This window comes from Schistocerca serialis, chromosome 6, assembly GCF_023864345.2.
Source record: "Schistocerca serialis cubense isolate TAMUIC-IGC-003099 chromosome 6, iqSchSeri2.2, whole genome shotgun sequence".
In the NCBI taxonomy this organism is placed as follows: domain Eukaryota; kingdom Metazoa; phylum Arthropoda; class Insecta; order Orthoptera; family Acrididae; genus Schistocerca; species Schistocerca serialis.
In genome coordinates, this window is record NC_064643.1 from 560,998,176 (window position 1) to 561,125,610 (window position 127,435).

The 127,435-nt window shown below is 40.3% G+C and overlaps 1 protein-coding gene across 1 annotated transcript; it reads left to right on the forward strand.

Moving 5' to 3' along the window:
• Positions 1-15,726: 15,726 nt before the first annotated feature.
• LOC126484341 (SPRY domain-containing SOCS box protein 3) lies at positions 15,727-102,117 on the forward strand. The gene is made up of 4 exons (XM_050107793.1): positions 15,727-15,852; positions 65,028-65,163; positions 85,658-85,927; positions 101,269-102,117. Exons 2-4 carry the CDS (start codon positions 65,065-65,067, stop codon positions 101,623-101,625), a joined length of 726 nt encoding a protein of 241 aa, XP_049963750.1. The 5' UTR covers positions 15,727-15,852; positions 65,028-65,064; the 3' UTR covers positions 101,626-102,117.
• Positions 102,118-127,435: the final 25,318 nt, after the last annotated feature.

Sequence of the window (127,435 nt, forward strand, 5' to 3'; positions counted from 1 at the left end):
TATAAACACACCTGGTGCATGGCTTTTCGTCCTTTCATGTCTGTGACTTTCCCCATGACTGTCTCAATTAAGGATCGCGCACTGCTTGTAAAGCTGTATTACAAGAATGATGCCTGTGTACAGGTCGCTCTGCAGAAGTTCCAGATACTCTAGGGTTTGAAAAACGACGTTGGTCTGATGATTGCTGTGGGTCTGGAGAAAAGATACGGAAATTTGAGGAGATGGGTCCTTTTGGTGTGCATCCTGGTAGAGGGAGGAAACGAAATGATTCGGCGTCAGTGGAAGTAGTTGCCACAGCAGTGCCGGAATAGACGACCGTTGGTGTGCAAATGTGTAGTGCATGGAGAATTGCGCAAACGTTGGAGATACCCGTCAGCATAGTGCGTAAAATCCTATGAAACACCCTTCTTTGCGATCCATTGAAAATTTCTCATATTCACGAGTTTATTCCTGTTGACTTGCCAGCAAAAGAGACCTTTGCTTTAGAATTTCTTCCTCCCATGGAAGTGAACAATGATTGGCCATGGAAGATTTTGTGGATAGACGAAACCTACTTCCATCTGACAGAACTGGAGATTAAGGGCAATGGAAAATCCACATGCAAATAACCAGTACCACTTCATTCTGAAAAGTTCACTGTGTGGTGCTAGTTTACAGCATCATTTATCATGGGGCCATATTTGTTCAAAGAGATAGGTGCTTCCAGTCAAGTTACTTGTAGCGTCATTGGTGAGTGATATGAGTGTCTGTAATGCAACCACATCATTCCAGCCCTCCAACAGTGTGGATGTGTGGATGGGATCATTTTTACGCAGGATAGCACACCTCTGCACATTGCAAATCCAGTTATGCAGCTGCTGAAGCACCGTTTCGGAAATACTAGAATTATCAGCCGCCATTTCCCTACAGCCTGGTCATCCCGATCACTTGATCTTAATCAGTGTGACTTCGGGCTGTGGGACTATCTGAAAGATGTTATGTTCAGTGTTCCGATTGGAAACTTAGCTCCATTGAAGGCTCGCATTGCGCTACACATCCTGAATGTGACACCAGACACGCTTTGCCCAATTGTGGAAAATGCTATTTTTCGATTTCAGCTTGCTGCAGAAAATGGTGGACAGCATATTCAACATGTTTTGCGGCAGTCGCACTGAAATTAATAATCCAATTAGATTTTGATGATTATTATGCGGTTCTTAGGCACCAGCACAATTAAAAACCGATGTGAGTTATGCTTTTTACGCCATTATCGGCCTCTGGACAGTAACAAACCGATTTTTCCCATCTGATGTGATATGACCATGCTGTGGTGGATGGACTTACACAACTAACAGTATCACACATTTACACATATGCACACTGAGTAGTATGGTTTGTTTAACATGAAACTTACACGTTAGGCATTGTGATATGATTCATTTGTTCTTTGTAGTCGACCATTATTAAATCATGATGCTTACAGCGCCTTCTATTGTTACTTTTTGTAACTATTTATTTTTCTTCTGTCATACGTTTTTCCCCTTCTCCAATAATATTCCGTTGCAATTTGATGTCGTTCTGACCAGTGGTGCTATTTCTACAGCAGTTAGAAAGTTTAATTTTAATTAGAATTACTCTATAAATCTTTAAGAATTATTTACCACCAAAATTATTTCAATTCTTTAGATAATTATTTATGGGAAGAATGAAGATATAAAAAATCTAGCAAATGTTTCTTAGAATATAAAACTAAATTCCAAGTATTTTTTTCATAATCAAATTTTAATTCACATTCATAAAAACTTTAATGTAAATATAATAAACAAAACTCCTATATCAAACATTTTATTGCATCAACTAAAATTTAAAATCCTCAAATGATTTTGACATTAAGTATTTTTCGTTGTCCTTGATTTAATATCAAAATAAACTATATCTTCTTTAATAAAACAATTATCATAATGAATATTATGTTTAAATTAATTAACTCCATTTAAATATAAAATATTGTATAAACATTTTAAAAAATTACATTGTCTTTTAGTTGTATAACTATTGTACAAATTGTCACAACCTAACTATTTAACAAATTCTTTATTACATTTCTCATTTAAAACTTTTTCAATCAGATAAACATTTTGAAAATTTGTTTTGAATAGTTCTTGTCCCTAGAAATTTTCTTTCATTTTTTCATCATTTGAAGCTTTCAATTTATATGTGATTGAAATAGAATGAATAACATCTTCAATTTCAAAAATTTTTGTAGACTAGTTGGCAGTATATCCTTTTTTCAAAATTTCCTATCGCTTTATTTATTCTTCCTTGATCGCCGGTTTTATATTTAGGTTCAGTATCTAACAAAGTTGTTGCATAAACAGTTTTCAATACGATTTTTTAAATTTTTTTCTTTAAATCTTTCGACCGAATTCTTGTTGTTGAATGTTTTGTGCTATTATATTCATCACCTTATTTTATAAGTAAGTCAAACCATCTATAATATCCTTGAAGAGCGAATTTCTTCAACATTTCTTCTTTAAGTTTTCTATTAAATCGTTCAGAAACAGTTCCTTTTAACTCACTAAAAGATGAATAGTGATTAATGTTACAATTTTTGATTAATTTTTGAAATTTTTTATCATAGAATTTGTTTCCAGTATCTGTTTGCGAGTTTTTTTAGTCATCTAGCGGTGAATACTTTTCCCAAAAAATCAAATCTGTTTTACCTGTTTTATGTTTAACTGGAATATCTCAACTAAATTTTGAAAGAAATGTCTAAAATAATATTCAATTCCTTTACCTATTTTCGAAATCCATTTTAATTTTCCAGATTCCATTTCAACTAAATAAGATTGCTATAATTGTCAATTCCAAGTACATAAATCTTTTTCCATTAAAATGTTTTCTCATTGGTTTATGTATTATTCTTTCATTAATAATTTGTTGGCAAAGATTTAGACATTTTCTAACAATTTTTTTACCGAATTTCCTCTTTTTCCTTCTACATACTGCATAAAAACCTTTAGTTCTATGCTTTCCATTTTTGTTGTTAATCTTTGAAGATTATGAGTTTAGTAACATTTTTGCACTTCAAACAATAAATATGATTATCATTCTTTATTTACATAGGATAAGAAATAATAGAATTATTTCACCAAATACAATGATCTTTACATCGTCTGGAATAATTTTAGCAGACTCTTTTGATGTTCCAGTCCACCCCGATAGCTGAGTGGTCAGTGCGGCAGGGGCCCTGGCTTTGTCAGAGATTTTCTCCACTCAGGGACTGGGTGTTGTGTTGTCCTCATTATCATTTCATCATCATCAGTTGAAGGCAATGGGAAACCACCACTGGAATCACGTCCCTAGATGCTCATGCGGTGGACCTCTCTGACGAGGCTTTCCCATGGACCTGCCATAGGGCAGAAAACAAAGTTGTTAGTTAATGTTACAGTTAGAAAATGTGGTTTACACAATATTTTTATTGCAGTGATTTCAGGAGTTATTTTGTAAAATGTGTCAACAACATTTATGCAAATATCAAAATCATTAAATGTTAAACAGCTGTTTATATTTTCACCACCACTACCAACTTTTTTGAGAATAAAATCGTATTCATTGAAATTTGCATTTTTTTGTTCAGTTCCAATCATTACAGCAAATTCAATAACTTGTTTATCATATACTTTATAATTGAGTTATTTTCACTCAAGTATATAGTTAAATCTATTTCTGAAATAACATCTTGAATTTCCCTTTTAGTAAAATATTTACTTAGTTCTTGTTTATAAATATAAATTATTCAAATGTGTTAAAATACTTGTATATTCAGGTTTTGTAACAAGATTTGATACCTAATTCTGTAAACAAATTTTGTTCACTACATCTTTTGTATCAATTAGATAATCTACATCCACAATTGTTCTACCTTTAACACCAATATAACCCCTAGTTACTTAAAAAATGATATGTATCTCTTTCTGAAATGGTTTAATTATATTAATGAATTTTGAGTCTACAGATAAATGAAAATTATTGATTTATGATTAAAAATTTTTAGGTTCATATGACTGTAAATCCTTAGGTTCAAAAGTTGGAAAATCTTTTATTGTTTCTAAATCGTTATTGAGTTTATTTCCAAAAATGTCCATTTAGTAAATTTGAAATATCAATAACCTTATAATTCATGCATAATAGTTTTAAAACAAATAGACACAAATGACTGAAAGTTACTTCATCAAAGTTCTTTTTTATTTCGATATTTTAGTATAAATTATATTTCCCAAAATTGCAACTTAGATGTTTAGGTGTATTTCCTCTGCATAAATCAAAAACAAATATCATGTCTTTGTCTTCAGGAATAGTGCCAAAATGATCAGAAGTATCTAAAATTACTATAAGACATTCTAAATTTTTTGATTCATTAGGTAATTTATCAGACACAAAAACACCACAAAAATATTTAATTTTTAGTTTTTAAACTACTCTTCTGTAAAGGTTTATTAAATTTTTCGAGTATTAGTTTTAATTTTTTCCACTTCCTTTCATTACCATTCCTAAATTCTCTTTTTTGTTCTTCTAATTCTACATCACTTTTTTATTATTAATAACTGCATTTGCAATTGCAGCAGAGCACCCAGCAAGTGAAGCATTAGTTGGTAAATATGGTAATACAGCTGACAATAATGGTAAAATCGCATCTACATGTTTTCTTCTATTTTGCTTGTGAAATAACCTTTTCCACAACAGGAATAGCTAACATAATTACTAAATTTTCACCAGCATTTCTGGTATTTCTTCCTTTCTTGAGAATCATTTAATCGTTCATTATTTAGTTTCACCACTTGGTAGCAATGTATTAAGTTGCTTCACTACTCCGAAAATATCTGCTTGTAAGTTACTGATGGCTGCTGTTCTTGATTCGAATAGTGGAATATTTACTTCGTCTTCTTTGGTGAAGGAGTTTTGGAAGGCTGTGTTTAGTAACTCTGCTTTAGCAGAACTGTCACTAACAGTATTTCCATTGTTATAGTGCACAGATGGCATTGTTGGTGCTTAACTGTTAGTATACTTTACATGCAACCAGAATGTCTTTGGAATTTCTGCCAGGTTTCAAAACAATTTCGAGCTTCTGTAAAATATCGCTAATCTTAGGAATTTAGGTTCATTTAAATCTGACATAGTTTTTTCGTTGTTTCTGCAACAGTATAATGTCCCGTATTTTGTACCAAGGAGGACTAGCACCATCATTTGTTAATTTATTTGGTTTAAATCACTCAGTTGCTCTCAATATTATTTGTTTGAATCCAAGTCACATCTGGTCAATACCACACTGTTAATTTGGAAGGAGAGAAGATGGCATCAAACAAATTTTTACCCGCTTTTTTGAATACATATATTTTTCGTTTATTTTTGAAGGATTTGGGAGTTATGGTATTCATTCTTGCTATGAGAACCCAGCATTCACTAATCCCTGTTATGGGATGCTCGTTATTGGCTAAAGATTACTTGTTGCTAACAAGTCAAGTATGTTTTCACAACCATTCACTATTTGAGTGATCTTATGAACTAACTTCTCGAAGTAATTTTCAGGGGATACGTTTAGCACAATTGCGGGTCATATTTTTTATGTACCTCCCGACTGAAAGACTTATTTTCGCCAACGTGTTGTTGTGTTAGTTGTTGTTGTTGTTGTGGTGGTGGTGGTCTTCGATCTGAAGACTAGTCTGATGCAGTTCTCCATGCTACTCTATCCTGTGTAAGCCTCTTCATCTCTGATTAACTTTTGCAACCTACATCTTTCTGAATCTGCTTGATGTATTCATCTCTTTGTCCCCCTCTACGATTTTTACTTTGTATGCTTCCCTCCAGTACTATATTGGTGATCCCTTGATGTCTCAGAATGTGTCCTAACGATCCAGTCCCTTCTTCTAATCAGGCTGTGCCACAAATTTCTTTTCTCCTCAGTTCTTATCAGTACCAGCTCATTAGTTATGTGATCTACCCAGCTAATTTTCAGCATTCTTCACATTTCAAAAGCTTCTATCCTCTTTTTATCTAAACTTTTCATAATCCCTATTTCACTTCCATACATGGCTACACTCCATACAAATACTGTCAGAAAAGGCTACCTGACACTTGAATCTATACTGGATGTTAACAAATTTCTCTTCTTTAGAAATGCTTTTCTTCCACCGCTAGTCTACATGTTATATCCTGTTCACCTCCACCATCGTCAGTTATTTTGCAGCCCAAACTCATCTACTACTTTAAGTGTCTCATTTCCTAATCTAATTTCCGCAGCATCACTTGATTTAATTCCACTACATACCATTATCCTTGTTTTGCTTTTGTTGATGTTCATCTTATATCCTCCTATAAAGACACTGCCCATTCCTTTCAACTGCTCTTCCATGTCCATTACTGTATCTGACAGAATTACAATGTCATCAGCAAACCTCAAAGTTTTTGTTTCTCCTCCATGGACTTTAATCCTGACTCCAAATTTTTCTTTTGTTTCCTTTACTTCTTGCTCAATATAACATTGGGGATAGGCTACAACCCTGTCTCACTCCCTTCTGAACCACTGCTTCCATTTCGTACCCCTCGACTCTTATAACTTCCAATTGGTTTCTGTACAAGTTGTAAATAGCCTTTCACTCCCTGTATTTTACCCTTGCTACTCCCATAATTTCAAAGAGGGTATTCCAATAAACATTGTCAAAAGCTTACTCTAAGTTTACAAATGCTATAAACATAGGTTGGCCTTTCCTTAAGCTACCTTCTATAAGAAGTTGGTAGGACAGTATTGCCTCATGTGTTCCTATATTTCTCCAGAATCCAATCTGATCTTCCGTGAGGTCGACTTCAACCTGTTTTTCCATTCTTCTGTAAAGAATTCAGGTTAGTATTTTGCAACAGTGACTTATTAAATCGATAGTTCGCTAATTTTTACACCTGTCAGCACCTGCTTTCTTTGGAATTGGAATTATTATATTCTTCTTGAAGTCTGAGGGTATTTCGCCTGTCTCACACATCTTGCTCACCAAATGGAAGAGTTTTGTCATGGCTGCCTCTCTCAAAGCTATCAGTAGTTCTAACGGTATGTTGTGTACTCCTAGGAACTTGTTTCGACTGAGGCCTTACACTGCTCTGTCAAATTCTTCACACAGTGTCATATCTCCCATCTCATCTTCACCTACATCCTCTTCCATTTCCGTAATATTGTCCTCAAATACGTGTCTCTTCTAGAGACCCACTATATTCTCCTTCCACCTTTCAGCTTTCCCTTCTTTGCTTAAGACTGTTTTTCTGTCTGAGCTGTTAACATTCATACAGATGGTTCTCTTTTCTCGAAAGGTCTCTTTAATTTTCCTTTAGGGAGGATCTATCTTTCCCCCCTAGTAATACATGCTTCTAAATCCTTATATTTGTCCTCTAGGCATTCCTTCTTAGCTATTTTGCACTTCCTGTCAATCTCATTTTTTAGACTTTTGTATTCCCTTTCGGCGCTTATTTTACTACATTTTTATATTATCTCCTTTCATCAATTAAATTCGGTATCTCTAATGTTACCAAGGAATTTCTATTAGCCCTCGTCTTTTTACCTACTTGATCCTCTGCTGCCTTCACTATTTCGTCTCTCAAAGGTACCCATTCTTCTCCTACTTTATCACTTTCCTCTGTTCGTTCCCTAATGCTCCCTCTGAAACTCTCTAAGACCTCTGGTTCTTTCAGGTTATCCAGGTCCCATGTCCTTAAATTCCTACCTTTTTGCAATCTCTTCAGCTTTAATCTGCAGTTCATAACCAATAAATTGTGGTCAGAGTTCACATCTTAGGTCTTACAATTTAAAATGTGGTTCCGAAATCTCCATCTTCTCATTGTGTAATCAATCAGAAACCTTCTGGGTCTTCAGGTCTCTTCCAAGTACACAACTTTCTTCCATGATTCTTAAACCAAGTGTTAGCTATGATTAAATTATGCTGTGTGCAAAGTCGTACCAGGCAGCTTTCTCTGTCATTTCTTTCCCTCAATCCATATTCACCTACTATTTTTCCTTTTTTTCCTGCAATCGAATTGCAGTCCCCCATGACTATTAAATTTTCGTCTCCCTTCAATCTCTTCATCATCTGCGGTGCTAGTACTTCTGTGGTGGTGTGGACTTGATGTGTATCTTGGATACAATAATGCATTAACCATGCTGTTCATAGTAGCTTACGTGTCCATCCCTGGTAACTGAGTGGTCAGTGCGACAGAATGTCAATCCTAAGGGCCCGGGTTCGATTCCCGGCTGGGTCGGAGATTTTCTCCGCTCAGGGACTGGGTGTTGTGTTGTCCTCATCATCATCACTTCATCCCCATCGATGTGCAAGTCGCCGAAGTGACGTCAAATCGAAAGACTTGCACCCTACTGAACCCGATGGGAGGCCCTAGTCAAACGACTTGCAGTACCTTATGTGCATTTCTATTCTTTTATTCATTATTAGGTCTACTCCTGCATTACCCCTATTTGATTTTGTATTTATAACCCTGTATTCATCAGCCCAGAAGTCCTGTTCCTCCTGCCACCGAACTTCACTTACTCCCACTATACCTAACTTCAACATGTTCATTTCCCTTTTTAATTTTCTAACCTACCAATAGGGATCTGACATTCCACGCTCCAATCTGTAGAACACCAGTTTCGTTTTTCCTGTTAACGAGATCCTCCTGAGTAGTTCCCAACCACAGATCCGAATTGGGGACTATTTTACCTCCGGAATATTTTACCCAAGAGGATGCAATCATCATTTAACTATACAGTAGAGCTGCATGCCCTTGGGAAAAATTACAGCTGTAGTTTTGTCTCGCTTTCAGCTGTTCACAGTATCAGTACAGCAAGGCCGTTTTGATTGATGTTACAAGGCGAGATCATTCAATCATCCAGACTGTTGCCCTTGCGACTAGTAAAAAACTGCTGCCCCTCTTTAGGAACTACACGTTTGTCTGGCCTCTCAACAGGTACCTTTCATTGTGGTTACACCTACGGTACAGCTACCGGTATTGCTTAACCTTGCAAGCCTCCCCACCAAAGGCAGAGTTCATGGTCCATGGAGAGGGGAGGGGGATCCGCCAACTTATTGAGGGTAAATTGAAGTCATCAACAACTATATTTGTATGAGTCAGGTAAGTGTCTGAAATTAGACTCAAGTTTTCTTTGAAACTTTCAGCAATTGTATCATCTGAGTTGGGGCGTCGGTAAAAGGTTCCAATTATTATTTTAGTCTGGTTGCCAAGAATGACTTCTACCCATATTAACTCACAGGAACTATCTACTTCAATTCTGCTACAAAATAAACTGCTTCTAACACCAACAAACCCACCACCGCCAGCTGTGCTTAGTATATTCTTTCTGAACACCGTCCTTCGCAAAAATTTCAGCTGATAGAAACTCTGGCTTCAACCAGCTTTCAGTGCCTATAACGATTTGAACATCAGAACTTGGAGCTCTTGTACTTTCCCAATGCAGCAACAACAATTTACAGCTGATTCCTAGATCTAAATTCTTCCTGTGTTTGACCTGCAAGCTTTTTGTGTTTCTCTGATACCCTCTAGCCTAGAAAACCGTCCAGTTCACATCACACAGCCCCTGCTACCCGTGCAGCCTCCTGTGTGTAGTGGACTCCTGACCTGTTTAACAGAACCCGAAATATCACCACCCCACGGTGCAAGTCGAGGAATCTGCAGGCTACACGGTCGCAGAACTGTTTGAGCCTCTGATTCAGGCCCTCCACTTGGCTCTGTACCAGAGGTCCGCAATCGGTGCTGTCAACTATACAGCAAACGGTGCCCTTTGCTTTCAGCCCGCAAGCAAGACTGGCAGCCTTTACCACTTCTAATAGCCACTCAAAACCAGAGAGAATCTCTTCTGATCCAAAGTGACACTCATCATTGGTACCAATGTGAGCCACTACTTGCAGTTGGCTGTATCCTGTGCCCTTCATGGCATCTGCAAGGACGCATTCCATGTCTAAAATGACTCCACCCAGTATGCACATGGAGGGCACATTGGCTTTCTTCCCTCCTTGGCAGCCATGTCCGTAAGTGGCCCCACAATGCGTGCAACATTGGAGCTCCCAACTACCATCAATCACACCCTCTTTGACTGCCTGGATCTTGTAGGCTGAGAGGTTTCCTCTGAAATAGGACAATTGACTGGAACTGGCTCAGGGAAAGTGTCAGCCACAGACAGCACCTGGAAACTATTTTTCAGACTAACCAGAGAAGCCTTATGTTCGGCTCCCTGGGAAGTCTTTCACCACCTGCAGCGCCCCGAGGCGACCTCTCACTCGACCAGGAGTGAGAGGTCAACCTCAGTACAAGCCGTGACTTGCCTGGTCACAGGTATGGTCCAATTGGCAGACTCATGGGTCATACTGGGCGTCCATTGGATCCACACAGCCGGGGCACAACTGTGATGCCCAACCACTGCAGCCTCAAGCTGTGTAACCGAAGCCATCACAGCCTGGGCTTGATAGTGAAATGTCACCAACTCGTCTCACATCCGGGCACACAGCAATCACAGTCCCTGTCCACACTAAACACTGTGGAGAATTACACTAAACAGACAAACAAAGGACTATCGACTTGCGTTACGGAACTCTACTGTAGACACTATCGAAAATGTAAAAACTGTGTCTAATAAATTACTTTCACAAGCCGAGATTCAGAAACTATCATATGAAAGCACTCAGGTGAGACTAAATAATTCGCTCCTGATTAGGAACTTGTAATACATCACAAAATTAATTTTACTTTTCGACACAAACTAAAACGTGAGAAATGTATGTATTAAATAATACCGAGCGAGGTGGCACTGTGGTTAGCGCACTGGACTCGCATTCGGGAGGACGACGGTTCAATCCCGTCTCCAGCCATCCTGATTTAGGTTTTCTGTGATTTCCCTAAATCGTTTCAGGCAAATGCCGGGATGGTTCCTTTGAAAGGGCACGGCCGATTTCCTTCCCCACCCTTCCCTAACCCGAGCTTGCGCTCCGTCTCTAATGACCTCGTTGTCGACGGGACGTTAAACAACACTAACCTAACCTAACCTAAATAATAAAATTAACACACAGGAATTTAAGAAAGTAAAGTACGAAAGCACACAGATGAAACTATATATTTCGCTCCTGTTTAGGAACTCGTAAAATGTCACAAAATCTGTTACTTACCTGTTGCTGCTTTTGTCTCGGCCAGTTGCTGCTGCCTGCCTCATAATCATTCACGATCATATCTTTAACCCGTGCTTCCTTCATCAACGTCTTATTGCACGTATCTACAGTTTCTAAGACATGAGATGCTTCACTTACTAGATGCTGTGTCTCTAGACGTCATCCAAGAAATACGAGTTAACACGGTGGTGCATAACTTCACTTTATGCGGATAGTTTGCGAGTATCTCGACAACCAATTTCCGAGTAGGTGGATTGGGAGAGGGGACTCGATTGCATGGACCATTTTCCGTAACCAAATCGATGTTCTGAGAGTGCATATCCAACATGGAATTTACGAAATATGGAAACACCAGGAATCTTCCACAATATACGCCAAACTATGGAACACAGATTCAGGGGTTGCATAGAAACAGGAAGTGGTTTCTTTGAGCAACTTTTGTAAATGTAAATGTGTCTCGTAAATTTATAACTTTTATGCCATGAATAATCAATCCTTTCATAAATGTAAATGTGTTGGGTAAATAAATAATTTTTGGGCTAGGAATAATAAACCATTTCATACCTCCCTAAGGATGGATTTTCGGACCCATGTTCATATGAGCCTTTCGTATGTTCAATGTCAAGAATAAATTCCTAAAATTTCTGACACATATTTTTATACATCCCTAACTCATGATATATGACGATAGTAACTGTTCTCGAAAGAACAGATACCACTGATGACCGTGCAGCTTCTAGAGAAGCTATCTTCATATATATAGTTAAAGGCTACCCAGCCACTGACCTTCGTCTGTACGAATGCGCACAGGTTGCCCGAACTCTTACGGGAATCGTCACCTTAGTGTGCGCGAGTAATGAGTGCATTGGCAAATATCTATTATGTACATTACGTATGTAGACTGTGGACAGTTGGGAATGTGGGTCTCACGGGAAGCGTGCAAGGGATAAGTCCCTGCAGTCGCGCTAATTATCTGTGTAGTCGGTGGATCAGATGGATAGAGCGCCTGCCATGTAAGCAGGAGATCCTGACTTCGAGTCCCGGTCGGGGCACACATTTTCAGCTGTCCCCATCGAGGTATATCAACAACACCTGTCGACAGCTGAGGGTTTCAATTAATTATCCTTATACATGACCTGGTGAGGTAGATTACATGTAGGCACATTAAAAACAGAACAATTCCAGTTCTGTTCTGTTCTAATGGCAACTTAAAAATGTTTAGTACAAGAGTGGACTCTTAAGACATCTTTGTGTGTGTGTGTGTGTGTGTGTGTGTGTGTGTGTGTGTGTGTGTGTGTGTGTGTGTATGTGTTAGTCTTTGTGCGTACAGAGGGTGGACAAAAATATGGAAACACGAAAAACATAATTTGTCTAATACGGTGTAGGAGAACCATTGGCATACAAAACAGTTTCCATTCGTCTCGGAATCCTGTATGGTCTTCAGGCGATACATATACCATGCCTCTTGCAAAGTAGGTGATGCTGATGGAAGTGGGTAGCGATGATGTGCATTTCTCTTCAAAGTAGTCCACAAAGGCTCAATAATAATAGGATCTGATCACTGTGGTGGCCAGAAGAGATGCGATCTTCATCCTCGTTCTCACAAAATAAGTGGTGGATGATGTGAGCATGTAAACAGGGACCCTGTTGTATTGGAACGCAGCAACACCTTTAGAGAACAAAAATTTACAACGGAATGGACCTGATGAGTCATAATGGCCACATAATCCTTGGTTCTTATGCTACTTGGTAGAGTACCCATGAGGCCCATGGAATACCATGACATATGGCTGCCCAAATCATGTTTCATGCCCTGTCATGTTTCAATCTTGGGGCGTAATTGGAGAGTAAATTCGGCCAGTAGTTGGATACAGAGTAAAACAAGACTCATCCGACGAAATGACTTTCTTCCATCGTTCCACAGTCCAGGTTTTACGACGTCAGCACCATGTTTTCCGGCTATGGGCATTTGCGGCACCGGGCGATCTGGGCAACCAAACCATTCGCCCGAATTGTCCAGAATGTTTTGGTGCTGATAGGGTTCACGAGTGTGGCATTCAGTTCTGCAGTGACTTTTGAAGCGTCTTATTTTTCGTCACAATCGTCTACAATGACTGTCTGTCACGATCACTCAAAACACAATTTTGTCTGCATTGCGACTTAGCTCCTTCATGTCTTCCGCTTTCACCATATGCGGTATAAATTTTCGATATGATACCTCTTTGAACATCAAATACTTCTGTTCCCTTGATAGCAGAAGCACCCACCATAATAGTACGAACAAATTGCCCACATTCCAGTTCATTTAGTTTCGACGTACACTGAGGTGACAGAAGTCATGAGCTGACCGCGATGGCCGAGCGGTTCTAGGCGCTTCAGTCTGGAACCGCGTGACCGCTACGGTCGCAGGTTCGAATCCTGCCTCAGGCATAGATGTGTGTGATGTCCTTAGGGTAGTTAGGTTTAAGTAGTTCTAAGTTCTAGGGGACTGATGGACTCAGATGTTAAGTCCCCTAGTGCTCAGAGCCATTTGAACAAAGTTCATGGGATACCTCCTAATATCGTGTCGAACTTCCTTTTGCCCAGTGAAGTGCAGCAGCTCGACATGGCGTGGACTCAACAAGTCGTTGGAATCCCCTGCATAAATACTGAGCGATGCTGCCTCTGTAGCCGACCATAATTGGGAAAGTGTTGCCAGTGCAAGATTTTGTGAACGAACAGACCTCTAGATTATGTCCCATAAATGTTCGATGGGATTCATCTGGGCGATCTGGGCAACCAAACCATTCGCCCGAATTGTCCAGAATGTTCTTCAAACCAAACGTGAAGAATTGTGGCCCGGTGACGTGGCACATTGTCATCCATAAAAATATGGGAATATGACCTCCATGAATGGCTGCAAATGGTCTCCAGCCGTCGAACATCCAGAAGACCCAGTCCACTCCGTGTAAACACAGCCTACACCATTATGGAGTCACCACCAGCTTGCATAGTGCTTGGGTCCATGGTTTCGTGGGGTCTGCGCCACACTCGAACTCTACCATCAGCTCTTACCAACTGAAATCGAGACTCGTGTGGCCAGGACACGGTCTTCCAGTCGTTTAGGGTCCAACCGATATGGTCACGAGCCCAGGAGAGGCGCTGGAGGCGATGTCGCGATATTAGCGAAGTCACTCGTGTCAGTCGTCTGCTGGCATAGCCCATTTAGGCCAAATTTCCACTGTCCTATTGGATACGTTCATCGTACAGCTCAGACTGATTTCTGCATTTATTTCATACAGTGTTGCTTGTCTGTTAGCACTGACAACTTTACGCAAATGCCATAGCTCTCGGTCATTAACTGAAGGCCGTCGGCAATTGTGATGTCCGTGGTGAGAGGTAATGCCTGAAATTTGGTATTCTTGGCAAGCTCTTGACTCTGTCGATTTCGGAATACTAAATTCCCTAACGATATCCGAAAGAGAACGTTCCATATGTAGGTAGCTCCAGCTACCTTTCCGCGTTCAAAAGTCGGCCGCTGTGGCCGAGCGGTTCTAGGCGCTTCAGTCCGGAACCGCGCTTCTGCTACGGTCGCAGGTTCGAATCCTGCTTCGGGCATGGATGTGTGTGATGTCCTTAGGTTAATTAGGTTTAAGTAGTTCTAAGTTTAGGGGACTGATGGCCTCGGATGTTAAGTCCCGTAGTGCTTAGAGCCATTTGAACCATTTGAATCCGCGTTCACAGTCTGTTAATTCCCGTCTTGCGGCCTGAATCACATCGGGAACCTTTTCAAGCGAATGACCTAAGTACAAAAGACTGCTACTCCAATGAATTGCCGTTTTATACCTTGTGTTTTATACCTTTTATACGCCATACTACCGCCACCTGTACATGGGCATATCGCTACCCCGTGTCTTTTGTCACCTAAGTGTAATCCACTCACAGCTACACAGAAGACTATTCTGACGGCGACTAACACTTGCAACGTGTTGCGTAGTTGCAGGAGGAGGAAGAGGAGATTAGTATTTAACGTCCCGTCGACGTCGAGGTCATTAGCGACGGAGCACAAGCTCGTATTAGGGAAGGATGGGGAAGGAAGTCGGCCGCGCCCTTTCAGAGGAACCATCCCGGCATTTGCCTGGAGAGATTTAGGGAAATCACGGATAACCTAAATGAGGATGACGAGACAAGGGTTTGAACAGTTTACATCCCGAGTGCGAGTCTAGTGTGCTAACCACTGCGCCACCTCACTCGGTCTTAGGTGCCGTTCGTGGTCAAATACAACAGAACCACATACAGGCTCTGCATTTATTTTCTAGCATGCATTTCTCGCAGTGTTTCCATATTTTTGTCCATCCTCTGCATGTGTGTGACAGACCGAGAAAGAGCGCGGGCACAGTGGAGTTAGTAAAGTGGGGCGAGCGGGGGCGCGTTTCCCCTGAGGCCGACCGTGTAGTACGGCAGTAGTACACACGCCCGCGCCCGCGCCCGCCCTGTCGAGAACAGTATCGATCGCGGTCGGCAGGCACCGCGCAGGCCCAGTAGCGACCGCGGCCCAGCTCGCCAGTCGATATTGAGCGTCCAGGCGTGCGGCGGTAGTGATGTGGGCACGCGCTGCACGCGCAAGGTTGCAGCGTTACCGCCGTCGCCACCGCCGAATTCGTCCCGTCAACTGCGCCACAAGGTGAGTAAGCACTGGGCCACCCCGCGCTTCCCTGCTTGTCACTGTCCACTAAGCGCCAGAGACTGCCTTGCTGCCGAAACACAGTAGTACTTGCAGCTAGACCCTGCGCGCCTGGAATAAGCCAGCTTTTGTCACTTACATGTAACCCTTATCTTGAGGCGTAGGGCCGACGGTTTGGTGACAGATATGTTCTGCTACTAAGTACAACACACCCTACATATACACTTCGGCAAAGAAGCCTGGCTACAGCACCTCGGAAAACGAATGGCGTCTTTGTTGTACAAGCAGACGCCCGGTCAAAAAGCTAAAGAAACCGTGCACGGATCCCGCGACAAAATAGACCCAAACTGCAAAGTGGAAAAAGTCAAACAGGCTACTCAACGAAAACTTGATAAACCTTACTCAAATGCCAACTATGTTTGTCAGCGACAATAGTACAGCGTGCAATTTTGTCATATAATGACATGGTTGGATACTGTGACTGTTATTTGAAGACAAATGTTGATGGTGTTGGGACAGCAACCAGCCACAAATATACTTTCAGTTCCTTTATTCAAAGGGAAGTTACCGGTTTCGAATTGTTATGACTCATCTTCAGACGGTTTACATGCTTTTCTTACAACATGTGGTGTGTTTTTTTACAGATTAATGCTGTAAGGATGTAACCCGTCTGAAGATGAATCATACCGATTCGAAGCCGGTAACAGTACCCTTTGAATAAAGGAACTAAAAGTAAATTTTTGGCTGGTTGCTGTCCCAACACCATCAATAATAGTACAGCGTGTTATGACATTGTATAATTATTGAAAGTGCGTGGTTGGTAATAATTCTAGTGGCACGAATGAGGTCTTTGAGGGTTTCCCACTGCTAAAAAGTTTTCGAACTACAGCTTGATCTGTCATCTGTGATACTGAAAGTACTTTCACAGCATTATTACCTTTATTTTCACTATTGAAGGAGCATGGCACAACACAGTAGGGTTTAAGACTGTTGATGATTGAAAAGGTGCCGTGATTTCACCGAGACAGTACATTACCTGAATGTCTAATTTTCTCCTCATTTTTGACTTCATGAATAATCTGCCAGTAGCATAAGTATATATACGTGTACACTTCAGAATGAACAATTGGTTGAAATTAGCCAATAAAGGCGAATGAAGTATATTGTTCAAATAATAAACAGCCTTACAGGAACTATGAATTATCTTAATCAGTGTTTGATGGCTGTAGACCTAAGCAGTTGCTCCGATTCGGTCGCAAAAAATAGCCTATCGCCCTCCTTTAATTATGCTACGTCCTGCAGATGTACTCGTTAAACAAATTTATGTGGCCAATAATCCGACTTTCTTTCTTACATTCCATGTGTGTGTGGCACAGCGCGCGCTCTTCCTCGCTCTTGGAACATTAACAATATGAACCACACTGATACAGAACATCAGTTGCACATTTTACCTAATTTTGTACTGCTTGCGATTTTTTTTATATCTTACATATAAGTGAAGATTATTTACTAACTCTGCAATAGCGCCATTTTATTCCAGAACTCTCCTGTGTACATGCTGGGAGTTAAATTTCTGTGTGGGTTTATTGCCTTGCTTTTGCAGCGATGCCAGTGACGTCATGCCCACGTTAATGGAGTGCAACAGCTGCCAATTTGTCATCATTTTCCTTTCACAAAGACCGTGTGTTGTTCTGCTCTCAAACTTTACGTTTAAGTCATCTTCACAGTGTTAAGTGCAACTGTGTACACTACAATATCTGTTTGTTTCATAGAAAGAATAATAAATAATAATGGATTCGCCCATCATTACAACCATCACGACTCCTTGTCCAAATTACTTGTTTGTTGGTTAAAAATATGATATTAGACGTGTTTCTGAGGTGAATTACAGGACTGCATTCAGACGTATTTCAAAAAATCAGAAGATTTTGTCTTTTGTCTTCAGTGACGTCATTCCTACGTCAGTGGAGTGCAACAGCTGCCAATTTGTCATCATTTTCCTTTCACAAAGACCGTGTGTTGTTCTGCTTTCATACTTTACGTTTAAGTCATCTTCACAGTGCTTAGCGCGATTGTCGTCATCACAATATCTGGTTGTTTCACAGAAAGAATAATTACTATAGATTCGACCATCATTACAACCATTACAGCATCCTAACCAGATTACTTGTTTGCTGGATAAATATGTGTTGTTAAAGGTTCGCTTTTGCAAAATACAATCATTTGTACTTTTGTTTTAAGCTCCAAATGTGTTTTGATGTATCTGCCTCAACCTCAGTGCGTGCACTTTATTTATTGATTGCCATGTTTAGTGTTTCTGAGGTGAATAGCAGGACTGCCTCCAGATTTATTTGAAAAAATTACAACGCATCACCTGCTAAAGATCTTTGATGCTGTTTTGCAAGGGAAATAGTATGCTGTCCGTTAATTGTGTGGTCTCTTTCGTGTTTATTGTTTGCTGAGTGTGTCAGTGTTGTGGAGTAGAAAAAAGAAAACACAGAACGGAATCGACGCTTTCTGGCAGAGTAAACCTGCGTGCTGGACCGAGGCTGGCACTAGGGACCTTTGCCTTTGACAGATAAGTGCTACACCAACTGAGCTACCCGGGCACGATTCACGACCCACAGCTGTAATTCCGCCAGTGCCCCGTCTCCTACCTTCCTAACTTCACAGAAGCTCTACCGCAGAATTCAGGCTGTGGGGACAGGTCGTGAGTCATGCTTGGATAGCTCAGTCAGTAAAGCACTTGCCCACGAAAGGCAAAGATCCTAGTTCGATTTTCGGTCTGACACTCAGATTTAATCTGCCCGGAAGTTTCATATCAGCGCACATTCCGCTTCAGAATGAAAATTTAATTCTGGAAACAGTAACGAATCATTGTCGGACAAAAAACAAAGAACAGTAATATTATTGCTCGAACAGTCCATGGGTATACTGCCGGTTCATTGTGTCCAACGGGCAAAATATTTCGGCGATCAGACATGTCGCCATCGTCAGGTGCGCTGACGAACTGAGGTCCTGAGGGCGGGCGGTCGATTATTTATCGACTGCTCACTTTCAAATCGACATAGCCAACAAATAACTTTCCCAGGTAGCACACTAGCACCTCAGACAAATTAAACACAGTCACAATGAACTACGTCAAGCGAGGACTTCAACTGGGGACGAACAGATGTGAAGCAATGTTTGTGGCATAAAGCAGTTCAGATGATTGTGGTGTGAAAAGGCGTTTTGGTGCTATGTGAATGGTCTATGACTAAACATAGGAACAGAAAACAGTCTACTCACTTCTGACAACGTAGCTTATACTGTATAATCATCAACAATAATACACCATGGGGTTAGTGAGATATGGAACACCTTATGCATATGTAACTGCTAATTTTGATTATTAAGGTGTCAGATTTTTGTTTTACTTTGATACTTTCGTTCATTAATGCCGTATGAAAAAACTTTCAAGGGAATTTCTATAATAGCATGCAAAATATTCGATGCTCCAATTGGCATTGTAAGGGCTAAAATTGTATGTCCATTCTGGTGTCTAGTATATGTAAGGGTTGAAACGGTGCTAGGTATCACCCACCCCACTCCTCCCAGCCATAATTTCACCTGACTCATGTACAAAAAGGAGCAAAGTTATCAGTTACAGAAATATATGACCATCTCCCATATGAATTAAAGGTGTTGTCAGACAAGGAAAACAGTTTAAAAAACTACAATCATTTCTGTTTGACAACTTATATATAATGCATGAATTTCTGAATAGATCATATCTATGTGTGGTTAATCTAACTTTGTTAAATTCATCATTGAATAAGATAAAAGCTAAACAATGTCTCAGTATATTTTCGCAAGAAAGTGTGTATAGTTTGTAAACCTTTTGACACATTCCACATTACAGCCATCAGTTTTTTTTTCAGTTATTTCCAGGCAAGCATCGACCAATAGTTGCTAAACCATGGGACTCATAATAGGGAAGAGCCATTTTTAAATTGGAATACTATATTATGCTATTCTTTACGGTTTTTTCCCTTTTTTTACAGCTCTGACACATTCCATTGTCTGTCATAATCATGTTCATGGCTTGTGATCATGTCATCTCTTAAATGAGTTAATTTGTCTTTCTCATCGTCCCAGTTTCCTTAATCTAATTTTCCCAGGCTGCTCAAATTTTAATGTATTAGATTTTTAATACTTTGGCAGTTTAGTTCTCACTTATATTGAGCCATTAATCTTACTTTTATTTCCGTTACATTCATTATCTCTTTGAAATTCCTGTTTTTTATCCCCAAATTATCCATCTGATTTTTTTTATCATGATTTCAGTTGATGTTTCTTCATTTTGGTACTTTTTTAAATTTTGCTGACTTTACTTTTACATATTTTTGACAGCGATCTATGAACCTTTATCTGTTTATATTTGTTCTTTCATTATGGGATAGCTGCCAACACTTCTTATGAAAGTCTTTCCGTTACCAATTTGGGCGTTACATCTTCCAATAAAATTTTTATGTTTTTCTCTGATATTTCACATAACCTTTTTTCCAATCGTTCCCAAATTTTTTGTACTTTCTCTAGGTTGTTCTCATTATACTGTTTACTTAGTGTATGTGTATTGGTTGTATTGCACATCATACTTCTGTTGCACACTGACAGATATAAACTTTCTGGACACAATGAAAAATTCATTAACTGAGTCTAGTATTGATATGTTAATTGTAAATATGGTTCCTGTGTGTAACAGTTTCTGTCAGTTTCTTTCCTAGTTTCCCTTTGACGATTCTGTAATTATCCTAAAGCAGTATTTTATGTGGTAATCTGGCATCTTATAATGAAAACGTTTTTACTTTATGAATACAGCATCTGTGTTAATTAACTGGGGTTACCATCAGATATCAGTGTTTGCATGTTGTACATTCCAAGACAGAATTACATTTGGGCTTGGAATTTTTGTTTGGGTTTACAACATGCTCCAACTCACATTAATTATTCGTGTTTGCCATCAATTATCACAGTTAGTATATTATATATTTCAAGCCGGAATTTCATTTGGGTTTGAATTTTGTGGTAGGGCTTACAAGCTCCCGCCCCCTTCATCCATGCATTTGTATATTGGTATGGACTTCCATCACTTGTTGTGATGATAGATTCACCTTGCAGTCTATTTGACAACCTGTCCGATTACTTTGAAAATGCACACATCAAGAAAAGGTTCGCATCACCCCAGTTCCCAGAACTGCTGAAGATAGACGTTGACTGTGGGTGTTGTATCACAGACACAGTCCGTTTGACTGCTCAGAGATGTCACTAAAACCCACCCAAAGATGTAAACAACCATGCATGAGCAGCGACGGCCAACAGCCGATCAGTTCCAGTCATTCCATCAGGAAGGACATACACAGCTCGTGTTGTCTGTAGTTCAATCATGCCTAGGCAGTCAATATAGCGGTTCGATCGCGTCTGCATTGTTACTTTGTGCCAGGAAGGGACCTCGACAAGGGAAGTGTCTGGGCGTCTTGGAGTGAACCAAAGCGATGTTGTTTTGACATGGAGGAGATACAGAGACAAAGGAACTGTCGATGACATGCCTCGCTCAGGCCGCCCAAGGGCTACTAATGCAGTGGATGACCGCTACCTATCGATTATGGCTCGGAGAAGCCCTGACAGCAACACCACCATGATAAATAATGCTTTTCGTGCAGCCACAGGACGTCTTGTTACGACTCAAACTGTAAACAATAGGCTGCATGATGAGTAGCTTCACTCCCAACGTCCATGGCGACGTCCATCTTTGCAACCACAACACCATGCAGCGTGGTACAGGTGAACCCAAGAACATGCTGAATGGACCGCTCAGAATTGGCATCATGTTCTCTTCACCGATGAGTGTTGCATATGCCTTCAACTGGACAATCTTCGGAGACGTGTTTGGAGGCAATGCGATCAGGCTGATCGCCTTAGACACACTGTGCAGCGAGTGCAGCAAGGTGGAGTCTCCCTGATGTTTTGGGGTGACATTATGTGCTGCCGATGTACGCCGCTGGTGGTCATGGAAGGCGCTGTAATGGCTGTATGATATGTGAATGCCATCCTCCGACTGATAGTGCAAACATATTGGCGAGGCATTCGTCTTCATGGACGACAATCGTGCACATCTTTTGAATGACTTCCTTCAGGATGACGACATCGCTCGACTAGAGTGGCCAGCATGTTCTCCAGACATGAACCCCATTGAACATGCCTGGGATTGACTGAAAAGGGGTTTTTATGGACAATGTGACCCACCAACCACTCTGAGGGATCTACGCCGAATCACAGTTGAGGAGTGGGACAGTCTGGACCAACAGTGCCTTGATGAAATTGTGGATAGTATGCCACGACGAACACATGCATGCATTAATGCAGGAGGACGTGCTAATGGGTATTAGAGGTACCAGTGTGTACAGAAATCTGGACCACCACCTCTAAAGGTCTCGCTGTATGGTGGTACAACATGCAGTGTGTGGTTTCCATGAGCAATAAAAAGGGCGGAAATGATGTTTATGTTGATCTCTATTCCAGTTTTCTGTAGAGGTTCCAGAACACTCGGAACCTAGGTGATGCAAAACTTTTTTTTATGTGTGTAGTTTGTTAGGAAGCAGTGGAAGCGCCTTATCAGGTTAGAATAAGGTTGTGGTCTCCACAGCATCAGGTGCCACTTACATCTGACTCAGACACCGTTGAACACCACCACTGGTTCAAATGGCTCTGAGCACTGTGGGACTCAACTGCTGAGGTCATTAGTCCCCTAGAACTTAGAACTAGTTAAACCTAACTAACCTAAGGACATCACACACATCCATGCCCGAGGCAGGATTCGAACCTGCGACCGTAGCGGTCTCGCGGTTCCAGACTGCAGCGCCAGAACGGCGCAGCCACTTCGGCCAGCGAACACCACCACTACTGTGTGACACAGACATCACCAACAATTGCCAGTTACTGATCTACACTGGGTATTTTATTTTCTCAGAATATGTTGTATGTGCTGATCATTCCACAGTTCACAACCCAGGGAGGCTCACATTGGGATATGGGCAACTCAACAAGTGTCTATTCTGTGTCATTTATTTAATTTTACCATAGAAGTTCTTTGTGAAACCCACATTTATAGCATTTATAGATGATGAAGAAGCTTTTGCCAAGACTGACTGAAATATGCTCTTTGAAATTCTAAAGGTATTATGTACAGAATACAGGGAGCTAAAGGTTATCTGTAATTTTTTGTGGTAATGTAATTCTGTGAGAAATGACAAAGTATTTTGAAGAGTAATTGAAGGGAATGGATAGTGTCTTCAAAAGAGGTAATAAGATAAAACAAAAGAAAAACAGGAGAAATGGGTGATACTTAGTGAATTAGATTAGAGAAAGATGAGCTGAAAGCAGCAGAAGAGTTTTGCTATTTGCACAGCATAATAACTGATGATGTCAGAAGTAATGACGATGTAAATGTAGTCTGACAATAGGAAGAAACATTTCTCTGAAAAAGAGAAATATGTCAAGACTGAGTGGAAGCTTTCTGAATAGGGCATTACAGAAGAATGATGAAGATTTGGTAGGCAGATGGAGGGCTACTTTGATGCAGGGTGGGATTGTGGTGGTGGATTGTGGTGAGGTTGCAGGCTAATGGCAGCTCATATAAACAACGTCAAAGTCAAATATTTTGTTAAACTCATACGACTCACAGTATGGCAATGCGGTGGCCATGCCACCTCTCAGCACTTGGTCAGAATGGTGTGTGGTGCATGTTGCCAGCTAGCCGACGGCCATCTGGCTGTACTGTTTGCACGCATGAATGCTGACACCAGGAGCTCGCTTAGCAGCGCGTGCCCCAGTGAGGATTAGCATGTCTGCTCACAGATAATGCCAGCAATACAGAAAAGTGCCAGAATGCTTGCAGGGGATGACAGCCTCTGGTGCTGGATCTCGCCTCTACCAAGGTATGTGTACCAGTGTGGGAGCGTGAGTATTTGTAGTGCCCCAGCCGGCCAAAGTGGCCGAGCGGTTCTAGGCGCTTTAGTCTGGAACCGCGCGACCGCTACGGTCGCAGGTTCGAATCCTGCCTCGGGCATTGATGTGTGTGATATCCTTATGTTAGTTAGTTTTAAGTAGTTCTACGTTCTAGGGGACTGATGACCTCAGAAGTTAAGTCCCATAGTGCTCAGAGCCATTTGAACCATTTTTTTGTGCTGCCCCAGTGTCAGGCAGGAGTCTGGCTGCTGCTGGAGTGAGAAGATGATGTGGTGGTGGAAGCATTAACTCATGGCAGCTGCTTGCTATCCCGTATTGTTCCAGCACCTGGTGTAGCCCTCTTATCATAGTAGGTGTTGCCAGACTGCTGATGCCTCTACTAGAATTGATGATTATTCAGACTGGCTAGCAGCCCACTTGTTGTCCTGACACGGTGGTTCCAGCTACATTCAGAACAACAAATCCGTGGCCCAATGATGTAGAAACTGCTTGGTTCTACCTGCAAGAGCACTGTCTTACTGCTCCATTGTCAGGATTGTGGTCCTTGACCTAGTCTGCCTCATAATGCGTTAACAGCCCAGTTGCTCCAACTGGTATGCCAGCTGCCTATGGATCCTTCAGTTGCTGTGGCTGAGCTGCTAGTATCTCCAGTAATGCCCAAGAAATAGTGGCGTCACTACACATACTAGACTAGCATGGAGAGCTACATCAAACCACTCTTGGAACTAATGGCTACGACTACATCAACAAGAATAAGAACAGCATGATGGTTTTTCCACTTACTTCAATTATAACTAAAATGCAACCATCTAATAGCACCCAAGCTCACATATCAAAGTGTTTTGACACAGTGCTTCAACTGAAAATGCGAAATAGCAATGATGCTCTTTGAAAAAAAGTATTGAAATATGTTATTTGAAACTCTGCATTTTAGGATAGGATTAGTAACACAGGTAGGTAAGCTCAAAGAAGAATACTGCAGTCGTTGTTGATTGTATCAGTAAGCCTGAGAATGTTTCGAAAATGCTTATAAGTTACTACCTCATACATATATCTCCTGAAATAAAAGTGGCCATAAAATTAGACAAAGGAGAGCTAACATGGATGCTTACAGACAGCTGTTATTTTTGCACACCATTCGCCAATTGAAAAGGTAAGCGGGGAAGTAATAAGGGCGCAAAAGAAACCTACCTCCACACTTTGTAAAGTGGTGTGGTTCCGGTTTAAACTCATTAACTGATTGAAACTTATCAATATTGCAGAATACATGACCTGCCATAAATAAATAGTTACACCAATAAAAATAAATTTTTAATGTAACACATTTTAACTCAGATTAAAAAGTATAAAATAATTTCTCCCAGCTCCACACAGATTCATAACCCCATACAGACAATTCTGAAAATTTGTGAGTGTGAATTTTTAATATCTATGAAAATGCTTGTAAGATTTATAATGCAAAACGTGAGGTGTATGCAACAGTTAGTAGGCAGGATATGAACTGTTCACGTGTCAGTTATGCATCGTATGTGTCCAACAGTTTTTTTGTTACAAATCTTATTAGTATTGTCACGCCTATCAAAACTTCACCATTTCAGATTTCAGAATATAGTGTCACTAATCTGTATGGCGCTGGGATAAATTATTTATACTTTTTTGCCCAATTAAGAAAGTATTATTAAAAAAATTATTTTTACTTAAATAAATATGTTCTGTTTTTTACACTTGTTTTATTGTGCAAACTATTGTAATCAGAATATGAAAAGGACTGGGAGTGAGAAAAATAAGTGGTAGGGACTGATCCACTGGCCAGGGGCCGTCAACATTGGTCAGCTGAGCGTAAACAGGAGAATAACAGAAAGAGAAAAAAGGACAACAGAAATGGCATGGGAATAACCAAGTTCATGCAAGTAATCCAAGAGCAAAAACCTAAGGGGTAGGGAAGTCTGAGACCAAACCACTAGTGTGTAATGTGAACGATACGAGAGTGTAGCAAATACACAACTGAAGTCAAAGGCATGTTGCAGCTACCTTTATACGAGTACATAGTGCAGTCTTGAGCATCTATTGGCAAGGTGATCTTCCGGTGCTGCGAGGCCAGTGTTGCAGAGGCGATAGTAGCCCTTGCAGATATAGCAGTGCCATATAGCAGCCGTCATCGAATTGTATGCAAACTGCCTGGAACACAATCTAATACCACCCGTTCAACTCTCTGGTCCTGCACGGCAACCAAGATGTCAGATATTACCAACACTTTTCACACTCTTATGAGAGCTATGTGAATCAGACAGACAAGCGAGCGAGTTAATACTGCATATCACCCAATTCTGTGCTATGTTTGAAATTTCTGGTCTCTAGTTCATCAGGAGCTGATTTAAAATCAATTGCAAAATTCGTATCGAATAGACAGACAGACAAGAAAGTGACCTAATAAAAAATGTTAAAAATAAAGCAATTCCAGACAAACAGTTTATTATAATTTTAAATTTAAGCAAAGCTGTCCTCTACAAGAATGTTTATTTGATCTCCACAGTGCTTTACTATTGTTGGAGGTGGCAAGCCCTTGCCATCCTCTCCCCTCTAAACTGACTTCCTCAGTCAGTTATAGGGAGAACTACTGTATAACGTGGACTATCCAGTGCAATTTGGGATTTTTCACGTTTATAAATCCTTTCCAGAGGTGAAGAAGCGATAAGTGACAGAAAAACATGCTTGGGAAATTCTATTGACATAAGCGACTTTGCCAAAGGGTAGATATTTGTTCGCAGCTCGTGGTCTTGCGGTAGCGTTCTCGCTTCCCGCGCACGGGGTTCAGGGTTCGATTCCCGGCGGGGTCACGGGTTCGATTCCCGGCGGGGTCAGGGACTTTCTCTGCCTCGAAATGACTGAGTGTTGTTGTGTCGTCTTCTTCATCATCATTCATCCCCATTACGGTCGGAGGAAGGCAATGGAAAACCACCTTCGCTAGGACCTTGCCTAGTCTGCAGTGCGGGTCTCCCGCATCGTCCCCTACGCTCCTCGGAGTATGGGACCTCATCATCAGATATTTATGGCCCAGCGTCTGGGAACGAGCTTTACGGACACCGATGAAGCTGGTTGTTTGTTCGTGTCGTAGTGTCGCGATCAACCATGGAAAATAGTTGTAGGGCAGTGTTCTACGAGAAGGTGACAAGTTACTGGACACCCACTCCTCATGAGGAAAAGTGGAAGTGGAAGCTTGTCCGCTCTGTAATGTAGGACAGGCGGCGATCCATCGCAGATATGACGACAGAGACAGTGCTGGTGGATGTACTATTTTGGAGAACACCGTTCAGCGTACAGTGTTGAAGATGAGGTTGTACAACAGACACCTCCTGCGTGTTCCCATCATAGCCCAATGAAATCTTCAATTACGTTGGCAGTAAGCACAGGGTCGTCGAGATTTGGTCGTGGATCTATCTAAACATGTGGCCTGTTTGGATGAAACACACTTCTTTTCACACCTGGTCGATGGTCGTGCCATCATTAAGGCGAATAGTTGCTCGAACCATGCACCTCGCGCCTAACGCAGGCCTGTGGGGGCAGTATTATGCTGTTGGGGACTTTCACCTTGGTTTCCGTGAAACCTGTGGTAATAATCGGAGGCACCAAGACACGTGAACAGTATTGCAGATTCATGTTTGATGTCTTCCCCGAAGGCGACTGCGTCGTGTAGCGGGATAACTGTCCGTGTCACAAAGCCATAATTGCGCTACAGTGGTTTGAGTTGCATAATAGTGTCACGTTGACGTCTTGGCTACCAATTCGCTTGATCAACCCCTGGCGGAACACACCTGAGAGCTATCGCGCGCTAGCTCGCTTCAAAACCTGGACGCAATAGAAAAAAGGACATAAAATCCTACAAAACTGTGTTCTTTTTATATTTTTGGGGTCACTGATTACGAATCCGATGTGGGAATTACAAAATTCAAAACGGCGGATCCGACTTGGCGATTCCAGTAAAACCTCGAGTGCAAAGTGTTTTGCGGTCGCTGATAACGAATTAGAAGTCGAAATCGCCGTATTGAAATGTTTTTATTCCATATTTTCCATTTTTCAATCGAAATTGTAGACACATTCGTTGCTTGCGTCATTATCGCTGTAAGAAGGGTCGCTGTCGGGTTGTTCAAAAATGGCTCTAAGTACTATGGGACTTAACTTCTGAGGTCATCAGTCCCCTAGAACTTAGAAGTACTTAAACCTAACTAACCTTAGGACATCACACACATCCATGCCCGAGGCAGGATTCGAACCTGCGACCGTAGCGGTCGCGCGGTTCCAGACTGTAGCGCCTAGAACCGCTCGGCCACACCGGCGGAAAGGAACCCCTTCCTTTTGAACCTTCGGAAGGCCATATAACCTAGGGGGAACAGCACTATAGGTGTTAAGACCCTTGATAGTGTCTTGCAACAAACTACTTTTCTTCAGGAGGCTGTTGGTCTTTCTCTCAACACTTTTTGTGGGGTCAGCATCGATTCTGCGATAAATCAGATAGTAAACGTTGCATGCTACCTCACCTGCGAATTCGTAGTCTCACTATCGATAGTTCTGACTTTGGTCATCTTTGGTGGCACTAGTGATCAGTGTGTGTGTTATCTTTCTTGCATCAGTCCCAGACCCGAGGTTTCAAATTTGGCGGGTTGTTCACCGGGAGATTGTTCGAGAAGCAGATCTGCTACCACAGGTGGCATCTGTTAATCTTCTTCAATTGTCATCGTAAGTGAGTCCGAAGATGCCAAAGCCTATGGAATACGTCATGCATCATTTTCTCAAAGGAATATTTAAATTTTCTCGGAAATGTTGAATATCCTTATTCCGAGCCTCATGCGCATTTTCAGGTAGCCTACCAATCGGCAATGGAGCAGCTGCGATTTTGGCATGTCCTTATATCAAAACAATGGGGATGATATCGGCACCGGACACTATTGCAAAATATTACTCACTAGATTAGCGCCCGCTGCTTGGCTCGCGTAGACTATATGGCGTGCAGAGATTTTTGTTTGTTTTGCTTTTATTCAATCGAATTTTTATGTTGTTCACGAATTGCAACGCTTTTTAAATTTTTCACGCTACTTAAGACCATATAAACATGGTCTTTTCCGAATGTACTTCTGACCCAAAAGCGATTCTGATAGCTAGAGTAGAAAGTTTTTGTTAACCATGCCCATTTGCGTTCTTGTGGAGATACTTCCATAGTAACAAAGTATTACTTTATATCTAACCAAGAAGTGAAACGCCAATTTCCATAAATTTAACTTTATAATTTTTTAATGTAACGAAATATTTTCTTAAAAAATTTCATCCCTAATTTCACTCCCTTAGTGGTTGAATTTCCAGAAACATTGATACACGTATTTATCTTATTTGTAACCTAGAAGTCAAATACCAGTCGTCATAGATGTAGCCTTATAAATCCTTTAATAGCTCTTTAGTAATTACGTATTTTTTAAAAAAATTTAACAACATTGTACCCCCTTTGTGGATGAATTTCCAAAAAAGCTGAAACACGCATTTCTTTTGTTTTCAGACTGAGAAACCAAATACCAGTTTTCGTAGTTCTAGCTTCAAAAATCGTTTAATAGCGACATACTTTCAAAACTCCTTTCATCCCAAATTTCACCCCCTTAGGACTAGAATTCCTGACAATCCCTTCTTAAACGATGCCTGCAGTATAAGATTGACACCCTCTCCAAGCTTCAGGATTCTATCCTTACCGGTCTGGGCTCGGCAATGATGACTCAGTGAATCAGTGTGACCCTTCAGCCTTAGAGGCTGAATTTCCAAAAACAGTGAAACACGTATTTTCTTCATCTATAACCGAGAAGCCAAACACCAATTTTCAAAGATTTAGCTTTAAAAATGACGTCACAATGAAATATTTTCATAAAGCGTTCCACTCCCTTAGGGGCTGAATTTCCAAAAACAGTGACATGCGTGTGATTTATTTGTAACATTGAAGTCAAACACAAAATTTCATAGACTTAGCTTCAAAAATGCTTGCAAAATGAAATATTTTCATCCCCGTTTCACACCCATATGAGGTTGAATTTCCAAAAACAGTGAAAGACGTATTTTTTTATTTCTGTGGAGCTAGATTTAAAATTTTCACAGATTAAGCATTAAAAATGCTAACATAATAAAATATTTTTATAGAAAATCTCATCGCCTATTTCACCCACTTAGAAGTTCAGTTTCCAAAAACAATGAAATACGTGTATCTTTATTTGTAACCGAGAAGTCAAATACCAATTTTAATACACGTAGCTTTAAAAATGCGTTATTAGTTCTTTAATAGCGACATATTTTCAAAAAAGCTTTCGCCCTCTGTTTCATCCCCATAGGGTTAAATTTCTAAAATTGCTGGAACACGTATTTCTTTCTTTATGACCGAGAAACCAAATACCAATTTTCGTTTATGTAAGTTCAGAATTGCCTTAATCGCGACATTTTTCATAAAAACACTTCATCCCCTATTTTATCTCCTTAGGGCTGGAATTTCGAAAAAAATCCTTGCTAAACGATGCCTATGGTTTGACGTCAACGATATAAGATCCACACCTTCTCGAAATTTCAAATTTCTGTCATTCGTCTTTTGGGCTGGGCGATGATGGGTCAGTCAGCACATTGCCTTTTATATACAGAGACTGTTGCACAATAACTGTACTTCCTTGTCAAAATTATCCCAAATTAGCTGATCGGTACGAGTCGCTTACGAACGTCAGTTGTCAGAACTGGAAGACAGACAATAAAAGATCCTGAAGAGGATTGTAGGCAGCAACACGTCTCCCAACAGCATTCATGTCGAAATAAGGAGCTTCCATTTTGCAATTCTACGTCTGTATCTACACTGTCCATTGGATGATTGAGGGTTTTCTTTTATCGGTAGCGATGTTATGTCCTATTTCATTCCTGTGTTTAGATAGGGAAATATGAGCTTGTGTATGGCTCTGAATGCACCCTATTCTCCCTTATCTGGTCCCATGATCCACACGTGAGATACATGATAGTGCCACCTGAACTGTCGCAGAGTATTCGCTGATATTCGGTTCTCAAAATGTACCCAACAGGGTTTTTTGAGAAAACAATCGCATTTCTTTAAAAGATTCTCATTTAACTTCCACTTACATACGTGCTATGCCGAATTGTTACGCTCTTAGCAACGCTTCTCGGAATTCTTTCGATATCTCTTCTCATGCCTACTTAATGAGAAATTCAAACGCTGGAGTGATACTACAGAACATGTCGTACTAGAATCATGTGCGCGATTTCCGCAGCAGATGCACCATACCATCCCAGAATCCTTCCAATAAACCTGAATCTGCCATTCGCCGTCCCAACTACAGATTTTAAGTGTTTGTTTAGTAAACTTTTGCTTTTAAAATGATGTGAGTAAATGATTTAAAGTTTTTTATAAAGAAATTCTTAGTTAAAAAGCTGACAGAACTGAATATGGTATTACTGAACCATGTAACATGGTTGGGAAGTAAATGTCTGAAGCAACTAAGACTCTTGCGGAGGCTGATACACCGGCTGTAATAGGTGTAAGTGCACATATTTCTATTTGTTACCAAGGGCGGTGCACTGAACAACGTTACATCAGTATTAACGTCATTTGTAGACTAATAATTATACCTGTTACGAGTCGAATATTTTTAGGCTGGTTAGTACCTCGAAGTAGGTGTGGCAAGAGCAAGTCATTAATGCTTATTTTCACTCTTGGCAGCAGATCTAATGTTGAAGCATGGATGCAAAACGAATAAGCTATACTGACAGGTGCAGTCCACTTAGTGGTGCAGTTATGATCATGCAGGAAACATCAGGAGTCGTGTCTGTGGGAAGACTGTTCGATGCAGAGATAAAACAACCAAAACACTTATGTGTGACGTATTAAGGTACTAAATAAAAATATATGCACTTATTACACTCAGTATGTGCTGAAACTGAGTGAGATGACGCAGTCATATGACACTGGAGTCATATTACTGCTGACAACAGATCAAATCTACGTTAGGCCATCCAGATTTAGATTTAGCGTCATGTCCCTAAATGGCTTCACGCAGATGCCGAAATGGTTCCTTTGAGACGGCATGGCCGATTTTCTTCTGCGTCCTTCTCCTACCTGAACCTGTACTACAATGACCTTATCATCGACAGGTTCAAATTGGTTCAAATGGCTCTGAGCACTATGGTACTTAACTGCTGTGGTCATCAGTCCCCTACAACTTAGAAATACTTAAACCTAACTAACCTAAGGACATCACACACATCCATGCCCGAGGCAGGATTGGAACCTGCGACCGTAGCGGTCACGCGGCTCCAGACTGTAGCGCCTAGAACCGCCGGCCATCGACAGGACGTTAAACCCTACAATTACATCCATACCCTGCAAAAAGCCGTGAAGTGCATGGCAGACGGTACTTCCCGTTATACCAATTATTAGTGTTTCTTCTTATTTACATGTGGAGTGAGGGAAGAATGAGTTTTTAAATGTCTCTGTGCAGCCTGTAATTAATCTAGCCCTCACGATCTCTACGGAAGCGGTATGTACGGGCTTGTAATACATTTCTAGAGTCGCCACTTACTTCTGGTTCTTCAAACTTAGTAAGTAGTCTTTCTCAAGATAGTCTGCTTCTAACTTCCAAGTGTCCTCCAATTCAGTTCTTCAGGATCTCTGTGACACTCTCCCACAGGTCAAACAAACCTGTGGTCATTCGAACTGCCATCCTCTGTGTATATTCAACGTCACCGGTTAGTCCTGTTTGGTTCATGTCTCACGCATTTGAGCATTATTCTAGAACTGGTCGCATGAGTGATTTGTAAGCAATGTCCTTTATAGACTAATTGCACCTCCCAGTGTTCTACCAATAAACCAAAGTCTGCCACCTACTATACCCACGAGTGAGTCTACGTGATCATTCCATTTTATGTACTTACGAAGTATACCCATATATTCGTATGAGTTGACAGCTTCCAACTGTGACTTGTTAATACTGCAGGCATAGGATACTACGTTTTTTCGTTTTATGAAGTGCACAGTTTTTTCATTTTTGAATATTTAAAGCACAGTCTTTTTTTGCACCACTCGAAATCTTAACGAGATCTGACTTGAATATTTGATCATATTTTTTCAGACAGTAGTTCATTACAGATAACTGCATCGATTGCGAAATGTCTGAGGTTACTATTAATAATGTCTGCAAGGTCATTAACATATAATATGAACAGAACGGGTCCGTACAACCTCCCTTGGCACAACCGAAGTAGCGATTGCATCTGTCGATGACTCTCCATCCAGCATAACATGCTACGTCCTCGCTGCCAAAAAATCCTCAATCCAGTGACAAATCTCCCTTCACAAGTTATGCTATCGAATTTTTTATAATAAGCGTAGATGTGGTACTGAGTGAAATCAACCTTCTTTCTTCTATGTGGTTAGTTAAGAGGACGAGCTCTCAATCTCTAAGGCAGTGGTTGTCAAACTTTTTTGTTCAAGAGCCAATACTTACATTGTGGGACAGCATCTCGGGCCGTATGTGTGCCGTTCTTATCTTTAATTGGTAACCCACATAAATCAGCATGTAATGAGCCCCCAATAGAATAGCGATAGTAAGGGCGCGAGAAGTTGCTCGCCGGCTCCCGAGTACCGATCGTTAATAATCGGCACCATTCGGAACACTTCGTTTGGGCTATGATCAGCTTCAGATTGTTGCCAACCTCAGCGAACTAACAGTTGTAGCGCTTTGGTTGCGTGGTCAAGTGTTGTTGGTTTTACTATGTGTGCAAATGATTTTGATTATCAGTAGCATTTGTAATTATATGTAAATGCGCCAGTGAATACGGGGCACCATCACAAAAGTTTGATAAGTGATTTAAATTTCATTTGTATTCTACTCATTGCGTTGTATTACAACAGACTTCATTAATTTAATGTTCCTAACTACAAATAATTCCACGTGTGAAGATGGCCGTCTCTGCAATGCGCATTCACAAATCCACGTTACTTCCGTGTCAAAATTATCCCACAGCAATTGATCGATACGAGTCGCGTACGACCGTGAGTTGTCAGTACTGGAAGACAGACAATGAGACGTCTCCCCTCTCAAATCCTCTAACCCCGCAGAGTCCACGTTACTTGCCTCACTGCCACTGGCATAAGCGGCCAACTTTACTTACTCCACGGCGAATTCACCAACATTAATTAAAAATGAGAACATCAGAAAATATTACTGTCCATATTCTTGTTTGTTTCCGAGAAGGAAAATTATAATCTTACGAAGCTTGCGAGAACTCTCCACTCTTACTAAACCTCCAGAAATGTCTCAGTTTATATAGTGAGTCCGTAAGTGGTGGTATAAGGGGCGTACAGAATAACTGGCCACGCTTTCCCTCCCGAATTTTGCGATAATTAAGCCAGTCCGTCCTTGAACTGACTTAGTGAGCCGCCGCATTGGAATTCTTCCTACCCGTTTCCTGGAGATGCTCTCATAGTTTTATGTTTCCGTATAGAGCCGTTGCAGCGCCGTCGGATTGTGAAAGTGCAATACTACTGTGTATATTTTAGGTAACGAAGCGGGAAGAAGTTTTTTGTGCAAATGATTCTCACACAGGAAGCCGTCATGATGCGTTTATTTAAGAAACACCGTAAAATGAAACTGTTCATGCTGATTACAAGCTAACTATTAACGGTACGAGAGCATGGTTTACCGCATGACTGGATCGAAAGGCATCCAATCGACGGCTGCCGACTATGGCGCACCGTCTAACTTTAGCGTACAGTCGGTATAGTTCGTACAAGATCGTACATCTTCGTTTATGCCGGAGTTATTCATTTATTTGTCGCTATCAACGTTTCCTGGCATTGTAAAATTACTGAAAAATAGTATTTATGACCCATAGATGCGTCCTAATGTCTGATTGGCAAAACGTAACTTTTGTTAGCAAATTTTTATTAATAACAATTACTTAATTCGCGCCAGAATAGATATAATTGCCTATGTATCTTTTTGATGACGTCACGAGCGATTTCTGCATCGGTACCTCGTCTCACTGGCTCTGAAAGCTACAGATGGCCAACCGCCTCTGTTAGCGAGCTTGGCAATCTACCTGTCGTTCCTCATTCCATGCATACTGCAGCGGTCATACATCCACGTCACGTACGTGAAACAGCAGACTTGGAAATAAAGTAAAATCGCTCTTCTCTGCAAATAAGGGGTACCTTAGAAGCTCTTAACGTTAGTCGAAGTTTTTGGATTCGGCTGTAAGTACTAGATGCGTATTATTGGAAAATACGGCTTAGAACCGAAGGCCAGACGAATACGTGATTCGAACTGCATACGGCACGCGGGTCCCAGTTTGACGGCCACTGCTCTGACTCGCTAACGCTTGGCCTATGTACACTAACCGAGCGAGGTGGCTCAGTGCTTAGCTCGCGTTCCGGAGGACACTGTTTCAAATCCCCAACCGGCCACCAAGATTTAGGTTTTCCGTGATTTCCCTCAGTAGGTTCAGGCAAATGCCTGGTCCCTTTGAAAAGTTCACGCCCGATTCCTTCCTTATCCTTCAGTAATCCGAGCTTGTGCTCCGTTTCAAACTACCATGCTATTGACCGGAAGTTAAACTCGTCCCTCCCTTCTGTACATACACGAAATGTTTCAGCACATTGTTTACTAGTAGTGACACTGTACGTTGCAGTAATTTCTTTTGAAGTAGTTAGATAAAATTCTTTCGTACTATTTCTTATTCCTGTGTATTCAAATCTCAAGATGACCAGTGATGACTGAAACTGCTCACATGTGAAGAGTTGAAAGTAACTGTGTCTAGCAGTAAAATTGTTGAAGCCAAACTCTGTTATCTTCTTCACGTAGACGACGCATGTAGAGTACCTATATGGGCAGCAAGTGGGCTACAGCTCCACTGGATTCCATGTTGCGGTTTTGTATATCACTGCTACAGGAACAAAACACTCCATGACCTCAGGGTAGGGCAATGTTGCGTAAAGTATAGGGCCACCTGCCCGAGTCTCGCCTTAGGCACGAGTGTGGATTTAAATTGTGACGCTGTCATGTTTCAGTCCTCACTAGCTGCTAAAACGGTAACGGGAATGGTGATACGAGGTGTGGCTAGAAAAAAACCGTACTAGTACTGGTGAAACAATAAAACGAATGCGATAAGGCTGAAAGTCGCGTGGCCTGTCACGTGACTCTCGCTCCGCCTACTGCTCGAGTTTCATCTGCCTCCTGCACTCAGTCTGCCCGTGGCGTCTGTTTTATGTAGTTGACGTTTTGTCTGTGCGTCGGAAAATGTTGAGTGTACAGAAACAACAGCGTGTTAACATCAAATTTTGTTTCAAACTAGGAAAATCTGCAAGTGAAACGTTTGTAATGTTACAACAAGTGTACGGCGATGATTGTTTATCGCGAACACAAATGTTTGAGTGGTTTAAACGATTTAAAGATGGCCGCGAAGACACCAGTGATGACACTCGCACTGGCAGACCATTGTCAGCAAAAACTGATGCAAACATTGAAAAAATCGGTAAACTTGTTCGACAAGATCGCCGTTTAACAATCAGAGCAGTGTCTGAGTTAACAGGAGTTGACAAGGAAAGTGTTAGGCAGATTCTTCATGAAAGTTTCAACATGAACAAAGTGTGTTCAAAAATGGTTCCAAAGTGTCTCACAATTGAACAGAAGGAACGCCGAAGAATGATTTGTTCTGACATCCTGGAAAACATTGAAAGTGATCCCACCTTCTTACAAAATGTTATTACTTGCGATGAATCGTGGTTTTTTACTTACGATCCCGAAACTAAACGCCAATCGATGCATTGGAAAACTCCTGGTTCTCCACGACAAAAAAAATCACGAATGTCAAAATCGAAATTCAAGGCAATGATGATTGTTTTTTTTGACATCAAAGGGATTGTGCACATTGATTGGGTACCAGAGGGACAAACAGTGAATCAGCATTACTACATTAGCGTCCTGGCTACCCTACGTGAGCGAGTACGGAGAAAACGGAACTATTTGTGGAGAAAAAAGTCATGGATCCTTCACCAAGACAATGCCCCAGCTCACAGTGCGTTGTCAGTGAAGACGTTTTTGGCAAAACACAACATTCCCATCTTAGATCATCCACCCTACTCACCTGATTTGGCCCCCTGTGACTTTTTTCTTTTCCCTAAAGTCAAGTCAGCTTTGAAAGGAACTAGATTTGAGACTGTTGAAGCAGTAAAAGAAAAAGCGACGGAAGTAATGTATGGACTTACCGAAAATGATCTGCAGCATTGCTATGAACAGTGGAAAATTCGTATGGAGCGGTGTAGAGACCGAGGAGGAGAGTACATTGAAGGAGATAACATGAAATTGTAAATAATTGTAAATAAATGTTTTTTCCAGCATCAGTCCGGTTTTTTTCTAGCCGCACCTCGTATACAGGATGATTTTGCTAAATTGGGACGAACTGCAGCAAACGACATCTGAGAAGATAAGGAGCAAACAAAGTCATATGGACATATGGCCGGGAAAGCTGAAGTTAGAGATCTTTGACGGTGATCACTGTCTGAGCACTGGGCAGATGGTCCACTAGCATGTGGTAATCCAGACGACCGTGAGGAACATTCTCCGCATCTGCCACTATATGTACCATTTACAACACGCCCAGGCCTTATTACCTATGGACCTGCCTCCGTGGCGATCGTTTTGTGGCTGGTGCTGCGATTTTAGTTGTCCAGCCTATTCACAGATGAATATTCTTTTACGAGGAGCGGTCTCGTCAACGTTTTGATTGTAAAAAATCGCTCGAAAACAGCGGAAGGAATGACTCTTGAGCAGCTCTTCATGAGCCACACATTTTTGTAATCAATGTTAATCGACGCTCGAAATGGTGTAAAGAGCGATACCTGTGGACTGTGGATCCCTGGAAACAAGTGATTTGGAGTGATGCATTACGCTATACCCTGTGACGATCCGAAGGAAATGTTTTTTTTTTGGGTTTGGCGAGTGCCTGGAGAATGTTACCTACCACGATGTGTAGTGCGAACAGCGAATTATGGTGGGTGTGGTGTAACTGCATGAAAGTGTTTTTCGTGGTTAAAGTGTGACCCCCTACTGCACTTAAAGAAACACTAAATGGCTCTGAGCACTATGGGACTCAACTGCTAGGTCATTAGTCCCCTAGAACTTAGAACTAGTTAAACCTAACTAACCTAAGGACATCACAAACATCCATGCCCGAGGCAGGATTCGAACCTGCGACCGGAGCGGTCTTGCGGTTCCAGACTGCAGCGCCTTTAACCGCACGGCCACTTCGGCCGGCACACTAAATGCAGAGGATGTGAATACATTTTACAGCATTGTGGACTGCGTACAGTAGAGGATCAGTTCGGAAACGATGATTGTTTGTATCAGTCAGTCAGTACACCATGTCATAAATAAACATGTGTGAGGAAATGGTTTATGGATCATAAGAATCCCGCCCAGTTCTCGACCTGAACCCTACAGAATACCTTTGAGATGAAGAGACGTCGACTTCGCTCAGAGCCCAGGGTTCGATATCAATATCTTCTCTGGTTTCGGGCTTCAAGGAAGAATGGATTGCCATTCCTTCACAGACATTCGGAAACCTCATTGAAAGAGTCCCCAGCAGAGTTCGAGCCGTGATAAAGGCGAAGGGTGGGCACTCAATATCCACTAACAGGTGTGCAGATACTTTTCACCAGACAGTGCAGTGACAAGATTACTTCCAAGACACAGAGAATCCGTATGATGGAAACAAGTTGAAGAAAATGTTATAGAAAGACAAGAGGAGCTTTCGAAGATGAAATGGGAGAATTTGACTGGCTTCTGAAAGACTTAAGTCGAAGGAAGGCTGCTGGAGTAGACGACATCCATCAGAATCATGAGAGCCTTAGCAGAGCCAGCCGTTACAAAACTATTTCACATTCTATGAAAGATATATCAGGCTGGCGAAACATCCTCAGACTTCAAGAAGAATATAGCAGAATGCAATTTGCACTCTAAAGCGGAGTGTATGCTGATATGAAACTTCCTGGCAGATTAAAACTGTGTGCCGAACCGAGGCTCGAACTCGGGACCTTTGCCTTTCGCGGTCAAGTGCTCTACCAGTTTTTTTAATGTTATTTTGTTCGTTATTTTCCGTTGCATGTGTTCGGGGAGGACGTCCCACGAAACCCGGTCAAGATCATCGCCGATCCATTCACTCAGTTTTTTATTACAGTGGGCAGCTGACCCTCTGACCGAACACGCTGAGCTAACCGTGCCGGCATTATACTATATCGAACACCCCAACTCGGTTCCGCAAGAATTACATCAACTTTCTTCCAAGGATTCCCACTTAAATTTCCCTAGAATTTCTGTTACACTTTCGTACGGGCTACATCGACCAGTTAAAATCCTCGTTGCGTGTCTCTGGATTCCTTGTTATGTCTATTTGACAAGGATTCCACACACTGGAACAGTACCCCAGAATTGGTCACTCTGGCGTCTTCCGTATGTTTCCCTTTACAAAGGTACAGCCTTTCCCAGAACCCTTCCAACAAATCTAAGTCTTCCATTTTCCTTCCCTGCTTGTGTAATTTCAGAGGTGGAGCAAACGAAATGGAACTTGGCGATTGAGAGGATATGTGATGCTATTGCTATAATTACAAAATCGAATCAAATTTACAAAGAACTTGGCAGTATGAGCCCACTCATTAGTATGACGTCACATACCCTTTGTCATGGATGCATGCACTGATACAGTATTGAAGGGTGTCATAACCGTTGTTTCTTCTGAGTCCATCTGGCCCACAACTTTTGTAACTGGTCCTTAATATTCTTGATACTGGCACTGTGACGGAGTTGGCATCCGAGATGATCCCACACATTTTCTACTGGCGACAGATTTTGGGATCTTGCTGGCCACGGCAGTATCTCAACATCACGCAGACAGTTCACAGAGACTCGTGCCGGATGTGGAGGAATATTGTCCTGTTGAAAAATGGCACCACAATACTGTGATATGAGAGATAACACATGAGATCAGAAAGTGTTCTTGACGTACCATAATGCCGTCAGAATTTCTTCAATCCCATCTATAACCAGAAGTCATATCTGATGACTCCGTACACTATGACACCGTGAGTTACACCGCCGTGCCTGAATGTGACCTCTCACCATGTCGCCGCCATACTCGCCGACAGTGGTCATCCGAGGTAGTGCAGAACTGTAATTCATCATTGAACACAATGTGACGCCATTCATCAATAGCCCATGCCTCCTGGTCATTGCACCACTCCAAATGCAGCCCACACTCGATTCGCATACGGAAGGACGACCGTTCAAACCCGCGTCCGGCCATCCTGATTTAGGTTTTCCGTGATTTCCCTAAATCGCTTCAGGAAAATGCCGGGATGATTCCTTTGAAAGGGCACAGCTAACTTCCTTCCCCACCTTTCCCTAATCCGATGGGACCAACGACCTCGCTGTTTGGTCCCCTCCCCCAAACCAACCAACCAAACGGCAGCCGTTTGTATTGTGATGTTAACGGCAGTCCACACGTGGGTCGGCAATTGCCTAGGCCGTCTGATGTGGGATGAGACGGAATGTTGCAGTGAGGCATCACTTGTTCTCGGCTGGAAGGCACAAATGTGAAAAGTTTCAGATGTGCTTGGTGCACCATACAGCGATTATCTCTTGTGTTGGTCAGGCGTGGACGACCTGAGGCTTGAGGACGAGTATGCCTGCGTTTACGCTCCCATACAGTCCAACATGGAGCCACTATTACATCTGAAGGCCTCACAAATCTGTATGTTGTGCGATTCAAACAGCCGGCCAAATGGGCACCCACCATGGGTCACCAAACTCTCAGGTTTTAATAACGTTTTCTCATACGAGTACACGGTGTATTCGTGTCCTTCACAGTGATCATTCAAAATCTAACGCTATTCATGCCCTTTATATTCCCTACCAGGGCCGGTAGCAACACTAAACACGTACAACATTAATCAGCTCTTGTGGCTCTTTTACCTGTCGCAGAGAACTACAACTCTAATACACTGAAGAGCCAAAGAATCTGGTGCACCTGCCTAATATCGTGCGGGGCCACCGCGACGTGGCATGGACTCGACTAAGTAGTGCTGAAGGGAACAGACGCCTTGAACCCTGCAGGGCTGTCCATAAATCCATAAGAGTTCAAGGGGGTGGAGAACTCTTCCGAGCAGCATCCTAGATATTCTCAATAATGTTCATGTCTGGCGAGTTTGGTGGACAGCGGAAGTGTTTAAACTCAGAAGAGTGTTCCTGGAGCCACTCTGTAGCAATTCTGGACGTGTGAGGCGTCGCATTGTCCTGCTGGAATTTCCAAGTCCGTCGGAATGCATAATGGTCATGAATGGATGCCGGTGATCAGACAGGATGCTTACGTACAACAGACCTGTCAGAGTCGTATTTAGACATATCAGGGGTCCCATATCACATGCAGGGTCCATGGATTCATGAGGTTGTCTCCATACCCGTACACGTCCATCCGCTCGATACAATATGAAACGGACTCGTCCTATCAGACAACATGTTTCCAGTCATCAACTGTCCAATGTCGGTGCTGATGGACCCAGGCGTGAAGCTTTGTGTCATGCAGTCATCAATGGTATACGAGTGGGCCTTCGGCTCTGAAAGCCCTATCGATAATGTTTCGTTGAATGATTCGTACACTGACACTTCTTGATGCCCCAGCATTAAAATCTCCAGCAATTTGCGAAAGGATTGCACTTCTGTCTCGTTGAACGATTCTCTTCAATCGTCATTGGTCCCGTTCTTGCAGGATCTTTCTCCAGCCGCAGCGATGTCGGAGATTTGATGTTTTACCAGATTCCTGATATTCACGGTACACTATTGTAATGATCGTATGGGAAAATTGCCACTTCATCGCTACTTCGAATCCGCTGTGTCCCATCGCTCGTGCGCCGACTATAACGCCACGTTCAAACTCACGTAAATCTTGATAACCTACCATTTTAGCAGCAGTAAGCGGTCTAACAACTGCGCCAGACACTTGTCTTATTTAGGCGTTGCCGACAGCAGCACCGTATTTTGCCTGTTAACGTATCTCTGTATTTGAAGATGCATGCCTATACCAGTTTCTTTCGCGCTTCAGTGTAGTTTACATACCCACGCACGGTGTGTACATGTACGAAGTTACATTGACATCCGAGCATTACTAAAGCTTACAGTATGAAAGCTATTAGCATTCAGTGTTCTCGAGCCATCAGCCTTTCTGAGCAATGCCGCTTCAGTTTCATTCAGAAATGTTAAGACTATGATTTGTTCTGAGCCTAGTTACGTTATCGTAATGAACAGGGACAGGTTCCAAAGAGCAGCACGTTTTAAAACGCCTCGTCCTGCAGGTGAGTTGCAACAGGAGGGGCCGACCCATGCCCTGCGAAAATACGTGAGCACGTTATTGATTTCTGTCACCGTTGCCATGTTCTCCGCTCGTCAAGCCAGGACATATCATTAATATCTATATGATGGCTACGCTGTCAGCCCTCCTGCGTATTCCTCAACCTTTGTTGCTTGTTGTTATTGTTGCTGTTGTCGTCCTCAGTCCGAAGATTGGTTCGATGAAGCTCATACGTAAGTCTTTTCAAATCTGTATCTACACTGCACCCTACATTAACTTCTACTTGCTTACTGTAGTCGTTTTACGTCTAAAGTTTTTATCCCCATGCTTCCATCCAGTACCAAATAACTGTTTCTTTATATCTTCATATGTACCCTATCATCTTATCTCTTCATTTAGCCACCATGTGCTATAAGCTCTTTTAACCCTAACTCGATTAAGGACGTCTTTATTATATATCCAATCTAGCTATCTAATCTTCCGCATTCTTTTGTAGAACCAAATTTTAAAAGCTACACTTAAATTTATTGGCGATGTTAACATGTTACCATTTTTTCAACACAATCTCTCTTTCAATAGCCACTGTACATTTTATGTTGTTCTTACGTCTGCCATCATCAGCTATTTTGTCGCCCGAGTAGCAAAAGTCAACTACAAATTTCAGCGTCTCATCTCCTAATCATAATTCATTCAGTACCATGTAATTCGATCACACTCCTTTATCGTTGTTTTACTTTCATAGACGTTCATCTTAGAGTCCCTCTTTTAGACACTATCCTTTCCATTCAACCGATCTTCGTTTTCCGTCTTGAGGGAGAGACAATGTCATTGGCAAACTTGATAGTTTTTATTTCTTCTTCCCAATCTTTAATTCCATTTTCAGATTCATCCTTAGTTTCCTATACTGCTTGTTCTAGGTTCAAATCGAGTAACGGGGGCGAGGGTATACTACAACTCTACAATACCTCACTCCTCTCTCCATTACTGACTCTGTTTTATGTCCGAGTCTCAGAACTGCTGTTTGGTTTCTGAATAAGTTGTAAATAGCCCTTCGCTCTGTTTTATCCTTGCTATCTTTGTGAGTTCAAATTACTGTCAGCAAAGTCAAAGATTTCTCTCAGGTGCTATAAACGTACGTTTGCCTTTCTTCAGCTTTTCTTCCAACATAAGTTGTGGTGTCAGCGTTGCCTCGCATATTCCTACATTTTTCCAGAACGAAGACTGATATTTCTCGAGGTCGGGCTCTACCAGTTTTTATTTTATTTTGCGTGTAGTTCGTGTTAGTATTTTGCAACCTTGATTCATTAAACTGATAGTTCGCTAATATTCGCATCTGTCAGCACCTGCCTTCGTTAGAAACACAATTATTAGATTTTTCTTGTAGTGTGTGGGTATTTCCCCTGCTTCATATATCTTCCATACTGGCTGGAACTTTTTTGTCATCCTTGGTTCTCCCAAGGATCTCAGTAGTTCTTCTCCAAGTGCCTTGTTGCGTCCTAAGTCTTACACAACTATGTCAAAATTTTGCCCGTTTCATTTGCTACATTTTTATTTTCTCCTTACTAACAATAGTAATGACGGAAAACATGCAGCATAGAAATGTAATTATTTTTTCCTACTCCTAATCGGCAAGAAACTGGGAAACTGTTGGACACGGCCTATCAGTTTTTCAGCGGAATGGTTAAAGGAGACCTCATCACTACTCTCCAAATGAAAGAGACGTTTTAATTTCCAAGGCTTGGGAGCGATCATAATTCCAGTTAAAGAGGATGGAAATCTTTCTACAGTGCAGAAAATTTAGTTATTCATTTGGTTTTAGAAGTATAAATACAATACGGAAAGCTGCCGTCAAATCGAAGGTTGGTCTGAACCATTACAGTGTTTTACTAGGCATGGTGTGTGCCGTCCTCCGACCTTTAAACTGACTTTCGCAGCTTTGGTATTGGGTGATCTGCATCTTAACGTGGACTCCGACCCACACTGCAACTTTGCATGTTTCTCATGAACAAATCATTACCAGAGGTGAAAGAAACAACAAGTGATTAAAAAAAAACATTCTAGGACTGAATGCGAACCTAACAGCGAACCTCGGTATCTGTGTTCTGCCACTGTGCCACAAAAGCCACGTATATTATGCATTACAAAGTAAAGAGTTTGGTGGCCAGCGGAAGTGTTTAAACTCAGAAGAGTGTTCCTGGAGCCACTCTGTAGCAATTCTGGACGTGTAGAGTGTCACATTGTCCTGCTGAAATTGTCCAAGTCTGTCGGAACACATAATGGACATGAACGGATGCAGGTGTGAAACATGGCGTGGGACTTAAGGAAAGGCAGGATTCGGTGTGGACAGGACCGTACTCAGTTACCGTTGGTTTTTTTAAAAAAATCATGTACACTTTATTTGGAAACAATTGCAAATAAGGTTGACAAAAAGGAACAATTACCAAATTTGGCTGTTAAGACACAATGTCTAATAAAAAATTCTTAAGACAAATTGCCTTATTGACAAGAAATTCAAATTATTTGTTGGCTGAAGACCCCAATAGTAACAACTCAAAAACAATTTGACGGCTGAAGGCCCGATAGGTAATTCTTAAGAACGATTTAAACTTCTCCAAGAGATACTAAAATATTATAAAAAGGGACAAATATCAAATTCTCGCTATTAACAGACTATATCTAATTAAAAATTCTTAAGACAAATTGCATTCACGGTTGAAGGCCTTACTGACAAGAAGTTTCAATTATTTGTCAGCTGGAGCCCCCAGTAGTATTAACTGAAAAAACAATTTGACGGCTGAAGGCCTGGATAGCAAATTCTTGAGAACGAGTTAAACTTCTCCAAGAGATACTAAAATATTATAAAAAAGGACAATCATCAACATTTCACTATTAAGAGACAATATCTAATTAAAAAATTTTAAGACCAACTGCATTCACGGCTGAAGGCCTTTATTGACAAAAATTCCAAATTATTTGTCGGCTGAAGGCCCCAATAGTAATAATTCAAAATTAAAATAAAACAAAAGACAGTCATCTCAATCTGACGAAATCAAGAGCGAAGTGGGCCTCAGACAGTGCTCCAAAGATCGACCTGGGAAAGTCGCTCAGCTGTGTAAACGAGGAGACAGGCAGCCAAGAGATGTATCCACTTAACCAAATGGTAACTCAAACTAGTGACAGTTTAAATGCAGGCCAACACTCTTGCAAAATCTACCTAACATCTGATAACCAATACAACGATGGAATAACCCAGGCAAGGCGGAACTGGTGGACAGCACTGCATCTTCAGAATCCAGTGTTTAGAACATCCAGAGGCAGAAGGAACCACAACGACCAAAGTAGTCCAAAAGAAACAAATATCCGAACCACAATCAAGGAGGCTGTCGAACTACACGCCTTACCGGACAGCAGCAGCAAGGCGAGGAAAGGTACACTTCCGCGAAAATACGCTAACCTCCAGGGCAAGTAACTGGGGCGTTAGCGGCCACTAGGCAGAAAAATACCGCTGGTTGAACTTCGTCAATGAACACAAGGAATTCAATGATTAATAATAAAAGGTGGGGGACAGCTTATTAATTTCGCCAACTCCAAACACTCCACTCGTTGCCCTTCGTCTCAGCAACCCAGCAAGCAGCAACGCGCGAACAAACAGCGTGATCTCAAATAGTGGAGGTTTCACAACTGGGCTAATGTTCACTAAACTCAAACGTTCTGGGTTCAATGGAGAACGAGCTTGTGGCCCTAGCAACTACAGCTCCTCGACCCGGCAGTGCCTGCATGCCGCCAGCGGTCCTGGCATGTCCTCGCGCTGCCGGACCTCACTGCTGCTCTGTCCCAACCAAACTCCACGACACACCCGACCTGGAAAACACTTGACGTCCTTCCAAAGATAGTGCCACGGTACTAGATATGGATAACCGCTGCTGCTGCCACTCGTGGACAGGCAACACTAGCAAACGTAGTGGCGCCAGTAAACACAAGAAGAAAACAAGACGCCACTATCCCTATTACACGATGCCAATCTACCAACGGCACCAACGCGAGCCACAACACGGCTCAGTGATCCGGCAGGATGCTTACGTACGCGCCACCTGTCAGAGTCGTATCTCGTCGTAATAGGGGTCTCATATTACTCCAACTGTACACGTTCCACATCATTACAGGGCCTCCACCAGCTTGAACAGTCTCCTGCAGACGTGCAGGAGCCTTGGATCCGTGACACGTCCGTCCGCTCGATATAATTTGAAACAAGACTCGTCTGGCCAGTCAACATGTTTCCAGTCATCAACAGTCCAATGACGGTGTTGACGGGGCCAGGCGAGGCGTAAAGCTTTGTGTCGTACAGCCATCAAAGGTACACGAGTGGACCTCCGGCTCGGAAAGCCCATACCGATGATGTTTCGTTGAATGGTTCACACGCTGACACTTGAAATATCCAGCAATTTGTGGAAGGGTTGTCCGTCTGTCAGGTTCAACGATTCTCTTCAGTCGTCGTTGGTCCCGTTCTTGAGGGATCTTTTTCCGGCCGGGGCGATGTCGGAGATTTGATGTTTTACCGGATTCCTGACATTCAAGGTACGCTCGTGAAATGGTCGTACGGGAGAATCCCCATTTCATTGCTACGTCGCAGATGCTATGGCCCATAGTTCGTGCACCGACTGTAATACCATGTTCAGACTCACTTAAATCTTCATAACCTGCCATTGTAGCAGCAGTAACCACCCAATAACAGCGTCAGACACTTGTCTTATATAGGCTTGCCGACCGCAGCGCCATATTCTTCCTGTTTACATCCTATCCATGCTTATACCAGTTTCTTTGGCTCTTCAGTGTATGAGAACGACTGCGTAGTGAAAAACCATTCGAATCCAGAATCCGTGGTTTCTAATTTTGTACGGAAAAAGTTAAACGTTTCCCGAAAAACTACTTCAGCATCATATTCAACTAAGCTTCGTTTCATAAAGAAAATTTTTTCAGCATCGCAACAGATGACTCAGCTTTCAGCTTGCTGCTTTCCTTGAATGAAACGAACACGTTTCTCCCTGTGTCAGGGCGAAAAAGTCTGCCACAAGAGTCAGTGACAAAGAATTGCGACAATGAACCTAAAAAGTGAATCAGTGCGTACCAAGCTTCACAAGACGAGTGCTGCCAAGGATACACATCTAGATCAGGCGCGTTCAGCAGGCGGCATGGCGAGCACGAGCGTCGTGACAAAATGGCACAACCAAAGAGCCATATGTGGCGCAAAATGTGTGCTGGCTTTAGAGGCATGAGCAGATGTTAAATTTGTTGTAGCAAAGATCGCAGGCAACGCCACTCCACACACCGTGACGATAGTGAATATTTTCTCTTGTTATGTTAATGACAATATTGTAACAAAATACGTCTCACCGATTTCCTTAAGGATTTTCCTCATCTTAATCTCAAGAAATTCCCTCCTGGTTGGGAATCATCTAGATTCTAGAATGATTCCCCATTCCTCTCTACCGGCCTTGTGACCGAGCGGTTCTAGGCGCTTCAGTCCGGAACCGCGCTGCTGCTACAGTCGCAGGGTCGATTGCTGCCTCGGGCATGGATGTGTGTGATGTCCTTGGGTTGGTTAGGTTTAAGTAGTTCTAAGTCTAGGGGACTGATGACCTCAGATGTTAAGTCCCGTAGTGCGTAGAGCCATTTGAACCTTGCCTCTCTGCTCCACTTGTTTACTTTCATTGTCGCGTCACGTGAGCGCAAAGCCACCAGGAGGCATTCCATCTAGCGATGGGCAGTGGTCCTAAGATTTTGGGTTATCAATTTGTGTGTACCACGCTTGGTTCAAATTGCTCCTGGGGTTCCAGTGGGTTCTAATGGTATTCTGGACCACGCACACCCATACACACACATACTCATACATAGTACATCCATCTACACACACACACACACACACACACACACACACACACACACAAATAAGGGATGTTTCCCCTAGGAGTCGTTAGCATATTTTCTCTGTTGTTTCGGGAAATATTTGCAATTTCGCTTTTACGGTATATAGATGGGCCCGGAAAAATACTGCTCATCCCGTCTTCCATGCAACGCCCAGTGTCAACAGAAAGCGTCGGTTCGTTTCCCGTTCTACCGTATCTTCCTTCGTCGTCGGCGTTGTCGTTGTTGCCGTGAAGCACCGTTACACCAAGTGGAAAGGCGCGTCGATCTTAGAGCATGAGATATGGTAACCTTAAGTCATTGACAACACAACGGTCACGGTAGCACCTGATTCCAGAATAGCTGCAGTAGTTAGGATCTACGAACTACCCCCTCTTGACCAGGTCCCTAAAACTTAACTCGTAACGAGATCCCTTCGAAGCAAATTGTCATAATGATCATCTATAAAGGCTTCGTACACCGATAAGAAATGTTACAGTTTATGGAATGATAACAGATACGACCAAACTGTCTTGTTTCTTCTGTTTTATTTAACGTAACTTTGTTCACAATTTTATTTCGCATTCATCACTCATTTACACTCTGATGTGGAGTATAAAAAAAAAAAAAAAAAAAAAAAAAAAAAAAAACGGTCTCAATTCCGCGTCCCTCGTGAGATGCGTATAGATTTATCCCGGAATTGACCGCCCTATAGGTGTACTCAATTTAATGACCACACTTCGCTATGAGCGATTTTGTGTAACTAATTGTCCTTTTGTTATTCTGATTGTATACCGTAGTTATTTAAAACTCGGGGTTGTCGTTGTTGCCGTGAGGCACCATTATACCAAGTGGAAAGGCGCGTCGATCTTAGAGCATGAGATATGGTAACCTTAAGTCATTGACAACACAACGGTCACGGTAGCACCTGATTCCAGAATAGCTGCAGTAGTTAGGATCTACGAACTACCCCCTCTTGACCAGGTCCCTAAAACTTAACTCGTAACGAGATCCCTTCGAAGCAAACTGTCATAATGATCCTCTATAAAGGCTTCGTACACCGATAAGAAATGTTACAGTTTATGGAATGATAACAGATACGACCAAACTGTCTTGTTTCTTCTGTTTTATTTAACGTAACTTTGTTCACAATTTTATTTCGCATTCACCACTCATTTACACTCTGATGTGGAGTATATAAAAAAAAAAAAAAAAAAAAAAAACGGTCTCAATTCCGCGTTCCTCGTGAGATGCGTATAGATTTATACCGGAATTGACCGCCCTGTATACCGTAGTTATTTAAAACTCGTCCCTATATTTTTTTTCACTACGCACAATTAGCACTTCTTTACTTGTTTATTTCTAAGAGTAAACGAAAAAAATGACGCCGTATCATCGGCTTCGTCGATATAAAGCAAAACATCTCAATATGCCCAATTTTACCTATTCTTATAGGATCGGCTACCTTACCCTTTAATTTACTACATATTATTTCCAATAACACTAAACAGGTATCGCCGTTATATTTTAATTGTATTCAAAAGCATGTTATTATTATTATGACCGACCAAATCGTAACAAATCGCGCGGCGTGCGTTTTTAATGATAGCTTTACACTCGCCCAGCCTTTATTCATGCAATATTATACATAAATATACAGACAGGACCGAAAGATCGATCTCTCTACCGTAACCAATAGAGGCAAATACGCTATTCAAGTTCCGTTACATCTATCTTGACTCGTATTGTTACACCGTTACAAACGGAATGACTCTTAAAGTGGAATTTTACGTGCCCTTTCGATAGAGCGGTTCCAAAGTAGCCTACAGCGATATTCGTTTTGTCGACATGTGTTAACAGGGATAATAAATCAGAAGGAATAACCAGCACACCAGCTACGACTAGTGTGCCGCTCTGGCTAGCGCCGACTGTTACCGCCGTGCAGGAGATCTGCTCAGTAGCTACTGGAGTACTGGTTATTCTTCATGTTAATACATATCGAGAAAACGAATATCGCTGTAGGCTAATTTCGGACTGCGCAATCGAACGGACACGTAAAATTCCGCTTTAAAAATCATTTCGTTTGTGACGGGGAAACAAACCGGCGCTCTCTGTTGACACAGGGTGTCTCCTGAAAGTCGTGATGAGCATTATTTGTTTGAGTTGACCGCAGCTACTCACTGCAAAAACTAAATTCAAATATCTGCCACAATAGCAAAGAAAATTCGCCTGGCGATCCAAACTGTGTAAAATCAGGTATTTTAACGAATGCCTGGGCAATTTACCTTTCTTATATACTGGAGTCACCTGCGCTTTTTTTCCGGTCGCTTGGGACTTTGCGCTGGCCGAGAGATTCACGATAAATGCAAGCTAGATAAGGGGCCATTGCCTTAGAGCACTCTTTGTAAAATCTCACTGGGATTACATCCGGACCTGGTAATTTATTTGCTTTCAAATTCTTCAGTTGTTTCTCTACGCCAGGTGTGCATATTACTGTGTCATCCATACGGGACTCTGTCCGATGCTCAAATGATGGTATGTTTGTACGATTCTCCTGTGTGAACGATTTCTTGAACGTGAAATTTAAAGCTTCAGCTTTCGTTTTGCTATCTTTAGCTGCCCCTCCAGACTGGTAAACAAGGGACTGAATGGAAGCCTTAAGCCCGCTTAGCGATTTTACATATTCACAGAATTTTCTCGGGTTTTCTGCCAGATCTTTTGCTATGATGTGACGATGGTAGTTGTCGTGTGCTTCGCGCATAGATCTTTTCACAGACGCACGAATCTCTACTAACCTTCCCTTGTCGTCATTTACGCGTTCCCTTTTGAACCGAGAGTGCCACAGCCTCTGCTTCCTCAGCATCCGCCGAATTTCGTAATTAAACCATAGTGGGTCTTTTCCATCCTTTATCCACTTACTAGGCACATAACTCTCCAGACCACGATTTACAATATGCTTAAACTCCAGCCATAATTCCTCTACATCGATCTTATTGGAACCAAGAGATGCAAATTCACTAAGTGAAATGGTAGCAACTGTTTATCTCCACTGTTTAGTAGAAACACTCTCGTAGTCTTCTTACTGATTTATTAACTTTCGTAATCATAGTTGCTATAATGACATCATGATCGCTAATCCTCGTTTCTATGCTGACATTGTCAATAATGTCCGGATTAATTGTAGCTACAAAGTCTAAGATATTTCCATTGCGCCTAGGGTGCTGAGCTAGCTGCTCAAGGAACTTTTCAAAATGGTTCAAATGGCTCTAAGCACTGTGGGACTTAACATCTGAGGTCATCAGTCCCCTAGACTTAGGAGTACTTAAACCTAACTAACCTAAGGACATCACACACATCCATGCCCGAGGCAGGATTCGAAACTGCGACCGTAGCAGCAGCCTTGTTCCGGACTGAAGCGCCTAGAACAGCTCGGTCACAGCGGTCGGCCGAACTTGTCAGAAATCATGTTGAAAAGAATTTCTCATGACTGTCTGTCTGTACACCCCGCAATGAATCCATAGACATTCCGGTCTTTATTCTGCAGGTTACAGTCGTCTCCAACCAGTCTTACATGAACTGGGTATTTACACGGTATTAACGGTAGACTTTCTTTGAATGATTCTAGAACTGTCACAGCAAAATGGAGTGGTTGGTAAAAACATCCAACAATTAACTTCGTTTCATATAGACCTGTTATACGCGACCAGATGGCTTCACTGTCACACTCAACTTCGACCTCAATAGAGACAATATTTTTGTCAACTGCAGTGAACACTCCCCCTCCTATGGCCTCCAATCTGTCTTTCGGATATACACCCCACGACTTGCTAAATAACTCAGAGCTTTCCACTTTGGGTTTCAGCCAGCTCTCGGTCCCAAGAATAATTTGAGCGCGAAAACTTTCCTGGAGGGCAGTAAATTCGGGAACTTTATCGCGAATACTTCGACAGTTTACTAATAAAATTGTGACAGTCGAAGTGTCTTTTTTGTGAGAGCCATTTGACTTCCCTTACTGCAAATCGACTGGCGAGTGTTCATCAAAGCACATCAAGCTACTGCCTAGCCTGAAGGGCCTTATGTGCACTCCACGAATAGTCTGCTACCCGAGTAGCTGCTTCCTTTGTGTAGTGCACCCTTGGAACGCAGGTCTAGAAATCTGCAGCCAAAACCATCAAAAAGTCGACGAAGCCTACATTCGGCTCCAAACCAAAGGACCCCGATCAACTCTACTGCAGATTGTGAGCACTGCGTGCATCCTCGCGCGAGGCCTAGTGTCTTCATCACGTCCGCCAGCCGCCAGTACGAACTGAGGATCGCCTCAGAACCCTTGCGACAGGCGTCCCTGGTGCCGACATGGGCCACAACATGCAGACGACTGCACCCTGCACGCTCGATAGCCACAGGCAAGGCCGCCTCCACATCTCGGACAAGGTTCCCCGGCAGACATACCGAGTGGACATTGGCTTTCTTTCCAGCCCTGAAAGCTATCTGTCTAAGGGGCTCCATAACGCGCCTAACATTGGAGCTCCCAATAAAACCCCTACCCCTATGTGACAACTCAGACCCTGGTGAAGGGGCGACCACCTGTCCACTCAATGGGTGAATGGGCGAGGTCAGACGACCAGTTTCCACATTGGCCCTCCACCTCGAGCGACGCGAACGCGATACTACCCGCCATTCATCCCGCTGAGGGGGCGGATCCAAAGCGTCGGTTGCACTTGGTGCCTCGGAAGCAGAGTCCATGGGCAAAACAAATGAGACCAAATGTGTCCCACGCGACGCGCCAGATTCTCCGCCACCGCTACACCCCGAGGCAACAGCCTGAAGGTGACCCACCGTAGCCAAAAGCACATTCAGCTATTCGCGCGAACGACGGCCAGTTCCTCCTGCCTCCGTACACAGAACGTGCATATCCTCGTCATCCTAGCAAGATTAACTGAAGCAGTGAACTATAAAAGCAGACAATCCTACATATGCAGTTTGTTACCCTTCTGATGCATCAGCAAAGGACGCTGATGGGTTAATGAGCTACGTAGCTGCCTGTTCAGTAGAGCGATTATTGCGCTACACACTGAATGAATTTACACTTACAAAAATGCGAGATCAAACCTCTTACATTTCCTAGGAAAAGTATGAAATTAAAATTAAATTAAACACCTTTGCCAAAAAGTTCTAGGCATTCTATAAATTGCCGACACATTCAATACAATGCCTTGATTTGACACTTTGCCAGTAAAATACACGAGGGCGGGCCGAAAAATAATACCTCAGAATTTTTTTATGTTAAAACTCTCAAAAATTCTTACATAAAACGGAAGTTGTTAACATTCTACATCTTTATTGTTCGTGTCTACGCATTTATTTCTCAACAGGGTAACCCTGACGACGAACACATTTCTCACAACGAGAGACCAGTTTGTTGATACTTTCAATGTAGAAAGTTTGATTTTGTTGATGAAGCCACAACCTCACCACTGCTTGCACTGCTTCATCACTATCAAAGTGAAGTCCTCAAAGGAAAAGATCAAAATCAGATGTGGCCAAGTAGGGACTGCCTCGTTACGGAGTTACAGATTATATAAGTGACCCCGGTCGCTGGCGGCTCGTTACAGAGTTGTTGCATTTTGTTTGGTTTCTTCCCTTATTAGCATTGTGTCAATATCGCACTGAAAATAACGCTCAAGAGAGCAAATGTAGGCAGTATCCGCTGTCTTCTCTCCATTCGCTAACAGTACCTACTGTTGACAACGGTAGTAGCCATTTTACTCTTTATCTTCTAGCTCCCAATCAGTATCGCTCGGTTCTGTCTTCGGCTCGTTTTTCCGGCGATGTTAGTTGCACGTCAACAGTGATGTTGCAGATTTCTTCACCTTTGTGAAGGTATTTTCGCAGAAACAAGGGTGACTGTGGTAACAAACTGAATAAATCATAATTATATTATTACTCTGAAACGAGCCGCCAGAGGCCGTGAGTCCCTCATATCAAAAAATTCAGAAAGCAACCCTGAACAACTTTTAAAAGTCTGTCGGTGTAGTTCTGGTTCACCCTGTGTATCAGCATAGGCAAGAGGGAACAAAATTGGACGTTTGCCCTCCTGTAACCTGGGGTACAGAGATTTTACTCACTACGGAATTCGCGTAAACTTCTAGAGGTAATTTTCTGCGATTCCGCTAAACATCTCGTTTAGCCAAGTGTAGCCTTAAGTCGCTGATTGTAGTGCGACAATTCTAAGGCTTCTTGATACAGACCAGCTCATTTACATAAAAAAGAACGATTTTAGTCTTACACTCCTAAATAAATTTCTGCAGATACCCATGCACACATGTAAGTTCATTAATATATTCAACTCTTGTCACTTTGGCACTTTCAAAGCTTTCACTTAGGTCTTCTTAGTCAATATTACGTAATTTACCTTTTATGTTAAAGAGTGAACTCCAACGGTGAACATTCTAAATTACAAAAAAAAGAACTATTACTTAGACTTTTTTTTAATTTTGCATATTTTAACTCTCAAGGAGTTGCATGACGTATTGATACGCAGACACTTACATCGGGTCTATTTGACCGAAAACTAGAACACTAAAAGCATAATGCTCCATCGTTCAGTAAGATAGTTCTTTACATTATACGTTGCCTGATAAAAAAGTGAAGTACCTAGAAGGGGAAGGGGAAAAGAAATGAAGCTCCATGGATTGAGGGAGTTGTCTGATGTTATTTCACAGATTACAAAATCGAGTCAAATTTACAAATAATTTGCCAGTATGAGCCCACTTGTCAGTATCAAGTAGGGTCCATTCTGTAATTAGGATACATGCACAGATTCGGTTGGGAGGGGTATCGTAAAGCCGTTGATCCTCGCCCTTAAAAATTACATTCTTTCGAAAAAGTCTGCAATGAGTGGAATAACATGGTAGGTAATGAAGTTTTGCATAACAACCGTATGGCAAAACACTCAACTCTTTTTGCAGTTTATCATTTGCCAAAATCTCATTTCGATATCTCAAACCTTTTATGAAATATAAGGAATGTTGCGGATATTTCACTCTGGCATTATCGCTGGCGCACACGACCGTGTACTACATCAGATGGATTTTTTCGAGACTGGAGACAGATAGAGGCCTCCATTCAAGTCTAAAGAAACATTCATTGTGTTAGCTAAATATTATATGCAGCAACATATTATTTAATATGCACCAAAGGCAAAATCATAGTGACCCGCAATTTTCATTTCAAACATTTTCGAATTTTGCCCAGTGTCTTACATACATGCAAATATCACAATAACTATAACCACTAACGAAATGATGGGCACATTATCATGAAGCTGACGTATAAAATTACAAGTAATTCAAAAATATGATTTTTCTTTACCGAACAATCGTTTGAAAAAGTCTATAGCAGGTGGGCCTCGATTCTTCATCGCCGACCGGCCGAAACGGGGCAAATGCTGTCAGCCTCCCCTTGCTAACAAAGGAATGAACTCACCCGACGCGAAAACTGGTCACTGTGCATTGGCTGCCGCGTCCTGTGCGGGCTCTACACGAACTGAAATCTCGCTGGGAACATCTGCCGCCGCTGGGCCACTCTGTACGCTCCCCTAGGACGGGGAGAAATGATTCAGTTGTTAAAATTAAGGAATTGTCAACCAGTTACTCATCTGACATTTACTTCCTACACATTTTAAATTTTGCACAATACTTCGATTGCAGCCGCCAAATGATGATGATGAAACTGGACTGAAGAAGTATATAAATGTTGACTTTCAAGTAAAACGGGATGAAGATATGAAACTACTTGAAAAAATGATGTCAGCTGAATCTTTTCTGAAGGCAATTCCCTACTTGCGTCGACTTTAATGTGGACTCGGTACCACGCTGCTACTTGGTGACTTTTTTCACGTAAAGAAACAAAAATCAGATTTTTATTATATTTGAACACAGAACCTCTTCTCATTGTAGAGAAGTGTTTAGCCGACTGGTGGACGATGATATTGCTTGAAGTTTTCCAAAGATATCGACTACAGTTCGTAATGTGAGGTCAATTTTCGCAATGTTGGCAGGTCCACACTTTCAAAGAAAGAAAAGACATTTGTAGCTTCCAATATTGCAATGAATATAGCAATTGAAGATATAATGAGGCGCTCCTGTAATTCGTCTGCAAGAATGGCTACCGCGGCTTAGCATCTGAAACGATCAGAAAAGTCTGTCGTCTTCGATACAGTTTGAACACGTCATAATGATGTCACGTCGTCCGGCCGTTGTCAGTTTGTGACCTGGAGCCGCCACTACTCGGCCAAGTACCTCCCCAATTGGCATCAGGAAGTTGAGTGGGCCCCATTCCTACCAACCCCCAAGGAAAGATCCCTGGCAGTACCGGGAATCGATAGACTACGCGACCAAGTCAGCCGTACACTGCGCACTCACGGGCGAACCCCAGTGAAATGGGACTGGTCGGACGTAGTCGGTGCAAACGAGCGCTTGTTGCTGTTTGTGTCAGGTTGTGTTGTGTACCTCACTATCGACTATGGATATAGAGAACATTGTCAACAAGAACAGACTACGCCCATCTGCTTGTCAAATTTCGCAGACAACAGTACAGTTTCATAAACGAAACGTTTTATCTATTCTATGTGCAATATACGTAAATACAACAACGGGCTCTAAATTGTTTCACAGATTTCGTAAGTAATTTTGTAATATAATTCAAGGATGTTATTATAAAAATATCATTGTACGTTTTTTTATTCTTTTGAGACCATTAAATATATGTACAACTTGCTTCAATGTTAAAATCAGACGTTGTATTGTTTCCCTGAAATTTGGCTGGTTTGTAATTGAGTGCTGAATAGCTGTAAGGATGTACTGAAACGTTTCCATGTTCATTTTGCAGTATTTGAATATTTTTCCTGTGTATCTCTTCAGTTATCCCGTAAATGGTCTAGGCATAGTGCCTTTTCCTCGGTCACGGGTTCGAAACCCGCGACCGTTTATTTTTTGAATAATAATTAGCTCTGGCGACCGAAGTCTTCCGGCATAAGAAGCCATCCACATTCTGCTAACGGCTTCGTCAAAGAGAGCAAATGAGCGGACAGAGGTTCAGGGCACTCTGTTGTCCTTGGGGCGGGAAACTGCCCCTAAAGGCACAACAATCAGTAATGATTGACGGCATGGGGATGCAAAAGGCAATGGAAACCACTGCGTTAAATACACATAACATGTATCCACTGGATATGTGGCCTGTAATTGAAAAAGTGTTATGATGCTCTCTCCATTGGCAAAAGATTCCGGAATAGTCTCCATTCGGATCTCTGGGAGTGGACTGCCAAGAGGGAGGTAGGAGGTGCCCATGAGAAAAAGATTGAATAACCAACGAAAGATGACGTTCTGCAAGTAGAAGCTTAAACGTGGTAGGGAAGCTAGAGAATCTGAAAAGGGAAATGCAAAGGCTCAATATAGATATAGTAGGGGTCAGTCAAGTGAAATGGAAAGCAGACAAGGATTTCTGGTCAGATGAGTAGAGGGTAATAGCAACAGTAGCAGGAAATGGTATAACAGGCGTTGGACTCGTTATGAATACAAAAGTGGGGCAGAGAGTGTGTTACTATAAACAGTTCAATGACAGTGTTGTTCTTATCAGAATCGACAGCAAACCAACACTAACAACGATGGTTCAGGTATAAATGCCGACATCGCAAGCTGAAGATGAAGAGACAGAGAAAGTATGTGAGGATATTGAAATGGTAATACAGTACGTACAGGGAGATGAAAATCTAATAGTCATGGGACACTGGAATTCAGTTGTATAGAAGGAGTAGAAGAAAAGGTTACGGGGGAATATGGGCTTCGGACGAGGAATGAGCGAGGAGAAAGATTAATTCTGTAATAAATTTCAACTAGTAATAGCAAATGGTTCAGTTCAAGACTCACAAGAGGCTGCAATGGATGAACTACAGCGGTCGGCTGTAGTCTTAACTACGATGCGGACAATCAGTTTGTGGGACGAATACGATCCCACTGGACGTCGAAAATATATATGATGGGACCGCTGTCGACCGACTTCTGCTGATGCAGAACAAGGGAGCCCTGGTTCAGGACTTTGTGAACAAACAATACCTATGCGCTCCATAAATACCGATTTGCCCAGTCTCCTCAGAGTTTTTTAAACACATTTCAGCTACTCAGAAGCATATAATCATTTTCCAAGCTGTTTATGTACTTGACGTTTAAAGCCACAAACAAAAGGGAAACTTCTTCCATCATTTTCAAGTAAACATTAATTATAGCCTCCTGAATATGTGTGAATTTTAACTACATCGCCGCCGGCCGCAGTGGCCGAGCGGTTCTAGGCGCTTCAGTCAGGAACCGCGCTGCTGCTACGGACGCAGGTTCGAATCCTGCCTCGGATATGGATGTGTGTGATGTCTTTAGGTTAGTTAGGTTTAAGTACTCCTAAGTCTAGGGGACTGATGACCTCAGAAGTTAAGTCCCAGAGTACTCAGAGCCATTTGAACCATCTTTTAACTCCATCGCCGACATTCATTAGAGAAGAATGCCTGTAGCTCAACAAGACATCTTACTTGCGATAAAAAGTAAGATTTCAATGGCGAATAGACCTCCAATACTTTTTCAGCTACAGGCAAAAGTGCCAGGTTTTCTTGTTTTGCTATATCCCAACATTCTTTTGTATTGTACCTCTATTTCTCCTCAAAAATTTTTGATAGCTTCTACACGCCGTTTGCATTTATAAAAGTACGAATAAATGTTCAACATCTAATGGTAACATATCAGCTGCTTAAATAAACTGCGATTAATGCAATATTTGCTGCACCTCCAACTCCATCTATTTCTCTCGCTAAGCTCTCTTGAAGTTACATTGTCCTGCTTGTTGAACTCTGCCAAAATTTGTAACGGCATTGTCTGTACAAATTTCAATCACTTTCACTTTAAGGTTGTGATTTTCAAGAATTCCCATTAAAGTACCATATATAATTCAAAAGATCTAATATTTTGATGTTAATTCTGGTTGTGGGATGCAAATACCTCATTAGCATTGGAAATATTTTCATGTCCTTATGGTTTGAAACATCTATTAAATGTACAGATAAATGATACATCATGTCATGAAAACAAAGCTATCCATAAAATAACATCTGTACTACTGCCAGGATTCTAAACCAGGTCTGCTCACTTTGGAGACGCACCAACCACTACACTACCCTGGCACAGTGGCTTTGCACAACTGCACAGACTACCCTAGCATACCTTTCTCCTCAATCCAAAATCCCATTCATGCCTCAGCCCCCATGGTATTCCCCCTAAACTTGAACAGTGAGCTAAGGCATCAATGGAAATTTTATTGTCGTGGGAGGCGAGCTAGGGTAGTCCGAGCAGTTGTAAAAAGCCACTGTGTCAGGGTCGTGTAGTGGTTAGTACATCTGCCAAGCAAGCGGGAGACCTGGGTTCGAATCCTGGCCTCGGTCATTCATCGCTTCAGTCTGCATATACAGGGTGGTCGGAAATTCCCGTTACAGACTTCTAGGACTCATTCATCGCTTCAGTCTGCATATACAGGGTGGTCGGAAATTCCCGTTACAGGCTTCTAGGACTCATTCATCGCTTCAGTCTGCATATACAGGGTGGTCGGAAATTCCCGTTACAGACTTCTAGGACTCATTCATCGCTTCAGTCTGCATATACAGGGTGGTCGGAAATTCCCGTTACAGACTTCTAGGACTTATAGAGGGGAGTGAGTACATCGTATTTTGAATAGGAACCCATGTCCAGAAACGTCATCCATCGAGACTACAGAGCGTCAAAGTTATAGGCGCGGGCGTCTGTAAATGTACTTATACACGGGGTGATTCTGTGATGATGCCACAGACTTTCTAGGATGATGGAGAACGATAAACGTATTAATTTGAAGTAAAGATCCATAAACGAAAACTGTTCTGATACCTCTGACAGTTGAATACATATACCGGTTCTTGTGTTGGGACGAGTGTAGGGCTGGTAACTTTCAGTGTGGTAGTGTGGACAAAAACAAGAAAAAATGTCCAATAAACGTGTTCTCTAAAGTGCGTACCTTAGCAGCTATGAACACTTGCTCAGTAGAGGGGATGGTTTCACATTAACGAAGATGAACGAATGGTCATAGCTCCTCAGGTATGGAATTTAGAGCCCACGTTTATTTGACATTTTTTCTCGTTTTTGTCCACACTATCATCACCGAAAGTTAGCAGCCCCACACTCTTCGCAACACAACTACCGGTACATGTATTCAACTGTCAGAGATATCAGAACGGTTTTCGTTTATAACTTTCGACGCGTTCGTTTCGGGTACAGGGATCCTTACTTCAGATTAATACATTTATCGTTCTCCATCATCCTAGAAAGTCTGTAACATCATCACGGAATCGCGCCGTGTATACGTACATTTACAGACGCCCGCGCCTATAACTTTGATGCTCTGCAGTCTCGTTGGATGTAGGTTCCTACTCAAAATACGATGTACTCACTCCCCTCTACAAGTCCTAGAAGTCTGTGACGGGAATTTCCGACCATCCTGCATACGTCATAGATTTCTCATACTTGAAAATGTCTCTTGAACCACTTAGTGTCATTTCAACAAAATAAAGATTAAGGGGATACAAAAGCACAAAATTCGTCACTATAATAGGAGTGAGTTAGGCGAGAATAGGCTAACTTCTGATCACTGGCATCACTGTCCCTGTCATGACGTGGTTGGCTGCTGATTTCCCTGCAAACATACAACGCGCACCCACAACAAGTAGTCGATTTTGACCAGAAAAGTCACTCATGTAAAACAAGCATAAAATTATCCTAAGAATACGGCATAATCACATTCATTACAATAGCCACCAAGGGCGCCCGCCCCCCTGTGGCAACAGGGACCCTGCCCCCTTAGCTCTTATTGTAGCTTACCGGTACCATATGGAAGCCCACAAACCATTTCTTTTTGCAAGCTATGCTTTTTCATCGTCATATTCTTCTTAATGGAAGTAAGTGAACAATAATGACAATGTAGCTGTGACGGTCATGCTGTTTTATGCTTTTAAGACGTTAAATGGCTTTACCTTTCATATTTGCTGCTATGAGCAACGGAAAATATTCCTTACATTGTTGCATCGTACTTCATAAAAGTTGAACATTTTTTTTGAAAAAGGAAACTCCTTTTGCAAGTCCTCTGCGAATCACAGTCTCTTTCTGGCGGCACTGCTAAATAAACTAAAGAACTGTTGTAGCGCAACTGCGCGAAGCAGACAAATACAAGTTGACAATGCCATGTCACCACATGCACTAATTGAAAGCCAAAACAGTTGCTACTGCTGGTGCATTCTGACTTTGACGAATAGTCTTATTGCATTCACTCATACATGTAGGTGCGTTATGAAGTTGACGTGTACCTCATCCGGCATACGTAAATAGGTAGGACTGGTGTCATAGACTAGGAATTTAACCGTTAAAGGACACATTAGGCGTTTTGTAGGATTAAAAAATGGCTCTAAGCACTATGGGACTTAACGTCTGAGGTCATCAGTCCCCTAGACTTAGAACTACTTAAACCTAACTAACCTGAGAACATCACACACAGCCATGCCCGAGGCAGGATTCCAACCTGTGACCGCAGCAGCAGCGCGGTTCCGGACTGAAGTGCCTAGAACCATTCGGCCACAGTTTTGTAGGATGTTTTTCTTAATTAGTCCAGTGTGAGATTACAGCTACGACTGTGGGATGATTCTGCAGAAACTGGGACATTTAACCACCTTATTTATAATAGGTATCAAATACTAGCAATGTACTGGGTGGTTATAATTAAAATGCAACTACCCACATAGGTCCAGTGTGGGCTGTAATTATCGTATAGCAGCGAAACTTGATTGATATGCTAATGTGTTAATGCAGAACCGATTTATGCTGGAAAAAAAAAATTAGTTCCAGTTTGGTCACCATGTGCAGATCTGGCGCTGTGAATGCAAGAAAGACGTATAGAAATGTTTCTGTATTCAATGGCTTAGGAATGGGGCATTGGCAGAAAAGGTCAAACAAGTTAGAAAGGCATAATGGTGATTTTATTATTAACCATTATGGCTTGTCAAACGACAGCATGAATGTCATACCTTCATACAAACAGTGCACAACGCCAGAATTGCCCCTGGTGGCCATAATTGGAACGAACTTTTTTCCAATGTAAATCGGCTCCTCACTAACGCATTAGCATATCTACAAAGTTTCGCTGCCGTACGATAAATACAGCCGACACTGGACCTCTGTGAGTAGCTGCCCTGGTACTTCACTGATAGAGAAAGTTTATATGGGGTTAATACTTAGCTCTCAGACAGACAATTTTTAGATACACATGCATATTTCTGATATTCACTGAGTTTGAGACTGGGTCATAACACGATTTAGAAAAATCGCGAAATGGTCAGTCTTCAAATTTATATGTCTGGCTATGGAATGAGGCAGGATGTGAATTTACTTTTCAATGATCATAATTTTTTTCTGAGGAGCGTTGGGGAGGGGGTGAGGGTGGTCAGCTGACCTCTCAGTGTTGTATCCTTTTTGACAGATACCTAACTGTGATCATGACAGCGAGTGGACAAACACTTCAAAATAATTGGAAAGAAAGAGTAACCCCATTTAATAAAAGATGTGCTTTGACAAGGACACATCGCAAAGGGCTTCGAAAACGGTGGATAATTAAACCCACTCCAACGCAATGGCTCCCAATGTTAAGCCACATCCCGCCGCCACACCTGCGACGTACTGACGCCCTTGTACGTGAATACAAAAACATCATGGGAAATCGAAGCCTGCCAATCCACCAAGACATTGAGGCTGCAAACACTAATAGGCTTCGATCTAGGAACCCGCCAACAAGAACAGCAAGGACCTGTGTACAAGAAGGTTTCAGTATCACAAATGCATGGTCTGAAAAATGGAACGCAAGGCAAAACCATAACATGCCTTGCATCACACAAAAGTCACCTGATTTTGACCTACCACGCAAAACGTGATCCACTCTAAATAGGATTAGAACTCGCCGTGGCAGATGTGCTTACTCCCTGTATAAATGGGGTAAGATACCATCCCCTCAGTGTGACTGCGGAGAAAGTCAGACCATCAGCCACATTGTTGAAGAGTGTTCCAGAAGAGCCTATAATGGGAGCCCCGACGACTTCCTGCTCGCAACTCCAGTCTATACGAGGTGTGGCTAGAAAAAAACCGGACTAGTACTGGTGAAACAATAAAACGAATGCAATAAGGCTGAAAGTCGCGTGGCCTGTCACGTGACTCTCGCTCCGCCTACTGCTCGAGTTTCATCTGCCTCCTGCACTCAGTCTGCCCGTGGCGTCTGTTTTAAGTAGTGCGTCGGAAAATGTTGAGTGTACAGAAAGAACAGCGTGTTAACATCAAATTTTGTTTCAAACTAGGAAAATCTGCAAGTGAAACGTTTGTAATGTTACAACAAGTGTACGGCGATGATTGTTTATCGCGAACACAAGTGTTTGAGTGGTTTAAACGATTTAAAGATGGCCGCGAAGACACCAGTGATGACACTCGCACTGGCAGACCATTGTCAGCAAAAACTGACGCAAACATTGAAAAAATCGGTAAACTTGTTCGACAAGATCGCCGTTTAACAATCAGAGCAGTGTCTGAGTTTACAGGAGTTGACAAGGAAAGTGTTAGGCAGATTCTTCATGAAAGTTTCAACATGAACAAAGTGTGTTCAAAAATGGTTCCAAAGTGTCTCACAATTGAACAGAAGGAACGCCGAAGAATGATTTGTTCTGACATCCTGGAAAACATTGAAAGTGATCCCACCTTCTTACAAAATGTTATTACTTGCGATGAATCGTGGTTTTTTACTTACGATCCCGAAACTAAACGCCAATCGATGCATTGGAAAACTTCTGGTTCTCCACGACAAAAAAAAAGCACGAATGTCAAAATCGAAATTCAAGGCAATGATGATTGTTTTTTTTTTTTGACATCAAAGGAGTTGTGCACATTGATTGGGTACCAGAGGGACAAACAGTGAATCAGCATTACTACATTAGCGTCCTGGCTACCCTACGTGAGCGAGTACGGAGAAAACGGAACGACTTGTGGAGAAAAAAGTCATGGATCCTTCACCAAGACAATGCCCCAGCTCACAGTGCGTTGTCAGTGAAGACGTTTTTGGCAAAACACAACATTTCCATCTTAGATCATCCACCCTACTCACCTGATTTGGCCCCCTGTGACTTTTTTCTTTTCCCTAAAGTCAAGTCAGCTTTGAAAGGAACTAGATTTGAGACTGTTGAAGCAGTAAAAGAAAAAGCGACGGAAGTAGTGTATGGACTTACCGAAAATGATCTGCAGCATTGCTATGAACAGTGGAAAATTCGTATGGAGCGGTGTAGAGACCGAGGAGGAGAGTACATTGAAGGAGATAACATGAAATTGTAAATAATTGTAAATAAATGTTTTTTCCAGCATCGGTCCGGTTTTTTTCTAGCCGCACCTCGTATATTATATTAATAGACTTGATGTTTGTTTGTAATCCGTAAACTTTGTTATATTAGTAATGATGGTTTGCAATTATTAACGTTTGTTATATTAGTGATTTGTCTGTTTGTTTCTTATGTGTCTGTATTGCCATACGATAAATAAATAAATAATGTGATACCAGAACTGGAAGGATAGGATATTGGTGACGTACAAGTGTTGGTCATCAGCACAGAGCCAATAGGTGACTAAGCATGTGTGACCGTCTTTCCTGATGACTGACTGCAGCTGATTCCTGTAGAGCTTGGAGAGTCAGAGCACAAACTGGCGTTGCAGGAGGTCCAATGCGGAATAAGCGGCGCCCTCTGGGGGCATGGGCGAGCCGCCACTGCGCCACGGCTGCGATGACCATTGGTCGTGGGACCGGCGAGACTGCAGCCACGAGGTCCGCCTCTACGGGCCCTTCCTGCAGGTAGGCAGGCTTGCTCTGCGCCCTGCATCTCTGCGTTCTTCAATTTTCAAACTTACTATTATTCTCGTAATGCAGCCTCCTTGCACACAGTTACATACTACAGTCAAACACAAAAAGGATGTTATGATAGTTTTTACCAATAATTTGCAGCATTCAATGCATTCTGCATTGCCTAAAATTGTTTCATTTAATTATCATAGACAGGAGCAATACAATTCCAGATTAGGTACAATATCTGGTATCAAAATCAATAGCTAAATTTGTATCAGTACCTCAAACTGTATCAGATTGGTGCATAATTTCGTCGTGGTCTTTTTTGCATGTTGGTATTGCGGTTGCTATAGGTTTATTTATAGATTTCGTTTTTTATTTGTAGTTTGCTATTGCTATTTGAATTTACATAGTGTCATTTTGTCATTTGGAGATACTGAGTGGGGCTGTGGAGACCGAGCGAGGTGGCGCAGTGGTAGCACACTGGACTCGCATTCGGGAGGACGACGGTTCAATCCCGCGTCTGGCCATCCTGATTTAGGTTTTCCGTGATTTCCCTAAATCGCTCCAGGCAAATGCTGGGATGGTTCCTTTCAAAGCGCACGGCCGCCTTCCTTTCCTAATCCGATGAGACCGATGACCTCGCTGTCTGGTCTCTTCCCCCAAAGCAACCCAACCCAACCCTGGGGCTGTGGACGCTAGAAAATGGAGTGCCAAGTGGAGAAATCGGAACATTTCCGACATATTCTTCTGTTTGAGTTCAGCAGAAGGGCGACAGCAGCAGAGGCAGCCAGAAACATTTGCGCCGTGTATGGGGATAATGCCATCGGACAGAGTACGGCAAGAAAATGGTTTGCTCGTTTTAAGGAGGATCTTTCTGACATATGTAACTCTCCACGTTCAGGAGGACCGTCCAAGTTTGCTGAAGATCGTTTAAACGCATCAATCCACAATGATCCACGTCATTGTAATCGAGACCCGACAAATGTGATGGACTGTGATCATTCCACCATCGTGCGATTTTTGCACGCAATGGGAAAAGTTCAAAAATCAGGTTTATGAGTATGGTCTAAGCAAAGATCATAAAAATCAGCGGGTGGCCATGTGTGCTTCTCTGGTTGTTCGACATCAATTGCCTGGTGAACAACGCTAACCATTGTTATCCATAATCGTTACTGGTGACGAGAAATTGTGTCTTTACGCTAAGGAAAACAGAGAAATTGTTGAGCCCAGTAAAGCAGCAACTGCCCCTACAAAGACTTGCCTGCATCCACGAAAGATAGTGTTATGCATCTGGTGGAACAGCGGCGGTGTGGTAATCTATGAATTGCTTCCCCCATGTGTAATCATCACTGCTGACATTTATTGTCAACATCTGAGACGTTTTGCAGACGTAATCCACGGTCAATGACCAGAAAGACTGCGTTCAGTGAAGCTACTCCACGATAACGCACGCCAGCATTACGTTAAACTGACAAAAAACCCTGTCCAGAAGCTGAGGTGGGAAGTCACTCCACACCCACCTTATTCACGAGATCTTGACCTCTTTCATCTTTTCCGATCTCTATGGAACAACTTTCAAGGCACTCTCTTCCAGACGAAAATGCGCTCCGAACATGGCTCGACGAGTTCTTCGCATCAAAACCTCGAAATTGCTACCGTCGCGGAATCGAAGTTACCCAAGCGTTAGCAGACTGTTGTAAATAGTGAAGGAGACTATATTATTGATGAATTAAGTCTCTGTTATGTTTATCTGCTACTTGTTCATTAAACTTATGGCAAAACACTATGAACTCATGCACCATCCAAATAAATGTCGATACTGACAGTGTCGCGAAATATTGGTTACTTTTTTGTGTATATTTAAGCATTTTTTTACACCAAAGGTATTATTTAGAATAAAAGAATATGAAAATTATGGTATGTTTGCATACATGGTAATCAATAAATAGTGTATGAGACTGGTCGAGCATGGTATACAGCAGGCCTGTTGATCGATCTGCTCGCGCGCGATGGCTCATGCTGAGCCAGTGAGCAACCGGCCAGCTCCCGGAGTGATGGTTTATTGGTTTGGGAAGGGAGGAGAGGAGGAATCGGAACAAGGCAGTTCGGCATGAGAAACTATTCTACGGCCGATAATGTTACTTCTGCGAAGATAAATAGCTGCACGGTGGATAATTGATTTTTTTTTAATTTTCGTTGCAATTTTTTTTAAAAAAAAAAAAAAGATCGCGGGTTGATGAAAAATAACAGTGAAATTAAACAACTGACGAGCCGAAGTACAGGGGGCAGATATCTCTGCTGACTGAAAATCGGTTTCCATTAGTATCAACAAGGTATCATCCCAGAGTAAAGATGATTTTTTGGACTGGACATAGTGTTCGATTTCACCCTGGTAGTTCCAGATCACACCAGGTTATGGTACAGTCTTCAGCCTCCTACTCTCTCTAACCCCACCCCCTCCCACCCCTTCGTCTTTGCATCCTGTTGCCCTCACAATAAGTGGATCCTGTTCATCCTGGCAACCGAGTGATATGCTCCATTTCCTAAACTATTCTTTTTCTCTCCTGAGGAAGGAGTTAACAGTTCTAAAAGCTAGGGTTCTTGCAGATAAGTGATAGGTAGCCTTCTCATTACCTTGGAATTTTACGAAATACTTAGAAGTGCATTTTTATTATTTATTTATATTATTAATTCCTTTAACTCCTTATGTGGAACATAGGGCTGCAATGATGGATTGCCATCTTGTTCTGTCTTCTGCTAGTATTTTCACTTCTTCCCACCCTATTCCTATACTTTTTCATTCCTTCAACTGATCGTCTCCACTTCATTTTGGGCCTGCTTTGTCTCTGTCATCCCTGCGGGATCCAATAAGGTGCTTCCTTTGCAATGTGCTCATTTGGTCTTACAAGTGTATGTCCAAACCATCTTTACTTCCTGCTTCTTATTTGTAGCTCAATTGGCTTCTAGCTAGTTCTTTCCCAGAGTGTTTCGTTAGAGATGATATTTGGCCACCGTTTTCCCAGGATGTTCCCCAAACGTATGTTGCTGAATAACTGCAGTTTATGGATTAGCTGCTTTGTCACTTTCCAGGTTTCACATCCATATACAAGCACAAATTTTACATTACTTTCAAATATCCGCAATTCGGTCCTCAACGTTATTTCCTTCGATACCCAGATAGAGCGAAGAGCTGCAAAAGCAACTTTGGCTTTGTTGAAGCAGCTGTTAATGTCATCTGTTGTACGACCATTTGGTGTAATCATGCTTCCTGGGTAGCAAAACGTATCCACCCTTTCGATTATCTGACTCCCAAGCTAAAGCTCTGTGGTCTTGTTATCATTTCCCCACATGTCTTTTGTTTTTTGGGCATTAATTTTCAAACCAACTTTCTTCGCCGCAGATTTCAGATCTTCTAGTTTCTCTTCATGTTGTTGAGGCTGTGGGACACAAGGTAAAGTCATCTGCAAAATCTAGGTCTTCTAGATGTGTACCATTGGTCCATTTTATTCCTCTCACTTTATCCATTGCTTGCGCCATTACAAGATTGAGTTCTATGTTAAAAAGTATTGGTGAGAGCCTGCAACCTTGCTTAGCTCCTCTTTTCACTGCTGAAAGCAGACCTTGATGTTGAACCTGGCATGTGTTGTTTTCATACATGTGCTCGATGAGCAATTATTTTCTTGGGAATTCTAAAAGTTTGCAGTGAGCTCCATATTTTTGTTCTAATTATACTGTCAAATGCCTTTTCAGTGTCTACAAACAGCACACAAAGTGGTTACTGGTATTCATATGAATGTTCAACTTTTATTCTCAAAGTGTTTATCTGGTCAATGCAAGAGCCACCTTTCCTGAAACCTGCTTGTTCTCTTCTTATTTTCTTGTCTACATATGCTTTTGTCCTATTTAGCATTATTCATGAGAGGGTCTTGCTTGGGATTGACAGCAGGATGATGCCTGTCCAATTATCACAAACAGATAGGTCGGATTTCTTGGGGAGCTTTATGAGCGAGCCTCTGTTCCAATCATTTGGTACTTTTTCATTCATTCATATGACTGTCAGGAGTGGATGTAAAATTTCTGCTGTTATAGAGGGATCTACTTTAAGTAACTCTGGACTGATGTTCTCCAGGTCTGGAGCTTTTCCATTATTTATTTGTTGGACTGCTTTAGCAATTTCTTCTTTGGATGGCAGTTATAAGCTAATTGGCATATCTTGTGGGAGTCCTTCCCCATCCACATTCAGTTGAATTACACTGTCTGTAGTTTCGTGGTTCAGAACATTCTCAAAATGTCGTTTCCATTGCTGCATTTGGTCTTCTCGATTTGTGAGTGGTTTTCCTTACTTGGTTGGCATATCACCCCCAAATTTCTTGTGTGGCCATTTCCTTGTGATGTTATATAATGTCTTGTTATTGCCTCTGTTAGTTGCTGCTTTCACCTTAGCTGTGAGATTATTGGTGAGAGTACTCTCATCTTCTCTGAAACCCTCTTCACCATCCGATTTAATATGCAGAGTTCCTGTTGGATTTCCTCTTTTACTTCCCTTGTCTGTGCACAATTTAGCTGGAGTTTTGCCTTCCTCCTCTGTTGTATTGCATCTCAAGAATCGTCAGAGATCCAGTCTTGTCTGCTGTGGTTCGTTGTTCCAAGAATTTCTTCAGCAGTCTGTGTATAGGTCATTTTCACTGCACTCCACTGAGCCTCAATGTCATACTCTTTGATTCCTCTGCTAAGCATCTCAAAACGATTTCTCAGTCGGATAAAGAACATTAGAGCTAGAGTATTATGTGTCACCTAACAAAATATGTTCTGTTTGTAATATTATTCATATATTTTCACATGCCATTCTGTTTCAAAAATTTCTGAATTTTATTAGTGTAAAATGCACTTTTATTAGAAGTGCATTTTACACTAATAAAATTCAAAAATTTTTGAAACAGAGTGGCATGTGAAAATATCTGAATAATATTGCAAACAGAACATATTTTGCTGGATGACTCATAATGATCTAGCTCTAATGCTGAAAACTGGCTGTGGTTCCATTAAGAGTCCGTGCAAAAAATTATACCTTAGACATGCATCTTAAAAGTACTACAGTCCATGTGAGCATACTGTGGCTGCTTCATGCGTATGTCACAACCTATCAAATAATGCAATTTCGTATATGTCTGTATGGTAACATCTCAGTGTTGCTGCAGCTCTATAGACAGTTATTGTTTTCAATCATGTAGATTTGATACTGCCAGGAGCCTTTGTGCTTCATAATTGAAAGCTGGGAATGAAGCTGCAAACCGCAAATGCTCTTCTTGTATGAAGAATGGTAGTATCCAGTGAAGCCAAACAATAAATAGTAGTGAGTAGTATTAACACTTAAGTGGACGATGTACAAGTAAATATGCTGTCATGTATTCTTGATGGCATTACATAAATTATAATTAAATATGCAGCCTTTCCAACATATAGAGGAGATGATGAGTCACAGATAGGCCCAACAAAAAAACCGCTATACTTGTAGCTTTCAGCCAGAAGGCCATATTCTGAAGTAGGTAACATGCATACATTCACACAACATGCATATGATATATAGGATGTACATGTTTGAGGGAATGTAAAACATGTTATTTGGTCTTTTTTTCTTGAGTCAGTCTTCTGACTGGTTTGATGTGGCCTGCCATGAATTCCTCTCCTGTGCGAAACTCTTCATCCCAGTGTAGCACTTGCAACCTACATCTTCAATTATTTGCTGGATTTATTCCAATCTCTGTCTTCATCTACAATTTTTGCCCTCTACAGCTCCCTCTAGTACTATGGAAGTCATTTCCTGATGTCTTAACAGATATTCTGTCACCCTGTCCCTTCTCATTGTCACTGTTTTCCACATATTCCTTTCCTCTCCGATTCTACACAGAACCTCCTCATGCCTTCCTTTATCAGTCCACCTAACTTTCAACATTCACCTGTTGCACCACATATCAATTGCTTTGAATGTCTTCTGTTCTGGTTTTCCCACAGTCCATGTTTCACTACCATACAATGCTGTGCTCCAAACGTAAATCCTCAGAAATTCTTTTCCTAAATTAACGTCTACTAGTGGACTTCTCTTGGCCTGAAATGCCCTTTTTTCCAGTGCTAGTCTGCTTTTGATGTCCTCCTTGTTCCATTCATCATTGGTTATTTTGCTGCCTAGGTAGCAGAATTTCTTAACTTCATCTACTTCATGACCACCAATCCTGATGTTAAGTTTCTTGCTCTTCTCAGTTCTGCTATTTCTCATGACTTTTGTCTTTCTTTTATTTACTCTCAATCCATATTCTGTACTCATCAGCAGATCGTGTAATTCTTCTTCAATTTCACTCAGAATCGCAATTTCATCAGCAAATCATATCATTGGTAACTTTTCACCTTGAATTTTAATCCCATTCCTGAATCTTCTCTTATTTCCATCACTGCTTCTTCAGTGTACAGATTGAACAGTAGGGGCAAAAGACATCCCTGTCTTACATATTTTTTAATCCGAGCATTTCATTCTTGATCGTCCATTCTTATTATTCCCTCTTGGCTCATGTCCATATTGTATATTACATGTCCCTCCCGGTAGGTTACCCCTATTTTTCTCAGAATTTCACTGTCCCATTACACAGTACCCTTTTTCACTGTCAAACGCTTTTTTCAGATTGACAGATCCTATGAACGTGTCTCTATTTTTCTTTAGTATTGCATCAGTTATCGACCACAACATCAGATTTGCTTCTCTGGTGCCTTGACCTTTCCTAAAGCTAAACTGATCATCATCCAACACATCCTCAATTTTCTTTTCCATTTTTCTGTATATTATTCATGTCAGCAACTTGGATGCATGAGCCGTTAAGCTGATTATGAGGTAATTCTCGCACTTGTAAGCTCTTGCAGTCTTCAGAATAGTGTGCATTTGGTCTTAAGTGTGCCAAAGTGCAGTACCACACCTCTTCAAACAGCATTCTTCTATTGCATGTCACTGTATGTTGCTCTGTGGAATTCAAATGTTTATATTTTGTAATAGAAGCCATCAAACCTATATTCAGCACAGTGGAAGTTAAAATGTTCTGTTGTCCTCTGTTGCTCCCAGTCGGCCGGTTTGACATTCTACCCGCCTTAAAAAAACTCACAATTAATACTAGGTGGGATTATTTGTAAATGAGAGAATAAGAAATCTTCAGAAAATCTGCACTCTTTATTGCCTATTAGCTAATAACTTTCTCTTTCATGTGATACAAAATTAAATATAGGAAACACTAAAACAGTAAAGATGAGATAAGCAAGATGGTACACACTTCTTCAATCCACAGGTTCCAGCATTTTTTTTCTCTCTAATCTTGCTACAACTTTCCTTTCTGCAAGAGAATCTATTACCTCATCAAAGTTCGTCAAACGTTTTTCTACATGAAAAATCAAAATGCTGTTGTCTAATACTGAAAAAGCTGCTAAAACAAATAGTATCCAAGACTGGTGTGGCTTCTTGATCTGATTTGTCACTGTCTGATAGATAAAATAAAATAGGCTTTTCTATTATCGCAGCACTTGTAACACATGCCAAACAACTGAGACTGTTTTGGCACACATGATCATTTTTATCTATCTCATTTACACAGATAAAATGCCAGAATATAATTCACAAAGTACCAATATCAAATGCCTATTAGACCTACTACAAGCAAAAAGTTTTATGTTAGGAAATATTTTCAGAGAGGCACTCTGCATCGTGGTGTAGCTTGCTGTCCAGGTTTCGAGAGGGTGCGTTTCTGGATGAGGTATCGAATATATTGCTTCCCCCTACGTATACCTCCTGAGGAGATCACGAATGTAAAATTAGAGAGATTTGAGCGCGCATGGAGGCTTTCTGTCACTCGTTCTTCCCACGAACCATACGCGACTGGAACAGGAAAGGGAGGTAATGACAGTGGCACGTAAAGTGCCCTCCGCCACACACCATTGGGTGGCTTGTGGAGTATAAATGTAGATGTAGACATTTCATTCATACACTCCAGTTTCTCAAGCATGAGATCAATAGGTAGCAGTACAATTTTCTTATATAAAATTGGAATTATCATATTCATCCATATAATTTGTGTGATGTCTCCATTTCTTCTCCTTCCTTGTTCTAACAATTGATTTTGTGATTACTAATTCTGTAACTATTCCTGCCATTAACTAAATTTATTACGTGCTTATCTTCACTAACACTGCCAGAACCACCAGTTTAGTCATCCTGCATTTATTCTCCGGTTAGGCATTATTATGTGTGCTGTTCCAAGAATAGAACTTAAAGCAGCTGTTAACCAGGGGCTGTACAACTGGTCCTCGGTAGTGTAGTGATCTAGCAAAAATTTTCTGTCAGAATTTCATTTTCTTGAATACACTGAGGAGATAATATATAATCTTTCTTACCTGTTATTCCTGGTAGTCATTTATTTCCACTCTGGTTGTCTGAATCTATGGATTTTGCATACTCAATCAACCACAAAGACAAACAGCAAGTGGCATTCACCCGTTCAGCTTTACTCAGCTCAGCTATTATAGCTCTGTCCCCTTTTGTCTGCGTGAATTTTTTTTTTTTAAATTTTATTTCTAGAAGCATTGGGGAGTCCCATGGTAGAGACAATATGTACACCATGCACGCCCTCAAAAATCAACTTATGGTTCATTCAGAAAGCAACTTAGGATGTGTTCAAAAATGTTTAGAAACCAACTGAGATGCATCTCAATATCATATGAATAATCAATAGACCAATGTGCACTTGATGCTGGGCGCTTTGCAAAACAAGGGTTTTTCTTCAAGAATATGAATTTGGCACCCCCTGAAACTGCCATCTGGGGCTGATAGCCCGGTTTGCCTCCACCTCCTAGAACTGGGCCTGTGTGTGAGTTATACTCATACAAATATGTGTGTGTTGTTTTCTACTTCAGAAGAAGGCCTTTTGGCTAAAAGCTAAAATGAACAGCAATGTTTTTGTTGTGCCTGCCTGCATCTCAACATCCACTCTGTACGGTGAGTAGCAATCTATCCTCATAATACTGTTGTTCTTCGATCCTGGACTTTCTATTTCCTCACTTTAAAATTGTAGATATTTGAGATCTTGAGAAGTAAACAATAGCTTGTGGCACACATAATTGATGCAAACACTCATCAGACAGACTGAACAAAACAGATGCACTTCTGCTCAGTCCTGGCTCTGTCTTGTACCTCAGCGTACAAGAATTTTGAATTGCTGGGACTTCCCTGGAGCTGAATTGCAGTATGATTGCCAGTTGAGAAGGGATATTTGTGAGCTGCTGCACATACAAAGAGGGTTCCCAGTCCTTAGTACCTCACAGGAGGACAGATTCTTGCATGTCTAATACACATCTTCTTACAAAATTAAACTCTTATTAGGTACTTAACGCTTTCCTTTACCTAGATTTGAAAACACAAACCAATTTTCAAGATAGTGGATACACGCTTAACATTACTGTTATATGTTGCTGAAATCTAATGAGTTGATTATGAACTGTACACAGCATGTAGTGTTTATATACTCCCAACACAGTGTTGGTGGAACAACTATCAATCCAATAAAAAAAATTATTTGTTTTCATTTACAGTCACACACTTATTCTGCGTACAGGTTATCAGTTTTGGTACCAAGTGTCACCATCAGACCATCCCATTGTGCGCAGTCATCAAGCTGGTTTTCCAAGTAGGTCTGTCATATATTGAGCTTCCGTTCACAAACCTACCTGGGCAACAAGCAAGTGTGACTATAGACTAAAATAAATAATTTTTATCTTATGTGCCTTTTACTTCACAATCTTGATAAATACACAGATTCTGAATAAATTTTTATTCTCATTAATTAGTGCTGAAATATTATTTTCTTCCGTAGTGATCAATACTTGTGATACTGATATTCCGATATTTCTTACAATACTATTTCATTGTGAATGCTTGGTGTGGTAGTGATACCATGGATATCAAAACAGAAGTGTTAATACTTACTATCGTAACAACCCTAGCCATGGAATTACTTGCTGAGCTTTGGAGTGCATGTTTCATAGTTTAGTCTTTGTCATACTTGCATTTGATAGTTTTAGAATTGATGTAGCCAATCCCACAAGACTGATTTTCGACCAGATTGCTTCTGCCCTCATTCTGTTCAGATGTTTCTGCATGATACAAGTTTATTTATATCCAGGCGCTAAGTTTCATTGCTGTCATTTCCTTCCAGATGTTGTCAATTTTGGATTAATGCAACTCTACTGCCACCATTTTAGGCAATCCAGTTAATTCCTGTAACATTCCCAGCAAGCTTTCCTAGACTCTAGGATCATAACTGGGTGTAAATGTCCATGCAGAAAGGGTGTACCTGAACATTGTGAGCCAACAATTCATCAGCCATTGGATGATCCCTTGGTAATGGCATTGTGCCAGTCCAAGTTCTCACGCCAGAAAGAAACACCAGAATACCCATCCACCCTTTTTTGAATCACAGTACACTATACAGTCACCTCTGTTAACATAGAAGGTATGTCTCATCCAGAAAGGATCTGGTACAGGACCTATGTAGTGTTCATTCATACTTTCACACACTGTGTTACGTAAATCCTATAATGAAAGAAAGCTTATTGAAGCCCGAAATTGATAACAGGAAGATTTTTGGAGAAAATTTGAGTTTATACTGAAAGGAAAGGCTAATGGGAAATGGAGGTGGTGTATTTGTCATTGTATACAAGAAACCCAGATCCACTGAGATAGAAATGGAAGCTGCATGTGAGACTCTTTGGGCAAGATTCAGTATCAGGGGTGGGCATAAAATGATAACTGGATCCTTCTATTGCCCACCAGACTCAACTCCTGATGTAACCGAAAACTTTATAGAAAACTTCAGTTTACTCATACGTAAGTTCCCCAGTCATACTTTAATCACTGGTGGAGACTTTAATCATCTAACAGTTACTTGAGGAAAATACAGTTTTGCTAGTCGTGAGTGTGTTAAGATGTTCTGTGAAACATTACTAAATACCTTCGCTAAAAAGTACCTAGAACAGATAGTTAGGAACCCCCACTCATGATGGAAGTATATTGGATTTAATGGAAACAAGTAGACCTGACCTCTTTGTGCACATCCACACTGAAATTGTTACCAGTGGCCAACACACAGTTGTGGCAACAATAATTACCAAAGTTACAAAGAACAAGTAAAATAAGTGTGTGTGTGTGTGTGTGTGTGTGTGTGTGTGTGTGTGTGTGTGTGTGTGTGTTTTCAGTGAAGTACTAGATAAAAAATCAGTAGTGTCATATCTAGACGTGGAACTTGAAACTTACAGCATGGGGCAGAAGCATGTAGGTGAGCTATGGCTCAGGATTAAAAAAATAGTTCACCATGCACTGGATAGATATGTATCCAGTATAACAGTTCACAATGGGAGGGAACCTCCATGGTAACTTCTAAAGAAACAGAGATTACTGCATAATACACTGAAGAGCCAAAGAAACTGGTACACCTACCTCATATTGCACAGGGCTCCTGTGAGCACACAGAAGTGCCACAACACAATGTGGAATGGACTCAAATAATGTCTGAAATAGTGTTGGAGGGAACTGACACCATGAATACTGCAGGGCTGTTCATAAGTAAGAGTAAGAGGGGGTGGAGATTTCTTCTGAACAGCACATAGTAAGGCATCCCAGATATTCTCAATAATATTCATGTCTGGGGGGTTTGGTAGCCAGACGAAATGTTTAAACTCAGAAGAGCGTTTTTGGAGCCACTCGGTAGCAACTCTGGACATGTGGGATGTTGCATTGTCCTGCTGGAATTTCCCAGGTCTGTCAGAATGCACAATGGACATGAATGGATGCAGGTGATCAGACAGGATGCTTATGTATGTGTCAACTGTCAGAGTTGCATCTAGACATACCAGGTATTCCATATCACTCCAGCTGCACACATCCCACACCATTACAGAGCCTCCACCAGCTTGAACAGTTCCCTGCTGACATGCTGGGTCCATGGAATCGTGAGGTTGTCTCCATACCCATACACGTTCATCCACTTGATACAATTTGAAATGAAACACGTCCGACCAAGCAACATATTTCCAGTCATCAACAGTCCAATATGGGTGTTGATGGGCCCAGGTGAAGCATAAAACTTTGTGTTGTGCGATCATCAAGGGTACACAAGTGGACCTTCAGCTCTGAAATCCCATATTGATGGTGTTTTGTTGAATGGTCCACATGATGACACTTTTTGATGGCCCAGCATTGAAATCTGCAGCAATTTGTGGAACGGTTGCACGTTTTTCACGTTGAACAATTCTCTTCAGTCACTGTTGGTCCCATTCTTATAGGATCTTTTTCTGGCTGCATTGATGTCAGAGATTTGATGTTTTACCGGATTCCTGATATTCATATACACTCATGAAATGGTCATGTGGGAAAATCCCCACTTCATCACTACCTCGGAGATGCTGTGTCCCATAGCTCGTGCGCCAACTATAATACCACGTTCAAACTCACTTATATCTTGATAACCTGCCATTGTAGCAGCAGTAACAGATCTAACAACTGTGTCAGACACTTGATGTTTTATATAGGCATTCCCGACTGCAGCGTCATATTCTGCCTGTTTACATATCTCTGTATTTGAGTATGCATGCCTATACCAGATTCTTTTGCACTTCAGTGTTGGTGTAAAATAGGCATAGGACTATAGATAGAGAGGTGCTGAATGAAATGTATTTGACTGTCAAGAGAGCAACATGTGTTACCTTCAGTGGCTAACATAGCAGAATATTGCCAAATGATCCTCAGAGAACCCAAAGAAATTCTGGTCATATGTAAAGGGTGTTAATGGTACTGAAGTTAGTATCCAGCCCTTAACGAATGAGACAGGAGGGTAGCAAATCAAAAGCTTTACTAAGGAAAGCTAAGGAGAATTGCCACAATTTAATCCTTTTATCACTGAAAATATGAGTGAAATAAGTAATAGTGTCAAATATGAGTGAAATAAGTAATAGTGTCATTGGTGTTGCAAAACTGCTGAAATCATTAAAACTTAAGAAAGCTTCAGGGCACGATGGAATCCCTATCAGATTCTGTACTGAAATTGCCACAGAATTAGTCCCTCTTCTATCTATAATCTATCATAGACTCCTCAAACAAAAAACTGTGCCCAATTCTTAGAAAAAAGCATAGGTCACACCTATCTACAAGAAGGGTAGTACAAGTGATCCACATAACTACTGTCCAATATCCATGACATCGATTTGTTGCAGAATCTTATAACATATTCTGAGCTCAAACATAATGAGGTATCTTGAACAGAATTACCTTCTCAATGCCAGTCAGCATGGATTCCAAAAACATTGATCATGTAAAGCCCAACTTCCACTTTTCTCCCACAGCATAGTGAAAGCTTTGGATCAAGAGAATCAGATACCTGCAGTATTTCTTGATTTCCAAAAAGCATTTGAACTAGTACCAAACCTAAGCTTATTGTCAAAAGTATGATCATATGGAGTACCAAGTAAAATTTGTGACTGGATTGAGAACTTTTTGGTAGGGAGGACACAGCATGTTGTCTTGAATGGAGAGTCATCATCAGATGTAGAAGTAACTTTGTGTGTACCCCAGGGACCCTTGCTGTTCATATTGTATATTAATGATCTTGCAGACAATATTAAAAGTAACATCAGGTTTTTTCAGATGATACAGTAACCTATAATGAAATACTCTCTGAAATAAGCTGCACATATATTCAGTCAGATGTTGATAAGACTTCAAAGTGGTGCAAAGATTGGCAACTTGCTTTAAATGTTCAGAAATGTAAAATTGTGCACTTCACAAAATGAAAAAACATAGTAGTCCATGACTATAATATCAGTGAGTCACTGTTGGAATCAGCCAAATCATACAAATACTTGGGTTAACACTTTGTGGGGATATGAAATGGAATGATCACGTAGGTTTGGTCAGGGGTTAGGCAGGTGGTAAACTTTGGTTTATTGGTAGAATACTAGGGAAGTGCAATCAGTCTACAAAGGCGATTGCTTACAAATCACTCATGTGCCTGGTTCTAGAATATTCCTCAAATGTGTGGGATCAGTACCAAATAGGTCTAACAGAGGTCAGAGGCCTAACAGAGTTTTAACGTATACAGAGAATGGCATCAGAAATGGTCACAGGGTTGTTTTTTTTTTTTTTTTTTTTTTTTTTTTCTCAAATCTGATGGAACTGAAGTGGAAAACTCTTGAAGACAGATACATAGAGATCATGAGGATAAGATTAATAACTGTTACAATGGGACGTACCCTCTGCCATGCATCTCATGTTGTTTTGTGGAGTATAGCCCTAGATGTAGATGCAGGTGTACAAGGAAAGCCTCCAAGAGTGTGGAATGTGTCAAATAATACATTAACTGGCAGAAGCAGCCATTGCAGGATGTTTCCGCAGTGTATGCTAACAATGTGTATCACACATTTTTTAATGTCTGGGGATTTCAGAAGTCCTGCCTGATGTCTCTCCATTCTGAACCCATTCTGATATGGCTCCATTCTAGTCTTACTTTTACGTCTGCTGTTGTGGTTGTGAATATCATAGTTAATTCTAAATTCACTCTTTATTGTTGATCACAGTTACCATTAAGGAGTAAATGTATTTGCAATAACTGTAAGCATCTAAGATCCTGAAGGGCCTTTTGCAATATGTTTGCTTGCCAACTTCATATAGTATTCTTACTGCAAATTTCTGTTGAATAAATGCTTCTTTGACATTATGTATATTGCCACAGAAGATTATGTGATACAACATTACTGAGTGCAAAGTCTGATAGTAGTCCCATCTGAAAGTCAACAGTACAAGAGACATTTTCAAAGGGCAAAGCAGTTAGAACTGAGACAACATAATAAATGTCACAATCTATGTGTTCTGGAAGCACTTAGAAGCAGCAAAATACATCACACAAATTCAATGGAGCACTCTCAGCAATTTAAAAAGTAATCTTACACACATCAAATACAAATATCAGTCAAACAGCAACCCTCAACCAATAGTAACTCAGTATTAGTAGGAATTAAGGATCATGGACTCATCATGTCAAAATCTCGCAAGAGACTAAAACATAGTACTTCACTGTTCTTGTATAGGATGGCGACAATTTTCCATGAATGGATGTTGTAAAGCTAACCCCCCCTCCCCCCCCCCCCCCCCTTTTCCAAGATTTGACCTGTAGAGGAATTTTACCACTGCACATTGGAGTAGAGTTATGCCATAGTAATCAACCACACCAAGTGAAATAAGACAACAGTAAAACACTGAACTCACATGTGGAACGACAATGGTTCAAATCACTTTCTGCCCATGTAGGTTTAGGTTTCTCATAGTTTTCCAGTATCACTTAAGGTAAATGCCAAAATGATAAACCTTGAAAAGGATGCAGGAATTTCTTTCCTTATCCTTTCTCTGATCTAAGCTTTTGTTTCATCTCTACAATATCATCATTAACCGGACATTTTATTAGATTCTCAGTAGATGTATTGGCTAAATGGTGAGAGACCAACTCTTCTAACTTCAAAACTTAATTTCTCCATTGCTGAGCTACAATGGATTATGCATTAATTGTTTGTGGGACTTAGTAATTTGCCAAGAACAGTATACTTGGTAGGAAGGGAACACTTGTTAGATCTGGCTATATTGGTTTTCATATGCTAAGGAATGTTGTCATAAAACCTGTAATAAGTCATGAAAATTTAAAAGTAATTGACACAAACATCACCACAGTAGAGTTACACAAAACTACCACACAAAATAGCACCCTTGAAATCCACTTACCGTCATCTGTATGTTGTTGACAACTGCGCATTTAAGAGTACAGCAGCAGTTGGTGCTGTGATTGTGAGAGAATATAGCAGCCATAGCAGTCTGGTTAAATGGTACCAAGTCATCAACTGGCACACAGTTTCTACCCATGGGGATTGCATCTGGAATATTCTGCCAATGATGTAATTGTTTGGTGGGTCACCAATGTTTAATACCTGCTTTCCTACACCTAAATGAATAGGAACATGACTACAGCCATATTTGATCTATCCCTGCAGCAAGCCCAAATCATCTAGAGTAGTACATAGGAAGAAACACAAAAGATGTTTGTATGTAAAATAATTATTTATGTGAATAACAATCTGTACTCACTCTAGCAGGGAACATTTTGCAGCAATCATGCCAGTGTGTATACACTGTGCAGTAGATCAGTGGAGTACCGGTATTGTTCTTTTCACAGACAAGTCCTAGTTTAGCTCTAAAAGTAACAATAAATATGTTTTGACTTTGCAAGAATCCAGAATACATTATCATCCAGTTAACATCAATGGAAAAAAAAGCATTGAGAAGAGGTATGACCTCTGTAGAGGCCTCCTGTGAGACCTGTGACCCTGCTCAAGTTAAATTTCTTCACATCAGACTTCACTGCAACATGTGATATTCAATATTTTTGTTTTGCAGCCTCATAATTTAATTTCCCATTATTAATAATTTCATTTGTGAAGGTGGCACATCAAAAATTTTAATAAAATTCTTAAAAGTTCCTTTGTGCCTTCTCTAGAGTTCAGGTTGGAGTTAAACACTCTTGTGCAATGGTACTCAACAAATCCACACCTAGTGTTAAGCAAGAAACTGGGAAATCATACCAATTAAAAAATAAAAGAAACTACTTCATTAGTAGCTCCTATGTATTGCCCAAGTATCTAGACTCATGGATTGGAAGATCTTGATCTGCTTCACGGTAAGTTGAAGTGTTTGATGTAGAGCTGACAAGTAGTAGCATATTGTAAACATGCCTCTTCATTTACTTACATAGGCAACTATTTTCTATGATAAATTCCAGTGTAATAAAGTAAATATTAAGCTACCAGTACGAGATAAAAAGGAGCTATATAACCTAACTGAGAATGCAGCAACTTTCTTCAAAGTAGTAACTTTACTCCTAATTTCCTAGAATAAATATCGCAGGTATAAGAACAGAAAGTTTTAATCTGTAAAGCAATAGTTTATTGTTAATACAGTGCACATAATCAGTTTCTATGATTTGTTCATACTTTGTTAATGTACACCTTGGCTCATTCCACATTCTTGAATTTTCTTCTTTTTGGGATTATGGAACATAAGTTACTGAAAGAGGAAAAATAAGTACCTGACCACTTATGCTTCTGGAGACTGAAATAAAATGACATATTATACAACAAAATATCCATCCTCATACAAGACTATTAACAGTAAAATTACAGACCTTGTGATAATCCCACTAGGCAACACTTTACTTGTTCAAATTTCAGGATAAAAGTAAGACAGTTATTCTTTCATAATTCTTAGTTATAGCCACAAACCACAATATTTTCCTAATTGCAAAGGTCTATAGAGATGAAATTTTTAATGCTCACTTAATCTTTATATGAACCCCTATCCTGCAAGATAAATTTATGTCTACATCTACATCTATACTCGGCAAGCCACTGTGAAATACATGGCAAAGAGTACGTCCCATTTTACCAGTTATTAAAGGTTTTTCCCATTCCATTCATGTATGGAGTGCAAGAAGAACCATTTAAATGCCCTCCATGGACACTGTAATTAACCTAACGCCTACAGAAGTGATACATAGGCGACTATACACTGAAGTGCCAAAGAAACTGGTATAGGCATGCATATTCAAATACAGAGATATGTAAACAGGCAGAATATGGCACTATGGTCGGCACTGCCTATATAAGATAATAAGTGTCTGGCACAGTTGTTAGATTGGTTGCTGCTGCTACAAGGGCAGGTTATCAAGATTTAAGAGAGTTTGAATGTGGTGTTATAGTGATCCATAAGCAATAAGACACTGCATCTCTGAGGTAGTGATGAAGTGGGGATTTTCCCATACGACCCTTTCACGAGTGTACCGTGAATATCAGGATCAGGTAAAACAACAAATCTCTGACATCTCTGCGGCCAGAAAAAGATCCTATAAGAATGGGACCAACAATGAATGAAGAGAATCATTCAACGTGACAGAACTGAAATCCTTCTGCCAATTGCTGCAAACTTCAATGCTTGGCGATCAAGAAATGTCAGTATGCAACCCATTTAACAAAACATCACCAATATGGGCTTTCAGAGCCAAGGCCCACTCGTGTAATGTTGATGACAGGACAACACAAAGCCTTACACGTTGCCTGGGCCCGCCAACACCGACATTGGACTGTTGATGACTCGAAATATGTTGCTTGGTCGGACGTGTTTTGTTTCAAATTGTATCAAGTGGATGGACGTGTACGGGTATGGAGACAACCTCATAAATCCATGGACCCAGCATGTCAGCAGGGAACTGTTCAAGCTGGTGGAGGCTCTGTAATGGTGTGGGACGTGTGCAGGTGGAGTGATATGGAACACCTGATATGTCTAGATGCAACTCTGACAGGTGACACATACATAAGCATCCTGTCTGATGACCTGCATCCATTCATGTCCATTGTGCATTCCAACAGATTTGGGAAAGTCCAGCAGGACACTGCAACATCCCACATGTCCAGAATTGCTACAGAGTGACTCCAGGAACACTATTTTGAGTTTAAACACTTCTTCTGGCCACCAAACTCCCCAGACATGAACATTATTGAGCATATCTGGGATGCCTTACTATGTGCTGTTCAGAAGAGAACCCCACCCCCTCATACTCTTATGGATTTGTGGACAGCTCTGCACGATTCATGGTATCAATTCCCTCCAGCACTACCTCAGAAATTAGTCAATTCCATGCCACATCATGTTGCAGTACTTCTCCACCACTCAGGGGCCCTACACGATATGAGGCGGGTGTACCTGTTTCATTGGTCTCTTCAGTGTAGTATACTGCTTGACAGTGGTACAAATTTCACCACATAGGAAAGCAGGATAACAAACATAATTAACAGTCATGTTTGACACAGGTCATACTCCTAACAGAAAGGTTGATATTAGACTCTCAATAAGGAATATGCCCTCCTCAGGCAGTAATGCACATTTTGCACCTTTTTATTCATGCTTACCAAACTGCTGACAAGTCCTTGTTGGGGGAATATTGTCCAATTCCTCTGTCAAAGCAATTTTCAGTTCTAGCAGGGTTGGGGTGGGAGTGTTTGTTGAGATACATGTCTGCTAAGAGCATCCCAGGCATGCTGTATTGGGTTTAGGTCCAGGCAGACCATTCATTCAGTATCTTCATTTTACAGTGTGTCTGACACCTCAGTGATCCTGTGTGGGTGGGCATTGTCATCCATAAACATAAAGTCAGAACCTGCTGCACCCATAACCAGATGGATATGATAAAGAATGTTCTCCATGCAGTATCACTGTGCTGTAACAATACCTCATGCAAAGATATGCAGCTGTGTTCAGCCATTGTGTTCAGTGCCTGCTCATGTCATAACACCTCAGCCATATGGATGATGTTAATGAGTATTCTGTGGTGTATAACATGTTCCCCTCTCTCTCCACATCAACTAGTGGCCAGAATCACTTTGTACAGTGAAGCAGGATTCATCAGAAAACATCAGTCTGGATGATTGTTGCAGACCCCAAGCAACATGCTCCCTACACCAACAAACTCTTTCTCAACAAAGGTGTAGTTCCACTAGGATGCATTTAACATGTTTCCAAGCATATAAACCAGCCTGATTTAATCACCATGAAATGGTTATGGCGGAGACACATGTGCCAGTAGCAACTACAAAGTCTACAGCGATCTGCCTAGGAGTGAGATGTCTGTTCCCTTTCACCGCTAGGGCTACATATCGACCTTCTTGCGGTGTGGTGGTCCATCAACAACCACTGGCATGCTTTTGCATAGCATTTCCACCTTTAGCAGCCTTTTTCAATCTCAAGATGGCATTTTTGAACACACCTATTACTGGGGCTGCAGCAGTAACACTGTGACCGGCTTCAAGTCATCCAACTGCTCATCCATGTCATAACCACTCAGATGATGTCTTGCAGATATGTTGCCTCACCACATGGAATATCATGTTAATAGGTTCCACAACCACCTTCATCAAGCACAGTACTGCATGAACTGTCGAAAGCATACAGAGTCTTTGTGCACAGGCTTCACTGCAGTTAACATGTCCTTCCCTCTACATTTCCTTTTACTATCATTAGTCATGTGTTCCACAGCAATTGTCACTCATTCCTCAGCAATTGTTGGTTGTTCCATAGCAAGTGTCAGTTATTTATTAATAAACGACAAGCAGTGTGTATTCTCCCAGGGTCAAACAAACCTGTGACCATTTGTGCTGTTGTTATTCCTACACGGTAAGGGTCCCAAACAGTTGAGCAATACTCTGTGTTAGCTTGCACAAGTGATTTGAAAGCAATCCCCTTTGTGGACAGATAGCAGCATTCAATAACATAAATTAGTGTGACGACATAGAAATACATTAACAACCGTATGTTTTTGTGTCTTGCTGGCAGGTGGCACACTTCCATCCTAACTGGAGCAGTGGAACAGCTGGGGTGCGAGGAACACGGGTGCTCAATCATGGCCGCTACTACTGGGAACTGCGAGTGTCACACCGTGTCTTCGGCACCAGCATGATGTTCGGCGTGGGTACACGGCGTGCTCGTTTACATGTTGACGCTTTCAAGAACCTGCTTGGAGAGGATGAAAATGGATGGGGGCTCTCGCACAAAGGCCTGCTGTGGCATGGTGGCCGCTGGACACACTACACACGCCCCTTTCAGGTTAGGCTATCACTATCTTCTGATAGAGCTGATAGTGCACCAAAGTGTTTTTTCCACTTGTGATGTACCAGTCTAGTAATGTTTAAAGTTCCCTGTTCAAGTACTACTGGAATTTCATTATTTCAATAACATTTTTGCAGTTAATGGTGAAGGTCATCACAAATAAAACAATTCAGTGTTAAATAATCTTTGCCTTTCACTGGTATTTATTCAATAACAAGCGCATAGGTGGGTCACTGCCCAAAACTTTACACACTGTCAGTTTGGTGCCTTGCAGTTCTTATGCAAAATTCTCATTGGAGACACTACATCACTTTTACAAAGCCTTAGAAAATTATGGTTGTATATGTGTTATCCATACACTTTGTGCCAAGTATGTGCCGACTACTACTAACAATTCAATATAACAACTCCCATTGTGCTTTGTTTTCCAGTTCTATACATATTTTAAATTTGAATGTATTTATACCAGTACTTTATAAAAGTTATTTAAATAAGTTTATTTACAGTTTAACATAATGTAATTTTAGTTACTAATGTAACACAATTTACATGCATATCCTTGTATTGCTCAGAAATTTGTGTAGCCTTTTAGAGATTAACTAACCAGACTCTACTTTTCTAGAATGGGATTGAAGTATAATTAATTGGTATGTATAAACAATATTCTTTTAAAAAAATTAATGTATTTTCTGAGTTATTGTATATGGTAAAATCAAATGAAGAGTGAAAATGCAAAACATTGTATGTGCTACTTTTTTCAAAAACATGTTTCCAGTGATATTGTGTTCTCAGTACTGTTACAACTTTTTACATTTCTACACCTACATCGACATCTACAGTTGTCAGTCTGCAAACATCTGTGAAGAGAATGGCAAAGGGTACATCCCACTATACCAGTTATTAGGATTTCTTGCCATTTCAAACACATATGCACTATGGGAAGAATGATAGTTTAAATGTCTCTGTGCAAGCTGCAATTAATCTAATCTTGTCCTCACAATCCATAGGTGAATGATACATAGGGCGTAGTAATGTATTCCTAAAGTCATAATTTAAGACTGATTCTAGAAACTTTGTAAGTATGATTTCTCGGGATAGTTTTTGCCTACCTTCAAGAGTCTGCAAGATCAGTTTCTTTAGCATATCTGTGATGCTCTTTCATGGACCATTCATGCTGACATTCTCTGTATACATTCAATATCCCTAGTTTGTCCTGTTTGGTGCAGGTCCCACACTTGAGCAATAATTTAGAATGGTTTGCACAAGTGATTTGCAAGCATTCTATTTGTAGACTGATTACATTTCCCAGTATTCTACTGATAAACTGAAGCCTACCACCTGCTTTACCCATGACTAAGCCTGTCTGATCATTCCATTCCATATACTTACAAAGTGCTACACTCAGGTAACTATACTTCAGCTGATTCCAGCTGAAACTCATTGATATTACAGTAACAGGATACTACTTTTTTGTGTTGTGAAGTGCACAACTTTAAACTTTTGAACATTTAAAGCAAGTTTCCAGTCTATGCTCCACTTTGAAATCTTATCAAGATCTAACTGAATATTTATGGAACTTATTTCGGAGAGTATTTCATTATAGATAACTGCATAATCTGCAAAAAATCTGAGGTTATCATTAATATTGTCCATGAGGTCATTGATGTACAACACAAACAGCAAGATTCCCAACACACTTCCTGGCAACACAACCAAAGTTATGTCTACATCTGACAATGACTGTCTGTCCAAGATAACATGCTGCATCCTCCCTTTCAAAAAATTCCTAACGCAGTCACAGATTTTGCTTGATACCTCATATGATTATACTTTTGACAATGAGTGTAGATGTGGTACTGAGTTAAATGCTTTTTTGAAATCAAGAAATGCTGCATCTACCTGCGAAATACTGTATCTGCCCGATTCCCTTGATCCAAGTTTTCAGTATGTCATGTGAGAAAAGTGTGAGATGGGTTTTGCATGATCGATGTTTTCAGAATCTATGCTGGTTGGCATGGAGGTGGTCATTCTGTTTGATATACTTCATTGCGTTTGATCTGAGAATATGTTCTAAGATTTCAACACCATGATGTCAAGGATATTGGATGGTAGTTTTGTGGATCACTTCTACTACCCGTCTTGTAAACAGGTGTGACCCGTTCTTGCTTCCGTTTACTTGGCACCTTTTTATGTCTGCCCTCAGAAGTATATGAAACAGAATGACCACCTCCATGCCAACCAGCATAGATTCTGAAAACATCGATCATGCAAAACCCATCTCACACTTTTCTCACATGACATACTGAAAACTTGGATCAAGGGAATCGGGCAGCTCAGCCAAAAATTCAATATCAAATATGATAGGGATCCCATCGAGCCCTGGAGCTTTCTTCAATTTTAACAGTTTTAGCTGTTTCTTGTCACCACTGACACTAATACTTATTTCATTCATCTTTTCAGTGGTATAAGGATTAAATTGAGGCAATTATCCTGGGTTTTCCTTTGAAAAGGAACATAAGCATTTCAGCTTTTGCTTTACCACCCTCAGTTTCAGTTTCTGTCTCTTTCTCTAGGGACTGGGCACTAACTTTGGTGCCACTAACAGCCTTTACATACAACCAGAATTTCTAGTGGTTTTGTGAAAGATCATTTGGCAATATTCTGTTACAGTAGCCATTGAAGGTATCACGCATTGTGCTCTTGACAGCCAAATGCATTTCATTCAACATCTATAACCCTATGCCTTGTTTTACACCCACTGTGCAGTAATCTCTGTTTCTCTAGAAGTTTCTTTACAGTGAATGTATACTGTGGAGGTTCCCTCCCATTATGAACTGTTCTACTGGGTACATATCTACCCAGTGCATGGTCAACTATTATTTTAAACCTGAGCCATAGTTGATGTACATGCTCCACTCCTGTGTTGAAAGTTCCAAGCTCCTCATTGAGACATGACACTACTGCTTTTTTACCTACTTTACTGAGCACATATATCCTGCTGCTTACTGCAGTTGTCATTTGTTCTTTGGTAATCATTGTTATCACAACAGAGCCATGGTCACTGATAATAGTTTTGATTTGGACATCCTCAAATAGGTCAGGTTTAATTGTCGCCATTAGACCCAATATATTTCCATCATGAATGGATTTTTACCTACTTTACTGAGCACATATATTCTGCTACTTATTGTAGTTGTCATTTGTACTTTGGTAATCATTGTTATCACAACAGCACCATGGTCATTGACACCAGTTTTGATTTGGACATCCTCAAATAGGTCAGGTTTAATTGTCGCCATTAGACCCAATATATTTCCATCATGAATGGATTTTTACCTACTTTACTGAGCACATATATTCTGCTACTTATTGTAGTTGTCATTTGTACTTTGGTAATCATTGTTATCACAACAGCACCATGGTCATTGACACCAGTTTTGATTTGGACATCCTCAAATAGGTCAGGTTTAATTGTTGCCATTAGATCCAATATATTTCCATCATTAATGGGGTTCCAAACTATCTGTTCTAGGCAGTTTTCAGAGAATGATTTAGTAATGTTTCATAGAATGTCTTGTCACACCTACCACTAACATAACTGTAATTTTTCTAATTTATTGTTTGTTGGTTAAAGTCTCTACTGATGATTAAAGTATGACTGGACAACTTACATACAAGCTCACTGAGTTTTTCTCTTAATTTTTTGGTTATATCAGTAGGTGAGTCTGGTGGATGTCAGAAGGATCCAATTACTATTTTAAGCCACCCCCTGATACTGAATCTTTGCCAAACAATCTTGCTTGCAGTTTCAATTTCTAACTCAGTGGATTTGAGTTTCTTGTCTACTGTGCCAAAATACATGACCTCCATTTCCCATTAGCCTCTCCTTTTAATATACACTTCAGTTTCAGCTTTCAACTGGATTTCTGTACCTACTATTATGTGAGCTTCACTGCATTTCAGGAGCGCTTCAAACTCTGGCACTCTGTTGTACATGCTTTGACAGTTAACTACTAGGACTTTCATACTCTCACCCATGGGAAGGGGAGGGGGAATTCTTTTGGATCTTACACTTATAGTTTTGGGACTCTTACAGCTATTGTTATCTGGACTTGATGGAGAGTTGCCTAATCTAAAAAAAACTTGTGAGCATTCCACGCACCATTCAACATCTATAACCCTATGCTTTATGATATGTTGTGCACATCTCAACCATTTACGGGGACACTACAGTCCTCAACCCTCTGGTGCATATCCAGAAAATTGCAGTTGAGCTTGTTATAGAAACTTCAAAGTCTCTGGTTCAGTTCTTCCACTCATCTCAGAATGATGGGGCCACAATCAGTTCTGGAGAGAATGTTGCAAATTGTGAGTGTCATTGAAACCCCATGCACAAGGCTGATCTTCTAAACCTTCTCTGCCATTCACAGAGTCAAAGTATGACCTCATAGCCCAGATGACAGGCAGTATTTGTTCCAGCATTCACCACATTCTGCAGCTGGTTGCGACCAGTTCCCACAGTGGCTGCCAGAATAACCTCTTCAGCATGTTGCATGAAGCCCCCAAGCATACATACTGTATGCACCTGATGTTCTTTTGTGTCTGTTGCTATCATTTCCCTAATGGGTACCATTATTCACCATACGTTTGAAATGTGAATGATTAATAGACCCCCTACACTTTTGTGTTTGCCTCTTCTTGACACAGGACAAAAAGTTTTCCCCTAAATAGGCAAAGTGGATCCCACTGGCCAAGTTTCAGTTTCAGTGAAAGACTTATTCCAAGTGTCAAATCACAAAAAAATATTTCAAACATTCATTACAAGAAGGTGCATGGTCTTTGTTTAAAGCAACGCTTCCCTGCAGAACCTCTGTCAGCTAAAACTATGAACCCATTCCATGTAATTCCAATGCATATAACTGACATATTTGATTTGAAAGATGCTGCTGAAGCATTTTTTCAATACAGTTGTGTAAGATAGCCAACTTCAGTATGATCAAAGTATCTCATAGTCATTCATCTCAAATGGTTATTAAAAATCCTTACTCTGAAACATAAGAATGGAAAAATATCAGTGCATTCTAAGGAGGATAGATCACAACAAATTTAGGCCATGCCATACTTAATCTGAAAGACCAGCAATGTTTATCAGCTGGAAAACAGAAACAGCTGTTGACAATGATGCCAGTTCTTTCCCAACAGTACACAAAATTTTACTAAACTTTGCAACATTTGATCCTGAGAAATAGAACTCAAAACAGCGATTTTTTTTTTCACGAATTAATTTTGATAAAAGAAATGAGAAATGTTTTTTGACTACAGTTCTACTAGTTAAAATAGTACTGCTGCATTTCTGTGCTTGCATTATCAAAAATAAAAAATAGAGCCTCTGTATTAATGGCACTTGGAACAAAAACTTTCTTATTAAAAATTTCTTATTGGTGTCAGAACCACTCTGTTTCCTGGTATGGCACTTAGAAACTTCTTAGTAAATTATTTATTTTCTAATTTGTATTATTGTTTTTTGTGGTGACAAGGTGTGTAGCGTAATTATTTGAAATCTCAATACCTGTTCATTTTTTGGACACAAATAAGTTATGTACAAAAAGAGATACATTGTTTTTATTTATTTCTCTTGCTGTATCATGAACTGGTTTATTGTTACATGAAACACATAATACTAACAAGTTTACATTTTTGCCAGAATATAAGTACAGTCATGACACACATTAATATAGTACATCTCCCTCCTTTTTTCTGAAATCCTCACATTTTCTCATTGCTATCACTTGACATGCAATTGTCTGGCATAGCTTTTTGGTGATCTTCCATTTGGAGACAGTGGTCTGACAGCTCAAATCTCTGTTCTGAGTTACTTCTGCTCCATTGGACTTCTTCATGAAGTTCTTCATCAAGTTCCATCATGATGAATGCTTCTGTTGGTCAAACACGTTGAGTGTTATATATGTATAGCTTTCTATCCTATATTTTTAACCACTGGCAACCTTGAAGCATTTGCTGATCTTATAACTTCTCTTCCTTTCCAGTTTCTATGAACAAACAGTATTATAACTTTGTCAGTTCCCTGTGGAGTATTTGCAGATTTTCTATGTCTATTTACATAGCTATTTTACTGGCATGTCAAGTTTCTCAGTTTTTGGCTAATTTATTGTGGTTTTACAGCCTGTGGACAGAGAGCTTCTAGTGCAGGGGGTAGCAGGGTTCTTCTTTTGTTTGAAAATGTTCTCTGATTACTTAACCCCAACTCTGTGGTGTGTTTCAATAATTGAATAGTGCTAAATATATGTTTGTTTTATTCACTGGACACTTTGAGAGTAAACTTTTGGCTGTTTGTACATAATGTTCAGCAAAGCTAGAGTAAACTTTTGGCTGTTTGTACATAATGTTCAGCAAAGCTATTGCTTCTAGGAAATCCAGATCTCAAAGTCTGACGGTTACTGGTATAAATACTTAGCTGATCCATAAATTTCCTGGAGTTGAAGGGTGGTCAATTACCAGTGTCGAGCAATACAGATATTCCAATTAATTTTTTTAAAACTTCTTTGGTGGTATTGTTTGGCATCTCATAAAATTCAAAAAATCCACAATAACTGTCCACTATGAGCAAATATTCTTGTTTTCCAAAATAAAATAAATCTGCAGCAATTATTTGTTATTGTTAACTAGATACTGATTTCACTATATTGGGTTCATGTATCTCAGTCCTTGAGTGCTGTTCACATGTGTTACAACTTGATATGTAATTCTTGATGTTTTATGTCACACATATTCTCTAGCTCTCTTGCAACAACTTTCTACGTCAAAGTGTCCTTCATGGATTGATTCCAGTATCCTTTCAATCAATTGTGCAGGTATAATTATCTTTTGCCCTTTGAGGAAAATTCTGTCAGCATAATTAATGATTTCTTTAGAGGTCCAAAAAGTGATAATTCTTTAGGCATTTCCTTAATTATATCTTGAAATCCATGCATTGCATATGGTACAAGTAATTGTGATTCTTTATCATAAATATAGCTTCCAGTTGAGTAAGGAATTCTTCACTGACAAGTAAAACTAACAATACTTTTAGTTCTTCCATTTCCACTTTATATTGTTGTTCCTTTCCGACTCTACTTAGAACATCAGGTATTGGTATATTTGACCCTTTATTATAAATTATTTTAGGAGAATATGGCAAAATTTCAAAAAATGTGTGTTTTAGTCTTGGAGGTACACCTTCAATGATTTTTTAAAAAATATTTCCTGTAGTTTATGGTCATTTTCAGTTATGAACTTTTTCCCATAAATATATTTGTGAAATTTTTTGACTGTAACTTTAATTGCCATGACCTCTTTTTCTATTTGTGGATGTAACTATTGTGCTGGTGGCAGTGACTTTACAACATTTGCAACTGTTTGTTCATCTTGCAATAGCACAGCAGGCAATATCTAACAACTTTACATCTTGGCTTACATCATCATAACGAAGCACTGGAGCTGTTGTGAGACATTTTTTTTATTTTGGTGTGCCAAATTCCATTTCCATTCAGCTTCTTTCTTTAGCAACTCCCATAACGGGACCATAAGTTCAGAAAGATGTGGTATACATTTAAATAACTATTTCACCTCCCCTAATCTATGTTGGAGCTGCTTTTTATATTGAGGAGCACTTATTTTAACAGGATCAAGTTGAAGTCCATCCTCTGCTGAAAAGTGTCCTAAGAAGTTTGTTTCCTTCACACAAAATTCACATTTGTCTTTATGCAGTTTAATGCCCGCATTTTTCAATCCCTGTGTAATTTGCTTCATTGCTTAATTAAGTTCTTTTTTATTGTTTTTGTATAAATGAAAATATCATCTATAAAATTTCTACATTCTTAATTACATTTAGGAGTTTACATGTGACTTGTTGAAAAACTTCTGGGGCTGAGGATGAGCCAAATGGTGATCTTGGCCAAAATATTAAATTTTTAGAAGTTTTTTCTGACATTGATTTGCCAAACTCCTTTTCCACAGTCTAAACAAGTGAAATATTTTACTCCTCTCACCATTATACTACTTACTTCCAGTGTCCTCATTTGATAGTAATGTTGAAAAATGTTTTTATTAATTTCACTTGGATCCAAGCAAATTCGAAGTTTCCTTTTCTTGTGTATGACTATCATAGGGGATACGGCAGGTGTAGCTACTTCTGCAGGCTTGCTTAACCCATTTCAATCATTTTCTCCATTTCATCTCATATTTGGTTTCTCAATTTGTGTGGGTCCCTTGTCGGCTATCTTGAAGTCAGCCCCTTCTTTGTTACTATGTCATGCTTAAAATCTTTAAGACATCTCAAGCTGAAATAATGTTCTCATCTGAAATTTTGACTCCTGGCATGTTTCTTTTTTTATCAGCTCTGCTCTTTTTATCAGATTCAGTTCTGAACATGTTTCTCGTCCTGAGATTACCTGAAATCCAGCTCCACCAGTAAAAACTTCCCATTTGCTAGCCTTTCCCAGCCTTGCAGAAGAATGTGGTTTCTCTCAGAACATCTATTGTACTTGTGTTACAGGTAAGTAGCTTTTTCATCACAGAATCTGGTATTGTGGCATATGCTTTGTTTGCTGTTTTTCTGTTTATGATGTTACATTGTACACTTGTGTCAAGTTTGGCTTTTACTCTTACATCATTTTTAAAAATGACAGTTTTGCACCAGTCCTTATCAAAATTACAATTGTTTTGCAGAGCATTTATAAACATTTCTTTCTCCTCATTGGAAGATTGGAATCCATCCTTGGCAACATTTTTTAGCCATTTTTCTTTTAGTTTTACGTTTGTTTGCAAAATGGCTCATTATGTGACAATTATGACACTTGCTTTTAAAACCTGGACATTTCTTAACATTATGGCTACCAGTGCAACTTGTACAATCTTTTATTATATTTATCTTTACATTAGCATATTGTCTTCCTTTGTTCCAGACTCAACAGGACTGTGAATACCTACGACAATTTTGTCTCACAAAATTGTACTCAATAAGTTGCCATAGTGACAAGCTTTGCTTTTATTAACAATAGTGTAAAATTTGTCAAACATTTCACCAGGTTTTTGTTGTAAGGAGTTCAATCCATACCTTTCAGATGTTACATTTACCTTTGGGACAAAGTAATCATCGAACATTTTCAATATCATTTGAAGGTTTGGTTCTTCACTGGCACCAAATTCAAACATATTGTTTATAACCAAGGCATCAATACCAGTCATGGACATAACTGTTGCTAGTTGCATATTTCATGGTTTGGTATTTATTTGTGTTGCCATTGTGTAGAACTCAATGTGTTGCTTCCACAGTTTCAGACACGCACCATGTTTTCTGTATTCAGCACCAATGGTTTCAACTTGTGTAAGCCCACCATTGGACTATTGTTTGTCAGAATTTCACTTCCCATCATTGTATTTGTACTGTTGACAGACATTGTAGGTATAAACTTTTTTTTAAATTCTGAGACCATGGAACATGAACTGGTATATTGATGTAAGCAATACACAAAACTAGCAAAGCGCATATATCTCATTGATCAGAATATAAGTACAATGATGGCACATATTATATATCACACTAGCAACATACCAAAGAATTGTTTCATGATGTTAATACTGGATGAGAAAACTATTTGCAAAATCCCTTTATGTGCAGTATCTGGGCAATGCACAGCACTATACAGAATTGTGGCTTGATGTAGTCATACAATCGAGTTGTATATGTCTGCAGTCCTGCCCAGTAGCCAAACTTGATGCAGTATACTTATCTAAGTATTGCCATTTAATGTGAATTATTAAGTCAAACATGTTGCAATAAAATTGAATAATAATAACTGATGAAAGGGGTTTCATTCTAATGAATAATTTATGTACACAACACCAAATGGTTTAAATTGAATTAACTGATTTATTCAGATAGTCAAACGTGGAATCATTAAAAATGGTGGCCATACAACAAATTATTAAAATATGAAATAAAATGATCATAGTTTTCAGATGCAGTTAAGCTTATGTATATGTGTACCTAGAATGACAGCAGACTCCTCAAATGCTATGCAGATATACTGGGAAGCAAAAAAAATAGAGTCCCATTCCATTAACTAAACATGACTTGTTTGCCAAATCATAAATATTTAAAGTGCACTCATGACAATGAACATACTAACACACGTGAATTCACAAGAAGATTCTCATACTCTATCCAGTATGAATTCCAAAAGAGTGACTGAAATAAATTATAGTTCAATCTTGCACATCCTCTAATACTCAAAAAATGTTGAAGTTCCAGTCAGTTCTCAGAGTTTAAGTCCCACTTGACTCAGAAATTTTGTAAACACAAATGAATGCCACTTGCCATCCAGAAATCAACACTACCAGATCCATGATGTAGAATGTTCTGCACCAAACTTGGCTTTCAAACACAAAGTGTTTCCCAACTCAGCTTCACAATACCTTCCTTGCTCTCAAGAGCCACTCAGAACACTAGAGTGTGTATCCGCTATTGCCAATGAGAACTTGTTTTTCCTCACTGTACCTGCACGTAAAATAAAGAAAATGGACCACCATTTGCATAAGAGTAATGTTACAACTTAGATATATGGCTTAAATGCAAGATCATTTTCTCCCAGTTCCACTGTAGAGATCAGACACAATCTTCTTCACATAAAAGTTTAGTATAAATAATTAAACATATATCTAGCACATATGTGCTTATAACACTCTAGGTAACCCAGAAATGCTTCACAGTTGTTTAATATGTATAGGAGTTGGATGTATGTCCTAATCTCCTTTTTCTCCTTCTCTCTGTCCACCTCCTCCCCCCTCTCTCTGCCCTTCTCCTCCTCTCTGCCCATCCCGTACTTCACCATCTCTCTGACAGTTGCCTTCCCCTGTCTCTGTTTGTCTCCTCTTCCTGCTTCTCTCCAACATTGAGCCTTGTTTATTGTAATTGCCAACTAATCCTTGATTGTGGCTGAAATCGGTTAAAATGAATGAGTGAATCAGTTGGAATCATTGATACACAGTATGTGAGAGATCTCTCCTACTGCTGCACCTGTGAGTATAGTAGCTTCATTGACAGTGTTTCACATAGTCTTAATCCATAAACGATTAGGATTACACATTTTTAGATGATTCAGATTCCATAGTAATATTCTAAATACAACTTCCCTGTTTTCCTTTAAAACTGACTGAGAGGAAGAAAACAAAAATGACACATAGTTGTGAATACATTTTTTGTCCAAAATTATATACAGGGTGAGTCGTTTAAGACATAACACCCCCATTCTTCTGGGGGCGATTGCACATATCGACAAGCAGTGTTTGGCGAATCATAGCCAACTATGGGGCACATACTTTGGTACAAGCACAATAATCACAACATTTATATTGACCAAGATAATGAGGCGAGTACATGTTTTTTAAATGGGATGCTATACTTTTTTACCTTCATTCAAACACTCTGGAAAAGAAGTGTATAGTGATGTAACACATGTTGCTATTGTGATTCAAACTTTGCGTAAAAGACGCTGGGAAATATTGTACAATTGAAGGTCGAGGTCGTCAGAAGAGGCTGCAGACTGTAAACACGCCTCGTGTGACCCGAAGGCCAAGTTGCCATGCCCTATGCAGCATGCACGGCCTACGCTACATAGATAAATCCTCATCCGCCCTCTTCAAGATACACCATAGGTACAAGGGTGGCAAGCTGTGTTTCATATTTAACTGTGGCACATGCTAGCTAATTGCATATCAAAAGGGGGTTATGAGAACTATGCCAAATGCATTGACATTTCCAGGCTGAATTGAATAGTTATTGTGTGAACATAGCAACCACTTTATCACGCAGTTTCTCATTTAAGCTTTGCCCCCTTCCTGCTTGTATGTCACACCCGATGCACAGTAAGCTGCTGATAATATTATTGATGGATGCGTCATGGAAAGTCTTCACTAGGTGACGCCTGAGTGTGTCTGTGGGGTAACAAAGCATCTGCTGTGAAACTATTGTTTCCACAGATAGTATTGGACATTACAATTAGAGAGAATACACATTTGATAAGATAATCATTTTATTCACTTTCATATGCTGACCACCACCCATCAAACAACATGACAGAAGGACAACCTACGTGGTATACATTGTTCACACACGTTACATTTATACTTCAAGGATGTTACTGGTCATTGACACATATCATTTAATAATACATTGGTACCTATTAATAACCTTCACAATTCTTAGTGTTCTTAACAGAACACGGCGTTGTATTTAACTTAAGCATGTACTCAAATGGTTTACCCTTGAATGCAAGACACATCTGTAATCGACATTCAAGAGAATGGGTAACAGATGAAAGGTCAGTAGATGATATGGCAGAACAAGCTGCGATGATTCAGCAGCGCATGTCATCTGGCATTGTTGAGGCTTTGCGGTAGACCGCGTCTTTCAGTGTTCCCCACAAAAATAAATCAAGTAGAGTCAAATTGGAGGACCTGACAGGCCACTGTACTGCAGCATTCCGTCCAATCTAGCGGTCAGGAAATGTCTCGTTCAATATTTGACTTGCAACACGTGAGGAGTGAGCTGGGCAGTCGTCATGTTGGAACCACATACACAGGTGCTCATTGAGTGGTATCTCCTCTAGCAGAATGAGTAGAATGTTCCTAAGAAAGTCTCCATACTTATTTCCATTTAATACTCCTGTAATGAAATAAGGTCCTATGATGTAATTTCCTACAATGCCGCACCACACGTTGACGCGCCATGGCCTTTGGTGCTGTACCTGACGCAGCCAATATGGGTTTTCAGCTGCCCAGTAGTGCATGTTACATAAATTTACATTCCCGTGATTAGTGAATGTTGCTTTGTTGGTGAAGAGCACACATTTGAAGTATGTATTATCAGCTCACAGGCGTTCCAGAGCAAACCAACAAAATTCCATACGATGTTCGAAATTGCGTCCTTCAAGTGCCTGATGGAGTGAAAGGTGATATGGGTGGAACTTATGCCAGTGCAGAATGCGCATGACACTCATCTGGCTGTCCCCACATTCCGTGGCAATACGTCTCGTGCCACAGTGAGGATCGATAACTGTCATGGCCAGAACAGCCTCTTCATGGTCTCTGTCAGTCACAGTCTTCTTCCTCATCCTTTGTTTGCTGTTAAAGCTGCCTGTTCGCACTAGTGTAGTAATCATTCTTGCAATGGCCTGGCGAGTAGGACATCAACGATCAGGATACATATCCCTGTACCACCATACGGTTTCGACAGCATTCCTATGGCATTTGCCATACAGAAGTAACATGTCTAACTTCTCCTGATTTGTGTACATATCTGGACATAAAGTTCCAGCAGCAACTATGTCTGGATAGGAGATACACGTCCTACTGGTTCAACGTCGCACGACCTACTAGTTGTACGATGCGGCCTGCTTTCTGGGTGTTTACAGTCTGCAGCTGCTTACGACCGCCTCGAACTTCAATCGTGCAATATTTCCCAGCGTCTTTTAAGCAAAGTTTGAATCACAATATCGACATGTGTTACATCACTATATGCATCTTTTAAAGTGCGTTCGAATGATGGAAAAGAAGTATAGTGTCCCATTTAAAAAACATGTATTTGCCTCATTATCTCAGTCAATATAAATGTTGTGATTATTGTGCATGTACCAATGTATGTGCCCCATAGTCCACTATGATTTGCCGAAAACCGCTTGCCGATACATGCAATTGCCCCTGGAATAAAGGGGGTGTTACGTCTTACATGACTCACCCTGTATAAGGAGAAAGAATATACATGGGAGAATCAGTCTGTCTAATGGTACCAAATGTTCTGCTATCATAGTTAAAACCAGGAGAAAGAAAACAAAACCATACATTTACACAGCACAGCATTTTCTTTCTGGCACTTGGTTTTAACAGAAAACGAAAACATGTACATTGTTGTTTAAAGACATATATAGCCTATGTCCTTACGAATATTTATTAGAGTATTGTATAAAATTTGAAGTAAATTGGTCAAGAACTTTTCAAGAGTTTTGGTAACAACATTACTTTGGGAACAGCCGTAAACGATGACTTCTCATAATATAGCAGTATACAGAACATATAATAAAGAATACATACTAAAACATATGAAAATATAAACTTGGCTTGCTTAACTGATGCATCTTTTCATGCTAAGTCTAGTGATGGTATTAAATCTTATGAATAATTTACTGTTTTCAAGTTGCATATATTTTTAATATTGGCCAACTTAACTTTTAGTTCAATAAATCTAAAACCGTTAATAATTTAGGTAAATGTAACATGGTAAAGTATGGGGAGACCTGAGAATTGCCATACTGCTTTTTTCTGTGTAACTGTCGTGAATCTGATGATCTACTGCAGTTAAATAATACAAAAGATATAAAAAATTTTAATAACTCCACAAATAAAATGTGTACAAATATATGGCATTCAGGAATGATAGCTGGAGTCCTAAGCTATTATCCAATATCTTGTTTATAAAGATCGCTTGCAGTGATCAGCATTTATTAAAATTCAATGATTGTTGTCAGAATAACTTATTTTTGTGATATTTATAATATTATTGTCTCATATGCACCTCAGAGCCATTGATTACCAACTTGCACTTGCAGAATAAAGAAGTATATAAATATCATCATCTTCCAACATGTAGAAAAAGCTGCCATTGTACCAGATATACACCTCTAACCGCTGGATGCTTCCTATTTCTTAGGAAAAACCAGCCTATCATCTGTTTTTGACAGCTCCCTGGTCGGTGCTCTGCCCACCATCAAAGCGCCAGCCATCGTGTCTCACCTCAGCCAAAACAATTAAATTCCGCATGTCAAAACATTAATTTGGCTGATTTCTTGTCAGCATATAGATTTCATTACATCCTGACTAATGTGATATTTGGCACTTAGAACATTTTCCACTTCCACTCTTCAGATAAGATTATGTAATTACTTTCTTTCATCAAAAATCACTGTGGATCATCTTTAGCAAGTTTGTTGAAGAACCATAATGAGACATTGTTTCTAAAAACAGAATAAAATCTTCCCAAATAAATAGCCACAGTTCAATCTGATCAACCAACCTGTATATGTATACCAACAGAATAAGTATATTCATTTTATCAAGTGACTCAGATCCTGTTTATGGTGGATACTTCACAAACATCATAAAGAATAGTGTGAGCAAAGACTCCACCATACAGTGGAGTTGTTAGCAATGAATATGTACATAACTTTAAGAAGACGTAACAAATTAATACTCTGTTTCACCTTAACCTTTCATTATTTTTACAGGAGAATGAATCTACAACTATTGGAATCTTATTTGATGGGATAGCAGGAACAATTACATACTACAAGGATGGGGCTTGCCTTGGTGTTGCTTTCAGAGGCCTTAATGAGGTGCGTGAGCCCCTGTATCCCATTGTTTGTTCAACTGCAGCAAAGACTGAAATGACATTAATAACAACAAAACGTGATTTTGTAAACCTGCAAGATCGTTGCCGAGCTATCATTCTGAAGTATGTGCGCACACGGAGTGACCTACAGCTTCTTAAACTACCACAAAGTATCAAGGAATATTTGTCTGAGACTCTAACAGACACTGTTCAAATATTCAAGCCATGCAATGAATATGTGCATATAGTGTGATATTAATGAATTACTCAGGTATTTGTATGAGAAGTACATAGTTTGTTTTATTTATTGATTTGCTTTTAATTTTGTGTGGACATGCAAAATTGTTGTTATAGGTGTGATTATAGCACACGTTTTAATGCTCATCTGGATGGTACAGTGATGTAAACTGGCAAACAGGTAAAATAAGGGAAAGGCTGCTACTCACCTATAATGGATAACAGAAAACGTATTCACACTAGCTTTTGAGCAATGGTTCTTTTTCCAGCAATAGCACACATACACACACAGCCACACAGACTTCCAAACGCATGCTTGCTGTAGTGATGGGAGTGTGCATTTGGGTTTCTGTGTCAATGTGTGTGTAAATGTGTGTACTACTGCTAGAGAAAGAGCTATTGCTCAAAAGCTAGTGTGAATGTTCTTTTCTGTTGTGTGTTTATATACTCCATGCATTGATCTGCTACAGGTGAGTGGTTGCCTTTCCTTTATTTTACATTTTGCTCCAGCCAGGAATTTCCATTATTGTTAACTGGCAAACAGTTGGATATTGTAGCTTGATACTTCTTATTAAATTCTGACTGTGAACAATATCCTCAGAAGTTTCTTACCTGAAACAATACTCATTGTAAAGGTCAACAACTGGTGATAATCATTAAAAAAATAATGTTTGGTGTAATGATTGTAAATTGATAAAAATGCTGACCAGCTATATACTTACTGAAAAATACTGCAAAAGTCTGCATTTTATGCATACAAAATTTTAAAATGTGCATACCTTTACAAATATATTGCATTAAATTGTATACTTAGATATTTGTTCTAAGGGACTCAAGAACTCTTACCTACAGTTAATTAGATGGGAAAAGTAAGAAAACTCAAGTCCATTGCTGTTGTTATGTTTCAGAAACTTTATTCTGCATGTGAGAATGTAGTTAATGTTTCCAGTGTATAATGTTTATATAAAGCTAATAGTTGACAATATAAGCAAATGTGAACTATTAAGAACGAATTAACTAATATATTCACCAGTGCGAGGCAGATGTGCCACAGAAGAAGTATTTGTGTAACCAAACACCAAATCTAGGGCATCTTGGACTGCTGTTTCTTATGCAACTAGAAAGTACAATAACAGAAACCAATAAAGTACTGTAATACTAGCAAAATAGCAGGCATATGGGATAAGAATGACAGAAGGATGACTTGATTAGCAGTTAGCTAATGAAATATAAACATAAATTTGGGTAGTTAAGTACAAACAATGTTACTCAGTGAGAAATTAAAGAAAATAAAAAGGAAGAATGGATAATATAAGAGAAATATGAGGGACGGGAAAGAGCTAAGAAGAGAGGGCATCTGTAAAGTTGAAATGGTGTAAGAGAGCAAAGGGAGGAGGGTGAGAGATCAGAAACTGAAAGTTAGGTAGCTAGGTAGAAAAGTGGGACAGAAGACTGAAAATAGTGGTGTCCAAATGTCAAACTGCATCCAATATAATCTCAGAAGACACCTTCAATATGGAGGTGATGGCATATAAGCCTACTTCCTTAAACAAGTTTCTGTGTAGTAAGGCCATTTCCAGGGGCACTGCAGGGCTATGAATTTGGGGTAACAACACTATAGTGAGCCACAAGCATACAGAATTAATTTCAGCTGATTTCAGATATTGACTGTAGGGTTATTTAGGTGAAATTGAAAGCAGGTACTTTCTACGAAATACAGCTCACACTGAAGTGATTATACACCACTTTTTGCCCATCTACATCAATGTGCTGCAAACCATTCCAAAATGCATGGCAGAGACTGCTTTCAGTTGTATCAAAAAGTACAGCTTCTTCCCATTCCATTCACATATGAGCATGGGAAGAAGGACTGTTTAAACATCTCTGTGCACATTGTAATTAATCTAATATTATCCTTGCAAAACCTATGGGAGTGAAATGTAGTGTTTTGTAGTATATGCCTAGATTCATCATTTAAAACTGGTTCTTAAAACTTTGTGAGCAGCCTTTCTCAAGACAGCCTATGCCTATCTTCAAGTGTTTGCCAATTCAATTTCTTCAGCCTCTCCATGACACTAGCCACAGGTCAAGCAACCCTGTGACCATTTGTGCTGCTCTTCTCAGTATACATTCAATATCCTCCCCTCAGTCCTAATTAGTTGGGGATCTACCCATTTGAGCAGTATTCTAGTGCGGGTTGCATGAGTTTTGTAAGCAGTCTTCTGTGTAGAATGACTGCAGTTACCTAGTATTCTACCAATGAACTGATGCCTGCCACCTACTTTACATATGACAGAATTTACATGATAGTTCCATTTCATGTCCCTTTAAATTGTTACAGTCAGGTATTTGTGAGTTGACCAATTCCAGTTGTGGGTCATTGATATAGCAGTCATAGGATACTACATTTTTTGTTTTGTGAAGTGCACAGTTTTTAGTGTGAAGATAAAGTGATGATATTTCAGGAACTCACAGTTATGTATTACACACATGAAACACACTAACTCTGTTCATTATACTCTCATTTTATATCAGTTGATTGCCACTTTGCAAGATTTTTATCATCATTGGTCCCCTTTATTGATATGAAAAATAAACTTCGCCCTTCCACTGCCTAGAACATATATTTATGCTCTATAATCTCTTACGCATATGGCATCTCTTGCACTGAACATTTCCTTTGCTAAATCTGACAGCACGCTCTTTTCCATTTTTGACATCTAAAACCTCAAAGCAATCCACTTGGAGAGTGGCTTTGTTAAATTGCAACTCTGTAGTTTTCTTTTTTATGTGGCTAATTCAGTGATTATACCTTATTGAACATTATTTCTATATTTCTGCGTGTATCTTCTCAAGAATATGAGACTTTGGCCATTTGGCTTTATGTGGCATCAACCTCTCTGGAAGCTAGATTTGTGGTCCTCTAGTTGCCCATAATATAAAGAGGGGATAATGTATTCAGACTGACATTTTCACCCAGTCGTATAAAATGAAGTCATATTTCTTTGGGAAGCTCATCTATTACTCAGAAAATATGGCAGACAGATTGATGTTATTACACTTGGCAATAAATCATGACTGCTGTGTGAAGTGAGCAATGAGTCTCCTGCATTCATATTATTAATTTTTACAAAATATTCTTCCTGCATGACCAGTAGCAGTCTTTCAGTAATACCTGAATCAATATCACCAAATAATTGGGAGTTATAGAAGCAGTTGAAGGTTTCTTCATTCTGTAATTCATACAATGCAATAATCCCAATGCCAAGCTCACCTTTTGTTCCTATAACCTATTCCACTATTGCCTTCAGGATTGTTGTGAGATAGGAAGCATTAACAGCATTTAGTATATGCTATCAAATCTCTTCTTACATCAGCATGGTAAGTATTAGTTGATGCAGGAAAACAGCATGGCATTTAATGCTGTCCACTGAATACTAGTACTATCAGACACTACTAATGCTCTCTCTTTCACTAATCTTTTCATCCCCTTTCCCCCTTCTTCTCCTTAATTAAAAAATATATATTTTTCAATCTCTAGTGTTCCTTACTGTTCTCGTCTATTGCCTACTTAACCCTTGAAACACTCTCATATGATAACAAATTTTTTTGCATGCCTTCCCTCATGTGTGCTCTATTGGTGAAAGAAGGCATAGTTGGGAGGGCTTGTATTGATTTCACAGAGCGCTTTTTATCCATTCTAGAATTTTTATTTTTCTGGTAAGACTAACTACTTCAAAATTAGATTTTTTTAGTATTTCTTTCAGACTTTTTTTTCATTTGCTATTTTTTTCGTTTTTCAGCTCTGTGCAACAAACATTTAAGATTCCATAATGTGCATCAATGTATTTGAAACACTTTCAAGTATGAAGTCACTGAAATAACATAATTGTACAGTTGCAAAAATATACCTGAAGGTAAATTTCATTCAGTGTCTGCTTTGGGGTGAATAATTCAGATCACTGTATTAGACATTTCAGGACATATCACTATATGTTCCCACTATAATATTATTTACACTTACTCCAAGTTACAAAATTGTTGGTGACAATTATCATCATTCATAAAAGCATAATTTGCATGTCAACATTTTGGGATATTATCTGGGATATGATTGTTATCAGTAACTAGGAATGAAGTGTGAAGTAGTTAACTATTCTGCATACTATTACACAGTAAATTTTTTACATGTCCAAAAATTTCACACTAAATCTCATGTTAATAATACATGTTGTAACAGGTGGGTGGAAAAAGGCATTTTTGTCAACTGAGACATCTCCTGACATGTAGAAAATGTGCAAGTCATAGGTGAAGGACCCTCAAGTACTGCAGTGTCAAGACAGAGTACGCATTCTCTGCTGAGGTGAATCTGCCAACATATTTGGAATCAGTGCAGCACCAAAAAATGTCTGCAAGACCGTAGTGAATATTCTTACAATTGCTTTTCTCAAATAAACTGCCTTTGAAATTATGGTACACTTGCTTAAATCCTAAATTTAGTTTACTGCAGAAATAAGACTTCACCAGAACAACCATAAGCTAGTTACTCAGTTGATATACTTATCAGTTAATGCAGATACAGAACAAGACCATCACCATGTGTATTTTGTCTCTACAGAGAATACAAAATGGAATGTAAAGGTGGACAGGGCTGCTAATGCATATGTACCACACAAAAACAAATGTATGTAGAGTGCAAACAAGAAGCAGTATCCATGAAAGCATTAATGCAGTCAACAGAAAAAATAGATAACTAATGTGAAATAGCTTATTGTATGAATGTTTATGAGCTGTTAAAAAACTATGTTGGACTTGTTACGTTTTGAAAACAGTATTCTTTGAAATGTGTAATCGGAAAGCATCTTGTGGACTGAAGTCCATTATCTTTCAGTTCAAGCTTACAGTCCATCTGTTAAGCATGATCAGGTAACTCAACTCTGTGCAAAAGATAAGCAATTAGATTTGGGTCTCAATGTGGCAGAACAATTTTAACTACTCGTAACTGATCATTGTGGCAAATGCTCTGAATAAAAACAGAAACTGCATCTCAGCCTTTTGTAATGATCAATATTCTTTTACTGTCTGATGACAAGAATTATACATCTTACCTGAGTTTTCAATGTTATGAGCTCTCTTTAATAAAATCCACATTTTTCAGTTTGTAAAGATTATGTTAAAACATAGACACTTACAGAAGAATATTAGGCTGGTATCTTTCATATGGCATAATGAGATGTTTAACAAATTGCCATTTTCGTTCAGACACTCTGAAATAATCTTGTAAACTCATATGCTGCAGGAAACTGTACTAAAATTAATTAAATATAGCGATTTGTTGATAAACTGTGTGTCTCAGTTATTAGTTGAACAATAAGGAAATGACAGTTTAAAAGTTAATGTTTCTGTCATTGAGGACAGTGCACTCAAATGTATTATGTGACATGAGATAATACTTGGCAGGAAGATACTGCAGAAGTTCATAAATTAAAACAATTAAGAGAAGTAAAATGTGGCCACATGCCATCCATAGATAACTATTTTTGTATGCAGTTCAAATATTTGTAAACAGTAGTTCTTAATAATGCTGGGTGTTCATAAAAAAGGACAGTTTTGAAAAATAACTTTTGTACTTTAATATCAATTGGTTTTTAAATAATTACTTAATGTCTGTAACTGATCTGCATACAGCAGACAACTACTTGATAATATAGTTAACCATATTAGTAATTCAAAACTGTATAAAGATCACAATTTTATATGAATTACACCTATCACTAGCTGCAGTCTAATTAAACTGCAAAATATAGACCGTGGATATCTTCAGCTCGTGCCATATTAAAACAGGTGCAATATGTTTAAAACCATTGCTGATTTAATGATGTGTGTGGATGACAATTGTTACACAATGGCTTGTGTACGAGTTCATCGGAGAAATGTGCAATTTATAATTTGTAATTCGTTGTTTTCATTAAATGTGTCCATGTAAAATCTCGTTTTTATTATTCAGCAGTGTTCATGATCTCAAAGAAACATGTGGTAAATGTTTTCCACAGGATTGCAGAATGTTTCACATGGAACTTCATGGTTATCAGAGCCCTTCTTGAATTATTTTGTTGCAAATACAGGTAATATTTAACTAACATTATCTCTATGCAATTCCTAAACTTAAACTGAAAAACAAACGTATTTCATATGCAGTAGAGCAGTACAGAACCCAAGTCTGGTAGCAATTTGTACAGGCCTATTACTGAGCACTTAAGTGAACTAACTGCATGTGACAGACATAAGTCAAATAATATCTTTTTAAACTCAAAAAAGTCAAGTATGGTCTTATGTTCTACCTCCAATATTAGAAACTCAGGAATTAGATAAAATTAATGTCTTGCTGCAATTCTGAGAGAGAATCAAATTAATGGTGATCTTTGGATAACTAAAGTCATCTCACCAACTTCTTGGTGGGATATCCAAGATGCAATACTTTTTCACTTAAGTCATAGCTTGTTGCATTTACTCACTTCCAATAGAACATGGGGTAAGTTTATCATGCTTCATTTAAAATGGTAATCTATACACATTCCTCCAAAAATGACTTATTCAATTCTCCCGTCTACACTTTTGCAGATCACTATAAAGTATAGCAGAGGGTACTTTTTGTTGTACCAGGAATTGATACCTCTTTCTATTCCGTTCATGGATTGAGTGTAGGAGTAATGACTGCTTGTTTGCCTCTACACAAGTTGATTGCCTAATTTTAAATCCACAGTCTCAGTATGGTGCTCAGGGGACAGAAGACCATTCATAATTTCTCCCCAGAAAGACTTTTCCTAAATTTTTCCAAGCAGTATCTTGGCATTTGTAGAGCATCTCTCTTCAAGTGTGCCCATTCAGATATTTCAGCATTTGTGTTACAGTCAGTTGCCAGTCAAACAAGTCTATGACCATTTGCATTGCTTTTCTCAGTATGTCTCCTGTTAGTCCTACAGGGAATGGACCCCAAACATACTAGGTTGTTGTTGTTGTGGTCTTCAGTCCTGGGACTGGTTTGATGCAGCTCTCCATGCTACTCTATCCTGTGCAAGCTTTTTCATCTCCCAGTACCTACTGCAACCTACATCCTTCTGAATCTGCTTAGCGTATTCATCTCTTGGTCTCCCTCTACGATTTTTACCCTCCACGCTGCCCTCCAATACTAAATTGGTGATCCCTTGATGCCTCAGAACATGTCCTACCAACCGATCCCTTCTTCTGGTCAAGTTGTGCCACAAACTTCTCTTCTCCCCAATCCTATTCAATACCTCCTCATTAGTTATGTGATCTACCCATCTAATCTTCAGCATTCTTCTGTAGCACCACATTTCGAAAGCTTCTATTCTCTTCTTGTCCAAACTATTTATCGTCCATGTTTCACTTCCATACATGGCTACACTCCATACGAATACTTTCAGAAATGACTTCCTGACACTTAAATCAATACTGGATGTTAACAAATTTCTCTTCTTCAGAAACGCTTTCCTTGCCATTGCCAGCCTACATTTTATATCCTCTCTACTTCGATCATCAGCAGTTATTTTGCTCCCCAAATAGCAAAACTCCTTTACTACTTTAAGTGCCTCATTTCCTACTCTAATTCCCTCAGCATCACCCGACTTAATTAGACTACATTCCATTATCCTTGTTTTGCTTTTGTTGATGTTCATCTTATATCCTCCTTTCAAGACACTGTCCATTCCATTCAACTGCTCTTGCAAGTCCTTTGCTGTCTCTGACAGAATTACAATGTCATCGGCGAACCTCAAAGTTTTTATTTCTTCTCCATGAATTTTAATACCTACTCCGAATTTTTCTTTTGTTTCCTTTACTGCTTGCTCAATATACAGATTGAACAACATCGGGGAGAGGCTACAACCCTGTCTTACTCCCTTCCCAACCACTGCTTGTACCCAACCCATGTACATACTAGGTATACTGAAGAATCAGTTGGACAAGCATTCTGTAAGCAGTCTCCTTTAAAGGTGCACTACACTTTCCCAGAGCTCTCCCAGTAAACCAGTCATCCTCTCACCTGTATTCACAAATGGCAGTTGTGCTCATTGTCATTTTGTAGCATTACATCCAGGTGTTTAATCAATGTGACTGACAGAAGTAGAATACTATTAACACTGTATATGAACATAAGAGGATTGTTTCTTCTGCCTGTTCCCTTTAAGTTACATCAATCTACATTTAAAGCATGCCAAATAGAAAATTGTTTCCAGACCCCCCTAGTCCAGTGTCCCCAGCCTTTTTGAGACCATTGGCTTGAATGCAATCGGATAGTACCTACCATCCCCCCCCCCCCCCTCCCCTCAAGCCACCATCACCATCAACAACTTTTAGCACCCAACTGGTCTTGAGAATGTAGAATGGAAAATAATTTTCCTTGCACACTTATTTTTAAAATCACAAAAGAAATGATATTTAGTTTTCATTATTGTTTTATTAAACTATGAATTAATGAGTAAATGAGACAATTAATTGCTACTGCTTATCTCTACTTACCTTTTTTGTACATACAATGGAAAGTCCTGGTTGGAATATCAACAGTTATGGAAAAGGTGATTACTACTCACCGTAAAGATGACATGTTGAGTTGCAGACTAGCTACAGTAGCAGTATCTCGGGGAGGGAGCAGAGGTAGTTCTGGGATGTATGTTCCATGGGATGTGTTTTTGCAGTACCAGGTAGGTGGGGAGGGGGGCGGGGGTCAGTGACAGATGGAATCTGAATAAGTGAAGATCATTGTGAAAGGAGTGGTGGGATCTTTTTGTCGTGCCTGGTTGCAACTTAAGCAATTTTGGGTGCATTGTGAGTGCTATCTGCATACAACTCCTCCTCAGAAAAGAAAGCTAACTATCCACACTGAGACAGGACACCTTCTACAAATCACGCTCCCACTGCACCCATCCTCTCACTAATGACTCTTGCTTCATCCATGCCTTGCATCCCCATATAAAACCAACCAAGTTTAAATGTGTGCAGTATATGTATTATTAGTAAATCACTTTATTGCTGGACTCCCACTTCCAAACTTGCAGAAATTTTAAGACTTCAGACTGTTAAGGTTTTGTGTCTGACCACTGCAGCTAAGAACAATAATAAAACTGCTGTACAGGCCCTACAACAATGCAGTAGTCACATAAGCTCACCAGACAAAAAATTAGTCACCTCAGAGTGCACAAACAGACAAATCCTTAAGCCTTTACAGATGGTGCAGCAACTTAGTCACTTCCTCAACCATGCACATACTTCCTGTATGTGAGCTTAAGGCAGTCACGATCAGCGAAACATTTATGTTTCAAAAAGACATTGTACATAAACACAGGTAAACGAGAGGATGTGACTGAGTGGCAAAAAGAAGTAGTCATGTGTAGCTGTGCCTGTGTGGTGTGTGAAGTTGCTGGTTTTGTTGGTGTTTCATAGTAGACTGTTCAACATGTCTACAAGCAGTGGTGTAACACATGTATCCACAAAATACATCAGAATTATGACGGAAAAATATCCTGACAGAGGTACTGGCTTGTGAATCAAAATCACTTCCAATCCCAACAATAATTACTGCAATCAGTGAACAAAGGTCCATTCCAACCTTTTAGCAAGAGAACATTGCAACAGGAACTGCATGCAATAAACATTTGAAACATGTCACTTTGCTGACATAAACACACAAAGATGACAACAGCAAAAGTGACCAGGCTAGAAGAGTCTGTGACTGGTTTTCTGAACACTCACCCACGCTATTACATTTTGATTGGCCTGCAAAATCACCTGACTTGAACCACATAGAAAATCTGTGGAACATGTTGGAACAAAGGGTAAAATGCCAAGATCAGCATTCATGCAATTTGGCAGAACTGCTTGATCAAATCCTCAGTGAGTGGCTTAATCTAGATGCGATGTACCTGCACAATCTTGTGGACTAACTTCCTACTCAAATCCAGGTGCTTATAAAGCCCAGAGGCAGAATTACATGATATTAGATGACATCTGTAATGATTTCTAGCTGTGACTAATTTTCTTACTTACTGTTGAGGTTTGCTACCAATTAGTTCATTTATCTGTTGTGCAGTGAATGATGAATCAATTTCTGGTCCATTGTAGAAACTACCTAAAACTCGGGGGAAGCGTTTTCATGATATGTTAAGAATATGTTTCAATTTTACTGTCAGAAATGCACTGTACAAAGTATGGGTGTCATGGGTGGACTAAGTGAGGAAGGTGGTGATCATTCATTCATTTCACAAGCTGTAAACTACACCACACTGTGTCATGCTTTAATGCTGATATGTGAAAAAAATGTGATTATTTGTAATTTATGTAATCAATATTACAGTATTATGAAATAGTGATAATACCTAGTAAAAAAATTAAAAATAAGTTCAGTTTCGTGACTGAACACAACTGAACCCTTTTCTTGTTACCCCTCAGAAACTTTAATTTTATCCCTCAGGGGATAATTAGCCACAGTTTGGGAACCACTGCCCTTGTCACTCAACAACAACACTTTCTACATACACAACAGTCATCAGCAAACAGGCTAAGGTTGCTACATGGAAAAGTAGTGCTACATGATTCCCTGGAGCTCTCCTCCCCCCCCCCCCCCCCCCCCTCCCCCGCACTCTCTCTCTCTCTCTCTCTCTCTCTCTCTCTCTCTCTCTCTCTGACAAAAACTGTCTATCCTGGCTAATACACTGGGTTCCATTAATCAAAATGTTTTTGAACTTCCCATACTCAGATTTTTGGTAAAGCAGTGTAATTAAGTGCTCAATGTTTTTCAGAAATCTAGGAATATAAAATTTGCCTGTTCACCTCCTTCCTTAGTCTGTAATATATCTTGTGTAGAAAAATTTTTGAATGAGTGATGCTTCCTAAATCCATGCTGATAACAGGCATTAAGTTTCTGTTTCTTGGAAACTCATGATTGATGACAATATCAATGCTGTTAGTTGCTTTCTTTGCAAGAAAAGGGAGATAGGGTTTAATGTCTCATTGATGACAAGTTTATTAGATACAAAGCACAAGCCTGAATTGGAAAAGGTTAGAAAAAGTAATTACCTGTTACCTTTTCAAAGAAATCATTTCGGTGTTGGGTTAAGTGATTTTGGGAAACCAAGGACCTGAATGACAATCAACACAAGAAAGATAATGTTCCCATAATCAGCTGCTATTTGTGCAGTAGCATACATAGCACTAAGCAACAATTAAGAAGTGGACATGCAGGTCTAACTTACAGTTGCTTTCAAGAACTTAAAGACTGCTTGTGAAGCTTCACTTCATTGAGGAATGTGGAGACCATATTATGAGTGGCAAAGACAATTGTATGGACTGAGTGAGGAATGAATACAGAACAGGTCACCCAAATAAAAAATTTGATTACTTGTTCAGCTAAGAATTCATAGAAATTGATTAGCAAATCTTGAAATCCATTTAATAATTAAAATTCAACTATTCATATTGTTATGATCATGAAGGGTTGGAGAATTATCTTCCCAGTTTCTGGAAATTATCATCCCATATTCTATTATTTAAGAAATTATCTACGGTGGCAGACAAGTGATTTCAAATGTTTTGTCCCCCTTGGGCTGCCCAAAATGGACACTGTGCAGAAAGATCTCCTGGATGCTTCCATTAAAGAAATGAACTGAAGCATTCAAATGAATAAGTCTCCACTGTCAATTGGTTTATCTTTTTGGTGCTAGCCAATATCAGAAAACAGACTCACCCCTACTGTACCTATAAAGAAACAGAGTACCCTCTGTTACAGCTCGGCAGTTCTACTGACTGTGGGAAGAAGACAACTCCTCGCACTTTATGGATAGTCATTTGCTTTTTCTGAGAATAGTTTCAATTGCTCAGTGTGTGTACAGAATCCACCATAAGTAAAATCTCAGTTCAAAAGGAATGTGCTATATGATCCATGCAACTATTCAGTAGCCTAATTAATTTCTAAATACACTATGATGTCTAAATTGGAGGACATAACTAAACTGTGTTTTTCTGACGTAAGTTGTACTCTCGGCAGAAGTAAAACAACTCTATTGAAATTTCAGACATACATGCATATTACAGCATGTTCATAAGAAGAAGCATAAATTCTGGAAGGGGGAGGAAGCAAGCTCTGCCCACTGATTCGCAGCACACAGGCTGCTGAGGGGACAGGGACAGTGGCTGGAGAGGTGGGAGGGGGTGGAGGACAAGCCATGCTAATGTCAAGCGGTGCTGGCAACACACTTGCGTTCACTCACATACAGTCTGTGCTTCAAGTGGTGCTGCCAGTGCCACCTATTAGCTGCCACCAAAACAGCTGTTAGCTACTACATCTTGTACATCTACAAAAGTAAGAACTGAGACAGGGAATCATAAAAGTTTACAAGATTCACCAAATCGAAATTGATAGTTTAATGATGAATGATGGTGTTTGTTGTTACTAATTCCATATCAGTTCTCACAGACAATTTGAAATTAGAAAGAACCTGTAGTAAACCTTACATTGTGGCAATAACAAGAGAATGAGTAAAATTTTTGAATGTTTACTCACATATGTAACCCTTATTGCACGAGGGCTTTCTGAAAAGTAAAGCCACCAAATTTTGTATGTGAAAATCCTTAAAGCTTTTTAAATAAAACTTTATTAACATTCTCCATCTCTTTCTTCTCATCTATATATTAATTTCCCAACATAGTCACCCTGGTGACGAACACATTTCTCCCAACAAAGGACCAATTTGTTGATATTGACACTGTGGAATGACTGACTTTGTTGATATAGCCACAACCTCATCTCTGCTTGCACTACTTCATCAGTATGAAAGTGAAGTCCTTAAAGGTGTTTTTTAAGTTTTGAAAACGTGAAAATTGGATAGGGCAAGCTGTGAATGGATGGAGGATAACTGATGGCTGTGAGCCCAAGGCATTGGATTGTTGCAGATGTCATAGCACTCGTCTGTGGTCCGACATCGCCATGCAGAAGGAGAGGGCACTCCATGCATGGACGGATTTTGAATTCAAAGCTCAATTACAGCACACCGCTTCTCATGCATCAACAGTTACGTTACACACCACCACGTTATATGGTATATTTCAGAGATCTCTAATGGCAGAGGGCTGCAAAAATGTAGACATGAGGAATAAAGATATAGAATATTAATAATGTTGGTTTTATTTAAAAAGCTTAAGAATTTTCACATAAAAATTTCAGAGGCATTACTTTTCAGCACACCCTCATATCAACGACTCACAATCAGTCTCATTAAGTTCCTCACCTGTGCATAATGCAATATTGTTGCTACTGTCTAAGTCAGCAGTATTAGTAATGATTTCATCTATCATGAGTCCAATGACACTGTCATGCCTTCAGTAATCTTCTTCCAGTTATTTGATCTTCTTGAAGTACAGTTCCCAGTCAACAATTACTGACAGAAGGGATTTACTTGCAATCTTAAACAGAATGTGTTTGGACATGTCCTCTGAAATGTTGCACTCCCTAAACAACTATTTTACTTCTGTCCTTGCCAATTCAACTACACTCAAACCACAATTACATGGTGGCGAGGAGACAACCTCGTGTCCTTTCTCTTTTGCCATTTTGTCAAGACAAGAAATTTTTAGCAGGTCTATGTTCTTGAATTAAAGCAACAGAGCCTGCTTCCTCATGCTTTCATTATAAGCAACACATCCCTTGTGCAGCCACTCCAACATCCTCACTTTGGTATCATACGATGTGGGCATTTTGTCCACCTGTCTGTTTTGATATGAAGTGTTGCCCATGACTGACTTTGGAGAAAGATTTGCAAGAACCATGTTTGCAAATCACCTTTCAAAATCTCCAGAATTCATTTAACCACAGTAAACATCTTTTGTTGATGTAGCCCAGTATTTTAGTTGGGCTTCCCTTACAAAAAACCCTTCCTCTCCTTAACACTTCCAGTAACAAGTCTTTTAGAGGAGGTTCCCATCCCATTACAGCTACTTCATAATCCTTCCACCAAAATTTACCAAACATCATTTTACTCTCTATCCAAGTATCATCTCTTATTATTCATACCTCTTATTATGCACTTTTTTCCATATGAATCCCACAGACAACGAAATATTCTTGAGAGATCTAATACCTCAAATTCAGCCAGATTCCTTGAATATTGCTCGTAGCAATCTTCTGCACCATGCAGAAGTCTTCGATTGTTTGTCTCAAGATACCCCTGTCACAGTTATCCCAGATGTTGCATTAAGTAGAAAAAAGTGGGGGTCAGAACATACAAATCCATTTTATGCAGAATGTTTGCTTCGAGTAGCAAGGAGAGGTCCCCAGGTGAAGGATCAACTTTTTGAAATCACTTATACTGGTTGTGGCCTCAGGTATCACATGGTGCAACCACAATTCATTGCACAAAAATAATGATGGCAATAATTGCTATGATGGCATAAAAAGAAGAAGAGGAGGAGGGGGACATGTGACAGGACTCATGCCAACTACCTTCTGCGCTCCAGCGAAGTATCTTAACCACCACTCTACATGGTGCTTTTTGAATAACTAACTACGTTATTGTTATTGCATCTTCAGTCACCTACTGAATGACAAATTCTTTTACACACACACACACACACACACACACACACACACACAAACAAAATGATTACTTTAAAGTATGAGTAATTCAGCAAAAGTGTTTCAAAGTGCTGTCAAATTCAAATTTACCTCTTCTGCTGGGAGTTTCTGGTGATTTTCTAGGATTTTGTAAAGATAATCTATGTATTCTTTTCACAGAGCTGAAGTTTGCCACTGATTATGTCATTTTTCATCTTGTCAGCTGAGAGAGAGAGCACCTCTATTTTTGCTCTCCTGCTTACAACATTATTAATAATTTTCCTTGCTCCAGTCCATAATGTACTACCCCTTACCCTTCTCCAAGGAGTAGTAGTAGTATCTGGCATTGCCTGCAATTGGCCAGGAACCACTTTCATGACTCATCAAGCTCTGTATTACCTGTCTATGGAACACAACATAGCACAACACTCACCTCAAAATGGCTACATAGGCCAAGTTCTGTGGATAAAGTGGAGAACGCGCCAGCCAAGTCCCTAGCTTTTCTTCCCTTCATTGGAAATATCTCGTTCAAGAGAGCGAGGATTCTTAATAATTTTCACGTGAAAGTGGTTTTTCGTCCACCTTCTAAGATTTCAGATTTGCTGGGATCTGTGAAGGATGATTTGTTACTGAGGAAGGTGGGAATTTACAAAATACCGTGTCAATGTGGTATGGCCTATATAGGACAGTCAATGCGTACAGTGGAAGAGCGTTGTACAGAACATCAATGTTGCATGTGCCTACTGCAACCCAGTAAGTCTGTAATTGCGGAACATTGTATTTCTAACAGACATTCAATGGAGTATGACAAAATTTTGATTTTGGCCACAGCAACAACTTTTTGGGACTCCATTATCAAAGAATCCATTGAAATACGCATTGCAGGAAATCTAATGAACCGTGACAGTGGTTACCAATTAAATAACGCACGGCATCCCGTCATCTCCGAAATTTGCTAGAGACGAAGTTGCCAGAAGACTTCAATAGCAGCGGCCAGTGACAATACCGACAGCAGCTGAGTACTGCAGCTCCACCAGCAAGGGTGCTGTTGCTGGGCAGTGTGGCCCTTCTGTCTCCGCAACTGCAATGCATGCGCGGCAGTACTATCAGCATACTATATAAGACGGAGTGGAGAACGTCTTCGTCAGTCCTCACTTGGCTCACCTGAAGATGGCTGGCAGTTGTCCAGCTGAAATATCATGCAATGAAGTTTATGATGACCAGCTGCAAGCCCGAAATCTTTTTGAACAATTGATTCGCCGGGAAAATTTGAAATTTTACAAATCTACATCCACACCCCCCTCACTCCTCCCAAAATAACACCTTAAGTTAAGATCAATTCAAATACGATAAAGCTAGTTTACTCACTCTCACACTAGGGATATGCAATCTTACAAAACTGTACATAAACACGTTGAATTAGTGACATCTGAATATTAATTGATCAATTCTGCTATTAATGCTGAGAAACCTAACTGTTGCTGTCTACCAATTTTGTAGGCAGTAAGCAAATATGTAACATCTGAATGCAAATCCACTTACAAGCCTTTTTTTTCATATGCCTTAAGGGATTCCGTATTTAAACGCTTATTGTTGGCTCCTTGGAGAACCACCCAGATATTAATCATAGTGATCCACCATTCCCATAAGCATTATGAGAACTGCACATCCCGTCTAGGCAGATCTGGCTCCATATATCTAGGAAGTGCTAATACAAATAAGGTGTGCAGGTGTCTTAGAGGCTGCCTGCTGCTAACTGTTGTATTTCAACAGCCATCCCCATCAATGGTACATCCCTCACATGGAAGTTGTTAAGTGATGATCCCAACTCAATGTGCTACATAATGGTCCACTGGCAAGCCAAAGATTGTGGTAAAATGTGACAGAACACTGACCAGATTCTCAGTACAAAAAGCTGGATTTGCCAAACCTGAATCAAACAGTCACCAAACATGTTCCCCATGGCAGAACCAGTAGCCTACAAATGCTATGTATCACATACTATTACAGAAACATACTGCACACTGGCCACTGACCTACAAAATGATGAGACAGGCATTCTTCAGCACTTTAGAGTCTGTGAAGTTCTGGGTGGATTATAAATAATGGTAGTAGCAAAGGCCACAACTCACTATATAGTTGACACATTCTTTATCAACAGGCATATAAACAAGACTGAAAGAGCTGCTAAGCTTTTGTACTATGTCCTACTTCCAACAGTACACACATTCTCTGTCTCTATAATTTAGTGATAGCTGACTTAACAGAACAAAAGTATTAACAAAAGTAACACTCAATCTATGCTAGCCCTAAAGCTTCCATTTCAGTGCTGCTCAGTTCTGTATCAGGTTTGTATCTCTGGCAGTGTTATTTGTACGTTAACAATTATACACAGCAGCATGGATACCTTTACTTACGAAGAGCTGGCTGCTGTGCACTGTGTGGTGGGCTTCCCTTAATGCAGTGGAAGAGTGGTCCAAGCACACTATGCCAAGCTGTCCCCACAGTGATGGCAACCATTTCACGGAACTTTTGCATCTGAGGGTTGGTGCATTACTGTGTGTTTTGTACTGCACATCTTGATAATTGCATATTACAGCTTTTTCACTATTATGAAGCTATTTTCACAAAAAGACAAACTAGGTAACAAACTGAATAAACCATTATTGCATTATTATTCTAACATCCTACAGAGAATTAAGGGTCCCTGATACCAAAATACATATAAAATATCCCTGGAAAAATTCCGAAATTTTATTGGTGGAGTGTGGGTTCACTCTGTAGAAATGAACAAGATATACAAAAAAAGAGTGAGCTTTCTTCACTTTAATAGTACTCATCAGAGCTGCAGTCTAATTTAGTTGAATGCCACAGAAACACAATATGTGATCAAAAGTATTCGAACACCTGGCTGAAAATGACTTACAAGCTTGTGGCGCCCTCCATTGGTAATGTTGTAATTCAATATGCCTTGATGACAGCTTCCACTCTCGCAGGCATACATTCAATCAGGTGCTGGAAGGTTTCTTGGGGAATGGCAACCCCTTCTTCACGGAGTGCTGCACTGAGGAGAGGTACTGATGTCAGTAGGTGAGGCCTGGCACAAAGTCGGTGTTCCAAAACATCCCAAAGGTATTCTATACGATTCAGGTCAGAACACTCAGCAGGCCAGTCCATTACAAGCATGTTATTGTCATGTAAGCACTCCGCCACAGGCCGTACACTATGAACAGGTGCTCGATTGTGTAGAAAAATACAATTGCCATCCCCGAATTGCTCATCATCAGTGGGAAGCAAGAAGGTGCCTAAAACATCAATGTAGACCTGTGGTGTGATACTGCCATGCAAAACAAGAGGTGCAAGCCCCCTCCATGAAAAAACATGACTACGCCATAACACCACCACCTCTGAATTTTACTGTTAGCACTACACACACTGGCAGATGACGTTCACCGGGCTTTCACCATACTCACACCCTGCCATCGGATCGTCAGTCCACACAACGTTTTTCCACTGTTCAATTGTCCAATGTTTATGCTCCTTACACCAAGCGAGGCATCGTTCGGCATTTACCGACGTGGTATGTGGCTTATGACGAGCCGCTCAACCATGAAATCCAAGTTTTCTCACCTCCTGCCTAACTGTCATAGGACTTGCAGTGGATCCTGATGCAGTTTGGAATTCATGTGTGATGGTCTGGATAGATGTCTGCCTGTCACACAGTATGGTTCTCTTCAACCGTCAGCAGTTTCTGTCAGGCAACAGACAAGGTCAGCCTGTACGCTTCTGTGTTGTACATGTCCTTTCACGTTTTCCACTTCACTATCACATCGGAAACAAGTGGACCTACGGATGTTTAGGAGTGTGGAAATCTCACATACAAACATATGATACAAGTGACCATGTTTGAAGTCTGAGTTCCATGGAGTGCCCCATTCTGCTCTCAATATGTCTAATGACTACTAAGGTAGCCAATATGGAGTACCTGGCAGTAGGTGGCAGCATAATGCACCTGATATGAGAAATGTATGTTTTTGGGGGTGTCTGGATACTTTTGATCACATAGCGTAGCTTTGTGCCTTGACTATACAACTGGCATATACAACAGAAGACAAATAACTAACTAGTCTGCACCTCTCTTTGTAATACATACACAGAAACGGTTTCTTTCTTTTTATCTTGCAGGTTATGTTACATATGATATTCTAATTTTTTTCCATTTATGGACTAAGAGTGGAAAAATCTGCAACCATTTGGAAACAAGCGATAGGATATTTTACAGAAATTTACAGCCACATCCCTTATCTCACCTGAAATTTGAAACCGTAAATGGCACTGACACACCTGAATGTCTTCACTTTGATGACATATTTCATTAAACTTTTATCTGAAACCCTCGGAAATTCTCATAGTATTTTGACGTAATTGATTCAGTTCACATATTAAGATTCCAGATACTTTGTCCATTCCATCCTTTTTAAGATTTTTCTCATGTGTTTTTACGTATTTTGCAAGTTTTTTCCATGTTTTTCTGCTCTACTATAGATCCTTGCTCCTTCAAATATTCAAATGTGTGTGAATTCCTAAGGGACCAAACATCTGAGGTCATTGGTCCCTAGACTTTGTAAAGGTACTTGAATTACGTAACCATTATGGTACCTCGCCTGAACCTCTCGATACCAGTAATATTCTACTGTGTTTCTGTTAACTACTTAACATATTTCTGAGACAACATTCAGATTTGATTTCATTTTTGATACATCATATTGCAATGATATTATTCTTATGTTTTCTTTCTTTTGTCACTATGATCTTTGACGTACTTGTAACTCTGATTTTTGGGCGTGTAAGCGATAGTTAGTTAGTTGTTAACTTGTTAGAGAGTTGGACCTTGAAAATGGCAAGTCTTGGACGTCACGTTGGAAAGACGCTTAATGTAGTCAGCTTTTAAAATGCGAACTTTAACAGTGACTGTGAGGAAAATGTTTTCAACAAAAGTGTAATCATCAAGAATGGTTTGTGAAGCGCATCTACATAACTTTTGAATATAGCAGAATCAAACCTAGGCCTCTTTGCATCCGAGCTTGGAATCATAACCACCTAGATTCTCAACGATTGAGCCATGATTTTACGACGAGATCAGCATGGGAAACACAAAAAGATGAGTGCCTAGTTTTTTTATTATTACATGAAATGACTTTATTAACTGTGCTCTAATAACACCTGCCACATAACTATGTTATTGTCCAAAAATGCAGTACTTAGCAGTGTGAGCAACACCACAATCATTATTAAAGTTTGACCTCTGTTGTGGTAGGGTTGTTAGAACTTACACACTACTTCGACTAACTTATGCTAAGAACAACACACACACCCATGCCCAAGGGAGGACTTGAACCTCCGATGGGAGGGGCTGCGCAATTTGTGACATGGCACCTCAAACCACATGGCCCTTGCTCCTTCCATCTGCATCAATACAGAAAAGTTTCCTTATCCCTAGCCAGAACCTATTCTCTTATACTGTCCCTGCATTGTTCTTTGGCTCAAGGAATCCCCCAAATTGCATCACCATCAAATTACGCATCCCCAGCTGCCACCCTTCCTTCCACAATGACCTAGATCTGTTTGGATCTTGCCAGTCCTTAATCCTAACCAACATAGCCCTGCAAAAGCAAGTAACCGAGGCACAAATCGTCTTGAAATATCTCTTTTTTCCATCCATAAAATTCTGCTCTGCAATCCCAAATTCCTGTATCCCACTTCTCGCATCAAAACTCTTGCCCTCCAGGAACTACAGCAACATGCACAACAGCAGCTCAAAAACTCTCCCACCTGTTCACCTCCTACTCCCACCTTCGACACTATTATCCATGACCTCTATGACAGCCTCCATCCCTTCCCCAGATCTGCTGATACAGTGGCTGACGAACCCTGCCTCACAGACCTGCTACATTCCCCCCCCCTGGAACTCACTCCCAACACCATACGGAATCTAGAACCTAAACAAATCCAAAACATAGTCATGAAACTTTCCTCAAAAAGCCTTAGTTCTACAGATGATGTCTCCAGAGGTCTTACTTTTTGCCCAACTCCCAAATTCAATCATCTTGGACTTGTTAAAGATCTTGTCCTCTTCTCCTGCTCCCTACAGAGGAAACGCTTTTCACCACCAACCCTCCCAATCAACCTCAACCCACTACCAATGTCAAACCCTCCATCCAATTGTGATCCACATCTATTGCCCCTAAATCACATCTTGTTAATATTTCAGAATTTCTTAACATTAAATTTTGCCTCACCATCAATCCCCCAAACCCCTCTCAACACAGAAGCTAACTTTACATACACAGAAAGAACCATAATCCACCACCTAAACACTTGTCCTGGCCTTGTAATTCTACTTGCCAAGAAAGGTACAACCACTGTGATTTTGAACTGCAGGGATTATCTGGTAGAAGGACTTCGCCACCTGTCAGATTCATCCACCCTGTAGGTGACCCTATTCCAGAACTTCAACAGGATCTCCATCTCTCCTCAAATCCTTAGCTTATCCCAGAACCTCACCCCTAAATATATCTCTATCCTCACCGCTACCACTCTCCATACTGCTGCTTTCTACAATATTCTTAAAATCCATAAACTCAACCACATAGGACACTCCATTGTGGCGAGTTACTTTGACCCCACTGACAATTTCTGTATTGTAGACCAACACCTTTGGCATATTACCAGAAACCTGCCCTCCTATATAAAAGACCATTTCCTTCACAGACTCCACTATTCCTGTTCCTTTAACCATACAGTGCCCTGCTTGTCACTACTGATGCCACCTCCCTTTACACTAACATCCCTAATGCCCACGGCCTTCACTCTATCTTTCTGAGCGACCGACTTAAGGTCAGTTCACACTGTCCATCAAGGTGTATTCACAGTATCCGTCATGTCAAGTCAATTTAAGTCACGTGATCTCAACTCGTATTGCTGTCAACTGTTTTTATGCGCAAAGTGTACATACACACCACAGTAGATTTGTGTGTGGATGCTGGAGTCCACATTGGTTCCAAAATGACATTTATTAGACTCAAATGTTTTGCAGCTTGCAGTGATAGCTTGTATTTTAGAGAAGGAAGACAGAAGTACAAAACAACACAAAGAAAGTGTGTGGGTCAAAAGAATAAAATTGTGTATGAGGGCAATCCCGAATCCCCTATTTTTTTATAAGTACATAACCATGTTTATTTCTACAATGGTTTACATCAGTTTACAGCTTGAACATTTAGCTATTTTTCAACATAATCATCATTCTTGTCGATGTCATGCCAGCTCGCCACCATGGTGTTCAGAAAGTTAGGAACTTCTTCTTTCACCTCGTCGTCAGAGCTGAACCGCTTTCCGGCCAAATGTTCTTTTGACCTAGGGAACAGGTGATAGTCACTGGCCGCCAAGTCAGGACTATAGGGTGGGTGGGTGGGTGGGTGATTATGTTCCACTGAAACTGTTGCACGAGAGCAAAGGTTTGCTGAGCAATGTGTGGGCGAGCGTTGTCATGGAGAATGTGTACGCCCTTGCTCAACATTCCTCTTCTCTGGTTCTGAATTGCCCGTTTGAGTTTTTTCAGAGTCTCACAGTACTTGTCAGTGTTAATTGTGTTCCCAGTGGGTATAAAGTCAACCAACCATACCCCTTTCCGATCCCAAAAGACAGCTGTCATGACTTTATTGGCAGACTGAGTTTGAATTTCCATGGCTTTGGCGAAGAAGGATGGCGCCACTGGCATGATTGTTGCTTGGTCTCAGGTGAAAAGTGGTATGCCCAGGTTTCGTCATCCTTGACAATTGAGTCCAACAAGTTGTCCTGTTCAGTTGCAAGGTGGTGAAGAAATGTGCGGGAAGCATCAACTCATTGCCGCATGTGGCCCTCAGTAAGCATGCGTGGCACCCATCTTGCACACACCTTCCGGTAGTTTAATGTTACTGTTAAAATTCTGTGAGTGGTGCTTCGGGAAACCTCAGGAACCAATATGCAGAGATCATCCAGAGTGATCCGCCGATCTTCATGCATGCTTTGTTCAACCTTCAACACTATCTCCTCAGAAACTGACGGTCTCCTGCTCCTTTGTTCGTCATGAATTTCAGTCCAACCAGCTGCAAACACTCTACACCACTTATGAACGTTTTTGACATCCACACACGACTCACCACACACTTTTGTCAATTGGCGATGGATTTCAATCAGCGCAGTGCCCTTTGCGTTCAAAAACTGAATAACTGTGCGCAATTCACACTTGGCGGTAACATCCAACAGGAGCACCATTCTCAATGGCTGCCGAGCCAAGACTGAGCGCCTCAGCACGGCATGCGCATGTTTACACACAGCGCGTGAAGCACTCTTAATAACAGTGTGACCAACTGCCACACAAACAGAGTTCCGTACCTATAAAAAAATAGGTGACCTTACTTTTGGGATTACCCTCATAGTACAGGAGAGGAATTTCACACACCAAGCAAGGGGCTTTAGGAAGAGGAATCTGCATCTTATATTTCAAAAAGTCAAAGTGTCACTTTTTTCATTTTTGAAAAACTGGTTTGTTTAAGGTTAAGTTTGGTTGAAAGTCCAGTGCAAATTTTTGTGCTTAAGTCATAGCGCCAATACCTTTCCTTTCAAGATTTAACGATTTCCTTTACATCGTGTATTTGGCTTTTAACAGTTCAAGTGTCTTATTTGTTCTAGAATTACTGGTGAAACCACGTAAATACTGAACACTAATGCTTGCAAAACTGTTTCACACACAATCCAGAGAGCTACTTAACAATAAATAAGCCTACCACGAACACATATCTAAACAAGTAATTTGCAGTGTCTCAATGTTTCAGTCAATTTCTTTAGCAAACACTACAAATGTCTGACATTAAAACAAATTCTGCCTACTAATCAATCTGATTCTACCCTCAGCATAGTGCAATCTATTTCATTGTAAAATGTTAAATACAGTACCGGTATCAATAAAAATCCTCTCTATAAATGTAGTAGAGGGCCAGTAATTTAGTATGTTTATGTTGTATAATGCAGACTGCAACCCACTTCAAAAAAACGAAATGAAACAATTTATATCAAATAATGAACAACAACTGATACCAGCCACGGAAATCAAGATGAAATGAACTAGGGAGATCTGTGTGTGGTCAGTACTAGGTGGAAATGAGCTTGTGGGTCACGTGACAACAATGGATGGATGATGTCAACTGTAAGAACTTTCTTCCCGAGAAACCTTGACAGTGATGTGATGTGAAAGGATGGGATTGACAGTATGGATGCTGCCATTTGAAATGTATTCCAGAATGTTTTGATGGGACAGGATGTGACACAACATGAAGGCCTGTGTGAACTGGCCTTTCAGCTCATACTCTTACCAATCACAGTTAATAGAATAGAATAGTCTGGATACTCTAAGAAAGATAGGCAAAACTTCCCCCAAGTAGTATCATGTGTTGTGGTTATATAACTGGAAGTGGCCCATATATACCACAAACTAATTTACGTAATCAAACATATTGATACATTAAGGCCAATTCACACTGTCAGTCACGGCACAGCAAGTCAATTCATCACGTGATCTCAGCATGCATTGCTGTCCTCGACTGTTCTTTTCGTGGGAATTGCGATCTTTGCAAGACAATTTTCCACTGTTTCTATGCGCAAAGTGCACATATACAATGTGGAGGTCCACATTTGTACAAAAATGACATTTACTGGACTCAAGTGGTTTACAGTTTGCAGGGATAGTTTGTATATTAGAGAAGGAAGATAGAAGTGCTAAACAACACAAAGAAAGTGTGCGAGTTCGAAAAAGTGACATTTCACACATTATTACATCAAATTGTACCTAGAATTACTAAAAGGAATACAGTGTTAAGAGCTGCCATCACAATCCGTGAAAATTCCGTTTAATATAATAAAGGGAAAAATTCCATGTGGGAAAAATATATATAAAAAACAAAGATGCTGTGAGTTACCAAACAGGAAAGGGCTGGTAGATAGACACAATAAAAAACAAACACACACACAAATTTAAAGCTTTTGCAACCCAAGGTTGCTTCATCAGGAAAGAGGGAAGGAGAGGGAAAGAGTAAGGTAAGTCTTTCCGCTCCCGGGATTGGAATGACTCCTTACCCTCTCCCTTAAAACCCACATCCTTTCGTCTTTCCCTCTCCTTCCCTCTTTCCTGATGAAGCAACCTTGGGTTGCAAAAGCTTGAAATTTTTGTGTGTGTGTGTGTGTGTGTGTGTGTGTGTGTGTTTTATTGTGTCTATCTACCAGCGCTTCCCCATTTGGGAAGTCACAGCATCTTTGTTTTTTATAAAATTCCGTTTAAGATTAACTTTGGTTGCTAGTTCAGTGCAAATTTTTGAGCATTAGCCATATCTCCCTCAATATCTTTCGCTTCGAGATATACAGGTTTTCTTTACATGTTGCATTTGGCTTTTAGTAGTTCAAGTACCTTATTTGTACTGGGGTTAGCTAGTGAAACCACATAAATATTGACCACTAATGATTGCGTAACACACACACACACACACACACACACACACACACACACACACAAAATAAGCCTACCATGACCACATATCTGAACAAATAATTTGCAGAGTCTGAAGGTTTCAAGGAATTTCTTTATGTAACACTGAAAACACCTAACATACAAACACCTACTAATCAATCTGATTCCACCCACAGTACTTATTTCACTTCAAGCTGCAGCCATGTTGCAATCCATTTCATTGTAAAATATTGAATACAGTACTGGTATCTATAAAAACCCACTTTATAAATGTAGCAGAGAGCAAGTAATTCAGTATAATGATGTCATACAATGTACACTGCAGTCTCGCTGTTTCAATTAATTTGTTGTCATTTATTATAAATTTTAATAAAAGAAATAATGAAACTAAACAATTTATAGCAAGTAACAAACAACTGATATCAATCACGAAAACCACAATGAATCTAAATATGGAGATCTGTTCCTGGTTGTGTATCACGAGGAAGTGAGCTTCTGGGTCACATGACCAGCAACAGATGGATGATGCCAGCCATCAAAATTTTGCTCCAGAGAAATCTTGATGGTACCATGGTGGGATGGGACAGCCAATATGGATGCAGCCATTTGAAATATATTGCAGAATGATTTGATAAGACGTGATGGCCA

What these genes read in the sequence shown, in the direction of transcription:
- LOC126484341 (XM_050107793.1), top strand. Translation starts at nt 65,065, where the DNA reads ATGGGCGAGCCGCCACTGCGCCACGGCTGCGATGACCATTGGTCGTGG. An exon ending in TCTACGGGCCCTTCCTGCAG is followed by an intron (nt 65,164 to 85,657) that starts GTAGGCAGGCTT and finishes TCTTGCTGGCAG; the next exon opens with GTGGCACACTTCCATCCTAA. An exon ending in ACTACACACGCCCCTTTCAG is followed by an intron (nt 85,928 to 101,268) that starts GTTAGGCTATCA and finishes TTATTTTTACAG; the next exon opens with GAGAATGAATCTACAACTAT.